General features: G+C 35.0%; 1 protein-coding gene, 1 long non-coding RNA gene and 1 other non-coding gene across 3 annotated transcripts; 1 reads left to right on the top strand and 2 right to left on the bottom strand.

The window, feature by feature from the left end:
• Positions 1-6,712: 6,712 nt before the first annotated feature.
• Positions 6,713-8,189, bottom strand: LOC123661405. The gene is made up of 2 exons (XR_006744338.1): positions 8,123-8,189; positions 6,713-6,883 (listed from the first exon to the last, which is right to left on the bottom strand). It is a non-coding gene; the product is annotated as an uncharacterized LOC123661405 (long non-coding RNA).
• Positions 8,190-35,255: 27,066 nt separating this feature from the next.
• Trnas-gcu lies at positions 35,256-35,337 on the top strand. The gene has a single exon. It is a non-coding gene; the product is annotated as a tRNA-Ser (tRNA).
• Positions 35,338-52,887: 17,550 nt separating this feature from the next.
• LOC123660373 (zinc finger protein ZIC 4) lies at positions 52,888-97,208 on the bottom strand. The gene is made up of 2 exons (XM_045595468.1): positions 96,503-97,208; positions 52,888-53,516 (listed from the first exon to the last, which is right to left on the bottom strand). The coding sequence occupies exons 1-2, from the start codon at positions 97,206-97,208 to the stop codon at positions 52,888-52,890; spliced, it is 1,335 nt and encodes a 444-aa protein (XP_045451424.1).
• Positions 97,209-121,734: the final 24,526 nt, after the last annotated feature.

The following is a 121,734-nucleotide window of genomic DNA, read 5'->3' as shown; positions in this document are numbered from 1 at the left end:
GTATTAGTAGAAAAAAGTGCGGTAAATTAGTTGTCTGACGTGGAAACTTACACAATGTTTCGTACAACCATAGGTACAACATTCAATACAACATACGTATTTTTAAGATTGAGCTAAAATACAGGAAAAACGCCTAACTTTAATAAAGACTAACTAATTAAAATATTGACTTCATTTTTTATGTGTTCTACACTCCAGTGTAACAAACGCCCGGTCCCCCAGATGGTAAGCGGTTACCGGTAGTCTATAGATGCCTACAACACTAGGTGCTTCACATGCGCGTTACCTGCCACTCCTTTCAACATAAAGCATCCCCAAGAGCTCTGGCTACCTTACTCACCACAGGAATAGAACACTAATTAAGAGCAGTGTCATTTAGCTGTGATCTTCTGCGAGATTTAATAATTTCCCTAGTCAGTGTGCTTTAGATTTTGAGTAATATTTTTTTCTGGTATGCCTTGCTTCAAACAAAGTTTTGTTATCATATCGGCATTTTGATACCGTCTAGTGTCTTCATAACGGTCTCAAATATACATTTATTGTTATAGACAGACGGACAGCGGAGTCTTTTCTTATATTAGCAGTTATTACCAGAGCGGTTTTGCATTTCCTAAGATTATCGTATTCCGACGACAAATTACCTCTTGACATTAATCTTAATATCTATATAAAAAATTACGTGTCACGTTGTTTATCTGCGTTGGACTCCCTAAACTACTTAACCAATTTTAATCAAATTTGCACACCGTGTACAGTTTGATCCAACTTGAAAGACAGGCTATATTTTATTTTGATATAAATAATTGTTACATTCACAAAAAAGGCGGTACGAAGTTCGCCAGGCCAGCTAGTTATAATACATACTCGCATTTACCAGCGTCTTTGCACATGTGGAATTTTACTGCGTGACTACTTTGCTATAAATATCAATTATCAGAATTGGAAATAGCTAGTTTAAAAAAAAAAAAAAACTATCTGTAACATACTGATAACAACTGCAAAAGCTGCATTTAATTTCGTGAAGCAGTTTTTCGTAATGCAGGCACATAGATAATAGACGAACCTTACTAATATTATAAATGCGAAAATAATTCTGTCTGTCTGTTTGTGGTGCTTTCACGCTCTAACTACTGAACCGATTCAAATGAAATTTGGTATAAAGATAGTCTATAGCCTCAGAAAGAACATAGGCTAATTTTTAATGCGAAAAAAGGGGTGTAAAAGTTTGAAAGGTGGGGATGAAAAGTTGTATGGAAGTATCGTCATTTTTAGAGCTAGAAGCTTGAAGTTTAAGAGTTAATTTTTAGACTGTTGATTTGATCTAAAAAATATAACTTCAAGGTTTGTAGAAGTTTTACCCTCAAGGGTGTAAAATAACAACAGGGAATATGAAAGTTTGTATGGAAATATGTAAAGGTTTATATGAATGTTTTATAAGTTTGCGACAAGAGACAAAATATTAGAGCTCTTCTGATGTCCAAAGTAAACCAAAAGATATATCCAAAAAGTGCTGTCCTAAGTCACTATTCCACGCGGACGGAGTCGCGGGCACAGCTAGTAGGTAATATTTAAAAAATGTTTGGTTTTTATAATTGTCCAAAAATTCATCTAAGCTATTTCTCCAAACCAATTTCCTTATACAAACATGGTACAATTGTATTACATTTGATTAGTTTTTCATTTAATAAATTCTGTATATTTGTTTTGTTAATTCGTAATTCTGTTTACATTGCTTTCCCACACTTACAAGTGTTTGTGGGAAATCTAATGATGTAAGGGGGGCCAGTAATACAACTAGTAGTTCCCTTAGGATCCTTTTACCCTTTCTGTTAGGGTTCTAATTGTATTTAATATTGTAATGATTTGATGTGCTTTGTTTTGTAAAAAAAAATTTAGTCAAAATTTGGGATAAAATGATGACGAATATTTTAGATAGATATATTATTTCCATAGTTAAATTAAATTATCTTTTTGAAAAAGTAAATAATTCTAATATACTTCAATAGCTGATATAGTATTTTTTTAACATCGAGAATTATAAGTACGTCGTAAAAGTAAAGATAAGGAATAAAGTAAGCTAAATCACTACATAGTATAAAACAAAGTCGCTTTCTCTGTCCCTATATTCCTATGTCCTTATGTATGCTTAAATCTTTAAAACTACGCAACAGATTTTGATGCGATTTTTTTTAATAGATAGAGTGATCGAACAGGAAGGTTTATATGTATAATAACATGCATTAAATAGTGGAGAAATACTGTTATTTTTGAGGTGTGATGTCGTAAATAATTACATTTTTTCTGCTTACATTGCAAACGCAGGCTGAACCCTACCAGATTTATCAAAATAATGTACTAAGTATTATACATATTGAAAAGGTCTACAGAAAACTTCGCTATGGTATATGTCTGTCTCTTATGGATATCCTACAATAACATTTTTTTGTCATTTACTTTTTACGACAAATAATGGCTAATTTTCGAAGCGATTTTAACCAATACAGCATTAATCCTTATCTACTTAAATACCCTTAATATATTGTTGATTGAATATAGATCTATAAGGCCCTTTACAGCATATAATTTAAATGAGTATTTTCGAAGATATTACAGATTTAAAAATTGCGGGACGTAGCGTTTGCGGCGGTTACGGCCGGCCGGAAGCGTGCCTATAAGTATAGTATAAAAAGTAAATAAGTGAAAATGTAGTGTATGAATTTAGATATTCCAAAGATAACAAAAAATTTCATGATTTAGGAAAAGAAGAATTGTTTTACTCTAAAGTTAACGCGTGCGGGCCACGGGCTGTAATGAATAAATCAAAATTACTGGATCGATTTTAATCATTTTTTCAGTGAATGATATATATTTTATATCCATACGAAGCCGGAGCGGGCCGCTAGTAAATAATAATAATAAAGTAAGATACAGGAGGGCGCGTTGGCGCAGCGGTCACAGTACTGACTGTTGCGCTGGCGGTCGCGGGTTCGATCCCCGCTCTCGACAGAATAAGCGCAATAGGTAGAATCCATGGATTCATGGATTCATGGATGGAGGGCTTCTGGGTAATAGGTATAAACTACCTACTTTGAACAAAATTTTTTTTTTGTTATTTATTATATGACGACGCGTCGGCGCAACAGCACTGGTTTGTGGCTGTTGCGCTGGTGGTTGCGTGTTTGATCCCCGCACATGACAAACATTTGTATTGACCATACAAATATTTACCGTCGTCTGGGTGTTTGTGCAGTCCTTGTGGGTATCCCCAACGTGCCGCGGAAAGCACGTTAAGCGTTGGCGTGGTCTGGGTGTTTGTGCAGCCGTCGGTCCCGGTTGTTATCACGTACACTCGATAGCGATCGTTACTCATAGTAGGGAATATATTCACCAACCCGCATTGGAGCAGCCTGGTGGATTAAGCTCTGATAATTTTCCTACATCGGGAAAAAGGCCTATGCCCCGCAGTGGGATATTACAGGCTGACGCGAAATTTTTTTTAATGCTTATTAAATAACGGCGACAAATTATTAAAAACAACAAAAATTAAATAAAAGACATAAATAAATGTAATATAATAAATTGATGGTTTTTCAGGGGTGTATAGTTTTTTCGTCGTTGTTAGTTGTTTCGTATTTATTCAAACAAAATTAATTTAATTTAATATTAGACAACGCGAAAAAACGGTCGCTTTCGGCTATAAATAAATTGTTTGATACAGAAGTGATTCGGCTAAGTGGATAATAGCCGGGTTGCTCATCCAGGGAGGAGCAGCCCCGCCTCCTTTGATTTAAAAATGATCGCTTTAAATATCTGAGTAAACCTTCCAATAAAATAAAAGTTTTATAATATCATTCAGGAAAGAAGTTAAAGTTTTTAAATTGTTAATTGTTTTTATTATTTTTATTGAAGTCTAAATGGAAACCATGTTGATTTAAAATTTTGAGCCTCAATCGCAAATTACAATAGCTCTGTTATTGCCGGTATTGTTCAGGTTTCCTTTAAATGTTTAAAAACTATTCTACTACCTGAAAACCCTTCGAAATATGAAAAATCCGGTATAATAGTAATCTAGGGTCATTAAGTACTATTTTTTATGTCAAAACATTATTTATTTATGTGTATTTTTTTTTAATAAATTTATATTTGTGTTCCTTCCTATTATTAATAAAGTGAACAACTAACAAAATAATCATATAAATTATACCATTTCATGTTGTCTGTATCGCGTCATAATTTTTATTGAGTATGCTAACAGGACATTGAATTTTAAAGGTTAGAGGTTGTGAACTTATCAAAAAAATAACCCAGATAAAATGTCGGTAAAATACATATATACGTTAAAGTAAATGAAACATTTGCTTAATGCTAACTTAAAAGAAAAATAATCGCTAATATGACAGTATAAGAGTCAAAATACGATGGAAAAGTTTTGTATATTGGTTGATTGTACTGTGATACTCGCCGTGTGTTTATAAATGTTATTAGAACTCAATAGTTGACCTATCGGTGAATCGCCGGCGCCGCTGTCTACAATCGTAAAGATCGACACGAACTGCAACAACAACAATTGTATTAACAAAACAACATATTTCTGATGAGAGAGCGTGTCGAAAGCACCAATAGACTAAATTAAAATTACATATTGAGTTAAAAGGCGTGGATAATTAATTATTTTATTCGACATTGTCCCGATAGTAATTTTACGTTGTGAATGGAACTGATGAAATAAATTTTACCGCAAGAGGTTATAGAAACAACTAAATTTTAATGTGTAGTAAATGATTCACTATTTGGCGATTTCAATTTACTTTTATTTTAATTTGTATATTGCTCAGATGAGAATGTTTATGATATTGTGCATATTTACATATATTGTGCAAGGATATAAATACGCACAATATCATAAACACATCAAGTAACTGTGTCCAGTGAGGTATATTTACATTAAAACTTTATTTCAAGGACGATAAAAAATATTAAAATTAGTAAAACATAAAAATTCATAAAATGATCTACAAAAAGATCACATTTAATAGATCCCAACACAAACTATCAATCAGTGAATTAAGAATTAATCGATGTTTCATTTTGTCGAACATTCAAGATATAAAATTTAAAGACTCCAAAATACTTCATTATCCGTGACAATCGACTATCAATCATCCTAAAGCTCGCAAAACAATAATCACATTATCATTCTCCCATATATAACAAATGCATCCTCGAAATGCATAAAGAATCCGCTTTGTAGCCTTTTTTATGAAAATAAAGAAATTTTGAGAAATATCCGTGCAAAGCTGCGTTTCGCTCGAAATCGAACAATGTAAACTTATGACCGTACGTATTATTTATTAAAAGCAAGAAAAAAGTGAATACGAACGGGCTTGACATATTGTTAAAGGTCCTTATAAAATTATTTGCTATCACGCCATCCGAAGCTTGTTACGAAGAAGCAATCTTTGAAACGAAACAAGACTTGCTCGGAGAGTAACGTTTATAAAACGTCATGTCCGAGCAATAAAACAATAAAATGTATATACACGCATGATGTAGGTATCCGAAACAGTTCGCCGGGTTAATTGATGGACTTCGTTCTTAGGGTAGGTAAGTAATTGTTGTCTTCTCATTTTAATAATCACACGAAGCCCATTTCATGAATGCTGTTAGTTGTTAATAATGTTTTGGATAATTTTTTTAAATTCCCAAATGTCATCCAGGTCATTAACAGTCGTCATTTTTTATTTAGTTTTTATTTGTTTTTGAACGGAGCGTTTTGGTTTTGGCGCGGTCTTTTCGACCTTTCGTTTTTTGTCTCGCATCATGCCATCTCCGAAGATGAAATATTGTTTACAGATAATTAGTTAACCTTTTGATAAAGTCTTTTCTATGAAGATTTTTAATTACTTTTGCAGTCTCATTGTATAATTTAAAAAAGACATTTAATAAATACAGTAAACAAGGTATAAAAGAATCTGAAAGCAAATTAACACTTTTGCCTTTATTTTAAAAGTAGGTGGATAGTTTTAATTATTTATAATTAATTACGAATATAGTAAGTAGATGCTTCATGGTTACGGCAGTAAAGAATATCGCCACTCTCTCTCTCTTCCGGTGGGTGTCGTAAAAGGCGACTAATAACAACACAGTTCCACTACCACCTTGAAACTTAAAAAGCCGACAGATGGCGGGATAACCATCCAACTGCTGGCTTTCAAATACATAGGCCGAAGACGGCAGCAGCGTCTTCGGTGCGACAAAACTAGCTCCGCGGTCACTAATCTGTCCGCCCAGGGTGGTGACTGTGAGCAAAACACATGAGTTCGCGCCATTTTTGACGCGAACTTGGGGAGACCTATTTCTAGCAGTGGGCTGTGACAGGCTGAAGTGATGAGTGAAGAACATTTTCATTTTCCAAGAGTAGGAACGTATGAGTACATTTTCAAAAAGTTGTAATTTTTCATAATAATGAATAATAAGAAATATGAAACTTAACAAACAAAGATCCTGTGCAAAAACATGCGACTAAATTAATAAAATTTTAACTTCAAAAACACATGATCGATAGACCCATAGATCCGATCTATAGATCATATCGGCTCGCTAATGGAATGCGTGAGTAAGACAAAAATATAATTAATGATCGACGTTCAAATTCGAATCGGTCTGGCGCAGACAAGTTGGCGTCGTCGCAATAAACAAAAGGCAGAAATGGTTTGTTTCATTTTTGTTATATTTTTTATTTCTGCATGTAAAACGTTTGTAGTTTTGTACAATTAATCATTCGTGGATGTATTGTTGCATCTGTTGAGCCGTCTTATATATCGACCAGGCCATTGTCGGAGATGGACTTTTATACCATTGTTAAACTTGAAAACTTCACCACCTGTTGATGGAAATAACGGTTTAGATTGAATTTCGGACTAACGAAATATATTTAAAAAATATGAGGGATATAACATTAAAAAATACTTTTCAAAATTTTATTGTGTTCGATTATAAGGTTATCCTAATGTTTATGTCACGAACTTTGATATTTATAATGAATAACACTTAAGGTGAAATATCAAGATTAATTTTTATAAAGCGTTTTCATATATAAAAACTAGCTGTTCCACGGGGTTTAGCATGCATTATATTTAAGAAAAAAATGCTTATATCCTTCCTCGTTAAATGGGCTATCCATGACAAACATAATTTTCCAATTCGAACTAGTAGTTCCCGAAATTATCGAGTTTGAACAAACAAACAAACAAATAAAATTTTCAGCTCTACAATGTTAGTAAAGATGTAGCTTTATTTATTTTAAATAGTAAAGGAGCAAGAGTTTATTGCTAATAAGAAGCAGAAAACTAATAGGTTACCTAGCTGTAACTCGCGATTTCACTTGCTTAGTTTCCGATCGAAGAATGTTGAAATAATAATTGTGTCTGCTGGTAAACGAAAAAAAAAAACCGACTTCAGTTACATCGACAAGTAATACAACGTAGGGAGACAAAAAAAATAGTCAAGTAAATACGCATTATCAAAGATTCCTCCAAAAGTTGTAATCAGATCTTGATGAAATTTAAATGTGACCACATGGTAAACATCAGCTTTCGATTAAATTAAAAATCATCAAAATCGGTACACCCAGTGCCATGTGGCTAAAAGCCATGTGGATTGTCGAGGGTTTCCCTCGATTTCTCTGGGATTCCATCATCAGAGCCTGGTTTCCTTATCATGGTACCGTACTTAGGATATCTGTTTTCCAACAAAAAAATAATTATCAAAATCAGTTCATAAACGACGAAGTTGTTTATCCCCGAACATATATAAAAAAATATATATGGTCGAATTGAGTAACCTCCTCCTTTTTTGAAGTCGGTAAAAAAGTAGCCTATACTCGAATCTTATGCTGGATCTCCAGCTGTCTACGTACAAAGTTTCATTACAATCAGTTTAGTAGTGTGTGCATAAAAGAGTAACAATTATTCGCCCTCACACTCAAATTTATACTATAGTATTAGTAGAGCTTACTAGAAATAAATTATTTATTTCTTTTTGCGTTTGAAATAAGAACTAATTTTAATCATAATGAGGAATTTATTTATACGTGGTATGAAAAAAAAAGATCAATTATTACCTTTACGTCATCTATTTCCAGTATTGATCGATTCAGACCGTATCCTGTCATGGTAGTCATCCGTCTGGCCGATGGTAACTTGTTTCTTCGTGGGAAAATAAAGTTCCATGCATAAATTATTTCATACTTATTTATAAATATTATACTTACCTATATATAGGTAATAATTAATAGTTATTGAGTAGGTACTATTTTAAAACCTGCATACAAAAATAACCATTTTTGTCAACATCGTGTGTAATATATTTATTTATAAACTAGCTGCTCGAAAACACTTCGTTCTGTCAATCTATGTAAATAGAATATGTATTTTTTTTTGTATTAAAACCTTCCGTGGGCTTTAAAGAACATACAAAAAATAAATTAGCCGAATTGGTTGAGCCGTTCTCGAGTTATGCACTTATTCATTTTACATCTCTGGTTTTTGTTGTACTGTATTGCTGTATTGTATTTATTATGAATGTTACTGGTAATTAATAAATAATTTAAAAAAAATCTTAAGTTTAAATTCCACTGTTTTTTGTACGCATAAGGATTGACGTTTAGAATAATTTGTAATTATATTTTTGAAATACGTTATTTTTAAAGATCAATGAGAGTATTTTAGTGCAATTTTATATGCTAATACCTACACGCTTTCATATTTTGTTATGTTGTAATACGAAATAATGTTGACATTTAATATATAGAATTTTGGATAAAGTATTTAATTAATTATAGAAAAATGCAGATTTAAAAAGAACATCTGAGGAAACTTTTACCATACTTTTTTTTACATACTATGTGACCCGTTTTTACAATTTATAACCCCCTCTAGTGACCATCCGTAGTATTTGCTAAGCCCCCTACGGTAGGGGGGTCTTAGCAAATAGGTAGGGGCCCGCCCTACCCTTCGAATTCTCACGTAGTAATTCAGAAGTATGGTTTAAATAATTTTTTGCAAACAGAAAGCTAATAAAATATATTTATGAAAAAGCGTGAGATTATTCTAGAGACGTGACGAAAATCTAAGACCAACCCCCGCTCGCCTCTGTGACCAAGCGTGGTATTTTTAAAGACGGGGGTCGGGTACGTTCCCTTATTTTTAAATAAATAGGAATAATAGCCTTTTGAAAATAAATAGCACATCTTTTTTCTCATTATTTGTGTACTAATTATGTTTCGTCATTTATAATCTTGAAACTTAAAATTCTGGGATTTTGTGTGGAGCAACGATAAGCACAAAAGTCCTAAAACGTTTTGTATTTTTCAGGTGATTGAAAAATATTTAATATAAAAATTATAAATAATAATCCGAAACTACGAAAAAAACTTAAATATGTGCTTAAGACCGTACAGCAGAAGTGAAAACTTCATAAGCAATCGCAATCAAGCAATAACGCAATAAGTTCCGAGTTCACCCGATCGAGCTTTTCGCCGTTTAGCAGCGAAGAGATTCTGTCTGTATCATACTCGCTCGGATACACTTGACGGTCCCGAGTTCACCCGATCAAGTCTTTCACCTCAGAGCGTGACGGATCACCCTAACTTGCTACCTAAGAAAAAATGTGTGCACACACATTTTTCCGTAGCGGTGCGCCAAAATAAGATTTCACTTCAAAAAGTAGTGATATGTATTTCAAAACACTATGAATAAATGTGGCAATATATGTGCTATATGCGGTTACGCGGTGTAAGTCGCGCCTGGCTTATATGAGCAGTTATCATGCGATTTTGATTGTACGAAATTTGTTAAAAAAATAAATGTTAATCTAGTTTTGTAACATAATTTTTAAAGTATATAGATTAAAACTTGACACTGGCAACTAATATTTATTGTATTAAAATAAATTACAAGTCAGAATAAAAAGTCGTGGTACCATATATTCCTCATAATGCTTATAGTAATACGATTGATTTATTTATAGTGGCAATATTAAAAGTATACGTTTTCCTAGAACGCAACTCATTTATCTATTCCGAACCACTAAACTGTAACGTGGGTTGACTAATAAAAAAAAAAAAACAAACGAATGTGCGACCGCTTTTTTCACCTGACAACACCAAACCTTTGTTTTTTATGTAACCGTCTTGAAAATTAAATTATAGGTTATAATTTTAATATGATAGGTGTATAATATATTTTATTTTTGAATGTTTGATTCGAGATGTTATCTCAGAAATTTACTTTTTTTACAGAATATTTTATAAACAAGGTGGAATTCGTGAACCAATGCTTATTAAATTATAACAAAGGCTATAAAGTGTTATTGTTTGATAAATTAAATATAGTTGGTAGATAAGAAAGTATTTAATCACTTAAAAATATTAATATCCACTAGTTAAATATATCTATCTAAAGCAAAATAATTTTAAAAGGAATCAATTTTTTTAATCAAGTTTTCACTCTTACACAGAATTTCTCGCGCAAAAAGCTACACATTTTGTAAATTAACCCTGTAACGTAAACGACATCTATTAAATTAAAACTGAGTCAAATTTGCTAAATCAAGAAAAAAAAAATTGATATCTCTGGTATCGATTTATTTTAAAGCTAAAAAGATCTGATCTACAAAGTAATCCGCAGTCAGAGGCGGTTTGCGCAATCATTACTTTTTTAGAAACATTTTTTTACAAACCTGCGGCTGCGACAAAAGATGATGGCCATTCGAGATAAAAGGGTCATAAATAACACTAGGTTTTAGGGTTGTAAAAGACATTAATTTTTTTATTATGTATTAATTTTTTTATAAGTAAAATACTTTACCGGAATAAGAGTTTCGGGATGTGTGTTTCGTAATATTCCAAACTCTTTAATGTTGTAATTAAATAAGTAGCGCTTCCATAAGTTTAAAGTTAGTGATAAAAAGAGGTTTAACATACTTATAAAATTTTTTTGTTATAAAACCGAAGCTGATATATTATCATTTAATATAAATGTTACCTTTATATACGACAAATTATAAACAACAAATAAATAAATATTTATTTTTAATCGTATAATAAAAACTTTGTGGTAATTTTATGTCATTCATTCACAGCTTCGTTTCATTACGTAATAAGTAGTCATAGCGAGAATGATTTGGTGTAGATGACTTAAAATACACGACTGATTAATAAAGCAAGAATAGACAATGTAATCACATCAGCGACATTTTTCACGCAAAATATAATATTACACACATGGGTACATATTATATTACACATAACAATTAATGTCGACACTTCTATTGACAAACTAGATTAACTACGACACTATCACGACACGAGCAACTCAAAACAGTTCCAAGTACTTTATAATAATCTAAACTAAATTTCGCTTCGCCGTTTGGACCGAATTATGTGTAGTAGAATTATTCTAGCTACAATAAGACATTTTCTGCCCTGGGTAAGTCTGTCGCCTGGCAACGCGCGATGGGTGGGCGTGGCAATCGATACGACCCTTGCGTTCACCTTCTAAAGGGCTTTTCCTTTCGCCCAGATTTCACCTGGAACTCAGTCAGATAATAGTGTGTAGTGATACAAGGTCGATTCGAAAAACATGAAACGTTTAACTTTGCGTGTCAACATAGTATTATACTAAACATTATTTGTTAGAAAAGTTCATTAAGTGTAATTAAGTAGTATTTTAGTTAATACCTACTGATTTAATATTTTCTTTTATAAAAATATAACATTTTACAATTAACTTAATTCATGTCAAATAAGGCTAAATTTGTTACAAAAGTTCATTAAGTGTCATTAGATTTTGTAGAAACTGATTTCTTTTTTCTTTATAAAAATGTTACATTTTATAATTAACTTTTTTTCGTGGCTAATTTACCGCCGCGTTGGCGCAACGGTTACAGCCATGGATTGTACCTGTTGCGCTGGCGGTTGCGAGTTCGATCCCCGCACATGACAAACATTTGTATTGGCCATACAGGTGTTTGCCGTGATCTGGATGTTTGTGCAGTCCTTGTGGGTCTCCCCACCGTGCCTCGGAGAGCACGTTAAGCCGTCGGTCCCGGTTGTTATCATGTACACCTGATAGCGATCGTTACTCATAGTAGGGAATATATCCGCCAACCCGTATTGGGACAGCGTGGTGGATTAAGCTCTGATCCTTCTCCTACATGGGGAAAGAGTTAAAATTAAGAGGTTTAAGAAGAAAATTTCGTTTTGAGGTTCTTTAGTGTTAATTAAATAGACGCTTGCTTTTTTGAAAGTTTTATCCAATTACATGGTAGAAGTTCTGTTGACTGTTATTAAAAGTTAAAAGTGTGAAAGGTTGGTATCTTCTCTTTTTGTTTCTTTGATAATTATAGATGAGATCAATGATTTTGACATTATAGTTATTTTGTAAAATACAAATAAGTATTTGACAAATACTTATAATAAAAAATATTACTTGAAAAGAGTAACGATTCCTCATGTGTGTGTACCTTCAAAACGCCAGAGTCCAGACGTAATGTGTGTGTGTTACTACTGTGTATAAATCTGCTGTGGCTCATTCCTACTAAAAGCGATTTCGATCCGATTATTATAATTTCTATTCATCCTTAAACTTAGTTATCAAAAAGAAATTGCGTTTCCTCATTTTTGCGGGGTGTCAACGTCAGTACCGATACAGTAGCTGCGATTAGTGTACAAAGGTCGCTGTCGAATGCAGCAAGGGCGGGGGCGCGATTATAAGCTGTCACTTGCAAGGCCTACCTGCGACTAATTTAGACGTTCCCCTCGCGTCTCTTATGTGGAAGATATGAATTTCATAACCGTTTATACGAACGTTTAAGTCAGAACTAAAATAAGGGCTTCAATTGAGCGGCATTTTAAAATACCAACATTTTTGTTGCTTTTAAAAACTAAAAAAAATGACAAGTATATTAATACTGAACGTTGACATTAAATAAACTGCAAGATACGTGATTTATGAGTTGTAGACAAAAAAAAAAAAAATTTTTTTGTCCATGGTCCGACTGATCTAGAAAAAAATATCCTTCACGGACAAGTATTAATTGTCTCTTGTTTCGGTCCGATCATTATGTAAACAAACACTATCGAGTTTGTTTATTTAGTACGGCCGGGCGTACCGTCTCGTCTCCTAATTAAAACAAATCGCCTTATTCGAGCCCATGATAGTCGTTCCCGATTTTCGACCCCGAGTGACGCTCCATCCATCCCGAAAATATATGGACCATAAAACCGCAATTACGTTTTATAAACACTGCATTTATAACTACTTTATGATTGTATTATTTATTTTATGTAATATATTATGTTGTTGGAGACTGATTTTTTTTTCCTAAAACGTATAATTCTTTCAAATATTTAAAATTTCTGGCGGAGTACACTCCATTAATTTATAGTATTGGGACTGGTCGAGGTAGTGTGGAGAAGGCTTTTGGATTTTATTCGTTAAAATTGTTATATAATTCTTTTTTCCAATTCACCGATTAAAATAAAGTGTGTTATACCTTAAGAACAGACATTATTAAGTTCATTGTTATTGATTTATATTAAAGTTACTAAGGTACTGAACTGCAGATAGAACTTAAGTCTTCTAAAAATGATGGTATGTTAACTTCACAAATACATAAATTCGGTCTTTTTAAAACATATTGTTCGGCATAATACCATATGTCAAGTAGCTTTGTTTAGTGAAAAATTGAAATGCTATTAGTTGCTACACAGTACCCACCTATGAGTTATGTGAATGGTAATACCATTAAGCATTTTTTTTAAATATAGATACATTTTGTACTAGCTGAGGTAATATACATGGGGGGGGGGACTTTAACGGACATGTGGGAAGGATGAATGACGGGTATGAGTAAGTGCATGGGGGGCTGAGGTCACGGAGTCAGGATCCGAGACGGCGAAGGTCTACTGGAAGCAGCCCTGGCCTTTGACTTAGCAATAGCCAACACATTCTATCAAAAACGGGAACAACATCTTATCATATACCGTAACGCTACACTCTCCCCAAATTGACTACATTCTTTTAACAAGAAGAAAGAGGCTAAAATCGGCCAAGAATTGCAAGGTAATACCGAGTGAGAGCCTTATTTCCCAGCATAGGCTACTGCTCCTGGACTTGAAACTCTGAAAGTTCAACGTTTAAATAAGAGCCCGAAGCCCCCAGCTAGAACGAAATGGACTGGATGACAGGGAGATTCTGCAGAATTCAGGGAAAGATTGGTTGGTAAAATGATAGAGATGGGAGATATGAAAGATAAGATGGAGATAAGAAAATAAAAAGATCAGAATATCAAAATAGTAACTACGGAGGAACTACGGACGCCATATTTGCACTGCGCCAACTCTGTAAAAAAATACCGACTCGCACAAAAAGACTTGCATATGGTGTTCATAGATCTGGAAAAGGCATATAGGGTCCCTCGTAAGGTTCTGTGGTGTACTATGAAAGGGAAAGGAGTGCCAGAGAAGTATGTATGACTTGTTCAGGTGATGTATAATAGAGCTAGCACCCATGTCCAGTCCGAAGCCGAAGTAACTGGTAAGTTCAACGTGGCTATAGGTTTGAACCAGGGTTCGGCTTTAACCCCGTATTTGTTCTTCCTAGTTACGGATGTTCTAACATCAGACATACAGGAGGAAGCACCTGGTGTATGCTGTTTGCCGACGACGTTGTTCTTGTCGGAGATAATGCTCTTGAGGTACAGAGCAGACTGGGAAAATGGCAGGAAAGATTGGAGGGCGCAGGATTGAGAATAAGTAGATCTAAAACCGAGCACTTATCCTGCAATTTCAGCGGTTTGTCCGGTTCTTCCCATATTGCCTTGGATGGTGTATCCCTACCAGTTTGCTCCGACTTCCAGTACCTTGGGTCATTAATACAAAATGACAGCAATGTAGATCGTGACGTGAAAAATAGAATAAATGCGGGATGGATGGCAACATGTCTCTGGAACAGCTTGTGATCCACGAATGCCCCTTAAACTTGAGGGGAAAATCTATAAAACGATCATAAGACCTGTCGTAATGTATGGATCAGAATCTTAGGCAACGAAAGTGACGCTGAAAGAAGAATACACGCAGCCGAGATGAGAATGCTAAGATGGATGTGTGGAGTGACGAGGAAAGATCGGATTAGAAATGAGTATATAAGGGGAAGTTTGAAAGTAGCACCCGTGACGGAGAAAATGAGGAACAACAGGTTAGCGTGGTATGGGAATGTAATGAGGAGGGATGAACGCTATTTGGTAAAGGAATGTTAGGGATGAATGTCGAAGTACGAAGAGCGATCGGCAGACCAAAAAAGCGATGGATGGATTGTGTGAGTGAAGATATGAGAAAGAAATGAGTAAGCGCTGAAATGACGAATAATAGAGAGGAATGGAAGAGGAAAACATGTTGTGCCGACCCTACATAAGTGGGATAAGGACAGGAAGATGATGATACATTTTGTACTAGCTGATCTGGCACGCTTCGTACAATCAGATTTAACTTTCGTAAATATATCGATTTTTTTTTATTTTTACAAACAATATCCTGATGATATTGAAGGAACAACAACAACAAAAGAATTATAAAATTTTGAACAGTCATTCAGAATCTCTTATTCTGATATCTTCGTACATCCAATACGTCAAGTCATTTTTTTTATTTAATAATATATGTCCGTTTCCATATTGCACTCGACCGGGGCCCGAAGGGACGCAGGTTCACCCGTCGCCGAGGAGCGCGAGCGGGACTCGTACTAAATTTAAATATTTTAATCCTTAATTTAAATTTTTGACATTTTTATTTTATGTTGGTATTCGTGTTGTTTCATTTTTGATGTTATTTGTCATACTCAAGCGGCGGCGCGACGCGTCACTGGCGCCTCGCTGCATTTGTTTATGCTAAGTGAACTTTCATATATTATATGATTTAAATTATATTAGATTCATTAAAATCTGTATTTTTATGTAGTATAATTACGATTACTTGTAACTCGGCGTAGCACAGATATATAAATATTTGCTTACATTAAAACTACTAACATTTAAAAAATATCATAGTAGGTATTCAAATTATAGTAAGGTCGGAATTATACTCTCTCTCTCTCTCTCTCTCCCTCTCTCTCACACACACACACACACACACATACACACACACATATATATGCTTCAATTAAAATATAAAAACTACAAACATTTATTGATAACAATTAATTGAAAAAATATAAATATTTTTGTTCGTATGTACTCGTACCTATATCATTGCTGTCAACAATCAAAAATCATTAAAAAAGAAGACTTTTTTGTGATGGTAGGATAGATTCTTTAAATTGTAAAAAAAATGTCGCTTATAGATCGACTAAATCAAATTTGATTTCATTTTTATTGGTTTTTAATTGAGAACGATATAATTATGTTCTTTTAATGTACAATTGTATTAGTTAAGCTTACATGTGTAGCCAAGGCTTTATATAGAGACGTAAAAACAAGTTATACAGATTAAACACAAGATAAAATCTATTTCATCAGAATGTTCACGGAGTAATTAAATTTTAGTATCATAAGCTTTTCGATTAGATAAAATTAATAGTTATTAATTGTATTCTTTTCTTATAATATAATTATGTATAGAAATAATTATGGAAATTCAATTAATAAAAAATAACTTTAGATAAACTAAAAACTTACGTAATTGTAATGTTTTTCGTGTGCAATAAAGTACAAAGTAGGTACTTGATGCTCTCGTTACAGCTGTTGTTACTTAGACATAATACATACAACAAGATAATAAAGATTCAGAGACTTACTCAAAATCGTAGTAGTTAGCAAAGTTCTCCATCTAATATTACTTCAACTCATTTTATGAACGGAGCTAGAAAAACATCTCGGTAATTGCTACATGACTAAAACAGTTTTAATAAATCTTACTGGATTTGGTAGCACATAGTACCTATTACGACATTGGAGGTATTTTCTCTTAAAATACAAAATATAATAAATTGAATAGACGTTCAAGACAAAGAAAAAGACGTAGAGAGTTCGTAGTTTGAATTTTTGTATGAACTAGTGGTCGGCCAGCGGTTGAAATTCGACCTTTAATAAAATTTTAAATTACAAGAAAAAAAAATGAAAATAAAGAATCTTTTATTAAATTTTTCAATTTGACTGCAGACTATCATTTTATTTTATTTTATTTTATTTTATTTTTATTTATTTAACAAACAAACAGTATAAACATCACATACAATTAATAGTACCTGGGTGACCGAGCTCAGCTCGGTATTTTTAGTAAATCGTGAAGGATTAGTAGTAGAAAAGAGAGTTAAAATGATTCGCTGCCGGTTTGGATGAAGTCTTTTTTAACCGACTTCAAAAAAGGAGGAGGTTACTCAAATCGGCCGGAGAAAACTCAATATATATATATATATATATATATATATATATAGGGTAATGGCACCAGTGGTCAGCCTCATAACCATTTTTTTGAAGTTTGGAAAGCTGGCATTTTTACAGGATTCGTCGGATAATGAAACGTAGTACATGATTGGATTAATTGTTTATTATAGTTTTTAAACAACATATGTCAAAAACAACCTGTCTCTTTATAAAATATATATATAAATTCAAACAAAATATGGCACTTTTTGCCAGTGGTCAGCCTCTAAAATCCAGTAATCAGCCTTGATGAACCCAGTGTTCAGCCCTTATAACTATGAATAAGCATGAGAACAAAATGAGTATTATTTATATCAAAATCAACAATATTATTTATGTCTCTCTGATTTCTTATAGCTAAATTATCAGAACAAAAAAAAATCTCACCTTACCGAAATATTATTGCAAGTAAACAATCACAGTGCTTATTTGTGTTCTTATTTTCTAGAACTTAATCATTAAAACATCAATATTTATATAAAAGATAATCAACGACATTAGTATCTATGCATACTTATATACTATGTAAATATTTCTTTTAGGTTTAATACGCATAACACGAAAGAGAAAAGAGTCACTAGCAAATCTACTAATAGTACCTAGTAAAATCTATTTACAATCAAATAATCACAGCCATAATCTTCCTATTTTTATATGTCTCAACTCTCTTATATATCAACGAAGATATTTATCTTGTACTCATATCTATCTCATCATCCGAACTGTTACTTGTAATTAAGATATTCATTATTTCCCGGTACCCTATACACTTAGATTTTTTACCACACTTTTTTTTATTTTCTTTGGATAGGGTTTTGTCAGTAGGAACTGAATAGCTATCTGATGAAATGAGGCAAAACAGATGAAAGATCTATTTTCCTTTTCCTTGTTCACTTTTTATTTACTTTACTAGTGCTCACGCTTACTTTTTGACTTCGTTTGGGTGCTATTTTTTCTGCGTGTTCTTCTTTTATCATTTCCCGTTTTAATTTTCTTTCTTAGATAGAGCAATAACTTTTCCAGTTTTGGGACAAATATAAAACTTGTTTCATCACCATTAGATATTCTCATAGGATCATCCAGTATATCCAAAGCATCGTGTTTTTTTAAGAACTCTGTCAAGTCTTGAAACCACTTTCTTATATATTCTTCTGTTATTACTGCTCGTCCCTTAGAAATTTCTTCAGCTGTTCGTATAGATAAGGAAGGGTTTCTTCGAAAAAAGGATTTAAGCCATTTTTTTCCTGGTCTGTCATTTACGAAAGGATTGCGTCTTCCATCGGCCTTTACTATTGCTTCGACCGTATTTAATAAATTTTCAGTCTTTAAAGGAAACCCACATTTTGTTAATTTTGGACACAAATCTACCAGTGCAGCATCTTTTGCTTTATTTAAAATGGAATCTGGACCCATTTTTCTTGGGCCTTCTGGGACACGTAGATGGAGTCGATCTTGTAGTGTGCCTCCAAGAATTCCAAACGTTCTACTAGCCTCTCTTATCGGCATTCCGTTTCGTATGGCTTCGATGGTGGAAGAGAGCTTCTCTGGAGGATAAGTTTGTCTTGGCGGCATTTTGGGCTAAAAATATCTTCTCAATTACTGAAATACAAACTACCTAAATACATTTTATAACTATTTGAGGCAAAACTAAAATATAGTTTATCGGGGCTGAATACTGGATCAGCAACACCTAGTGGCCAGCCGCGTAAAAATAAAATGTTTAATGCGGCTGACCACTGGGTTTTTTGTGGAATATGAAAGAACATGCCTTACTAAATTTGAAAATTTTAATTTAACGGTTCTAATGACGCCTTTTCTCGCAATTTTAAAAATAATTCAAGAACCCAGTGAACAGCCCCGGGGGGCCGACAATTGGATCTTTTATAAAAAAGTAGTACCCAATTGTCAGCCCCTACAATATTTACGTAAATCAGCGATATTTTTATTCAAATTTAATATAATTCAATACATGAAGTAATACATAATGTCAAATTGCATAAAAGACAATCACATTTAATAATAAAACATGTTTTTTCTTACCTTTTAAGAGAACACCACGCGAAGTAAAAAATATGGCGGACATGACACTACTGCTCTTTTTAACCGCCGTCACCTGTAAAAACGAGTTTAATTCTCTCCCCTGATCCCCTAACGCACCTATCGTATGACATATTATTCAATGAGGAATCAAAGTTTCTATTTAGGTACACGTGATTCGTTTATTCTAATTGTAGCAATATTTATGACCAATAAACGACGCAAAAGGCTGACCACTGGTTCCTGGCTGGCCACTGGTGCTGTTACCCTATATATATATATATTTTTAATGTATGTTCGGGGATAACTTCGTCGTTTATGAAAAGATTTTGATAATTCTTTTTTTGTTGGAAAGGAGATATCTCTGGTGTGGTACCATGATAAGGAAACCAGGATCTGGTGATGGGATTTCAGAGAAATCGAGGGAAACTCTCGAAAATCTGCATAGATTTTTACTGGGTGTACCGATTTTGATGATTTTTAACATAATCGAAAGCCGATATTTATCATGTGGTCATAAAACATTTTTTTTTTTTTTTTATTTATAAATTTTGATCCACGGGCTCAAAATGCCCGTGCCTTTGTTTATCATGCATGCATTATAATACTACAGGCGATTTTTCTACTTATTATACTACAGATCGACAGTCCTGTGACTGCCTAGTAAAACTAGGACGTGGTCCGACGCCGACGATTTTTTTTTTTTTTTTTTTTTTTTTTTTCCTTACTAAATACTGTTTATGCAGAAGTATACACATAATTGCTTTCTAATTTCTAACATTATTATTTTTCTTATCTATGTCTATATTTACACTTATTTGCCTAGTTATCATATATGTACACTTATTTCCTAGTTACCATATATGTACACTTATGTTCTACTTACAATGTACACTTAACCTATGTTACTGTTAGTAAGGATTTTTTTTTTTTTTTTTTTTCTTATATATATATATATTATTTTTTTATATAGTTATTATTTGTTTATCTATGTATAAGTTATCTATTTCTGTTATTTACTTAAATTTCACTACATAACTATTTATTTATCTATTTTTTTATTTTATTTTATAGGTACATCCACAGAATAAATATGGAACATTATATATGATTTACTATTACATTATTATCTAATATGTATCCCATTACGGGGTACACAACATTCCACAATATATTAATGCCGTGTAGCAAGTATAATTAAAATTACTTCGCATAAAAAATTAACAGTAAAGATACTACTTGTTAATAATAAAATTCATTTAAAAAAGTCATCAATCAAATTTATATAAAGTGTAAAGTTGAAATAATATTAATAATCAAACTTAGCTTAACTAAAATTTAAATAAATATATCAACATGCAAAATAACTGCTATTTGTAACTATTTGATAAACCAAAAGGATATAAGAATTTATATATTTATATATCTACTTTCTTATTACTATATCATGAGCCACGCCTGATCCCAGCATCTTGAGCAGAGCCCTTGCCAACGACATATCACGCTTGTGGATGGTTCTTTTCAGGTTGTGCTCCAAGATTGTTTTTGTCGAGGCACCCAGCGCTCGGCTAACGAACCTGCCGATTGCGTCATCACCGTCGTCAGTGTAGTAGACACAGGTGTTAGTGTGTCTTGTTAACGCTACTACCGCATGAGGCACACTATCGTGGATTTGTAGCCTCTCGGTCTTTGTCTGGACGATGATGACCTCGCTGTAGGTTTGCCCTTGTGCTTCATGAATGGTCATGACGCGCGATCCCTCTCCAGCACCGTATCCCTGGTCCATCAGGAATTTTTTCTCTTCCTGCGTATAGACCAAGTATAGGGTGGCCTTTTGAAGTTTTGGTATTGGCGCGCCAGTGTATCCATTCATTCTGAGGGAGTGGATGGTGGGATTTGACGAGTACATGTTTATATATACCTCGCAGATGGCATATACAACGTCCATGGGACTCCGGTATGTGCAGGACAACTCACGTGAGATGTTGATTGTCAGGTAAGGTCTACAGTACCTTATTTCGAACAGATTTTCTCTGTCTATATAAGGCAACTGGTTGACATCTCCGATGAGAACAACTTCGCTTGCCCCCGAAAGCCGAGCCGCCATTACTATAGCTCCAAAATGGTTCATAAGGGCTTCGTCCACCGTTAAACGGTTACATTTCGTGCCCTTTTTGAACCCATTTGTTAAAATGGAGGCCATAGTACGTACCCTAGACCTGATTTTGTCGCCAAAGCGGCGGGCTAGTTTCTCTTTAAGATCTTTGGCAGCTTCGACCGTCGTGGTAACTACTATTTCTACATTCTCATCGAAGTTCCTAACTATGTGTGTCGTTTTTCCGCACCCAGGTACCCCGTTTATCCACTCCAGCTTCGGCAATTGCCAGCCCACGAGGCCCGCGTCGACATCAAGATCAACTGAAATGGATTTTGCCATCTCAAGCATCCTGTCATCCAGCATTACTCTCGTGCACTTGGCAACCACCAAAACCGGGTCCCTCGGAGGTGTTAAAAATTTTGGTGACGTGTTTTCCCGCCCCGCAGCCTCGGCCGTGCCCACAAAACCACCCGTGCCGCTATAGGCTGCCATATATTTTCCTGACATGTGTCCTTTGATAACCTGGGACGTGTCGTTATTATATATGGCTGCCTCTGCCTCATCGAGCAGCACCATTAGCAGACCTTCGCTGCCTCGCTGAAGGGCCTCCAAGATCTTTTTGCATGTGGCCAAGTTGACTTCTCGATTGGCTTTTACTATGGCTAGGAATTCAACCATTGCGTTAACAGCATGGTCTAGCGGGTTCGACGCCGGTCTTAGCCTGGGCGGGGTTACTTGTCCCTTATCGGCCCTAGTTCGGTGAGTTTTCGGCTTAACCGGTTTTCCTAGATGGTCAGCCCTCAGAAACTCCCTTAGAGCCATAGCCTGTCGGTCCGTCGATGTTGAAGGTCGAGGCGCGCGGCGAGACGAATTAAACGTCGTCTTTATTGGAGAGACCAATCTATGGATGGAATTCTGCAGTGCCACCAAGCGGGTATCGGAAGTCCGCTCACTGTTATTGGTCATGGAAGTGGTGTGTGATCTCTGTGCTGCTATTTTCAGTTGTAGGCGTTCGGATTCACTCAGTGGTGGCTCACTGAGAACCGGCCCCTCAACTGGGGACGATGGCTTAATTTCTGCTTTCAGGAAATTCAGATCTTCCCCCCTGTCTTCATATACTATGATTTCGTGCCTTTCTGATGCTATTAGGCATCCATAGTAATTTGTTATGTCCCCTTTAAAGAAGCCGGTCCTCATGGCATCCACACTAATTTTTCGCGGGCCATTGTCTTGGCCTTCTCCGCAGAGTTTTGAGAGTATTGTGCATGCCCGCGCGAATGGGGTCTCCTCGCCCCATTCGAACAGTACGATAACCTTTTCTTGCAGCTGTACGCATCGATAGTCCGAGCCACTCACCATCCGCAAGTCCAGAGCATCAATCTTGTCACGCTTAATGCTCGTTTTTGCGGTACTCCCTTTTAAGAGCAGGGCGAGTCCCGGCGACACCGTCACTCGATCCGAACTCTCCGAGCGACAGAAACTGATACCTATTTTTTCTGCGGTGTCACTCATGAAAAGGGCTACACCCCGCGTCCTTATACTTGGGTCGCCACGTTCTCCTCTTTCTCTAATTAGCTCTTCAAACGTGGCGTACAGGGTGGTGTGTTGAGACGTTGTCGGTGTTTTTGCCCTCCCAAGAAGTCTCCGCAGCAGTTTAGGGACAGCTTGCAGTGACCTCGCAATTGGATTTTTGGTCATAAAACATTAAGTAACATTTAAATTTCATCGAGATCTGATTACAACTTTTAGAGTAATCTTTGATAATGCGTATTTCTTAACTATTTGTTCGTCTACTTACGTTGTATTACTTATCGATGAAATTGGAGTTGATTTTTTTCGTTTGCCTGCAAACACAATTATTAATAATGAATTAACGCAAAATAAAAATAAAAATAACGATAAATTAAAAATTGATACAAAATACATAATTACAAGATTGAGAGTCATTGCTTCTCAAAAACTGATAGGCGCTCCAACAAATCGTGTTTTTTTTAAAATCATATTTAAATACTAATTTCATATTTATAAAACATGAATTATATTTTTTTTTTCCCGTACATAATAAAAAATATAAATAAATATAAAAAAATCAAAAATAAAAAATAACAATGATAAAATATGAATGATATTTTTCGATTTTACCGACATAATAATAAAAAATTTAAATAAAATAAAAAATAACGAGTGCAATTAGAAAAAAAAAGAAAAATAATTGATCAGGGACATGGGGATTTGAACCATGATCTTCTCGGTTGATCCCGAGTGGCCGATTTCCCACCGAGCTATTGCAACTAAATTGACAAATGCGAAATTTACTTTCGTATTCTAACGATATTTTTTCACTCCTTAAAAACAGGGATAAAACGACATTTTCTAGAAATGAATCTTAGCTAGATGGATTTATCTCCCCCGAAACCTCCTATATACTAAATTTTATGAAAATCGTTGGAGCCGTTTCCGAGATTCAGATTATATATATATATAAAAAAAAAAGAAGACCTTACCAACGCTGCTGAGTACTATGCTGATATGTACCAAAAACTAAACAAGTCTTATACATCCACGGGCTTATGAACCCATGTCCTTTTTTACTGTAATACATGCAAATTTTTATTTTTATTGTTTTCTCTATTTCAAGGCAGGCGTTAGTCAACAACATCGCTGTTCAAGTCAGACTATGTTTGTTTTTAATGTCTCCAAAAGAGACGTGAGTCCACCGACCGGTTCTTAATCTAATCTATGGTACAACTTTTTTTTTTTTTTTTTTTTTTTTTTTTTTGTATTATTATTATTTCCTTATAATACTATACTTATATCTAGCTAAATCTTACATTATTTACATGCGTAATAATCGTTTTCTTAGAAATATATTTTTTAATATTGTCTATATTACTACCAAACTTACTCCTCCCAAGCAAAGCAACCTATTCGAATTTTATTTTGACATCTCGAGAATACTCTCAACGACGGCGGTGTCTCTATTATGAATCGCCATCTTGAGACTATGCTCGAGGATGTCTTTTTCCGTAGCCTCCGCCGCCCTCCCGACGAAACGACAGATCGCGATACCAAAAACTACTTGATTATAAAGAAGAATCGGAGAAAAAAATAAAGGCGTTAGAAAACAGAAGTGTATATCTAGAAAAGTGTAACAAGGCCTTGGAAGAACGAGTGCAGGACTTAGAAATAAGAAATAAAGAGAAAAATGTTGAAATACATGGACTAGAGAAATGTGAAAATGAAAATACCATACAGGTGGTTCAAGACCTGGCGCGAAAACTGAACCTAGACCCAAATGACATCGAAGATGCACAGAGGGTAGGCCAAGAAAAACCAAATGAATCGAAGCCCAAGGTTGTGCTAGTCACGCTCCGTTCCAAAACCGCTCGCAACAGCTGGATGACGGTGAGGAAAGAAATTAATATAACCAACAATAAAGTCTATGATAATGGCAGTGATAAGCGCATATATATTAACGAAGATTTACCGAGATATAAAAGACAACTTCTTTGGGCCGTAAGAAATAATCTCAAACCGAAGGGTTTCCAGTACATCTGGGTGCAGAATAGTAATATTCTGGTAAAAAAGAATAACGAAGAAAAAAGATATACAATATTCGATGGGAAGAAGATTTGAAAAAGTTCGAATAAACAAGCGTGTGTTAGAAGTGGTGTATAGATATATATAAAAATAATTAAAGCATAATTAATTACAAACAAGATATATTTATTACATTAATCATGTTATTTAAATTTACAATAATTATTATTCATTAACTTATTTCACATATTACGACAAAATAATTTTTATCATTTATATGTTTTAATATTTAATCTTTTATTTATTTTCAATTAAATATAAATTTTTAACATCATAATAACAAAATACTTATCTGAAGTAAAAAGTGGGTACTCAGAGTCAGGTAGAACCGACAGGGGGCAGAGTGACGTCCTCTCTTCAAGTCTCGCAGGTAAGTGTCTCCGCATTGGTATTTTCGTCCTTTAAACTGAATATTAAACAACCCCACTCTGCCCCACCTCTGACTACCGGATGTGACACTTTATATTAACAACACTTTTTTACAAAAAGAACAATCGAAAACTATATAAAAATATTTCTATAATATGTCTTAATATTTATTATAATTATTAATATATATATTTAAATTATTTTACACTTATTCTTCATTTTTAATTAATTAGGTATATTGCATCTCACACGGCCATTCTGAAAATTACTTCGCTCTCGAAGTAATCTATTCGTCGTCTGATGAATCTTCACCTATAGCTGAAAATAAAAGAAAACTCAATTGAGCCTGTCGTGATCAATTCCTCCATGTGCTGGTCTTGGAGTCTAAACTTATCACCAGGTCAATTACTCCAGCAACTTTAACACATTTCAATAAATCTTAGGTTGGACTGTCGTGATCCGTCCCACCACGTGCTGCCTCGTGGTGTCTAGACTTCACACCAGGCCACCTTTGCAGCACCCATCATTACCTCTCAGGTTGGGCTGTCGTGATCCGTCCCACCACGTGCTGCCTCGTGGTGTCTAGACTTCACACCAGGCCACCTTTGCAGCACCCATGATATCGCACAACATCTTACATTATCACCACATCTCACACGGTCATAGTTATAACAATTTCATCATTGCCTAGCTATACATACATTATATGGTTAATATATAATATGGTTAGTATATGGTTAAGTGTATATAAAATAAAATAAACTGGTATATATATATACCTTGTTCCACAATTCGATTCTCATCTGTCCATTCACCATCCCATTTTCGCAATTTTTCCTTAGCAACTGTAATGTTGTGCAATCTTCCCTGTCCACGTAATGTATATCTGTCTTTATCAAGTATTTTTATAATTTCATAGGGCCCTTTAAATTTGGGGCTGAGCTTACTATGGCGGCGATGATCTTGACAAACATAAACAATGTCACCTAATGTATAATTCATGTTATTCCGTCTTGTATTATCGAAACGTAACTTGTATTTGTGTGCTGCAGACTTCATTTTATTATATGCCAAAATTCTATCAGCCCTAATGTCGGCTATCTGCTCCATACTAGAAGTACCCGGTTCTTCTATATCAGTTAGTCGAGCCTGTATGCTGGGGATATTAACATCACGACCTATCAATAGCCTTAAAGGTGAGAAACCTGTAGTCTTTTGTACCGTGCTATTAAGTGTCTGTTGAACCTTATACAAGGAGTTCGGCCATTCTGCCTCAGTGTTACAAATAGTTGTCAACATATTTATAATTGTAGCAATGTACCGCTCGACTTGGCCATTACCACGTGGGGTACCCGTTGATATCATATGGTGGTCTATATTCCATTCGCGAAATAGCTCTGTTAAATTCGTATTCGAGAAATTAGTGGCCCGATCTGTGATAACTTTAGATGGAATCCCAAACATTGTTAAAGCATCGCGTATTACCATAAGTACCTCTTCGCCAGACATTGTTTTAAGAGGTTTAAGGATACAATATTTTGTAAAAGCATCAATTATAACTAAAATGTGCTTATAACCTTCATTGGATTGGGTGAAAGGACCTGTACAGTCTAAATGGATTGTATGAAAAGGAATTGGAACCTTATCTATTGGATGTAAGAGACCTTGATATGGACCACTGTGAAACTTTCCTTTGATGCAGACTAAACAATGCGATATATATTTTTTGATAAATCTGTTAATACCGGGAAACCAAAAAGATTCCCTTACCTTTTGTAACGTTTTTTCTAGCCCAACATGACAATTTTCATCATGGTACAAACGCAGGATACTGAGCCGGCTGCCTTTTGGGACATACGCTTTAAGTTTCTTATCTAAAGGACACTTGTAATATAATAAATTATTTTTAAATACATATTGATCGTTACCAATGTCACCACTCTGTACTCTCTGTATTAATGATAACGTTTCAGAGTCTTTTTGTTGTGCAATTTCTAACCAAGATGACTGGTCAGTTATTATATTTATTATATTATGTGAAGTCCCTAAGTGACTTGGTGTTGAAACATTGAATTCAATTGGATTTCTACTCAAGTAGTCGACATGTCCAACATAAATGCCCTTTTTGTAGATAACCTCAAAATCAAAATCTTGCATAAATGTCCACCACCTTGCGACTCTAGGTGATAAGTCCTTTTTATACATTGTCGATTTAATTGCATTACAATCGGTAATTAATTTAAAGCGTAGACCCAAGAGATAAACACGAAAATTTTTTAATGAGTTATATACCGCGAGTGTCTCTAATTCATAAGATGTATATTTGGACTCCGGCTCAGTAGTACGGCGACTGAAATATGCGACAACCTTATTATTTGTACCATGTTTCTGAATGAGCATTCCACCATAACCAATCGAACTGGCATCGGTGTGCAACTCTGTGGGTAGTAAGGGATCAAAAATGGATAATATGGGTTCTGATATTAACTTGTCTATGATATAGTTACGTGCCGCATTTTGGTCACTCCCCCATTCCCAACTTTGTCCGTTTTTAGTGAGTTTAGTTATACAGGCAGTTTTGGAAGCAAATTCTGGTATAAATTTTCTGAAATAACTAGCAAGACCCATAAATTGTCTGACCTGCTTCACGTTTTTAGGAATAGGAGAATTGATCAAAGCTTTAACTTTTGTTTCACTGGGTCGCACACCGTCAGCCGAAATATTCCAGCCTAAATATTCTATGGATGTTACGAAAAATCGACATTTCTGTAAATTGATAGTGAAACCGGCTTTTACAAGTGCTGCTAAACATAAATCTAGGTATTGAATTCCCTGTTCAATAGTTTCACAGGGTATAAGCAAATCATCAATGTAAACTCTAATGAACTTCAGATCTTTTACTGCTTTTGATATTGCGCGTTGGAATACAGAAGGTCCGTTACATATACCGAAAGGCATTTTAATATATTCATAGTGGCCATCAGGGGTTACAAAAGCTGTATACTTAATGCTATTAGGGGAAACTGGGATCTGATGAAAACCGTTTTTCATATCTATGGATATAAAAAATTTTGCCTTGCCTAGCCGGTCAATCTCATCTTGAATTAAAGGCAACGGGTACCTCTCTTTTTCAGTAATAGAATTTAAAGCTCTGTAATCCACGCACATTCGGTCACCACCGTCACGCTTCTTTACTAATAATACAGGACTAGCGTAGGAAGAATCGCTTTCTCGAATGATGCCGGTTCGCAAAAGGTCATTAACTATATTTTTCACCTTTTCACGTTCTACTACAGCTAAACGATATGGGCGATAATTTATATTTTTATCTGATTTAAGTTTTATTTCTAATTTACCAGTATTGACATTGCCAATAAAGCTTTCAGTAGGTAACACGTTATTGTATCTATCAAAAACATCCATAATTTTTGCTTGTAAGTCATTATCTAAACTTTTAATTTGTTCTAATAATATATCTTTCTGATTTTTGTCTATTTTACATTCAGTGAAGCAATTTAAATTTTTACGTATTAATTTAGTGCCAGATATATCAGTAATAATGGTAATGTCAGCGTATTTGACAACGTCTTGACCTATAATACAATCATAAGCAAATTTATCATCGTCTATTACATGTAAGTCTAATTCAATGCAAACATCATCAAAGCGAACCGGTACCGTAATTTTTCCGAAAGTATTCAAGTGACCTGAACCGATACCATCCAATCTTACAGAGCAAGGTGAAACGTGACAGCCTAACCGAAATGCAATGGATTCCTTAATTATTGAACAGTTAGCACCAGTATCAATCAAAGCATTAACAGGGATATTACTTATCAGAACTTTGGTTAAATGAAGGTTAGATTGAGTCATACAATTAATAGGCTTAGTAATTTGTTTTTCACGATCATTTCTCTGTTTCGACCAACATTTTTCAATGCTGTGACCTTCTTTCTTACAGAATGTACACCTGTTTTTATTATTGACAAGTGAAAGTTCTTTTGGTCTGGGTGTAGCCTCATTACCAGAGGAGTTTCTAGCAGGTGATAGTTTCTTTGGGCATTGAGATTGAATGTGACCCCTTTGTCCACAAAAATAACAATTTTTCTGAGTAAAATAATCTGAAGTGTGGGTAAAACGAGATCTTTTGGCAACACTTGCAGAACGGGAAGAATTTTGATCATCAATAGTTTCATTTTTATCAAAAAAGCGTTTTCGTGGGTTTTTAACATAACTAGAAAAGAGGGTAATTAACTCATTAGTTGAAGACACTGAATTATTAAAAGAGGCCATACGAATATTGACATCGCGAACCCCCCCACACACAAGCTCAATGAGCTGTTCCTCAGTAAAAGGTACTCTAGTTTTCTTGAGAAGCAAAATTTTTTCCCTGGCATATTCGGCGTAAGTTTCTGCAGATTCTGAATTATACATAACGGCTTTTGTTAAATTTTCTGTCAAGTTTTTCTTAATCGGAAATAAATCTATTAAATTTTGTCTAAATGTCTCCCAATCACGAGATTCAGGTTCCCATGTCTCAAACCAAGTAAAAGCAGATCCCCTAAGGGCCTTACCAGCCTTGGCCACCATTTGTAAACTGCTCCAGTTGAATTCTGCACCAAGATCTTCAATGTTCTTACACCAACTCTCAGCTCCATTATGCATCTTTTCAGGATGAAATACAGGCAGCATCACATCATCCTGACGATGATTCGACGCAATTGCCATCTTGATAGTCTCCAATAAATTTTTCATAACCTCCGCGTCCATGGTTCACACTAAAATAAAAAGTGGGTAGGTTAGAAAATTAAGTAAAGCAAGTGGGCGATCCCACTTCTGATGTTAGAAGTGGTGTATAGATATATATAAAAATAATTAAAGCATAATTAATTACAAACAAGATATATTTATTACATTAATCATGTTATTTAAATTTACAATAATTATTATTCATTAACTTATTTCACATATTACGACAAAATAATTTTTATCATTTATATGTTTTAATATTTAATCTTTTATTTATTTTCAATTAAATATAAATTTTTAACATCATAATAACAAAATACTTATCTGAAGTAAAAAGTGGGTACTCAGAGTCAGGTAGAACCGACAGGGGGCAGAGTGACGTCCTCTCTTCAAGTCTCGCAGGTAAGTGTCTCCGCATTGGTATTTTCGTCCTTTAAACTGAATATTAAACAACCCCACTCTGCCCCACCTCTGACTACCGGATGTGACACTTTATATTAACAACACTTTTTTACAAAAAGAACAATCGAAAACTATATAAAAATATTTCTATAATATGTCTTAATATTTATTATAATTATTAATATATATATTTAAATTATTTTACACTTATTCTTCATTTTTAATTAATTAGGTATATTGCATCTCACACGTGCATAACGCGGCGAGTACACACTAGGTGATTTATTTCAGCATTAAAATTCAATCCAATATTTAATATAACCAATGACATCGTTTTTAAAAGATACTATGACATAGCAACACTGAATTATGATGTAGCCCAAAATAAAGAAAAAAAAACCCACACATTACACCTGAATATAAGGTCATTGCGAAAACATTTCAATGAATTATTAGTACTACTCAATGAAAATAAATATAGTATAGATATTCTGATACTAAGCGAAATAAATATCAAAAAGGAAGAATTATCATTTTACCAAATAATTGGATATAACACATACATACACACAAGAGAAATCAGCAGAAGAGGGGGAATATTAATATATGCTAAGAATGGATATATACGCGCCTCACCCCGCCAGTGAATAGTGGCAGTAGTAGTGGTGTGTAGAGGCGCTTTACACGCATGCACGCCTGCTAGACTTCCGGCTGCTGGACGCGCCCGGCGCCGCACCCCACCCCGCCAGTGAGTAGTGGCAGTAGTAGTGGTGTGTAGAGGTGCTCTACACGCGCGCGCGCCTGCTGGACTTCCGGCTGCAGGACGCGCTCGGCGCCGCGCCCCACCCCGCCAGTAGTAGTGACAGTAGTAGTGGTGTGTAGTGGCGCTCTACACGTGCGCGCGCCTGCTGGACTTCCGGCTGCAGGACGGAGTGGTGTGTAGAGTTAATGTGTAGAATCGCCAAATAATGACATATTTTGTGTCTCATTATTAGCATGTCTCCAAAGTTAAGTTTAATATTCTTTATGTTTCATTGTTAATATTTGTGATCGAAATTATTATTTGAAAATTCATTAGTTATTACAGCACAAGATGGAAGTTACATAATTATGTGCTTGCGAATGTGTCAATTATGTCAAATGAAAGAAATATAATTTAAAAATAACTCAAAGATTAAAATTACTGTAATAAATCAAAGAGATACATTATTATTTTTTACTTATTACGTCCCTAACATGCTGCTTAAATGAGGTTAGGGTACAATTAAAAATGTCAATGGAGTTAAATATGTTGTCATAGTTTCTACAGGACCTGAGAACAAAGATGTTTCTAGCATATTTGGTCCTGGATACAGGGACAGAAAATAACCTTCTTGAACGCGAACTCGTCCGAGGGCATCTAAAATTAATATTTTCTAACAAAAACGCCGAATCAATATGAGATTTCAGTATCTTATACAAAAAGACTTGGTCTCTCTCTAAGCGCCGATCAAGCAACGATGGGAACAACGGTGCCTTTACTTCATTGCGACTTAAAGCTTTTAAATTTAAGTGCCTTTCAAATTTTCCTTGAATTTTTTCTATAGCTTCAATAAAAGTTTTGTAAGGAGGGTTCCAGACTGTTGATGCATACTCTAATATGGATCTAACATATGAGTTGTACAATAATAATAAGATCTATACCTAAAATCTCTACCACATTGAAATACAAAGCCAAGCATGCGGTACGCTTTTGTAGTTATATGCTCGATGTGAGAATTAAGGGATAGTTTGCAGTCAAGAAGAACGCCCAAGTCTCTCACTTCAGCTACCCTGTTAAGCGTAACATTGTTTAAAAATAATCATATTTCAAAGACTCAGTCCTTCTAGAAAATGAGATAATGCTACACTTTTTGGGATTCAGAGTCAGGTGATTGTTTTACTATAAATACTCAATTCGTTCAGATCGATTTGTAACAATTGACAATCAAGAGATGTTTTAATTTTCTTATATATTTTCATATCGTCAGCATATATCAGTAAGTCAGAATATTTGAGGATAGAATCTACGTCATTTATAAATAAATTAAAAAGAAAGAAGCGGGCCGAGATGAGAGCCTTGGGGAACACCAGATGTTACTGGCGTAAATGTCGAACGAAAACCCTTCACTAAAACGGCCTGACTCCGCTCCCTCAAATAAAATTCAAACCATCGCAGAAGATCACCATGTATACCAATTTCACGAATCTTTCGAAGAAGTATAGAGTGTGGAATCTTGTCAAATGCCTTAGAGTAATCCGTATACACAGCATCAACCTGATGACACTGATCTAAGATAAACCGATATCTAATGTACAAATTCACAGAGGTTGGTTTCAGTGGATCTTTTGTTTACGAAGCCATGCTGCTGATTAATAATAATAGGCCGTAAGACAGGGAATATAATGTCATAAATTAATTTCTCGAATAGTTTAGGTATAGTACTTATTTTAATAATCGGTCTATAATTTTTTATATTATGTCGGTCACCTGACTTAAAAGACAGGAACAACGTAAAACAGTTTCCATACACCAGGCATAATCCGTCGGTCAAAGACAAATTAAATAAAAATGTCAACGGGAAAGCCAGAGACTTATAACACCTTTTCAAAAATTTCAAAAATAAAGGTGGGATACCATCAGGTCCACAGCCCTTAGAAATATCGAATGATTTCAAATATTTTTCTATTACGTCAATCCTGAAAACTATCTTGCCAATATTATTTGTACCACTTACAGGAGTAATCTGGGATGAAGGACTCTGCCATATTGGGGGCTCAAAAACGGAATGAAAGTAGCTATTAAATAATGCACAAATATTATTACCCTCGCCAGAACTCTTATCGTCAAAAAACATTGTTTCGGGAAGATCGAAGGAATACTTTTTCGATTTAATGAACGTCCAAAAGTATTTGCTATTGATTTTTATCCTTTTTTCAGCATCGATAATAAATTTATCATAACATTCTCGCATAACTCGCTTTTGACAATCACGTATTTACAAAAGAAAAACATGGGTCGCAATAGAGAAAACCGTTAAATTGAGAGTAGCGAGAACACTTGGACAAAGTAGATAATATAAAAAGTCATTTCAATTAAACAATACAAAAGACAACTATACAACTAACCTAACACAACCGGAATCAAAAACAAAACATATAATAACATTATAAAAAGGGCTCTTACTTGATCTTGTTTAAATCAGATACTCTAGATATATGTACAGTGCACAGGTGACGTATCAGAGCGGCGAACATTTATCTATAGTATAATTTTTGACCCATTATATACTTTTTCTTTACAAATAGACTTAGCACGCTGCAAAAGGGCTTTATTAGCGCGAGTTAAGTGATCATTAAAGTGAATAAAAGAGTCACTAGAAATATTTATGTCAGTATATTTAAGACTTAATTTTTTAGTAGACGACAAAAATTCATCCTTCTTCCAGCTTCTTCCTTGAAAAATATTATATGTATGTACGCCTCAGTCTGTAATCTGCCACTGCTGGGTAAAGGCCTCTTCCCGATGTAGGAGAAAGATCAGAACTTAATCCGGCACGCTGCTCCAATGCGGGTTGGCGGATATATTCCGTACTATGAGTAACGATCGCTATGAGGTGTACATGATAACAACTGGGACCGACGACTGCACAAACACCCAGAACACGCCAAACATCTGTATGGCCAATACAAATGTTGGTCATGTGCGGGGATCGAATCTGCAGCGCAACAGCCACAAACCACTGCCGTGTCCGTAGCGCCAACGCGTCGATTATATTTATGTACTACATAATAAAATCGATATATGGTATTTGGCTCAATCACCTTTATAATTCGACAATATGCTAATCATAAGTCACACGTCTTATCGTAACTAATTACGAACACTTCCGGTGATTAGTTTGTCGTATCTTATAATAATGCGTATATCATTAAATTAGGTCTTAGCATTTTTATTACATTAATATATTCAGTTAAAATAACGTTACTATGGGAAACTACTTGTACTCTTATCTATACATTTATAAAGTATTTAAGGTGGCGTTATTTAATTTTCCGACTCTGCAAAAAAACCTGGATAAATCAAAATTAAGAAAGTATTAGATAATTTTTAAATTCTGAATCGATTGTAAACGATGGATACAAGTTTATGTAAATTTTGCTTACAGCCTGTTTATTAAGTAGCCTCTATCTTAAAAGACTTTCCAAAAAAATTTTTACCTAGGAATTATTATTTTTGTTATATTATCTAATTGTGAATATTTATTATTTTATTTTATTCCTATTCACAATATTTACTTTTTAATAAATTTGTTTATTAATTTTTCACCCACTGAAATTAATCAAAAAAATGTTATAAAAAATTGTACTGTTCATTTGATAAAACAATTTGAATAATATTGAAAATAAAGATTATACTCGGAATAATATGCGACAATCGACAATTCTATTAAATATGGGTAAAAGTATTGTTATTTTGTATTTCACACACAAATGTCATGACGAGGTGGCCGAGTGGTTAAGGCGTTGGACTGCTAATCCAATGTGCTCTGCACGCGTGGGTTCGAATCCCATCCTCGTCGGTAACTTTTTGAACACTTACTATATAGTAATTAATTTTTCTTTCAATATTTTATTATAAGTATATTTTGATAAAAGTGATTTTAAATGCTATAGATGATTTTATATGCTTGCTTAAAGCCGATTGTTCGTTTAGGGGTTGCACCCCTTACACTTTATAGGGTTCAAAGGCCTAAACAATATTTACGGATCCATAACTATGGAAAATATTATGTAAATATTATTAATTAAATATAATATAGATTTCAAAGTTGGTTTTACTTTACTTAATAAAACCGATAAAATTGGCAAAAATATCATAATTCATAAAATACACCATTGATGATTATAAGATATAAAAATTCGTGGTAAAAAAATTTATAATTAAGACTTATTTGTGTTTAAAAAGGATATTATTATTGGCATATTTAGTTTTTTATTCTAGGATAGCAGCTGGACAGTCCGGAAGCACAAAAACCTTATTTTAACTGAAAAAATAACCGCTGGAACGGCCAACTTTTGATATGATATTCAAAAATTTTTAGAATTCCTAATGTGTGGGTAACACAAAAATAAAATCGTACGTATTAAAAATAGCATGGTGTCGTCTCCTGTCAAAGATTATCATTGTAATATGAAACTTTGAATAGTTACGGGTTTCTGTAAAGAACTCACTATAGACGGCGCCACGGTTCGCTTAAACCGAAAATAAAATCATCATATCAAAAATTTCGATCTAGCGGGTACATCGTTCCATAGCTTAATTGGCTAGAGCGCCGACACGGTCAGTCGGAGACGCGGGTTCGATCCCCGCTGGAACGGTCAATTTTTAATATGATATTCAAAAATGTTTAGAATTCCTAATGTGTGAAACACAAAAATAAAATCGTACATATGAAAAAAAAAAACTATCGACCTTTAAACAATAGAACATAATTATGCAGGGTGACAGCGGTGAAATTTCAATAAACGCAGTTCACATTAACAACACTTGTTCAAACATAATACAACGTAGGTAGACGAAAATATTATAGTCAAGTAAATTACTAATAGTTGTTATCAGGTCTCGATGAAATTTAAATGTGACCACAAAATAAACATCAGCTTTCGATTAAATTAAAAATTATCAAAATCAGTCCACCCAGTAAAAAGTTATGTGGCATAATACAACGTAGGTCGACGAAAAAATAGTCAAGTAAAAAGGCATTATTAGATATTACTCGAAAAGTTGTTGTTAGATCTCAAATAAATTTAAGTGGGACCAAATGACACACACCACCTTTCGATTAAAAAAAATGTCGAAATCGGTCCATCCAGTCAAAAGTTTTGAAGTAACATATATTAAAAAAAAATACAGTCGAATTGAAAACCTCCTCCTTTTTTGGAAGTCGGTTAAAAAGTAAATAATAATAACGAATATACTTTTTGAGTCTGATTGGTAGTATAAATACGAGAATCGTTAAATTGATTTTCTTTATTATACCGTCATATTTTAATATCAAAATTCAAAAGCCTTAACTTTTCTAGAATAGGCATACCGTATTCTAATGTAAGCAAACTAAGCGCCCTCCCCCAACCCCCAATCTCACATGAGATTTTTCAAAATGTGGGTTTCTTACGTAAATGCGTTGGATTGTTATTGTAAAAAGGAAAAAAATGCTCCCTGCTTTTATTTACGACTAGTTACTAAGACTAGTATCAATAAAAGTAAATATTGCTGAGAGATTAATTATAAGTGTAATAAAAATTTAACAATAGAATACTTAAATCTTAACTACTGTGATTAAAAAAAGAATATATACTGTAATTCAGTTCATGGAGAATCGTGCGCGGTCTCAAGAGAGACTATTGGAACCAACATGTCCATATGATTTTCAGTAAAATCATCTGCTCCTTCAACTTCGTTCTGATCTATTTGGTATAAAACAAATATGGTGGTTTAACAGTCAGTAGATGTATAACGTCGAAGTATGAATGAAATTATTTTCTTTCGAACGAATTAGTAAATGATCTTAATCGTATTACGATTACGCTTAAGATTAAATTTTAAGCATGTACAATCTGGATTAAATGGACCAAAATAGTTTTTTTTTTGTTTCAATCAGAAAAAAAATGCGTGATATTTGCCGAGGCCCCCTCTCTCCAACGTAAGATTAGATGAGATTTGACTCGACCCCCTCCCCCCTTAAACATCTCACGTATTTTATGAACGCCCCCTTATGCGTATAATTGTTTCTTTATTACAAACAGATACAATCAGGGTTGATACAGCGTTTATTTGTGCACATCTTCACAGTTCGTCGACCGTACCTTGGTACCTTCTTAATCTTTTCTTTCGTCTCAGATGTTGGTGCTTTTTATCAGAAATCAGACCAATCTATGATCTACGATGTTTTTATATAAAATTTTTGTTTGTATTCGTGTGTTTGCGATGGATTTCTGTCAGTTTTTTGTTCAAAAGTCATTGAAAAGTTTTATTGTCTGTTTTTTTTTAAATCGAATGGAAAATTCATTAAACTGATAAAAAATTGTTTGATCAATTAAACTGACAAAAGTGGCGAAAATTACTATCTAAGTATGATAGATACTTATATCTAAAAGACTTATCGGGTTCATATTTCTTTAGAAATCGTTTGAATTACCTGAAATAATACTATCTACTACTAACCTATTATTTAATTAATTAAATATTTTAATAAGAACTACTAACCGAATTGTTAGTTTGAAAGTTGCTTAATTATTGTAGAATTAGTTCAATTTTCAATTAAATAAACTCTGATCACAAAAATATTCACTAATTTATGTCATTGTTTAATATGTTTACATTGAAATTTTCTTCAAGACTGACATTGCAAAGTGACTATTCTTACACCTAACCTCTTATTTCAATGTACCCTGTAAACATCATTCATTTTAAACATTGCTACATATAAACAATATATACTAACAATTCGCATCGCATCAGCCTATCGCAGTCCACTACTGGACATAAGCCTCCACAAGTTCGAGCCAAAAATGGCGTGAACTCATGTGTTTTGCCTATAGTCACCACGCTGGGCAGGCGGGTTGGGAGGGCTGGCTTTGTCGCACCGAAGATGCTGCTGCCCGTCTTCGGCCTGTGTATTTCAAACCCAGTAGTTGGGTGGTTATCTCGCCATCGGTCGGTTTTTTAAGGTTAATTCGTGGTAGTGGAACTGTGTTATCCCTTAGTCGCCTCTTACAACACCCACGGGAAGAAGGGGGTGGCTATATTCCTTAATGTCGTAACCACACAGCATATACTAACAATTAATCTAATTTTAAATTATAACTTAATTATAAAAATATTAATACTTGATTCTAATAGTTAATTATACTCGATTCTAACAGTATTAAGTACAGAAATAGTTCCTCTTAAAATCAGTTACAGCATGCGCTTCAAACAAGCTATTCGTCTAAATATTGTAAAAAAAATTAACAAAAGAATGTTTTAAAAAGGTTTAAAAAATACAAATTAATTAACAACTTCTATTACAAATCCATACTAGTACTAGATACTCGAAGCTTTAATTGAAGAATCGAATTGAAGATTTTTTTAATGGTTATATCTACAATGAGGTCTACTTACGCTTTTAGCTATAAATTAGAAAAGTAAGTTGAACTTACTAATACTTAATAACGAAAGTAATAAAATATATTATCTAATTAATTATTTGGTTCTACTTGATTTATGGTCCAACAGTATATATTCAATTATTCATCCAACGTTTTTTAATTTTTAAAGTGAAATAAAAAGTATTTCGGTTGAAATTGAAACCGAATTGTAGAGAGGAACTACGATTGCCAGTTGGAAGTACATCGTTTCCTGACTGGAATGCTTTCTGCAGCGTTGCACCCACTTTTATCAAAAGTGGGTGCAACGCTGCAGAATGTGTTAAAACACATTGTTAGTAGTGAGAATAAAATTAAATCTTTTAAAAATATAAACAAATATTATTTTGTTTTAAATTAGCAAATAGAATTGATACGAATTATGAAAGTGTAGCTCTATATTTTCTAATTAATTTCGAAAATAATAAGGAAGACACGATTCGCAGATAGTAAGTATACATCAAACAAATAGGTAGCGATATCTTACGTAGGTACATAGGTACAACATCTATACATGCACTCATTTGAGTGTAGCAATGAAAATATTTTCTTAATCATCAGATATTTCGGGTTTTTCCGTTTTTCCAATATTTTTTATGCATAATTTACATTTCAATACCCATGTTTCTATTTTGTTTGGCTTATAAAAAGTGAAGCCTTAAAACTCCCCGGTATTAAATCTGAAGAAAAAAACCGGCCAAGTGCGAGTCGGACTAGCGCACCGAAGGTTCCGTACAAACAAAATTATTAAAAATATTTTTATTATTAACTAAAAATTTATGCTTTTCGCAATTTTCCCTTTATCTGTGCTATAAGACGTTGCTTGGTACCAAATTTCAAGACCCTGTAGGTTTTGATTCCCCTGCGAGTGGCGAATATTTGTAACATAAACGGCTATATCTTTTGATTCCTTAGGCTTAGAAGTTTTATTTTTTTCACAGCTTTAAGGGACAGTAGACCTCAGTATTTGTTATGAATTTAAGCTTGATACCTCCACGCGTTGCTGAGAAAAAGGGTCTTGACAGACAGGCAAAAAGTTCTTATTTTGAGAAATGTGTTGAAATATGTTTAAAAGTCATTTAAGGTATAATTGTCAGACTATCATTGCAGGTTGTTGTGAAACAATGTAAAGAGCAGTAACTGAACACATTTAATAAGTGCAAACAATTACGGCGCGGAGGGCGGAGGTCGGCACGCGCCGCGGCGTCGCCACGTGGCTGTCTCGTCCACGCATTGTTATTGAAGTTATTTATGAATATTGTTGCGCCGAATATCGCCGACACGCGCCTTCTTACACGCACTTATGAACTTCGCTAAGCTATGGTTTTAGTATTGTCAATGAAAGAATGATCATAAGATCGTTGAACTAAATTAACTTTTAACTCTTAAAATATGATAATATTTTTGTTGCTATAGGTAGTAAGTAATATATATATATATATATATATATATATATATATATATATATATATATATATATATATATTACTTACTCATTTACTTATTATATATATATTTAATTTTATTAATTGAATATTAATTTTATTTTATTAATGAATGAGTGTGAGTGGTGGTGTTATAGTAATATGTAAAAAAATATATTATTTTATATTAATTTAGGAGTTTATTTTTAAGTGTCTGTAAATTAAATTGTTTTCGACAAAAATTTTCAGATGTTCTTAGTATGTAGTGAGGATTGGAATTAATATAGTAACGATCAATTAAAAAAGAGACATATTACATCAGAATCAATGTGTATCACAAAACCATCAGGCGTATGTGTATGAAACAATTTAGAGCAAAACACAGCTATGTGAAACTCTAAGGTATTGAAATCAATATTACCAATAAATTATGAAATAATATAGCAGTGTTAGCTAAAGCCCGTCGATTGGTATCGGAAGTGGGGCGGGATGGCCAGGCATGGAGAGGCGACTTCCGGGTTCCGGTCTAGGCCTACTGCTCCTCATAACTCATCATCAGCACTCCACGGGAGGCCCCAACCCTCACGAACAAAGAAAAATAAAGATTTGTGTGAATTATATCCCTCTGTGTAAGCAAAGGGGAAACATAAGTTATAAAAAGTACATCCATGACGTCCTATAGATTGCTTTTTTGTTTAGGACCGGGACGAATCCAAAACATTTAATAATCATATCTTAGTTATTTACTACATATGTTGCTCACTCTAATATTTTCATAAAATGTAACTTAACAATAGATAGTCGTATAGATAGTAAGTAGTATGTCTAACAAAAATAGACGAACGAAATATATATATAAACGTATTTAGATGTACATAAGGCTTGAATATTCTAAATTACTTATAATATACTAGCTGGTACCCGCGACTTCATCTGCGCAGGATTAGAAAGTACTTCGAGTAGCTTATTATCATCTCAATATTACCAAAATTCACCAAAATTGGTTCTCTGACATAAAAATCAATTTGTTACCACCAAATGTGCATTAGTAATATATCATAATTTTTTATTGTATTTATGGTTCACTGTTTTTGCGATAATGGCTTACTCATAAAAGATAGATATATGCTTTCGCGCACTTTTTTGTAGGACTAATTAAGATAAACATTTCTCTCGTACGTTATATACGTGTAAACTCTACAGTTTTTGCAGCGTACGCCAGAATAGCTCGCAGATGGCTGATTTTTTTCCGACTTACTTGACAATTATCGCTATATTTTGGACAATTCACACCCTATCTTTAAAAATTATAGCCTATGTGTTATTCAAATGTACAAGCTATATTATTGTAAGCTTTCATTAAAATACATACAGTCGTTTTTGTGTGAAAGAGGAACAAACATCCATGTATCCATATAACCATACAACCATACATATAAACTTTCGCGTTTATAATATAAGTAGGATTACACACAAAATATAACTGACAAATAAAATGAAACATCATCAACACATCTTTGACACAATTTAGGTGACAAAAGAAATACATATAGTTTTTTTTTTTACTAGTAAAGCAATCTTCAAATAATTCGCGATTGTCGCTCGTATTCTAATAATAATGTAAGTTTATTTAGTTGCGACACGGGATCACACGTCTCGGTCGCGATAGGCGGCCGTCAAAACAGTTGTCCTGATAGCGAAACAATGTGCTCCCGCCGTTTCACTGCTATCTGTCTATACCTTTACATCTTTCATTTGCATTCAGGACACGATTGAGATGTTAGTTTTAATTTTATCGTTAAACGACATTTTACGTTAACACACCTGCCGGTTGGTGATAAAGATAAGTTTATTTATGTACCTCTACTTAACATTTACCATTTAAATGTTCACCTACAAATATAACCCCCTACATGTTATCTTCTTCTTTATAAGGCTGTTCTCTAAATAATAGCTTGACATGTTCTAAATAACCCGAGTAGAAATTTTTTCGTCTTCCTTAGACGGACCGGATCAGGCATGCCTGATCAGGAGATAGATAAGGCATGTAACACAGATGATTGGTCTGGACTTGATCAGGATGAGATGAGATTTCCTGATCAGGTCCAGATCAGGAAATCTCATCTCATCCTGATCAGCCAGTTCGGTCCGGTCCTTTTAAAAAACACGAATGTGTATTCTTGATAAAATTGTTTAACAAAAAAAGCGATTTGATATTATAAATATGTTACTTTACATAATTATTATGATATTTATTTTCGTTTATTTTTTCCAATGTATTATTTATTTATGTTTTTACTTTAATTAAATATTAAATATTTTTATTTATTTTTATGTTATTAATTAATTATAATTATTAGTTAAATTTTATTTATTAACTTCTAATAATTAACTACTAATTAACTATTTCCTATTACTTACGACTGCTCCACTGTGTTGAAATGGACTCCGTGCTAGACTGTCCTGATAACTGTATATACCTATACTAAGTGCGCTTAAAAACATTAATAGCGCGATTCAGGCTCAGTTCACGTAATTTCTTTCAGGCTATCCTGATCTGGACCGGACCGGGTCCTTATCTAGTATGCCTTACCATACTTGATTATATTTTACATCAGGCTATCCTGATCTGGATCGGACCGGGTTCTGATCCAGTATGCCTTACCATACTTGATTATATTTTACATCAGGCTATCCTTGTCTGGACCAGACCTGGTCCTGATAGAGATTGCCGGATCTGGCATGCCTCATTCTATCCTGATCCGGTCCAGATACATGATCTGGTTGAGCCTGACCTTTTTTCTAGTCGGTAATAACATGACAGCGAATAGTTTTAAGTAGCTCGTCTTTTAAGAATTAGATAAATAAATTAGTAAGTTCCAGAAATAAACTACTACATCTTGTTTTGTATTACACATATTTAACAAACGTAATTAAATATTCTAATTATATGAAGAACGATAAAAATAAATCAAAATTATAATAAGTATTTTGTTTTTCTGAACGTGCGTTTAAACGTTAGCCAATATATTTGGCTTTGTATGATTAATTTTTTTTTACTGCCAACATATACAGTTAACATAAAACACGCGACTTTTAATAATTTGATGATTCTAATAAATAAAGATTTCAGAGTTTACAGAGAGGGCCGCCCGAAAAACGACCGCCCGGGTTGCATGCATCAGAATTCAAAGTCTATTGTATTTTATGATACATTCTTTTTTGCACCTCGACGGAATATATTTGCAATTTTAGCTGACAGGATTTATCATGAAGTTTTTTGCGTTACGCTGATTGTCTTACAATCGAGAGCATTTCTTTGGCTATCGATCCCTATGATAAACGGCTGATTATCCGATCGGTTCAAACTAGTCCCCAGATAAGGCTCTCGAAACTAAAATAAATTCAATTAATAAAAGTGTCCGATTTACAAGCAAGATTTAAAGAGGTATTTTTAAATTATCAGAAATAAATCTCCGGTTCGGCCCATACTAAGAGTATGTGATCGGAATCAATAAAAGTTCAATAATTTTTTTGACAAATTATATCAAGGTTGGTTATACGATATGCGATTTGTACTTATTTCTTTATTCTGCATGTGATGAATATCTGTTCCAAAAGAAATTGTTTTAATAAGTGTTGAATACGATGACTGGGTACATTAATCAACTGTGATAGTATATTTCATTTTACTATATTTTCATAACTTTCTACTATGTTTTTATGACTCTCCGAACATAGATAGTTGCAAGTAGAATAATTGTTACATTTAATATATCAAGCACCGCCACGCTTTTTACTTTGAATTAAATTGATTCTCTTAATAACTTAAATTTTATTATAATTTTATTTTGAAGTAATTAATTATGATTGATTGTTCGATCTACTACTAACAATACTATAGTAATATAAACTTCTTCTAATTAAAAATTATTTTCTACTTTTTAGTTCCAGTATAGCTAGAATAGCGTGGTTTTTTAATTTTCTTAAACTATAATTTATTTTTATTTTTTAGTTAGATTTTTCAATTAATTATTTGCGGACATCTGATAGTTTTCCGTTATTAATATAAACAATAAAAGAATAACTATTCTATTTTATAATAATTAACTTACGCCACGCGAAGCGGGCGGGAAACAGCTATTAACGAATAAACAAGGTAAGTTTGAAAAAGTATCTGCTTCCGTTGTGCTGTGCCCGAGCGAAAGAGTAATTCCGAAACTGCAGGCATGCGCAGATCGCGCGCTAGCTTTATCTCTCTTACTTCCTTACAGGGCATCCACGAAAGAATTTTATTATTCCTGGCGGTCCTAATAAGGATATTGAGAAACTGTTATTGAATTATTGCATTGTCATCGGTCCTTGATGCGAGTGCAAAGTTTCAAATTAATCAAACTTCTGTAAATTGGTGAAAATTATGCTCAAAGATTCCATTACATACATACATACAATCCAAGCTAATGAAAGCGTGGTCAAAAGCGTTCTCTACCAGCCGAGGTCTTACGACGTACAAGAGCGGCCGTTTGTAGGTGTGCAGAACTTAGTAAAATTCACATTAAGAGAAATAAAACCATCAGGTGGACCGTACGCTTACTTGCCGACCTAGTCATATATACAAAAAATCTTGTGATGCCGTATTCTATACCTATGCACAAATTGATAAAATATAATGTCATGTGGAGAATTTGAAAAACTACATACAACACATAAACAAAACAATTAAATCATTTATCATTTGTTTATTAATACTTTATTACACATTTCAAATTACGTTAAAGAAATTAGCAATACTCTTACTTAACTAGGTGAAAAGGAGATCTTATCAATGATAGAAATAAGAAACAAACACCTGTGTGACCTATATGTACTTAAAACCATTTGTCATAAGTCAAGATCGAACCTACCAGATCCATCACTGCGCCATATCGTATCCGCTGTCGTCGAATTAGTCCTCGTTGTTATTTGTACTTATATAATAAACTTTATTTTTATACTCTAAGTTTCCAACTGCGCTAAGTAAACGTCTCCTTTCTGGGCACAGTATCCGCATTCCGCATATATAACAAAACCCTAGCAACAGATTTGCAATTATCTCAATATAAATTAAACGTGTTAATTAAAAAGACATTAATAGATAAATACATAGTTGGTAATGTGTGGACTTAGTGACGATGTATTTTTCATGCAAGATATTACTAATTTTGGACTAAAACACACTTTGTATATTATTTTCAAAAGTGTAACTGCGGAGTTTTTTGCCGATTCTTCTGTGCAGAATTTACATTCCTAATCGGTGGTAGCTTTACTATTAAAAATAATTATCTAATTATATAAATTATAATAATTTTTGAAATGACGACTCGAAGGTGCTTTTGAAGAATATTTAAATAAAGTTGTTTTTGTTTTTGATCTTATAAAATTGTAATCTGAAATAATATATTGTACTGATTTTTTTCCAAATATATATTAATCTATGTATTTGACAGACCGCTGCTGTTGTTAAATCAGTAATAAAAAATATTCGTTGCACGCCTACATAAAATTATTTGTTTTTCTTTTAATATACCTATGGTATATATTGAATACTATGATAATTAGGATATTTTACTTTTGTTCTCATGTCTAACTACAAGGTATTTTGTTATTAGTAGGAAAAAATATACTTACCAGAAGTAGAGAATTCTTGACCAGTTTTCAAATTTAAGCTGAAGTACCTGTTTTTTTTTTCAACTAACTGACATAAAAATTTAATTTTAATAAATATACAAAATATTTAATAAACAATTAAATATAGTAGAGTAAATTGTAAATGTGTAATTTTCTAACGCAAAGAAGTCCTTGTGTTGATTGAGATTTCATTTCCAAGTATTTTTGAACGCAGCGCGAATATGGACGTCATGAAGGGTATGATTTTTCTATTTACTACACATGGGTGCATAAACAAAAAAGGTAATAGCCGGGGTTGTGAAGGGGCGGAGCCAGGTGTCACACGCAGAGATCTTATCTAGATGGGGACGCGCCGACGGCGGCCGTCGGGCGGCGGCGACTACTCCCGACCCGTGCGTTACTAATTAAATAACTGAACAATAGTTACATCTAGTATAAAAAATTCCATCTTTGATTCCTTCCTATTCCTATATATATTCCTTTGAATTTTTTTAGCAAATCATTATAAAAAACGAGTGTGCTTTAGACCACACGACTAAAGTAAAACTTACGAAACGTAACTCTTTCTCTTTCTATATTCACTAACTTATATCTCTCTCTCAACTTATCACATTTTTGTAACGCTCTCGTCACGCATCCACCAGCTTACTCTCCAAGTCAAGCGTGCGTAATGATTAGTAATGAAGTTTTACTTCAAAAAATGATTTGTTATTTACACGTAACTTAGATGACAAACGTTTAGACATTTTGTTGGGATTTTTAAAAATAATAATATCTGTCGTTGACGATCTGTTTTTGTACCATAATAATTAAAATATAAAACAAATTTGCCATCAAATTATTCTAAGTTTTATAAACTTTAGTATATTTTATAAACTTTTAGGTTTAGTTGTTTCAAGGTCGACAGTGAAATAAGGGTTAAACTATGTAACGATTAATACTAATGTATAATTTGGTTTAAGCTACGCTCTACATTTGAACTGGGTTAAGATGTTAAAGAAACAACAATATTAAGTTTTTCTTTGAAATTACATTTTTACTGGCCACGTCAAGTTATTTTTAGTCGATAAATCAAAAATTAATTTTACCAAGTTTTATAATTTAAAAACCAGTATAAAGTGTATCGTAATCAATTACATATATCGCTTAGCATGCTTCTAAAGTTATTCATAAGTCTACGTGATCAAGCCCATTAACTCCGTGAGCCAATTATCCCTCATGTTCTACGAGTCCGTCCAGATGAGTACGAGCACAATATGTTAACATATTTTTTAATTTCTTCTTCGGGCAGCCGAGGAGGCAATGGCGACTTCATGTGCAGGAGTGAGATTTATAATAAGAAAACGCTCCTACCAAGCATGCACCACAAGGATCTATAAATCTTTTAAGTACTGAATCGGCCAATCCCTGTTGAGAAACGATAAATCATCGGCGCGGACGCTAGTTGACCGAACGTGGACGCCGTCTCTCTCGCACCGCCGGCTTCTCGGGCTCCCCGCATCATTTATCATTTCTTTCTTTCGTTCCTTCTCAATGATAAATTCAATTCTCTTTTCGTATATGATTGTTCCTCGTTTTGTTGTTGTGGTGTTTTATTGTGGTACCGTCACGGAGTAAGTTTTTTAATCGGATTTCGATCGAAATGATCGCGAGAATTGGTTTTCCATTTTAGATTTCGTGCCACGAGTGATCAATCTTTTAAACCATCGCATTGAGGCCTCGAAAATTTATTTAGGATTTTATTTCGGAGCAAAAATTAATGTATTTAGTTATTTTGCATTCTGCAATTTATGACAACTTAAATATTGTATTCGTTTATTTTTAATCGACTTCAAAAAAGAGGTTACTCAATTCGACCGTACTTTTTTGTGTATATTCGGGGATAACTTATATTTTATGAACCGATTTTGATAATTCTTTTTTTGTTGGAAAGGAGATATCCCAAAGGAATCCCAGAGCAATCGAGGGGAACTCTCCAAAATCGTAGTGACACTAGTGCGTTTGTAATTTTTTTTCGTCTACTTACAGTGTATTAGTTTTCGATGTATTTGAAGTCGGTTTTTTTTCGTTTGCTAACGAACATAATTATTAGTAATAGTAAATAATAATAATAAATACTCTTTAGTGTACACCAAAAAAAAGTTACAAAAAAATTATACATTCAAAGAAAGATGTACAAAGGCGGTCTTATCGCTAAAAGCGATTTCTTCCAGACAATCTTAGGGTATAGGACAGGGCGTAGAAAAAGAGAAGCGGTAGATAAGTGTACAAAGAGTCGATAAAGAATTGGCATAGAATTTAAAACTATATGATATAAAAATGAGTAAATATACTACATATATATACAATATTCATACACACCCATATATAATATATATACACACATACATTACGTACGTCTTACTTCATACATATGCGATAATACTACATAAACAAAAACTACATAATATATTGCGGAGATAATATTTAAGAGTTATTTAGTGACAAAAAAATAAATCTTTAGATATTTTTTAAAACAGGATAGAGATTGAGCTTTCCTTATAGAAAGGGGAAAAGTGAGTTCTAAAGTTGTACAGCTTTAACAGAAAATAAGTTTTGAATAAAAGTAATATGGGAAAGAGTTTTAACTTTAATTATTGTTATTAAATGTTCAATTAGGTTGTATAATCTATATAGACGATAAAATAAAAATACACTTTAATTGAAATATGCTTTTATTTATCTCCGCTATGTACATGGCCATAGAAAAGACAATTAACACATCTACCTCAAAATAACATAAAATACTTCCTTTTCTTGGACACAATTAGGATGTATTATAATTATAGTTACATGTTCCATTTGTTTATCTATAGATAAGTAGTTAAAGTGTGTTTGCGTGAAAAAATAGTATTGTAAATTTGAATATATACATTGTGTATATATTTATACATTTCTATAATACACAGTATGATTTAATAGCAACATCACTGATCGTAAATTTACAATAGGTCTATTATCACTTTCAAATCTTAAAATATTTATACATAACCTAAACGCGTACTTTAAAGCTATAAATTTACATCAGTTACATAACTTATTGGGCATCGTAACTTTGGCCATATATATATAATTATTTTGCTGTAGGTAAGATTTTCTGAAATCTTTCTTTCAGCAAGGACCACATTCCTTGTATGAAAAATCCTTCAGTTCTGGTAATTTATTAATTACTTAATTAACATCTCTGTTGACAAGGGTAAGTACTGGAAACTCGTCGGAAGGCTTTTCACTAATGTAAGCTTCGTAAAAATAACAACATTTGATTAGCTTTTTAATTTACAATCGAATATGTTAAACCATAAAGCTTATATAAGAGAAAAGGCTTATTATAAATTACTATCAACAATGCATTTGACAAATATTTTAAATGAGCGATAACGATTTCTAGACATTACAAAGGTCTTACAAACAATGATACACGAATATTTTCAAATAAAATAAGGTTACTAGGATCGTAGCCATCTATACATGCCATGCCATGTTTACAACACTACAATTCTGTTGCTTTACATTTTCAACAAGTTATGTTATGTCATTGTTTGAATAATTGTGATACATCTATAGTGTACTTTACCCTCTGTCTACATCTGCAGTGTACTATACCCTCTCATATGACACTTTGATGATAAACTGTAGGATTCAATTTATATGAAACTAGCGGACCCGGCGAGTGTTGTCCTGCCCGAAAAACAGCAACCAAGTTTGATAGCTTACATACCGATAGCAGCGCCACCTACCAGGTCCAATTGAGACAAAAACTACCCTATGTCCCAACTTGGACCAAATTACACATGCTTAAAAATTTGATAAAAATTGGTTCAGTAGTTTCGAAGTTACATACCGATAGCAGTGCCACCCACCGGGTCCAATTGAGATAAAAACTACCATATTTTCTAAGTTAGACCAAATTACAGATGCTTACAAAACTAGATAAAAATTGGTTCAGTAGTTTCGGAGTTACATACCGATAGCAGCGCCATCTATCGGGTCCAATTGAGATAAAAACTACCCTATGTCCCAAGTTGGCCTAACTTACAGATGCTTACAAAATTTGATAAAAATTGGTTCAGTAGTTTCGGAGTTACATACCGATAGCAGCGCCACCTACCGGGTACAATTGAAATAAAACAACCATACCTTCTAAGTCGACCGAATTATAGATCCTTCTAAAACTTGATGAAAATTTGGTTCAGAAGTTTCAGAGTTACATACCGATAGCAACACCACCTACCGGGTCCAATCGAAATAAAAACTATCCTATTTCCCAAGTTGGTCCAAATTACAGATGCTTAAAAACTTGATAAAAATTGGTTCAGTAGTTTTGAAGTTAGTACCGATAACGGCGCCACCTATGGGGTTTGATTGAAATTAAAATTACCCTATTTCCCAAGCTGAACCAAATTATAGATGCTTGCAAAATTTGATAAAAATTGGTTCAGTAGTTTCGGAGTTACATACCGATAGCAGTGGTAGCTATCGGGTCCAATTGAGATAAAAACTACTCTATGTCCCAAGTTGGGCCAACTTACAAATGCTTACAAAATTTGATAAAAATTGGTTCAGTAGTTTCGGAATAAAATACCGATAGCAGCGCCACCTACCGGGTACAATTGAAATAAAAACTACCATACCTTCCAAAAAATCTTTCTGTAGCTTAAAATTCTCTTTTGTTCATTTCAAATTCAACCTAACTAAATATTTCTATTTTAGGGATGACCCTAAGGGCACTGTGACCCTGGCCCAATAGGGCCGAAAGGATACGATCCCGGAGGCAAAGCCCCAGAGAAGAAAGCCCGGGTAAAGAGGGCAACCTCGAGGCTCGTACCCAGACAGGCCCGGTGGCCAATCGGGATAAAAAACTAACCTAACTCCCAAATTAAACTAAATTACAGATGCTTACAAAATTTGTTAAAAATTGGTTCCGTAGTTTCGGAGTTACATACATTTCATACATTACAGTTACATACATTAAAATTCTCTTTTGTTCATTTCAAATTCAACCTAACTAAATATTTCTATTTTAGGGATGACCCTAAGGGCACTGTGACCCTGGCCCAATAGGGCCGAAAGGATACGATCCCGGAGGCAAAGCCCCAGAGAAGAAAGCCCGGGTAAAGAGGACAACCTCGAGGCCCGTACCCAGACAGACCCTCGGGCCTGTCAGGAAGATCCACACACACCAAGTCGACCGAATTAAAGATCATTCTAAAACTTGATGAAAATTGGTTCAGAAGTTTCGGAGCTACATACCGATAGTAGCGCCACCTACCGGGTCCAATCGGGATAAAAAACTAACCTAACTCCCAAATTAAACTAAATTACAGATGCTTACAAAATTTGTTAAAAATTGGTTCCGTAGTTTCGGAGTTACATACATTTCATACATTACAGTTACATACATTAACTCCTTATTTGGGATGAATTATCATAAATTTCGTTCATCAATCATTTCTACATCACATATAGGACATTCTTACCAAGTTTGGAGTCGATAAAAGATATAGTTTAAAAGCGGGAATTATCCATAGTTAACGCCCCCACAACCCCTTCTTGTGGGCGAAAGGAATATTCCTATCAAATTTCAAGTCTCTAAACCTGATGGTTCCAGAGATCGTGATGAGTCAATATATAGGTGAAATCTCTTATATACAGGATATCCGATAATTAATGGATAACCCCGCAGGTGCTTGTGGAGGGGTACAGGGCCAACCCAGAAAAAAAATAAAAAATTAAACTATCTGCAACGGTCTAGGGTTTATTTAAAAAAAAATTAAGTACGAAATTCGATACCTTTGTTCAAACTTTTGAGTACTATGGCTGCAAATTCAATATTAACGAATTGATTTTCTCTGGAAATAGCCGTGGATAGTCCGCCTTGCTAACGCGCATTACAAAATATTTCTAGCCACAACTTTCTTTTTTTTAAATACTTAAAAATGAAAAATAGTGTATTCGAATTTATTATGATAAAGTTTGAGCACCTGTGGTATAAAAAAACGTAGGGGGACCTAGGTGGCTCATAGTTTAAAAAACATGCCTACTTTGTGACGTCTCTTAAATGTTATTTTACTAATTTTTTTTATTGTCTATTGTATTTTACCAAATTATTTTATTATTTTGTGTTATTGTTGTTTTTTATGTTTTTTAAACTATGGGCCACCTAGGTCCCCCTACATTTTTTTATACCACAAGTGCTCAAACTTTATCATAAAAAATTCGAATACACTATTTTTCTTTTTTAAGTATTTAAAAAAAAAAAAAACAGTTGTGGCTAGAAATATTTTGTAATGCGCGTTAGCAAGGCCGACTATCCACGGCTATTTCCAGAGAAAATCAATTCGTTATTATTGAATTTGCAGCCGTAGTGCTCAAAAGTTTGAACAAAGGTATCGAATTTCGTACTTAATTTTTAAACAAATCCTAGACCGTTGCAGATAGATTAATATTTATTTTTTTCTGGGTTGGCCCTGTGCCCCTCCACAAGCACCTGCAGGGTTATCCATTAATTACCGGACAACCTGTATATATATAAGATGTCGGACGGCTGTCAATCTGCCATTGATTTAATTAGATCAGACTATTTTATTATCATTTATTCGTTAATAAGCGTAATGTATTCTTATTAGTATCAATTTGTAGTTCTGTAGCGCTTTAGTGAACTTTTCATTTCACGTTCGGTATAACGTCAAAGAAGACCATTAAACAAAATTATAAAAGATTTAGACGGATTTTGATTAAAAGAATCATAATGAATTTCAGCTAATTATGTTTCCTGGACGTCAAATGAACAGTCCCCTAAGCGCGATGTGGTGGTCAATAAGCAGCAGCGGCACCAGAATGATGCATCAAATGATGGTGATGATAGGACTCTTGGGTAGGACACCACCAGTCTGACACGGCGTGAGGAACTCCGGGGGTAGGCTGCTGAAACTGACTCCAGTGACCCCCGAAGCCAATTTTATTCTCCATCATACCATTACCACCTATATTTGTGAGGTGTGAAGTTTGGTTGTGATGAGGAGGCGCGGGTAGTCTTTCATAAGATTTTTGGTCATGAGGCGTGATGTACTTGTCATTAAGGCTTTCTAACTTATCTGTTATAGTAGGATGATGTTGCGGGTGGTGAGATGGTGCTAGAGACATTGTGGGTTGTGAAGGTATAGGAACTGGTGGACTGGCAGCTCCAGCAGTTACGCTTACACTACCCGCAGATGAAGAATCGTCTCCGTCACTGTCGTAGCGTTCAGAAGCTTCACCTGCAGCTCCGTGCACTTTCATATGCTTTCGTAGTGATGAAGGATGTGTGTATGACTTGTCACAGCCGTGCACGCGGCAGTTGTAGGGTTTGTCAGACGTGTGCACATGTGAGTGTTTCTTTCTATCTGAAGAATTTGCAAACCGACGATCGCAGCCCGCGTACTCACACTTGAATGGTTTCTCACCTGTAGAAAAACACAATCTATTAGTTGTATTTAGATTTTCTTTTATCTTAATTAAGTTTTGTTTATTGTAAGTCCAATGACTACTTATTATTAAAACGTATCATTTATTAACATAGGAAAAATCAAATATTACTTTATCTAAGAAGGTTTCGGAAGCACTTTTGTATCGTCATTTTACAAATTATAACTGTTTTAGTGTTTGTTGAATTATTTTGGTTACTATATATAATGTTACCACCGATTCTAAATGTAAACTCGGTATAGAAGAATCGGCAAGAAACTCTGCAGTAACTATTTACAAACAACTATCGACCGTCATAAATTTAGTCACACATGTTAGCATTTAAATTTGTAATTCAGACAATTATTAAAATATTGAATTTTGTCTCGATATTACTCTTATTGTTTAATCGCTTAGTACCGGAACAGTACAAAGATGGTGACGTCATCTTCCGAATGGTTAATACCTATTCATTTACGAATAGTCAGTCACTATCTTTATTATCTGTTTTGTAGGATAGTTACCAAATAAATACTTTTACCATCGATATTTATGCTTCTAATCTAATATATAAAATTCTCGTGTCGCGGTGTTTGTAGTTAAACTCCTCCGAAACGGCTTGACCGATTCTCATGAAATTTTGTGTGCATATTAGGTAGGTCTGAGAATCGAACAACATCTATTTTTCATCCCCCTAAAGGTAGTCCGTAATTTTATAAAATTATACGAGTAATGTTTGTAATTTCATTAGATTGTATCGTTCTTATTGTGATTATTATGATTATTATTTGTTGAAATAGAAAAAGAGCATAAAGATGGAGACACCGTCTTCCGAATAGATATTAATAATTTTCTGATTGGCCAGTCGCCATCTTTGCAATCTATTGGCGGGATTATGTCGTATAAATATGATAATTTGTAGGTGAAGAAAGAGTTATTATTTAATTATTGTGCGGTCAACTCGCATTTCAGCAGCGTGAAGGATTTGGGTCTGATCATTTTCCTATGTGGGCAAAGAGGCCTATACCCAGTAATGGGATATTACAGGCTAAAGCTTGCAGCTGGCGTTGCTACTCGATAAGTAGTGTATAAGTGATTAGTCATCATCATCATTATCATCAGTTTAGGCTATTGTAGTCCACTACTGGACATGGGCCTCCCCAAGTTCATGCCAGACATACCGGTTTTCCGCAATCCTCATCCGGCCCATACCGGAAATCTTACGTAGATCGTCAGTCTAACGGGCTGGAGTTTGTCCCACACTGCGTTTGCCAATAGCAGTCTCCGCTCCAGGACCCATCTGCTCCAACAGCCATCGATTCTGCGACACAGATGACCAGCCCGCTGCCATTTCAACTTGCTAATACTGTGGGCTATGTCGGTTACTTTCGTTCTCTCGTGGATGATCTTATTTTTAATCCTATCTTTGAGAGAAACCCTAAGCATAGCCCATTTCATTGCATGTTGAGTAACTTTAAACTTGGGGACCACTCTCTTCGCCAGTGTCCACGTCTCGGCTACGTATGTTAACACAGGCAGGACGTATTACTCGAAGACTTTTGTCTTCAAGCATGCGGAATCTTCGACTTGACGAAGGCTGCCAAAAGCCGCCCAGCCCAACCGAATCGTCCAATCGGCCTCCTCTTCGAAGTTGTTGTGGCCTAGTTGGATGGTATAGCCTAGGGAAATATAATCTTGAACAACTTCGAGAAGGGTACCATCGACCGACGCCGGTCTCGTATGACTTGGTTGTAAAACATAGTTTTCTTTTTGTCCAAGTTTATACCGAGACTGACCCATCGGGTGGACTCGTTTAGGCCGATCAGCATTTGGCCTAGCTCATCCAACGTCTCCGCAAAGATGATGATATCGTCAGCGAAACGAAGGTGAGAAATGACGCCGTTGACGTCAATGCCTCGTTCCCCTCAATCCAAGGTCTTAAAGATATCCTACAGCGCATTGGTTAACAGTTTCGGTGATATTACATCTCTCTGTCTTACCCACGCCAGAGGAAAATAGGTCCTGGATATAAACGGTCATCGTCACCACGTCGTACATACATCTCAGTATCTCGATATATCGCTAGTCGATATGACATATCTGCAGAGTCTAGAACAGCCCAGTAGTGCTATTCTGTAAGAACATTTTCGTGTCTCGACAGCGGAATCCGCGGTGAGATATCAAATTCGTATTCATTAAAACTCGACAGTCCCGTAGCGCCACACATGTGAGTGCGGCGACGAGTCGAACCCTGTTGCGTGAGAACGTTGACATTTAATAGTATGAATTCGGTATTCTGTAAGGGGATTTACCGCTTCACACATCACAATTCGAGACTTGATTCGACACTTGACTTCATGCACATATTCTAAAATAAAGTCATAAGAAAAGAATATCGATAAAATAAACACAGCTCTAAATTGCCGCTCTTCGATTCGACACTCACTTCACATCGCTTGTGCGTACGGAATGTTTACAGAATTCCAAACCAAGGTGAAGTGGGTTCGCTTTCGAAGTGAGCGCTGTCACTCAGGTGAAGCTCGATATCGAAATTATTATTTACAGAATAACCCTGCTGGTCTCGACAGAGTCGAAGCCTTTCTCGTAGACCACAAATGCCATACGCAGCGGCTGGTTATATTCTTCTGTCTTTTGTATAATCTGCCGAACAAAATGGATGTGGTCTACGACGCTGTAGCCATTTCGATACCCAGCGTGCTCTAGTAGTTGGAATTCGTCGAGTCTTCTGGCGAGACGATTCATTACAACCCTCGAAAACAGCTTATAGACCTGGCTCAGAAGTGAGATCGGTCTGTAATTCTTCAACAGAGACTTATCGCCTCTCTTAAACAACAGCACCACCACACTACTGGACCATGCCTTCGGCGTGGTACCTCAGTGCATAACGGCGTTAAAGAGTCTTGCCAAAGCATTTAGAGCAGGTGGCCCTGCGGTTTTAAAGAGCTCAGTCGTAACTCCGTCAATCCCGAGGCCCTTCTGTTTTTAAACTGCCCGAGCGCTGCACTAATCTCATCTTCTTCGAAGTCCGGGATACGTTCCGGTAATCCTATAGACAATCGGACAACAGTTTATGGGGTTTGGGGTGAAGGGGGGAAAGGAGGGTGTTGGGTTACCCTCTGTTACCACTTCTACCGTTTGAAACTCCATGATTATGAAGATATTGTAGTTAAAGTTTTGAGGTTAGAATTGTTTTATTTAGAGCTATCAAAATACCTTACAGCTTCCGTATCTGATTCCACCTTAGCTCCGGCGCTGCGGGAAGTACACTCATCCTCCGTTCTGCAACTTTCACGCGTTATTTTCAAACAGCAGTACGTAAAAATGATCTCTACTTAACCTATATTAATTATTTAATAAATCAAAAGGAAATAAGAAATTAACTATATATCTATCTACCATCTTGGAACTTGAAAAGCCGACCGATGGCGGGATAACCATCCAACTACTGGCTTCTCAAATGCACAGACCGAGGACGGGCAGCAGCGTCTTCGGTGCGACAAAGTCAGCCCTGCGGTCACCAACCCGCCTGCCCAGCGTGGTGACTATGGGCAAAAACCCCCATGAGTTCGAACTTAAAAATAAGGCCCTCAGTTCCCGGCAGCCCCACTATTCCCGGCTACGGCAGCGGCCGTGGTGGGGTAGAGGGTGCCAAGAATCACCGGGGTACGGGAGGCTGCCATAGAAAAATATTCCTGGCTACGTATAATGGACGCACGCTACGGTTGGACCATCACCTCACCGAACTTGAGGTAGAACTTAGTCACATTAAGTGGAGCATACTGGGGTTGTCTGAAGTCCGAAGAGAGGGAGAGGACACGATGATCCTGGACTCCGGGCACTTGTTCTACTTCCGTGAAGGTGATGGGCTTTCCCAAGGTGGCGTCGGTTTTCTGGTCCACAAGACTCTCACTAACAACGTTGTGGAAGTCAGTAGTGTGTCGACCCGGGTAGCGTACCTTGTACTTAAGCTCACCGACAGGTACTCCCTGAAAGTGATACAGGTATATGCGCCGACCTCGGCACACTCTGACGATGAAGTCGAAGCCTTGTATGAAGATATTACAAGGGCCATACATGGCACTACTTCGACCTTCTACAGCGTTGTTATGGGAGACTTCAACGCTAAAGTGGGAGTACAAGATCGCGACGGATCGAGCATCGGACCACACGGATTGGGGCACAGGAATCACAGGGGGCAGACGCTTGTCAACTTCCTCGAATCGGAGGGGCTCTTCTTGATGAACTCATTTTTTGAGAAGAAGCCCCAAAGGAGGTGGACATGGCAAAGCACCGATACTGTGACGAGGGACGAGATAGATTTCATCATAGCGGATAAAAGGCATATATTCAGAGATGTCTCAGTGGTTAACAGGTTTAACACCGGCAGCGACCACCGGCTAGTACGGGGCACTCTGAATATATGTCTCCGAAAGGAGCGGACCCGCTTGATGAAATCTACTCTCCGACCTACGCTGCTCCAAATAATATGTGGCTCCGAGCAGTTTCAATTGGAACTCCAAAACCAATTCGATTCGCTGGAAACTACTAGCGACGTGGACGAGATAACCGACAACGTGGTGAAGACGGTGTGTACACTGGGTCGCAGGCACTTTTCACCAACAAAACCAATGAAGCAGAACAAACTTTCTCCCGAAGCCTTGGATCTGATGCGGCGGAGGCGCGAGTTGCCGGCTGCTTCACCAGAACAGAGGGCTCTTTCCAAAAGGATACGGAAGCTTGTACGCCGAGACCTCCGCTGCTCAAATACGAGAGAGATTGCTATTCTGATTGAGCAGAATAGGAGGTCCAAAGTTTTCCAAAGACCATTGGGGAGAAGCCTTCTTGCGAAGCTAAAAACAGCGGATGGCAGAACCGTCTGCTCTCGCCCTCAGATCCGAGGAGAGGTTGAGAAATTTTATGGACAGCTGTACTCATTGAGCGCACGCAAGCCTGCGACTTGGGACACCGAAGATCCACGGGCACCATTGTTGCGCCATTATTCGGAGTGTATCCCGGTCTTCGAAGAGGATGAAATTGGTGCAGCGCTCGGGCAGCTTAAAAACGGCAGGGCCCCGGGGGATGACGGAGTTACCACTGAACTCCTTAAAGCCGCAGGGCGACCAGTCTTGAAACCCTTGGCAAGACTATTTAACGCCGTCATCCACCGAGGTACCACGCCGGAGGCGTGGTCCAGGAGTGTGGTGGTGCTGTTCTTTAAGAGAGGCGATAAGTCTCTGTTAAAGAATTACAGACCGATCTCACTTCTGAGCCACGTCTATAAGCTGTTTTCGAGGGTTGTTACGAATCGTCTCGCTAGAAGATTCGACGAATTCCAACCACCGGAGCAGGCTGGGTTTCGAAATGGCTACAGCACCGTGGACCACATCCATACTGTTCGGCAGATTATTCAAAAGACGGAAGAATATAATCAACCGCTGTGTATGGCATTTGTGGACTACGAGAAAGCCTTCGACTCTGTCGAGACCTGGGCTGTCCTGGACTCTCTGCAGAGATGTCATATCGACTGGCGATATATCGATGTACTGAAATCTATGTACGACGCGGCGACGATGACCGTTCATGTCAATGACCAAAAAACAAGACCTATTTCCCTCCGGCGCGGGGTAAGACAGGGGGACGTAATATCACCGAAACTGTTTACCACTGCGCTAGAGGATGTTTTTAAGACCTTAAATTGGGGGGAACGAGGCATCAACGTCAACGGTGAATTCATCTCTCACCTTCGTTTCGCCGACGATATTGTCATCTTTGCGGAGACGCTGGATGAGTTAGGCCAAATGCTGGCCGGCCTAAACGAGTCCTCCCGACGTGTCGGTCTCTGTATGAACTTGGATAAGATGAAAGTCATGTTTAACAACCAAGTCATACCGATACCGGTATCGGTCGATGGTACCCTTCTCGAAGTTGTTCAGGATTATATTTACCTAGGCCATACTATCCAACTGGGCCGCAACAACTTCGAGAAGGAGGCCGATAGGAGGATTCGGTTGGGCTGGGCGGCGTTTGGCAGGCTTCGTCGAGTCTTCACTTCGAAGATTCCGCAATGCTTGAAAACAAAAGTCTTCGAACAATGCGTCCTGCCTGTGTTAACATACGCAGCCGAGACGTGGACACTGACAAAGGGACTGGTCCACAAGTTTAGGGTCGCTCAACGTGCAATGGAACGGGCTATGCTTGGGGTTTCTCTTAAAGATAGGATTAGAAATGAGACTATCCGCGAGAGAACGAAAGTAACCGACGTAGCCTACAGAATTAGCAAGTTGACGTGGCAGTGGGCTGGTCATTTGTGTCGCAGGACCGATGGGCGTTGGAGTAGACGGGTCCTAGAGTGGAGACCGCGTCTTGGCAAACGCAGTGTGGGACGTCCTCCGGCCCGTTGGACCGACGATATACGTAAGATTGCCGGTGTCGGCTGGATGAGGATTGCGGAAGACCGGGATGTCTGGCGCGAACTTGGGGAGGCCTATGTCCAGCAGTGGACTGCGTTAGGCTGAAGTGATGAGTATATATCTATATCTACTTACTTATTTGTATATCATATGCCACGCCTGCCCCCGTGCTGTGTGGCTACGGCACTAAAGAATTTAGCCACCCCCTCTCTTCCCGTGGGTGTCGTAAGAGGCAACTAAGGGATAACAAGGTTCCACAAACACCTTGGAACTTAAGAAGCCGACCGATGGCGGGATAACTATCCAACTGCTGGCTTTGAAATACACATGCCGAAGACGGACAGCAGCGTCTTCGGTGCGACAAAGCCAGTACTGCGGTCACCAACCCGCCTGCCCAGCGTGGTGACTATGGGAAAAACACATGAGTTCACGTTATTTTTGTCGTAAACTTGTGGAGGCCTATGTCCAGCAGTGGACTGTTTAGGCTGTAATAATGATGATGATGCCTGCTCCCAGCATTTTGAACAGAGCCCTTGCCAGCAACATATCACGCTTGTAGGTCGTTCTTTTTAGATTGTGCTCCAAGATGGTTTTCGTCGAGGCACCTAGCGCTCAGCTAACGAACCATCGATTGCGTCATCAACGTCGTTAGTGTAGTAGACACAGGTGTTAGTGTGTTTTGTCAACGCTACTACCGCATAAGGCACACTGTCGTAGATTTGTAGCCTCTCGGTCTTTGTCTGGACGATGATCACCTCGCCGTAGGTTTGCCCTTGTGTTTTATGAATGGTCATAACGCGCGATCCCTCTCTAGTACCGTATCCCTGGTCTATTAGGATTTTTTCTCTTCCTGCGTATAGACCAAGTATAGGGTGTCCTTTTAAAGTTTTGGTATTGGCGCGCCAGTGTATCCATTCATTTTGAGGGAGTGGGATGGCCGGATTTGACGAGTACATATTTACGTATACCTCACAGATGGTATATAGAACGTCCATGGGACTCCGGTATGTGCAGGACAACTCACGTGAGATGTTGATTGTCAAATAAGGTCTACAGTCCCTCATTTCGAACAGATTTTCTCTGTTTATATAAGGCAACTGGTTGACGTCTCCGATGAGAACAACTTCGTTTGCAGCCGAAAGCCGTGCCACCATTATTATAGCTCTAAAATGGTTCATAAGAGCTTCGTTCACCGTTAGTCGGTTACATTTCTTGCCCTCTTTGAATCCATTTGTTAAAACGGAGGCCATAGTACGTACCTGACCTGAGACCTGATTTTGTCGCCAAAGCGGCGGGCTAGTTTCTCTTTAAGATCTTTGGCAGCTTCGACCGTCGTGGTAACTACTAGTTCTAGTAGTACATTCTCATTGAAGTTTCCGACTATGTGTGGCGTTTTTCCGCACCTTGGTACCCCATTTATCCACTTGAGCTTCGGCAATTGCCAGCCCACAAGCCCGCGTCAACATCAAAATCCCTTGAAATGGATTTTTCCATCTCAAGCATCCTGTCATCCAGCATTACTCTTGTGAACTTGGCAACCACCAAAACCGGGTCTTCTCGCCCCGCAGCCTCAACCGTGCCCACAAAATCGCCTGTGCCGCTATATGCTGCCACATATTTTCCTGACATGTTTCCTTTGAAAACCTGGGATGTGTCGTTATTATATATGGCTGCCTCTACCTCATCGAGCAGCACCATAAGTAGATTCCCACTTTAGGGTTAAAGTCTCCCATAACGATGTTATAGAAGTTCGAAGTAGTTCCATGCATGGCTCTTGTAATGATTACATAGTATAAAACAAAGTCGCTTCTGCTGTCTGTCTGTCCCTATGTATGCTTAGACCTTTAAAACTACGTAACTGATTTTGATGCGGTTTTTTAAATAGATAGAGTGATTCAAAAGGAAGGTTTATATGTATACATGCATAATATAGTAGAGACCGGGGTAGTAACGGCCGAGGGCCGGTGGCGCGTGCTTAAATAAATAAAAATAATTACGCGTCGAAGGTGGGGCTTCGCCCATCATACCGACTTTGTCCTAAGCCGAGGTGCGACTTTGCTAGGAGGCCCTTAGGACGAACGGACACCCCGAGCCCTCTTAAAGGGCTCCACTTTCTCCTTCACGGTTGGGTCTCAGAACCTGGCCACCCCACCCGGTGACGCTGTCAAGGGCTAGGGCCAACAGTACTAGACACACCGTAAAATAATGCGCTTCACCCTAAAGCACTTTATGATTAGCAGCGATCGCTGGCGCTTATCGCAGCTTTCTAGCGAAGAAAATAACATAAAAACGTGCTTTTCAGCGCGACAACATAATCTGTACTTATAAGTACGTTACGATAATTAAAAAAAAATTGAAATTGTATGATAGTATTTAAATACTAAAATGAATTATTTTTAGGGTTTCGTACCCAAAGGGTAAAAACGGGACCCTATCACTAAGACTTCGCTGTCTGTCCGTCCGTCCGTCCGTCTATCCGTCTGTCTGTCACCAGGTTGTATCTCAAGAACTGCGATAGATAGACAGTTGAAATTTTCATAAATTATGTACTTTGGTTGCCGGTATAATAACAAATGCTAAAAACAAAATAAAATTATAAATTAAGGGGGGTCCCATACAACAAACGCGATTTTTTGCCTAATTTTGCGCGATATCAATAAACGGTAACAAGTAGGCACTTAATAAATAATAGAATTATAATAAACAAAATATTTAGGGGGGGGACGTTTACAACAAAAGTGATTTTTTGCCGCTTTGACGATGTTAAAATCAGCACTAGGTAAACGCTTGAAATATTCACAAAATATTTCGACTGTCCCTGTACAGTATCGAAACTGAAAATTTTCTATTTTTTTATTGCATGAAAAAACTACTTTTTATGTATTTTTTTTAAAGAAAAAAGAGAAAATGCTATAAAATACACATAAAATCATCAATCAATCATTTTTCATGAGTTTATACTCAGTATCGATACTTAACAAATCATTCAGCATAAAAAGTGCCTTTTTTCAATTTCGATATTATACGTAGGGACAGTCGATTTAATTTTATGTAACAATTACGTATTTTACAGAACATTTATTTATATTTAGTTTAGTCAATGGTACGCAACGGAACGTGCGTGAGTCCGACTTGCACTTTTTTTTTTAATTTATTTTATTTCAAAAATAATTACAATGGTTACAGCTTGATAGTCCTCGCCAAACTTTGCTGTTTGATGGCGAGACACGCTCTTATTTAACACATAACGACATTGTAAATAGGCAAAATATGACATTCTCTTAACTTAATCCAACTATAAACTATGCTTAAAACATAAAAAAATGAAAAAAAAAAATAAAAAAAACTTGGCCGATTTTTTTAAAACAAAACGTGCTTTTCAGTGCGACAATTTTTTCGGCATTGTATGTTCGTACGTTTCGTTTAAAAATTAACCTTAATACCGACTAAAGAGTCGGTATTAAAGCTTAAGCCACACTTATAGTAAGTAACATTAGGTTGGATAGGATTAGATTGAAACCATAATTTATCAATTGTATTTCTTCTGTTAAGATCTTGGTTTCAATTAAGAATTTAGGCAATTTAGTATTTTAGCAACTATTTTTAACTATCGAAAATCCTACGACGTAGGTACTACGTTAAGTATTTAAGTTAAAAAAATAACTTAATAGAATAGGTAATCTTTTGTTGTTGATAATTGTTGATTATCTTTTGGTTTTAGTCGAAAGAATAGTAGGTAAAATATTTTTTACTGCAACACAAACTAATTATATGGCAATTTGTTTATAATCATACGTATACTTTTAAGGTGTGAGTTCAAACAAGAACTGAGTAAATTTTATAAGCCGTTAATAATTCGCAGGGTCAAACTTTCAACGTCGCAGGCTTAGACTTGTGCGTTGAGTGTTTTTCACATAGCCAATTTATATGTCGCTCTTTCAAGAATATCCTCTAAAGAAAACATGTTTGTATCGTATAATTTAAAAAAAAAAAGCTGTGGACGTTGTATATAAAGACATTCTGTAGTATATTTAGTATCAGCATTGCCCGTGCGAAACCGTGGCGGGTCGCTAGTATCATCATACAAGGCTTCGACTTCATCGTCAGAGTATGCCGAGGTCGGCGCATATACCTGTATCACTTTCAGGTAGTACCTGTCAGTGAGTAAGTACAAGGTACGCTAACCGGGTCGACACACTGCCTGACTTCCACAAAGTTGTTAGTGAGAGTCTTGTGGGCCAAAAAACCGACGCCACCTTGGGAAAGCCCATCCATCACCTTCATGGAAGTAGAACAAGTGCCCGGAGTCCAGGATCATCGTGTCCTTACCCTCTCTTCGGACTAAATACAACCCCAGTATGCTTCACTTAATGTGACTCAGTTCTACTTCAAGTTCGGTAAGGTGATGGTCCAGCCGTAGCGTGCGTCTATTATACGTAGCCAGGTGTAGTTTTGAGTATCAGCCTCCCATAGCTCGGTGATTCTTAGCACCCCCCGCCCCACCGTTACCGCGGCCGCTGCCGTAGCCAGGAACAGTGGGGCTGCCGGGAACTGAGGGCCAAAACTTCTGCCGCGAACTCAGTGATTAGTGTTGTAACTTATTCGACATAATTAAAAGTGTGTATTGCGATAATTATCTAATATATAAAATTCTCGTGTCACGGTGTTTGTAGTTAAACTCCTCCGAAACGGCTTGACCGATTCTCATGAAATTTTATGTGCATATTGGGTAGATCTGAGAATCGAACAACATCTATTTTTCATCCCCCTAAATGTTAAGGGTAGTCCACCCCAATTTTTTTTTTTTAATTTTTAGATAAATTATTTATTTTTTATTTTATTATGGTTTGGCATTGAAAAATACATATGACCCTAAATTTTTACCCTTCTACCACCAACCGCTATTTTTAAATAGCGTTTAGCGGCAAGACAGCGTTTGCCGAGTCAGCTAGTACCTATATAGATTTATAGTGCGAAATAAATGTAGCATTGAGTGTTTTCAGTCGTGTTCATACGTTATTAAATTTTAAATTATGATTGCTTGTTTCACGATAGCAAACAACATATTTCGTTCTCTTATCGTTTAAAATCTTTGTTTCATGAATTACATTATTTAATACTATTTTAAAACAATTTTTGTATAAAAGTAAGACTTTAAATATCTCTCTGCATGTTTAAATAAAACATCGTTGGAAGCAACTGCAAATATCGTATCACGTCATAAATAACCAGATTTGCTCGTTGTTTATAGTTCACGAGTATAAATAAATATTCGTAACAATTGTTCGGGATACTTAACACGTCTATAAATCATCTTATATAAGAAGACTTTGTCACACAGCTTTAAGAATACTAAACGTAAACCCGATACGGTATATTGAACTTTATCGTCGACACCAAAGCCATATTTACATTTGGCCGTTTAGTAAATTATGACGCGAATCGAGAAAAGAAGCCCCAATAGCCCTGCTTATGACGTGATGATTATGGTGGAGTACTTTAATCTTTAGCAGCGGCATCCGCTTATTTATCAAATGTATGTATGTAGTTTTGTTCTTAAATCCGTATCAGAATATTTTTTTTAATGTTTTAATTTATAATACTGCTGTATTTCATGCAAGATAACTAATTTTGTACTAAAACTCAGTTTATATATTATTTTCAAAAAAGTAGGTGGCTGCGGAGTTACTTATCCACCGAGTTTTCTCTGCAGAATCTGCATTTTGAATCGGTGGTAGCTTGTCTTTTAGAAATAATAAACACTTTAAAATTTTAATTTGTAAAATGACGATTCGAAAGTGTTTTTGGGGCCTGTTTGAATAAAGTTTATTTAATTTTGATTTTGATTTACATAGGTGTAAGAAAAAAAAAATTTCTAAAAAATAATAAAAATATATAAAAAAGAGAGGGGGTGGTTATATTCTTTAAGTATCTTAGGTATATAATATAATTAAATCCAGTACACAACAGTAGCAATAAATACATTTAAAGTACAAATACTATTGATTGATAATGTGAAATAAACGTGACTTTAAAAACTTAACACATTATGAAAGCGTGCAAGATCTTTAATACTTAGTTATACGACAAAACTTCGCATTTATAATGTATACTAAATAGATTGGTTCCCGTCTGTGTTTTTTTTAATTTTCCATCCAATCATCCCATTGAATCCCGAATATAAGTGTAAATTTAAGCGAAATTTTTGAATATACTACAACCAGAATAGAATTAAAACTCGAATAATATTAATGCTGATTCTACAACCACTGTTTTTACAAGACTAAAATAGACCGTGGTACAATTTTTTTTTTTGTAAAAGAAATTTTTATATCCACTGTGATTAGAAACCTACTTATAATAAACCTTTACGAGTTCATCGAATCGTGTGTCATGTGTAGACCATTCAAGAATATTACGAGTAGGCAGAGTCGCTGGAGTGTCCGCAGCGCATACAACCACAACAATACACTTTTCTTTGTCATGTTTACAAATAAACCTCTTCGCTTGTAATCCCGTATTGTGTTTGAAACATGAAGATCGCGTTGAAAAGCTACAGATGCTAATCTCAAGTGTCTGTTAACGTGGCAATAATAGGGCTTTTTACTTTATAGAGTTTCTCTACCGCAATTTTTGTTACTATTTCAACATTCTGAATGAACGCATCACATTCCACGGTTTTGAATGCTGATACTTCCTTTCATTCATTTGATTATAAATAAGTTCATACTATTATTATGCCGTGTCATTCACACATGTACGCTAGTTGAGTAGGTGTATAACTTTAGGATATCGCGTATTTATCTGATCGCAGTTTAAAAATTAAGAGTGTCGTAAAAAGGTGCACCTAAAAAACCGTCTACTGTTTTCGTTTCGGGTCGGACGATAAAAATGTTTGAATCCTGGCCACTAATGAGCCTAATACAAGATAAAAGATCCCAAAACATGTGTCACCCGTCTAATTACTAATCGAGTGTCTCATCTCAGTGGATGCCACAAAAAAGGATCAACGACAAATTCTATTAGCTTGCGATGTGTTATCTCTGCGCACGCGCCGCGGACGCGTCCACTCCACACACGGTAGGTACTATTCTAGACTATCGTACTTTTTACTATTGTTGACTGTTTCTTTGAATTCAATTATATATTCTTAATTTGATATTTTTTTTTTCATAATTAAAAGAAATGATAATATAAGAAACCTTAACGAGAAAGATTCGCTTACACGAGTTTTAAATTCAGTTCTTCGAATTACTATTTAGTGGTATCGAGTACCAAATATAGATTCATATATTTCCAACTAACGCTATGTATATATAGGTACATAAATTTAATAATAAAATAAAAACAGAAAACAACATGAGTTGGGAATGCACGTCGTGAATTCGTTGCATGCCAAGCCGGGACACGGGCTAGGGTCAGATGCTTATCTTAAACGCCTGTATCACCCACCAGAGACACTTTTTTGTAACGTTATTATCAATGTGAAATTTTATCTTCGCTTTAGTTCCATGAGGATGTTAAAACTTATTTAATATTAAATCAGATGAAGACAGATTATTTCGGTAATTATTTTTGGAGTTTACTCTTTAAGAAGCGAAGAGAGGGGGTGGCTATATTCTTTACTGCCGTAGCCACAAAAATTTGGATAATGAAACCGAATAAATGTGACGTCACGTTTTACGTCACTTTTAGCTGCTTGAGTATCGATGCGTACATTTATTGTACCGATACAGAAAGCTTGCGTTTATTTATGTTTTGATTTAGAATTTTATTAATTTAATTAATTATAATTTGATTAATTTAATAGAGTAAATTTCAATTACGCGTCGGAGCTGACACACGTATATCTTTACTATAGAATGGTATAATCATCGTAACTACTGAAATGATAAAAGTAAAACTGTTTCAAATTTTATTCGATAAAAGCAGTGTATGCAGTTGGCACATCGCCTAGACGAAATTGCTGCAGTATTAGATTACTGTTCGCTAGTTAAGTGCGTACTGCTGAGAAAACAAGCTTTTTAGAAATAGCACGGGCGATGTGAAATCCGATGCACTCGGCCTTTACTCCTAGAGTGTTTAAATGACATTAGGTGAGTTTGGAGAAAAAACAATTGCAGGTCAGGGTATATTAAGTTTCCTGAGAAGTCACGGCTATTTATGAAATCCGAAATAGTTCCCGTAAACTAACGCTGGTTCTACCGATGTTGTACTGTTTACTAGAGTATTTTGAAACTAAAAGTTGCATAAGTCAATTTATTTAAAAGGTTAGTTATTCATGAATATTTAAATACATATTTTTTTATACTGTTGACCAAAACGTGTATTATATAAGTACTTAGTATTTATACGATTTGATACTGAACAAAAAAAGAATTTATAATATTTTTTGGCGCAGAACCGAGTCTGGGTATGATCATATACTTATGTATGTGTATCTAATTATTACTATTTTTAATTATTGCAGATAAATATCTAAGTATATCACCGGCTGTTACCTAAAACACCGGAATTAAGTTGCCATACTCCATTGTCTAATCAGTTGTAGTTTGTGTACTAGTTTGTATAAAGTTATTAAAATTTATATGCTAACTAATATTAATTAAAAAATTGTAACACGAAAAAAATTATTTTATCATATCAAATCACATACTAAAATTTAGGCATAATGAGCATTGTTTAATCGTTTAATAGCTATTATAGAACGAAGCATATCCGAGTTAATTCAATCTCCAATAGACAGGCGGCTAATGAGTGTCCGATGACTGGCGGTTTGCTGACACAATCGTCTCTTTTCAACACGAACGCACACCATGTTTTGACTGATCTATAAAACTAATCGCTACATTCACTATTATCTAAATTTATTTTACTTTAATATCGACCTCTAAACAAGTGAACGTTACCTATATTTCAAAGTTCCGCGAACTGTACTCTATATGATTTTATTTAAAATTTACTACAATAAGTCACTTTTCTAAGAAATCACAAATGTAAGTATCACATAATAAATTATTGTCACTTTGAGTAAACACTGCTCGACTATGGGATGATTCTTCGAAAGCTGATTTTCTTTCGCATACTTAAAAAGGAATTTCGTACACTGTATAATGATTTATGACCTACCTTTATCCGAAGCGTATTTCGAATTAGAAAGATATATTAATATCTTCATTTTTTCCACTTCTCAAAGAATACGGCCCTTGTCCCGTGAGCACAAAAAGAATACGCAGGGTCGGCGCATTCGGCGCCCAACGACCGTGTGACAAGGTGCTTTATGCGGACGATTATGAGCAGACCGAATAATGTTCCAATACCCGATAAATATCTGCCAACTCATACAAAAGCATCCCAATAAAAATATAATAGTAAATGTAGCAACAACACGGGCCACAAACTGCACAGTCATATCTCGCTGGTAAATATAAATTAAATGAAAACGCACGAGAGGAAGAAAGACGACTAGTGCTTAACGAAAACAAATTAAAAGTTATCAATGTTCGAACTATAATTTACGACTTCGCTAATATTTTACAGACTCGAAAACTCTATGTAATTTACTATATAACTACAATGTAATTATTTAACTAAGAATTAGAATAATTTGTATGTAATTTGTTATTCAAAATAAAGTAGTACTCAAGATCGATGAGTCTTTATTCGAAATTGTAAATTAAGTTTCAGTCCATTCCTGGTAGAATAAATGATGTAGTATCACATTTGTCCGTCTGGCAATACAGAAGTAAATTAAATTGCAAGGGCCATTGTTCTCGCGGAAACTGTGAAAACACCATGCGTCTTGCTCCGATAACTATCAGTTGAGAATGCGCTTTAGAGATATCAGCAGACCCGCAGATGTAAAGACAAATGGAAAAGCGTTTTCTTTTACTTAAATATTAATTTAATTTTAAACTCAATAAGTTTAATATTTCTAAACATTTTGTATTTTGTACTATGTATACATATAACATACAAAAATATTACGAATAGTTTTAAACAGTTCAATACGTTGTTGGTGTGGCGAATTTCAAGTTAGCGGAACTTATCGGACTCTGTTCCCAGAGCATCATAATGTTGAATAATATGGTGCGATACACCTGCGTGCAACAGAATAAGTACAAAACGACAACCAAGCGGGTTCGCTCGTCAATCCGTCCGTCAGGCGTTTTGACAGCCCTAACCGGCATCATCGCCGGGATCCAAGCAGTAAAAAATAGCCAGAAATACATCATAAACAACATTTTTATTTGAGAATAAAATATTAAGACTGCATAGCGAAAATCTTGTTAATGCTATAAGGATCTTTAATTTAAGGTAAAAATTGTAATAAAAATCATTAGAATTATGTTAAAAATCATATCATCAACATGATTGGTCAGCAATTTATTAATGTGGCTTTCACTCAACTCCGTTATTAATAGCTAAGCTAACAACAACAATTGTATGAATATTGTCACCGAAAAGTTTATTAGCATGCAGCAAGCTTTATATGTAATAAAGCAATAGATTAGGTATCATTAAGAGTATAAATATTATAATTCTGCGGTGTAAAATCGCTTGTCCAATAAATCGGATGAATTATGAATGTGTATCGTTTACGGTCCACTCAACACCCACGCCGCTTCGAATTTCAGCCCCCGGGCCCATTTTTTGGGACAAATGATTATTTCTAACGAATATTAATATTTATTTTTGTTCTTATTCTCGTGTCTGATTTTGTTGTCTTCTTGTGGGACGCACCCACATTCTTAGCATACTCAGGAATTCATTTCATTAACGATACTGTTAGTTAAGCAGAATATTACGTTTAGATTTATTCGTTTAGTAATAAATTTGCTCTATTTTGATGACCTTTTAACTGTTATTATGGGTTTCATTTTTTATATACGAATATATCTACATAATTATGATAGATTGTTTATTATGTAAAGTATAATAATAATGAAAATATTTCAACAATAATATTCAGATATTGTTAAAATAAATAAATAAATAAATATTTACACAATACACACACGGTCGTCTGTTCCTAAAGTAAGCAACTTAATGCTTGTGTTATAGGTTACAGCCAACTGGTATATAGCTACATTTTTTTTTCGATAAACATACTTATAAATAATACATATATAAATGTATAAATAAATATTTATATTACACCCAGACTCGGGGTGGGAATCGAACCCACAACCCTCGGAGCAGGAAAACGCAGAAACAAGGGTCACTACAAACTGCGCCAACGGGCTAGTAGAGTGTTTATTACATGCGATTAGTTTATTGTTTATTTTTTATCTATAAGTGTTTACACAAGATTGTGCAGTTAAACAATGCAGTACCTGTGTATTTTTAGTAAATCGTGTTTTTTGGAAATCATATTTAAATACGAATTACATATTGATAAAATATGAATAATATTTTCCGACTTTATCGATATAATAATAAAAAATATGAACTGGTTATTTAAATAATAAATCATGAGTGCAATTAGAAAAAAAGGGAAAAAATAATCGATCTTGAGACATAGGGATTTGAATCGTGGTTATATCGGTCGATCCCGACCAGCTGATTTCCCACCTGAGCTATTACAACTTTATTAACGATTGCGAAATTTACCTCTGATTCTAACGATATTGTACAAACGACATTTTCTTCAAATAAATCCTGGCCTTATATGGCTATATAATCCTAATTTTCTTCTAAATTCTAATGTTTTCGTTGAAAATTTGTTTGGGTGTTCTTTTAGAGCTAGAAGTGTAAACATTTTTATTAATTATTTTGATTACTCAAGTCAAAGTTAGTTTGTTTAATTGTACAACAGAGCTTTTTTTATATCAAATAATATGTGGTGTCCAATAAAGTTTGAAAAACAACAACGTTTTTATAAATTGTACGTTAAACAGCGCTAAAAACAAGGAACAATTTTATGAGGTTAATTTTTTAAATTTATTAAATTTTAGAAATAAAAAATCTGATTGTTAGTATTTCAACTTTTGTGTTGATTAACAATACGTTCCCATTATATGTATTTTAAGATATTACTTCTAAAGGGTTGGAATGCAATAAATGTTTTTTTATAATTCACTTGAGTCTATTATTTATGATCGACTTGTACAACGTGAACTTCTAGCTATAAATATCCGTAGCTAACCGAGCGTCCAAACAACATATTACTAGTCAGGTATTCCGTAATTATCAATGGTAATAAAAACAAATTCTCGAATAACCAAAACGATAGTTACGTCTATAAAACTGAAAAGATTTTGACGCAAAAAGTATTACTTAAACAGTCCCATTGTCCATTTCTTATTGTCATGTTAACATTTCGATTGTTATCAAATGCTTGTCTCAGAAGCCTCATCGAAACTTTTTGGTGTTGTAAACTGTTGGGAATTTGTCTCAAAAACCTCTCAACACATAACGCGTAAAAGTGACTGTTCTGTAATCTTCTTTTTAGTTAGAAGACAATATTAAGAGAACACCTGTCTTCGTCTCTTGAATACCGCGGGTATAACTGTTTTTTATTTAATTACACGCGAAACAACAAACACAAATGTACAAGATGATGATAAAGTAGAAATATCTAATAGAATTAATTTTATGGTATAGCCTTTTTTAAAATAAAATAGCACTTACTCCATAAAATACAAATTTTGGCTTAATACTTCAAACTTCAAAAGTTTTGTTTTGTCTCAGTTTTCATAAGCTATTTTAAGGCCTTCCAATAAACGTTATCGTGTACACAGTCCGTACTACCTACATACATATTAATAGAGACAAGGTGTCAATGAAAAAACACATGAATAATGCAGTGAGACCCTCCGCCGTCGCCCTACAAGACGAAAGAATTTCGCGCAGTTAGCTACCTCAAAGAGAAAACAGTTTTTCTACGCGCATTGAAAGCATCTGATAGCTCATTTCTTTTAACGAGGATACACAAATACTACTTATTACACTCTAACAACTAATACAGGAAATAAGAATAAACAGGAACTTTGTTTTATATTCATTAGGTGTCTAACCTATGTCAAAATACGTATTATAATTATTTCGTCGTTGCATATATTAGTTAACTTATATGATTTCGGTATTATGCATTTATTTTATTTTACAAAATATTTCTGTCGCTATAAAATATAAGCCAAGGTAGCAAAGTGTCAAAAAGGAAGGATGGTAATAAGATAGAAAGGCAAAAGAGGCGTAGGTAGAGTATCCGCCGGCGTATGTGCGCATCTCAATCTATTGTTAGTAGGTACATACATTGCAATCGCACACAATTTATGTTTTTTTGACACTAGTGCTTTGTACTTGTATCGATAAAATAGAAATAGTTCTAAATAGATCAAATAAACAGCTTCTACGGGATTTAGATTAAAATTTAAAAAAAGGAAAAATTTAACATTGAATTAAAAGATTTTTAAAAATAAATATTGGCGGTATCCTTTATACGTTTATGATTCTAATCGTGGTAATCATAATAACTCCTGAAAATTTATGATGTACATTATAAAGTTAATTACCATTTTAAATCAACTTCAAAGTTGAAAACACAATTTCATTTGCAATACTGTTGGTAAATTAACGAAATCAAATGCTTAGGAATATGAGAATAATAAATAATCACAAGTTTGCTTTAGGTATCTATATTACTGTTTTTGTGAATATCGATTGCAATGTTACCTTTACTGTGTTCATTATTTTTTTCCTTTATAAGTCTATGCTAGAATATAAGGTTTAAACTTGATGTTATACTAAATCACATGCATTGATGGTAAATAAAATATAAAAAGTATGAAGAGAAAATTTATCGATGGAAAAGTGTTCTTATCTGGTTCTATTTTATTCATTATTCATTAGGGAAGATCGATGCGGGTGGTAGATATAAGCACATTACGAATAAGCAAAAAACATACCTATATATATCTCGATTTATCCAGGCATAAATAAATGACAGTATCGAGATGTATTTTTCATGATGGCGATCTTGTGTAGAGCATTAATCAGTTGAAGAAAGAAATGAAATTAATCATAAATGTTGTCACTTGTCTATCGCGAACCATCGATGATTAACCATCGATGGCTGTAATTAACTATCATAGTCGCCTTAACTATGTAGTTATAAGTATGTACTGGCAGTTGAACAGTAATTTTAAAGATGCGATTCAATGCAGTAGACACTGTCCGCTCTCGAAAGGCATTCGTTTCACGGCGACGTGGTTTTTATTCGCGCTCCGAAGCTCTGTTCGCACCGTAGCCGGTGACATTTAGCGAAATTACAATTCATCGGAATGAGCCGAACGTGTTTTTGTTGGTTAAGAGTTTGGATATTTCTTCAATCAGGTGCTAAAATCAGAACGGAGGGCATCCTTCGAATCGTAAAGCTAAATCCAGGCCTTTGTCATTTAAATAACATCGACGAGCATAGAATTTATACTGACAGACGTATGGCCAATGTGCTTTCGATGTCGTCACCTAAACTTGTTGTAAAATATACAAGAGGGGAAATAATATAAAAGAAGATAAAAACGTAAACCGCTTAGCGCTTTTATTTCTATGTAGGCGAGATATCACGGGACGGGCTTGTTTAGGGTAGCGAGTGATTGCTGTGTCAGCGTACATGAACTATGGCGTGCATGTGTACACAAATATTTGTATGTGTGGGTTTTGTAATGTATCTTTCTATGAACTACCACGCCCCTACTATATAACCTTAAATCATTACAAGTGTTAAACGACTCTACTTCCAAACAATATTATTTAATTCTTCTTAATATAAAAGCCAGGTTTTAAATATATCTATTAAAAACAATTACTAAACATGTAAATAACCATGAAGTAGATTTAAAGTTTTTGAAATATTATTAGTTTTGTTTTTCTTTTCTATTCGTATATTAATGATATTCAATTTTATCTTAATGAGCCTTATAAGTATTTTATTATATCTATATTCGGATACAAAAGCTTGATGACAAACGACACGAAGCTTAGGAAATCCAGGACGACCCCTTCGTGTGACGCACACACACATATTTTCATTGTTTGTTATATTTTTTATACAATTTATCAATCCGAGGCAGATGGCCGCCGACTCATATAAACACCTTTTAAAATTCACCCAACTATTATAGGGTTACAATATTATCATATATGATGCGATGATATAATGGCCGAACGTTGAACTGCCAATAAAGATTTTAGCTTGCTATTTATAAATATATATTTTTAATGGTATTAAAAATTTTCTAATTCTTCAAAGTTAATTTTGATTCAAAACTGGAAAAATTTAATTTATTTTTCCTGTATTAATGAATCCACGCGAAACTCTAATACTTATATAGTTTAAATTTTCTAGGAAAACTAATTATCATTACTTTCGTAAACATGAAAATGCTTTAAATTGCTCTTTGCATATTAAATCAACTTGGTTTTACCCACAACTTTACTAATAAATAAAATTAGGTACATAGATATAAGCCAAATATTCATTTTTAATTTAATAAAATATAATTTTATTCGCATTTGCATTATATACACATAAGCAGGTAATTAAAGTTATATCTTAAATTAAATCTTTTGAATATGTAATGAACAATAGATTGACGCTATTTTAGCTATATTCGTAACTATTAAATCATCAAACATACATTGTAATTATTATTGCTCTATTAAGAAGCCGATTGGTTAACGGGCATCACAATTATGTTTATCTGTATATTTATGTATCTGTAACTATGTTTGACTCATAACTTCTACACGTATAAACCAGTTTCGAGTAATTACACATCGTTAAGTTTTTTCGAGATATTAATTGTCACTAAATATACGCTTCAGCCTGTAATATCCCACTACTGGGCATAGGCCTCTTTCTCCATGTAGGAAATACCATGCTGCTCCAATGCGGGTTGGGGGATATATACTATGAGTAACGATCGCTATCAGGTGTACATTATAACAACCGGGACCGACGGCTTAACGTGCTCTCCGAGGCACGGCGGGAAGACCCACAAGGACTGCACAAACACCCAGAACACGGCTAACATCTGTATGGTCAATACAAATGTTTGTCATGTGCGGGGATCGAACCTGCAACAGATCCAATCCATGGCTGTAACCGTTGCGCCAACGCGGCGTCCCTAAATATATTTCCAAAACTATTATGAAAATGGCTGCTTTTATGTAACATATTTTGAAAAAGGTATATATATATTAGTAAGTAGATACACAGAAAAATATCAAGAATAAAAACCTCGAAAAACTATTACCGATTATCTTTCAAGTGTTATGAAAATGGTAGTGTTATCTAGTTGCCATATCCTGTCCAGGTCCTTACATAATATGAAGTTGGCGTTTATATGGTCGAAACATAAAGTCTATTTTTTTATCTATACAAATAAATAAAATCGGAGTGTCTGTTAGTAATATTAAAATAACCGCTTTTTACTAAATGCATATGGATGTATACCGGTACATATACCAGATGACATTTTTAAAAATTTTTGTCTATCCGTTTGTTCCGGCTAAACTCTGAAACGGCTGGACCGATTTTGACGGTACTGACAGATAGCTGATGTAATAGGAGTAACTTAGGCTATTTTATTTTAGAAATTTGTTTTTTTTTATAACTCTGCAAACGAAATAATAACTTTTTTGTTAAATTCCACGCGGACGAAGTCGCAGGCAATGCTAGTATATAATATATTTAATTAATCAAAGTGTGTATCATTGCTATCTATACACTTTTGCCATTTTATAGGTATTTCATTAATACCTTTACTAAAAAAACCATTCGAACGGGAATCAATAAAATGTTTGAAGGTGGTTTGGACTGCATCATCGGAGTTGAATTTTTTCCCTTGCAAGAAGTTATCCAATTTTTGAAAAAATGATAATCTGTTGGAGCAAGGTCCGGGGAGTACGGTGGATGTCCAATTGAAGCTCCTCTAATTTGGTAGCTGTCTGTTGTGTAGCGTTGTCCTGAAACAACAGTGGCCTAGATCGATTGACTAGCCTCGGTTGTTTAGCAGCTAGCTTTTCCATCATGGTTTGCAGTTTCTGACAATAGACATCTTCCGTAATCGTCTGGCCAGATTTAAGAAAGCTGTAGTGAATGACACTGGCATTAGTCCACCAAACGCTTACTACTAACTTTTTTTGAGTCAATTTTCGCTTGAGGTAGGATTTGTCTGGCTCGCCAGGGTTCAGCCATTACGATGAGCACTTCTGATTATCATACTTCATCCACTTGTCATGTAATGATTCGATTTAAAATTCCTTCATTATTGTGTTGTTTGAGTAATGAAACGCAGCAGTCTAAGCGCATTTGTCGGTTTACTTCATTCAATTCATTTCATTGAGCTTCAAGTGGATTAAAACAGTTTTGTCAATGACACCGCAGCCAGCAGCTAAATCGGACGTGGCTTGTGATGGGTTCGCTTACACAATAGCCTTCAATTCTTCATTATCAATTTTGTTCTACGGCCCTCCAAGGGGCTTGTTCTGCATGTTGAAATTTCCAGAACGAAAACGTTCGAATCAAAAACGCACTGTATTTTTTTTGCAACACCGCAACCTCACTGACTTGTATACGGTTAAATTTGTTTGTCAATTTTGTTTATCATCGTCATGTTTTCATCAAAAGAAACGACGTGGCGTTCAAACCAATAGATCAAATAAAAATATAAAAAATATAAATCTTCATAATCTCTTTTGTTACGCTCTTTTCAGAGCGGTCGTGGTCATCACTTCCCAGTCACACGCTGGACGAACCGTCTCCATTCTTCCCTGACAGCTGCTTTTCGGGAACACACATGCAATGGAACATCTACTGCAGCCTTTACTTGGGCCGTCCATTTCATAGGCGATCTGCCGCGAGATCTGGTTCCTTCTACATTGCGTTCGATGGAGATATTGTCACGTCTAATCACGTGACCGAAGAAAGTGAGAATTTTAGCCTGTACGATGGAAGATAGACACATCTCAAGAACGTCTATTTTCTTCTTCTCACTTTCTCGTGGACCCTCCACGTCTCCGAAGCGTAGAGGAATATGGAGAATAGCGCTCTTACTAGCCGAGTCTTAGTGGTCTTGGTGATGTTACGATTCCACCATATTTTTTGCAGCTTATCCATAGCTGATCTGGATATCACTATGCGTCGTTTGATTTCGTCTATACAGTCTTTGTTGTTCGAGATCAACGCTCCTAAATAGACATAAGATTGCACCACCTCACAGTTCGCTATTTGTGTCACTTCTGGCGAGTTGTTGTTAATTCGGTCTACAATCATGACATTAGTCTTGCTGCGGTTGATCTTGAGGCCGAATTCTAGACTTATGGATTCCAACTTCGGAGAAGTTTTTCCATATGGCAGATACTAGTTGATAATAGGGTGGTATCATTCGCATAACGTAAGTTAAAGATTTTCAAGTCTCGGATTGCTGATCCATCCGTCCAGTTGTCAAAACTTCGTCTCATTATCATTTCAGTGTAGATGTTAAAGAGAATCGGGGAAATAATGGACCCTTGCCTAACGGCGGCATTAGGATGAAATTTAGGCAAAAGCTTATCGTCTGTCCTTACAGATGCAGTACCACCCTCGTATAAACGCCGAAGCAAATGAACAAGGTGTTTTGGTGTGGCCATGTCCATATAATGTCCAAATATTATATAGTAATAATAAGTATTTTTTGTTTCAGATACCCAAAATACAAGAAAGTTGGAAAATATTGGCACAATTTAGAAATACATGGAATTTTAATAACTGGATTGGAGCTGTAGATGTAAACCATATCACTTTACACAAACCTAAGCATTCCATTATTATAATTATAAAGGAACAGACAGCCACTGCAGTTGTGTTTTCCATCGTTTCAAGGCGATAACTGAGATCTTATTTGACGAACATTAACACACTTTCAAACAATGTTTGCGAAAAATTACATGCCCTTTTAGTCAAATTAATTATAATTAGACCCAAAATTCCATGCACAATACTATTAATGTTTTATAAATCTTTAGATGAATCTATTATATCTTATGGACTAAGCACCTACGGTCTTACATTTAAATCACATCTCGATAGAACCTATCATCTCCAATTACGAATCTTAAAAACAATTGTACCCATATATATATCAAATAAATACAAAAACAACTCCTTGAAATTGTTTAACTACTGCAAAGTAATGCCAGTACATAACACTACTAAAATAAGATATACATTATTAATAGAACAATATTAAACAAACAATATTAATTCAAACATTCCAATAAAAATGAGTCGCAATAAACTAACAAGAAATATTAAGTATATAAGTAGTATATAGTAAATAATAGAATAGTTATAAAAAAATTGTATCATATGTTAGAATAAGAACCGGCCGGTGGGCTCACGTGAGTGGAGACATTAAGTTAGTCTAACTTAAACAATGATGTTGCTGAGTAACGTCTACCTTGATTTAAAAAAAAATAGCAAGTTTTAGAAATAAAAAAGGACATGGGTTCAAAAGCCCGTGGATGTATACTACTTATATAAAAAAAAGAAATATTACAAATCACACATCAAAAATACCCAGACATAGTAATTTTTATGGAAAACGTACGCTTGAATATATTATTCCTTTCTTAATAAATAATCTGCCATCGGATTTAAAAGAAAAAAATTATAAAAAACAACTATAAAAAAATATTTATAAAAATCTTTTTAGACCAACATATAGAGAGAGAATCAAATGGCCGCATTTATTATTTTTATTGTAATTATTATTATTCTTTAACCACTTGTTGTTAATTCTTTTCTTTCCAATTATATTCACATGTATAATCTATTATTGTATATATCTATTATTTGTATAGCTTTATATCATACGTTTATATTAGTATATGATATCGTGTGTACTTTCGTATTATTACTTTAGAAACACAGTGCACTGTTAAACTGCTAATTGTTTTTGCTGCACGGCTTATCACATTAATTGTATGTATTTTTTCCGTAAATAAATAAATAAACAAACAAATACACCCTCAATCCAAATTTTCATCAAACACATCAAATATTTACATTGTTTGACAAACACGTCAAACAAGCTTGCACACTTTCAAAAATTTGACAAACACGTTTGTCAAATTTTTGAAAAGAGGAAAAACAAATGAATTACGGTTTTCGAAACGCAAATGCATGAGTAAATAGCTGTATAAATTTCAATTTTGAATTCCTAACAAAAGAGGAAATATTTGAGATCAAAGTGGCCGGTATGACAAAACGCCAATTTCTTATGTAAGGACCTAATAGTTGGCGCAAATTCATTTCCTTCAATATCCTAATGAACCATTATTAAGATGAAAAAACTGTACAAAAATACATCTTATACATTTTAAAGTAATTTGAAACGACAAGTAAATCTCTATAAACTAAAATTATTTCATGATTTATTAGACGAAAGGTTTTTGAAGGTTTTAGGAGAAAATACAAGTATATAGCTTTAAACATATATGTATTATATATAAAAATTAAGAAAAACTCGATTGCGAAAGCGATTTTAATATTTTACTTTATTATAATAATTAAAATAGTTAATTGAGCAGATAATTTCAGACCCGTTACAATTTATTTCTGAACGTTTAATATCTTGCGTTCTTTTTATATTGATTTCCTTTGAAAAACATACTTTTTATATCTTTATATAGGTATGAGTTATATCTAAATTATGTTATTTCCGCCTGCATTTGTTTGTTTACCTGTTACGCGTAATTATTTGCTATGATAGCATAATTAGATGAAGAAGGAAACGACGAAGCTCCGAATATAATTGCGCGTTGGTAAAAAAAAATATTTCGTTTCATATTTCAATATCACGTATTTAACATTCATTGCACGCATATGTTTAGTTAGTGGCAATAAAACGGGAAGAGCTGCACTCGACGGGTGCACACAATACCAACCACAGGGGCGGTGCGAGAAGGGTTCCGTATTGTTTGCAAAATATTTTGAAAGCGTCATTTTATACGGCGTATTAGTCCAAAGCTGCGTTTGATCAGGGGTCGTCTTCGAAATCATATCATCATTATGCTATTGTACAGACCCCTACATATCGTCTATCGATGAAAGAATCGTTATAAGTTAGTCATTAAGAAGAAGTACTTACAACCTTATACATACGTTTCTTTTAGGCATTCGGTAATAAAGACTGTATAAACAGCTATATAGGTGTGACTAAAATCACTACATATGAAGATAGACACTAATTAAACGTTGTTGTCTTGAAATTAATATTTAACACTTTCACGCGAACAAGTCAATATTGTAGCTCTATGCGATATTGCACATCATTTTTTCATATAAATTCGAGCGGCGTCTAATGACGTTGTGCAAATAGCTGATAATATTAGTATTTAATGGCGATAAACTTCTTAGGCGAAACGACGTATAGTGACGTTGTGCGCTAAAAAAGTAGGTACTGAGTATCAGGACGGAATGCCATCAAAGAAGGCAAAATTAATCAGTACGGCGTAGCACTACAATTTTTAGAATTTGATATGTTGTGGCACAGCAACCAAACTTTTAAACATTAGTATGGCCAGGCACCGAACCATTACGTTGTGCTCAATAAATCGGGGTTTTGCTGAACGTTATAGTACGTTGTGCCATATCATATCTACCAATATGTGACGTACATATACGTTGTTCGCATGAAAGTGTTAATGACATTACCCACCTCATTATCAAAAAAAAAAAAAAAAAGAATTTCGTTACACTGAAGATACAAAAAATGCGACTTATTAAAACAATGGCTAAATTATAAAGTTTTATCACAACAATGCACAAGTGTAAAAATAGATTCAAACCGAGCTCTATGGAAGCGTTTGAAAGAGTCGTCGCGAGGTGGGCGGAATGCGCCGCCGGCGGCGGTTTGACGCGACCCGGCCGCGGGCTGGCGATTAGTTACACTGGTTTATTTAGTAATTATTAACGTATTAAGTAAGTAAATTTAACTGGTTTATTTAGTAATTATTATTATTATTTAATAATTTAAATGTTTATTTTATTTTTGTAAGCTTTTTGATCACATTTACTGTCAGATTTGTAATAATCTTTCGAGTAATATTTGATATTTTCTTCTCTATAATTCTTAGTAATTTTAGCTATTTTTATGACAGACAATAACATAGAAAAATATCGTCTTTTTATAAAACAAATTGATAAATAATAATTATTATTAGCTACCAAATAATTATATTATATAAACTAAATAGGTAGTGATAAAGCAGATGAATATTGTTGCGTTATAACCACAAAGTGTATCTTAATGTATTCTGTCTTAATTTCATATATGTACAAGTAAAACATATTCACAACAAATTAAATACAAACTCTTACCATAATATAAAATACTAGCTGTGTCCCGCGGTTTCACACACGTTAATTTGAGGGAAAAAACCCTATAGTCTTTCTAGGTAAATGGGCTATCCAAGACTATTAGCACCTATAGATAGTATTAGTATAAATAACTTAATTAGGTCAATGGTTTCAGTTAAAACTTTTAATAACAATTATAAATCCTTTTTTTGGTATTGCAGGGGAACCCATCTAAAGGTGATATTCAGGACGCCCGGGTAGGCAGGCCTAGATCGTATGTCGGCTACAGAACTTGGGGGTGCAATACCGACCAAACCCCTGCGGAAGCCTTCAGCCACTTTAATTTGAGGATCTCAGATCAGGCAACAGGATCCCTCCAGCGACAGGCTGGCCTCGGCGAAAAGACCAGACTTCTCCTCCATGGGAACTGTCCGGCTCACCTCTGAACAATCCCGACGACGCCTTGTCTAGCGGGACCGGATTCCCATCCCAGCCCGACACGGGCACAGGGGCATTATTGACGGCGCATTAGGTAGCGCCTCCTACGCACCCCCGTTCGTCGCCTGCGGGGGGAGGCTTCGTCAGCGGCCTCCTCTCTCATCCGCTCGTCATTCTCCGGCCATTACTGTCTCGCAGAAGGAGACCATCGCCTTCCAGGACTCGTCATCGCTGAGCATCGCAGTGATGACGCTCGGCAGTGACAAGTCCCCTCCGAGGACTGTCGTCAGATCGCGACGCAGCGCCGCCTATCTCGGGCACACCTCGAGGGTGTGCTGGGCAGAGTCCACCACCGCGCCACAATCGTGACATCCAATCGTCGGCTCCCTTTGGGCCGTCTGACGTCAAGTATTCACCAAAGCAGCCGTGCCCGGTGAGAACTTGCATCAAACGGAAGATTTGCGCTTACGACGCATCCACCGCTCAAGGACCGGGCGCAAGGCAGCCGTTACGCGGGTACTATACGGTTGCTCCGCCAGGTCCTCCCTTCACCTCCACATTAGTGCTTCTTGCCCCATCCGGCGCAATCGTAGGATCCCGTCCAACGTTGGGTTCCGAGAGCCCTCCTACCCGAGACGTATGAGTAGGTCTCGGCAAGGGCCTCCGCCACGAGCTCCCACGGGTAGTCGCCGGCTAGAGCAGTAGCTGCAGCCCAAGATACCGTACAGTATCTCCGGATCACCCTCACCGCGATGATTCTCTGCGCAGACCGCAGTGCGGCCTTATTCCTCGCAGTGAGGGCACCGTACGTCGCCATACTCCGACAGACTCCAGAATATAGCTGCCTGCAGGCGGCGATGGGTCCTCCGAGGTTCGGCAGGAGTCTGCCCAGTGCACCCACCACCTTCTCGACCTTCGGTACCACCAAAGCGAAGTATGGGCCGAAGGTCGACCTTCCGTCAAGGATGAGCCCCAGATATTTGATTTGGGGTTCATCCTGACCTTCCCCTCTCCAATCTGCAGGGTAGCCCCCGGTGAGGGTCCCTTGCGTCCGGTTCCGCGAAAGATTAGGGTTTCGGTCTTGTCAATTCTGACTCGAAGCCCCAAAATCTTTATGTGGCTGATCACGAGGTCGAGTCCGACCTCGGCCAGCCACGCCGCCTCCTTGTAGTCTCGTCCCCGGGAGTAGGATCAACCCGGGGAGGAGACGGCCTCGCAGGACCCAGTCGTACCCGATGTCCCACAGGTTCAGGCCCAAAACCGAATCCCTGTAGGACACCGCAGCCGACCTGCCGCCACTCCACGGACCCCGACCGATTTTCGAGGCCTACTTTACGATCGGAGAGGTACGCCTCCAACAGCCTCCCCGGATACGTGGGCACTCCGAAGAATTTCTGTACCTCCCGAATCACTGCATGCGGCAGGCTGTTGAAGACATTCGCGATGTCTAGCGACACCGCGACCACCACCTCCCTCCCGTGTTCTGCTTTACCCGTCACCGGTTTTGAGGCGCAGGCGTTTGAGGGCGTGGGTGGTCGCCAAGTGCGCTCGAAACCTGAATTCGGATTCTGAGAGTCCGGGTCCTGAGCCTTCCTCCAGGTGAAATATAAATCCCTTGAATTAATGTACAACAACTTTGAGAAGAAAGCCGATAGGAGGATTCGGTTGGTCTGGGCGGCGTTTGGCAAGCTTCGTCTAGTCTACTCGTACATTTTAAATATTCCGCAATTCTTGAAGACAAAAGTCTTCGAACAATGCGTCCTGCCTGTGTTAACATACGGAGCCGAGACGTGGACACTGACGAAGGGACTGCTCCGTAAGCTTAAAGTCGCTTAAGTAATATTATAACATCAAACATTCAATACAGATAAATGGTGTCACCTATAGATCTAAATCGCTTAAACAAATTGATACGTTATAAGAAGGCTATGGCAAATAATATCTGCTACTGAGTTCCAAACACGGTGTCGCGTTACCATTGGAACGTGTTTATAAAAATATCAGTTTCACGGAAGATGACCACCGTCGCAACCGAGCCTCGATAGATACTATCGAAAAGGACAATTCATTCTGGAATTAGTTTTATGTGAAATATATATATACTGATTTCAAAAGACAAGTATCTGTAGAGTAGCAAATAATATTTATGTCTTTAAATTGTAAACGTTTTATTTTGATGTCTAGGTGATGTCTCAGAGGGCCACGCATTCATATTTTATGTTTAAAATTCTGTCTATATTTGTGAAGTCAATTATTTTTTAAATTCTTATTTAAATATTTTAAGTGGGAACCCGCACATCAGCTGTTTTAAAAAAGTCTAGTCCAATTTTTCACATTTGAATGTAAACTCACTTGTAATAGCTCTTTTTTAATATGGACAAATTCAAATATTTTTTCGGAATTTACACCATATTAGAGTTGATTTAAAAGTGATTAAATTGGTTTCAACCCTCAGTAGAAGTATTAGTCGCAATGAGGATATTAGAAACGATATGCTGCAAATAATTCAAAATTTTAAAGAACTTGGAGGTTGTAATTCAATTTTGGCGTATCCTCTTTCAGAACCGGCTAAACTATTGTACAAGATTTTACAATCTTGGTATTACAACATTGGTATGCGACGACGACCTCATTAATTTCTTGTATGTAAATGTGTAATGTTTCTATGAAGTGGAAGTAGTCCTTAAGGACTAAAACTCCCTAAATAAAGAAAAAAGTTTGTGGGTGTGCAACCCTTGTCCCACGACCACCATTTTGAAATTTTTTAATCTGCTAATTTAATTATTATCTGCGAAAATATAAGTCTCACAAAAAAATATATATGTAATATTTTTTATTGCAAATACAACTGTCTACAATTTTTTTTTTTAATAATTTTTATGGGTAGAATCATAAATAAAAAAGTTATATGCGGAAATCCATAAAAATGGTGAGGAAAAAAACTATTTCGATAAAACTTTTTTGTAATCATTTTACGAAAAAATAATATCAGATCATTTTTATATACGGTGTTTTAAGGAACAATTTTCGTACTGAACATTTTTAAATTTATTTATTACTAGCTGCCTGGATAGATTTCGTTTGTCAAAAGTTCATAGTAAAAATAAATTTTTAATAATCTTTTTTTTTGTATTAAAACTTTCCGTGAGCCTTAAGGAACATACAAAAAATAAATTAGCCGAATTGGTCGAGCCATTCTCGAGCTACACGTTTAGCAACATTCCTTTTTTTTATATAGATTTAAGGTTTTACAACTCGGCGAAACGAATACTATTTCTTCAGTATTAAAAACTATACGTGAATATAAATATACACATTGATGATTTGTCACAATGTTTAATCATCTTGCTATTTTTTTATGATCATCTTTTTAATTATTGATAGTAACATATTGTTATAAATTATTTATTGATTTGACACTCCACCTACGGGGTGGAGTCTTGAGGCGTGCTTTTTTATACGTGGTGTTACCCGCATTAGGCATAATCTACGGTGATTTTCTAAGTCACAACTACTCTATCGTCGGTCTTTTTGATGGATCAGGCTGCGGCTCAGCAGCTTGTTGGCTTTCTATAATAAATATTTGAGGGAGAACTGTAGAAAGAAGTGGCGTCAATGTCGGAGGTGCATCTTACAAATCATTTTCGTCAATTAATTTCAGGAGGTCCATTGTGTTGGTGTAAATCTCCTCAGAGCAATAGAAGCATACTTCAGATCATTTCAGGCCTGCTTTTCGACATCCACACATCGCTCCACAGTTTTCTTTGCATCTGCAGAAAATTTTAGAAGCTCAGGGGATGCTGGAGGTTTAGAGTCATGCACTGGCATTAATCTTTTTCCATATTTTTTTCAGCTCTAGTTTTCAGGATCTTTATAATTACCAAGCCATGGCTAGACCTGATGGAAGACTTGGAAGCTGTGAAAGCGAGCTGTATCTTGTGTTGGAGGAAGTGAAGACAAATTAAATGTACTCTTTGTCATCGACTTGGCGAATTGTTGATATTTTAGGCTGTCAAGTGAATTATCATCTTTATTACCACCAAGATAAAAAAGCGTTCAATATTGACAGTGAGCAAAGCAGGGTCAACTCTCTTGTAAAGGAACAGCGCCGTTCCGCATGCTAACTCTAGATGTTTCTCCGGGGTTTTCAGAAATTTGAGGTTACCCATATTGTAAGCAGCTGAAGTTGTGTCACATCCTGTAAAAGCATGGAAAAACAGCACGTTATCCGCAATAACGACTCTGTACATAAATTCCTACTGTTGGAGCGCCTATCAGTTTTTAGAAGCAAACTCAATTTTGTAATTTTGTATGCGTTTGACAATTGTTAATTCACCGTCATTTTTTATTTTATATTTTATATTACTTTGTTCGAGACGGTTCGTCATTATTAAAAAAGACTTCATCCATACCGGCAGCAATTATTTTAACTCTCTCTTCTACTAATCCTTCATGTGGTCCTTCGAGCCGGATATTATTTAAAGAAGAATCAGCTATTATATTAGAGGATTTATATTTTAAAAGAAGAAAGATTAATTTGCAATCGTGGAATTTGGATGAAGAGGATTTTCAATGGTGTTAATATTGAACTTTATTTAAATTTACTAGTCATAATATCTTAACCCAACACTCAGGTAATATAATTAGCTTAATTTTATAAGGTGAGTTATTATAATTATTATCTGAGAATATTATAGTGTTAATTGTATTATTTATTGTAAACCTGTAACATTTTAAAAAATTGTTAGCAATAAAGTTAAAACGTACCTATTATTTTTATATATTTATTAGGTACAGTAAGAATTAACACTTACATTATTTTAACTATTATTATATTGTATAACAAGTTATTCTATTCAAGTTAACGTGCCTAGTTTTAAGGTACAGTAAGTTTAGTGCTTATATTATTTTAGGTTAGCTTGATTTATAGAACAATATTTATTACTATTAAACAATTAAATAGTAATGCACAGGTATTTGTAACAATAATATAATAATTATAAACTTTACGTTGGGTACTGCTAGTAAAATTATTTGGTTACCCACATTTATATTTTGCGCTGCGTTAAGTTGTTTAATTGATTGATTGGTACTTTTAAAATTGTATTCCCTTTATAATAAGATACTTGTTTCTTATTGTAACTAAATTCTCAAAATAATTACAAATAAAGCTTGATTATTTTTGTTAGTTTCATATTAAATTGTAGATTAGTGAAAGTGGGTATTTATTAGTTTTTTTTTTTTTTGTTGAATATAAATTTGTTATCAGTTTACTTGCGTTATTTTAATTGTTTTAGCATAGATTTTGTACCGACTTAATAATAATTTATACTAGCCACAGTTACTTCAGATTCTGCAATTTTAAATTTCTATTAGTCATCTTGCATTCGATTTCTGTTAATCATAATTATTGTTTAAAAGTTTGTTTAACCTGATTATTGTACAAATTCCAGGTTGACTGCACTCGACTCCCAGAATGTCAAAGGAACGAGAACTAATAAAAAAGCGAGGGAGCTTTAAAGACCGATTAAATGCTTTCATTAATTATCTCGAAGCTCTCAATATTAAAACATTGAACGAGTTTGATGCAACTGAGATAAAATTACGACTGGGTAAGATTGAATCTTTGTACGAACAATATGATGAGGTACAGACGCGTTTAGAATGCATCGTCGAAGATGCTCGCGCACAGTTCTCTGAGCGATCCGAGTTTGAGTCACAATATTATAAATATTTAGCAATGGCTCAGAATCTGTTAGCTAAGTTTAATAACAACAATAATTCGATTAGTAGTAATAGAAGTACTCGTGCTAGTAATCATAAATTTGTTAAACTACCCACTATACAATTGCCCAAATTTAACGGTTCTTATGAAACTTGGTTGGAGTTTCACGACACCTTCACTAGCCTCATTCATTCTAACGATGAAATAGATGACGTTAATAAATTTCATTATTTACGCGCTTCCCTGGAGGGATCTGCTGCTGTGGTAATTCAATCCATCGAATTCTCAGCGAGTAACTACTCGGTGGCTTGGCAGTTATTGTGCGATAGGTTTGACAATAAACGATTGTTAATTCAAAATCACATCGCCGCTTTGTTTAATGTTGAACCGATTGTAAAGGAATCATCGCTGACTTTGAAACGTCTCATTGATCAATTAAATAAAAACTTGCGAGCGTTAGAGTCGCTTGGTGAACCGGTGAAGCACTGGAACACACTTTTAATTTACATTGTTACACGCAAGTTAGATCAAAAAACATTTCGTGAATGGGAGGAATTTAAGGGACGTAAAGATAAAGACTATTCTATAAAGTTTAAGGATTTCATTAGGTTTATGCGTAACCGCGCTGATTTAATTGAAACAATAGAACTGTCGCGAAACAATGTATCTAATTCATTTGTAAAGGGTCCTAAATTGAAGTCCATGGTGGCTCAAAGTCCAATCAATTCCGGCACAGATTTTGTTATGAGAACTTGCCCTAAATGTAAAGGTGACCATAATCTAAATACTTGCCCACAGTTTCTTTCGTTTAGTAACAATGATCGTTTTAAATTATTGCTAGATTACAAGGTGTGTTATAACTGTTTTCATAAGGGTCATTTTGCTAACCGCTGTAAAAAATCGGGTTGTAAGTTATGTAAACGTAAGCATAATACGCTCATTCATGTTTCGAACTTTAAGAATATGTTGAATAATCACAACGACAATAATTTTAGTAGCGTGACCGATAACCCGTCATCATCACCATCACCATGTACTATGAGCGACACAAATAATGTAGCCTTGTCAGCTCACATCACACCCTGTGGTGATCTTAAACAGCGTGAAGTTCTGTTATCAACCGCTTTAGTAAATCTCTATGATCGTAATAATCGTGTGCATACCGTTCGCGCCGTTCTTGACAGTGGCAGTACCTCGAGTTTTATGACTGATAGGTTGTGTAAAAGATTAAATTTACCAACTAGTCAGATAAATAGGTCAATCTTAGGCATAAATAACGTGAGCTTTCACGTAGGTAAAACATGTCGTGCTACCATGACATCATTAAATACCAGTTTTTCTACTGATATTTGTTGTTTTGTTTTACCATCAATAACTACTCAAGTGCCAAGTTCTCAGTTAAACTTAACTAATTTAAATATTCCCTCTGAGATATGTTTAGCTGACCCTACGTTTTATAAGCCCTCTGATGTAGACATCCTAATAGGCGCTGACCTATTCTGGGACTTATTAGGGTCACATAAAATAAAATTAGGTGATGGAAAACCTTTGCTGTGTGAAACCAAATTAGGTTGGATAGTCTCTGGTACTATAAGTAACAAGCATGTTACATTAGTTTCTACAAATATATGTTGCAATTTTGCCAACATTAGTCCTTCATCTGTAGGTATTATGGACCAAATTAGAGCCGATTCATCACGTTCATTGATGCGGACATCACGGCGTTGCATGAAGTCACCAAAGCATTCTTGTCAGCATGTATGCCATTGAAAAAATGGATGTCAAATGAACCAAGCCTAGTATCAGATTCTGCTGAATCATCATGTAACTTAAATATTGGATCTAATGAGGCCAATAAGTTACTAGGCCTAAGCTGGTATGCCAATTCTGATGAGTTTTCATTTTCTATAGACTCATCGATGGCATCTCATGGTAATACGAAACGTGATTTACTTTCAATCATAGCTCGCATCTTTGATCCTTTAGGGCTGTTGTCCCCATGTGTCATTAGCATGAAAATGCTATTGCAACAAATGTGGTTAGACAAGTTATCATGGGATGACACATTACCGCCTTAAATTAGTATGCATTGGCAAAACAACAACAAAGCATCTTTTAAATAATTTCCACATTCCTCGTATTGTAGTCTGTGATTCATAAAAAGAATTTGAGCTTCATATTTTTACAGATGCATCTGATATGGGGCGTGCGTCTATGTTCACTCCTTTAATGATAGAGACAACTGAATGGTTCGTTTGTTAACAGCTTAAAGTCGAGTAGCACCGATAAAACTTATGACAATACCACGATTGGAATGGTGTGGAGCTTTGGTAGGAGCCCGTTTATATGACAAGGTCGTAGGCTCGCTTCGGGCAAAGATAAGTCGTGTCTATTGCTGGACCGATTCGACCATAGTGCTGGGTTGGTTACAGATGTTGCCTTGTAAGCTTCAGCAATTTGTATGCAACCGCGTTGCTTATAATTTAGAAAAGACAGACACTTGCATATGGAGACACGTTCCATGAGCGTTCAGCATGAACCCAGCTGACTTGACATCTCGTGATGTCGATATTAGTACTTTGCACAAATTTGATTTGTGGTGGTCTGGTCCCGAATTTTTGATGGAGGATTCGTCTCGTTGGCCTTCTCAAATCAAACATTCTGAGCTTCTACCGGAAGCTCGACCTGACGTGTCATTAAGCGCTGTCGTTGACAACAGTACATTACATAATGGATTAATTCAGTTTAATCGTTTTTCTAACTATTTACGTCTTGTTCGTTCCATAGCCTATGTAATGAGGTTTGTTAGGTGTTGCAAAAACAATTACCAGATAATAAGTTTTTATCTGACGATAAATTAAAGGATGCATTAAATTTAATTATTTTGAAATGTCAAAAAGAATCTTTTCCAGAATATAGTTTATTGATTAAAGAACAAAGTTTACCTAAAAGTAGTCCTCTTTTAAAGTTTAATGTTTATTTAGACGAAAATAATTTAATGCGTGTTGGGGGACGTCTTGAGAATTCTAATTTTCTTTATAATAAAAAACACCATTGTTATTACAGTCCACTTATCATTTTACGAAAATATTATTTGATTATGAGAATAAAAGATTGATGCACGCTGGCCCACAGTTATTGTTAGCTTCAATTAGGGAAAACTATTGGCCTATAGGAGGTCGCAATTTAGCGAAGGCTTGTTATCATAAATGTGTGCGCTGTCATCGAATGAAAGGTAGGGTTGTTACTCCCTTAATGGGTAACTTGCCACGGGAGCGCGTCCTTCCAGGTGGTCATCCCTTTGAGACAACCGGCGTAGATTACGCCGGCCCGATGACGTGCGTTAGTCGCCAAGGTCGCGGATGTAGGTTAGTGAAGGTGTATATAGCAATTTTTATTTGCTTCACCACCAAGGCTTTTTACTAGCCTTATATAGATTTATTTCGCGAAGAGGAAAACCGACTGATATTTTTTCTGATAACGGTACCTCATTTGTTGGTGCGTACAATGAGCTTTCGAAATTTTTAAAAACTAATAGCGATTACTTGGGTGAAAGTATGGCCAATGATGGAATTAAGTTCCATTTCATTCCCGCGTATACTCCTTATTTTGGTGGTCTCTGGGAGGCGGGTGTTAAGTCAACAAAGTATCATCTACAGCGAGTGTTGGGAAATTGTAATTTGACGTACGAGCAATTTAACACCATTTTAATTCAAATTGAAGCCATATTAAACTCTCGTCCACTAACACCGCTGTCTTCAGATCCTGCTGACTACATGCCGCTGACTCCAGGCCATTTTCTCATCGGTCGCCCTCTTACTTCCATATCACAGCCAAAATATTAAGATCACTCCATAAATCATTTAACTCGTTTTCAAAGAATCGAGCAACTCCGCCAACATTTCTGGGCGAGATGGAGTAAAGAGTACGTTTCTGAATTACAACAACGCACTAAATGGCATTCACGTAAGGACGATTTACAGCTGAATTCCTTAGTAGTGATAAAGGAAGAAAATCTCCCTCCACTGAAATGGAAATTGGGACGAATTGTTGCCGTCCATCCGGGGACCGATGGAGTCGTTCGTGTTGCTGACATACAAACATCAACGGGAATAGTGAGAAGAGCCTTTAACAGAATCTGCCCGTTACCAGTTATAAGTTCGAGTTGAAAGTTCCTTTCAACGCCCGGGGGCATGTTGGAGCGCCTATCAGTTTTTAGAAGCAAACTCAATTTTGTAATTTTGTATGCGTTTGACAATTGTTAATTCACCGTCATTTTTTATTTTATATTTTATATTACTTTGTTCGAGACGGTTCGTCATTATTAAAAAATACTTCATCCATACCGGCAGCAATTATTTTAACTCTCTCTTCTACTAATCCTTCACCTACATAATATTTTACTATCAATAATTAAAAGATTATCATAAAAAAAACAACAACAAAATGATTAAAAATTATGGCAAATCATTAATATTTAAATTTATATTCACTGAAGAATAGTATTCGTTTTGCAGCGCTGTAAAACCTTAAATAATAGATTAATTAAAACATGTTCAGTACAAAAATTGTTCCTTAGAACACCGTATATAAAAATGGTCTGAAATTATTTTTTCGTAAAATGATTAGAAAAAAGTCTTATCGACAAATAGACTTTTTTCTTTAAAATTTTTATGGATTTTCGCTTATAACTTTTTTAACCGACTTTCATAAAAGGAGGAGGTTCTCAATTCGACTTTTTTTTATGTATGTTACATCAGAACTTTTGACCGGGTAGACCGATTTAGACAATTTTTTTTAATCAAAAGGTGGTGTGTGTCATTTGGTCCCATTTAAATTTATTTGATATCTAACAACTACTTTTCGAGTTATATCTAATAATGCGTTTTTACTTGACGCTTTTTTCGTCGACCTACGTTGTATTATACCGCATAACTTTCATCTGGATATACCGATTTTGATAATTATTTTTTTGTTGGAAAGGAGATATCTCTAGTTTGGTACTATGATAAGGAAACCAGGATCTGATGATGGAATCCCAGAGAAATCGAGGGAAACTCTCGAAAATTCGCAATAACTTTTTACTGGGTGTACTGATTTCAATAATTTTTAATTTAATCAAAAGCTGATGTTTATCATGTGGTCACATTTAAATTTTATCGAGATCTGATAACTATTTTTTGAGTAATCTTTGATAACGCGTAGTTACTTGACTATTTTTTCGTCGATCTATGTTGTATTACTTGTCAATGTAATTGAAGTCGGTTTTTTTCGTTTGTCTGCAAACACAATTATTATTTATAATTCTACTATTAAAAGTTACTGAACAAAAGGTGTTGATAATTTTATTTGCAATAAAAAATATTATATACATATTTTTTGTGAGACTTATAGTTTGACAAACAAACCACAAAAAACATTTAAACCTCTTTTTCCACGATGGCGCCCTTGGGATAAGGCTTACAACCCCACAAACTTGGGTTTCCCTTAACACTAACTCCCTAAAATAAACTTGCGTCCTCAGACAAACCCAACCCCAAATGTAACTTTTCAATGGACTATATTTGTTTTTTTTTTTAAGATTAGGTATACTTAGTGATAATTACTTTTAAAAATAACATCCAGCTCTGGTTTAGTGGTGCGTGTACTCTCCTAAAACACCGACCTCCTACGATCCCGACTCAGGATAGATACTTGTATTTGTACAAATATTTCTTTCCGGTCTTGAAGTCTGTCCTTGTTGGTGCCGTGCCTCAGAGAGCACGTTAAGATAGCGATTGTTAGTCGACTTACGAATATATCCACCAACCCGCAGTGGAGCATTGTGGTGGATTAAGCTCCAACCTTCCTTGTACATGGAGAAAGCCGCTTATGCTCAGCGGTGGGATGTTACAGACTGAATCACGTCACAGTCATTTTTAAAAATGTCCTTGTGGTTTATATTTAGTGTAAATATAAACCACAACAAATAATTCATTAATACATTTAAATTTAAGTTTTTAATTGTGTCAAAAATGTCATACACGATTTTGGCAATGTAACGCACAAAGGAGAAGATACGAATGATATTAATCGGTGCGGTCAAGATTACAATCCTAATATAACTTGGAAACGATATGTATTTTATAATGAACCCGTAAATACATAAAAACACAGAAATTTTTAATTTTTTTTATTATTAATAGAACGATTTTGAATTAAGACTTCGATATAAAACCTACTGTCTTCTGCTATCGTATCGTCAAGACTTTCTTTTGAATATTTCAGTTTATTATTAGAACGATGTCATATATTTATGACATATTTTATGACTACATATTATACATTTGAAAAAACATTCGCACCTTTCAGATATCACATATTATGTACCTAATAATGCACATTACATGTTGTTATTAGAGATATTTCTTCGATTTTTATGAGTTGACACGAAATTAAGACACGAGAGAGTAAATAAAACCATCATTGGAGTATAAATAAGAAAAAAAAAGAGTTTACTAAATCCAATTTAAATTCTAATCTATTTCTTTTTAAGCTTCTTATAAACAAATTTACATTTATTTATTTATTTATTTTTATTTATTACATGAATCATAAGATAGCAATAATCATTTTAAAGGTTAGAATGATCTTTTTAATTTTAACAATGGAAACAAATACGTCGAATATTTATTAATGAGTAAGTGAAAATCTTACGATATATGTATTTTACATAAACAAACTAAAACTAAAATATCAAAGACAATTAATGTAGATAATTAAGTTGAGTGGGTTCTCAAATCATACATAAAAAAGATTTTTTATTGCTAAGCTTTGTAACACTGATATTATTAGGGCTCAACTAATTAATGTTTATTACTGCCACAGACTTCCAGTTCGCTGCTGCTTAGCGGACACTCATTCGTAATTTATAGAAAACCATAAAATAAATCTTTTAACTATGCCACGAAAAAAAAACTTTTCTATTCATGGACCCATATGATAATAGCTGACGGAGGCATTGGACAAAAGTTTGAACGCAACGCGTAACTGTTAAATTAAAAAAAATATAATAGCAGATGTTCTTACATTTTGACAGGCCAAACGAATTCCTGGACCTATACTCACTCGAAAATCGAAACTTAAAGTTTATGAACCAACACATTGCCTACAATCTAGTGTGCGAGAGAGAGGAACTCGAGGAAGCGAGTCGAAGAAACTGGACATTTTAATTTATGGCGTATTTTTTTATTTCACTGTATACAATACCGATGAATCTTTACACTTATAATAAATTGAAAATGGAGCCCTGTCTCGAACGACTTTTGTCGATAGACCATACCGAGAAACGGACTCCACAAGATGACCAATTTTATTAGAAGACGCCCGTTAAACATTTTGTTTGTGCCCCAAATGTGTGACATAGATATTTGGGGCAGATCGTTTGTATTAAAAACTGTTGCCATTGTATTGGTCCAGTTATATATTGTTGTGGTGTATCAAATATATCGCGACAGTGAGCATCTATAAAGCCACAGCTAACAGGCGCAGCCGCGGGGGGCGTTTGATTATGAATTAATGAGAAATGAATGTTTTGCCGGATCTAGTACGCACAATCAAATGGTGTCGACGTCTTACTATACGATGACAGTTATTGGTTGTAAATTTTAGATAAACGAGATTTAGTTAAACTCAACTTTAGATTTATTAAAAGACATGCATTTAAAATTAATGGTGAAAAAAATTACGATCTTTAAAATAATTCTAATTGTAATTAATGAATAAATAAATATATCTTTTTAAAAATACACATACAGTCTATTTCTTACTTAAGCAATTAATGATTGTGTTTTAGTACTGGCTAATATATTTTTTTAGACACGTGCAAGCACTATATACAGTGAATACTGACATACATAATGTATATATACATTACAACTAGACGTGAGGTGGGAATCGAACCCACAAGCAGCATCACAAGACATGCAGCATCATTTTAAACTACGCCAATAGCTAATATGAAATAAACAAATACTTAAAATTTTAGTTATACGTATGACATACCTGTGTGAGTCCTTTTATGTATCTTGAGATTTTCCGATCTAGCGAATACTTTTCCGCAACCTGGAAAGGGACACGGAAAAGGCTTCTCTCCTGTATGAACGCGTATATGATTCACCAGTTTATACTTTGCTTTAAACGGCCTTCCATTTCGCGAGCAGCCTTGCCAAAAACAAGCATGTGTTGTACACTCCGGCCCACCGACGTGCTCCACTGTTAAGTGCGTAACTATTTCGTGCATACTTGAGAACAGTTTATTGCACAGTTTTCGCGGTGGAGGTTGTTCGGGGTCAAGCCATTGGCAACGCATGTCTCGTCGTGGTGGTGCGCGTGCATACCGATAAAATACCCGCGGTGCATTGCCGTGTGTGTGAGGAACGATTGGTGAAACTCCACCCTGATAATGTACATCTCCACGCCAATCCCAGTGCCCCTGTTCTAATTGTTGCTGGGCGAATAGTTCACCACATCCACCATATTCTCGTAAGTATCCCGCCTGGTACGGGTGTAGAGAGTACGGCTGGTAGGGAGGTGGGTGGTGTGGCGGCGGATGCGGCGCAGCCGCACGGTGCTGCGGGCCGACGCCGCATGCCGGCTGCGGCGACATCTTAAGTCCATAGGAGGCGAGATGAGCATGGTTCGTATCGAGGAAATGGTTCATGGCAGGTGAGGCCGGTACCGATGCATAGCCCCATTGGCTCGACACCATCCACACGGCAGGTGCACCCCGCTAGCGACGTGTCTGTCTAATCGATGGTCACAGAGACCGTAAAAGTTTTACTTTTATCGCTCACTCCGTTTCTTTACTTAACTTTTATATTCTTCTACATTTTGACATTGACCTGTTATAAAGAAATAAAATACGATTAGTAAATTAATTATTACACTTTAATAAAATTAGATTCGCTCTAACATTCCCCGTATAAGTAGGGTAAAATATGTATCCAATCTTGAACCAAGGTGATCGTAACCTCTCGGGACAAATTTAAGGCCATTTCTCAAAATAATATTACACATTCGAGCACCCATAACCGGCATCGAACGTTTATTTATAATAAAAAAAAAAGTGAGGCAGGTACTTTTGGACATTAAATTAAACTGTGGGTAAATTTATAGGACATTTTTATACGCCTGAGACAAAAATTCCAATTGTATTCGTGTATATTTAATTTTAGTTTATTTGTTAGACAAGCTCCAATCTCTTTTATTACGGACTTTAGCATTGATGGTTTATTAAAAAAGTTTTATGAATGATAAAACCCGTTTTACGTGGCTAGAAGTGGAGAGACATACATAGGTATCTATTTTAGTTTTTAACTAACTTAAGTTTTAGAAAACTTAAATTCTTTAACAGTAATAGTCAATTAATAGCTGTGAATCTAAATTAATTTCATTTCCATTCATCTAGGTATATAACTGGCAATTAACAAAAAAAAAAAAATAAAAAAAAATCAGTATGAAAGAAAATTACGAATAAGGAAACTCTTCCTACATAGACACGTAGTTCCGTAATGGGTCGATTAAAAAAATGGTACAAAGTAAATTCTTATCAATCAATCAATACTTGTATTGGTTTAAAAATCTCGGAAATACTCGCATTACAGTAAATAACTTTGTTTTTACATTGTTAAGAATAGTCCATCTTTTTGCATTATCCATGTCAAAGTGGGAACCTACCTGAGTCGGTTAAACAATGTCATTTTTTGAGATATTCATCTAATCTTTATTATCTACGGCTTCCCGCTGTGGAACCGCTTCATCACAAAAGAACGGGTTGACAGATCCCCACTCGCAGACGTCGAGAAATAGGATTACTGCAATTTTGACATTTCGTTAAACAAAATAAATCTCGTAAGTCCACCCACCTGAAAATGTTAACGATTATAAGACTGCAAATAGGATTTCGTTTATTTCACAGCTAAAATAGCTGCAGCAGAATATTTGCTATACTTTCATGGATTTAGCTTTTAATCACATTACATGAAAGGATCCATATCTGAGTCAAGCGATGCTATTTAAAAATCTCTTATGTTGGTACGTCTTGCACCCTTGCAAATTTTTTAATTTTTTTATATTTACTGTTCTCAAATTTTGGTATATAATCTAATACTATTAAGCGAACAATTCTTGTATACATATATATATAATCTGAATCTCGGAAACGGCTCCAACGATTTTCATAAAATTTAGTATATAGGAGGTTTCGGGGGAGATAAAGGATTGGCTAGGATTGATTTTTAGAAAATGTCGTTTTATCCCTGTTTTTAGGAAGTGAAAAAATATTATAACTAGTGGCGTTGAACATTATTGTATTATTACTATTGAAAAATGCTAGTTTTTATTAGGGGTTTCTAAGTTGAATAAAATATTAAGGGATAGGCTTTATCGACGAAGTTCATTGACGTTCCATATTTTTGGTACAGCTGAAGGCTAAAACGTTGGAAGATAATATAAAAAAAAAAATAAAAACCTTTATTCGGACATTAGATTTACAATTGTGTATACATTATATAATATATTAAAATTATTTACGCATATGGTGTTTCTTAACTTTTTAAAGTCTTCATGTCATAATTATGAATAAATTAAAATTTTATTCATAATGATGTCGTGAACTTTCATGTACTCTCTTCCATTTATACTACACTACTCCTTTCAGTCTGTGAGAATCATGCATTGGATTGAAGTGCAAGTTTGGAAGCTATGTAATTTAGTGTAGTGTTATGTAGTATAAAACCGTGATGTAGTTTCTTAACTTAGAATTGCTTTAATAGAAACTATTCTAATAGATTCTAATTGGTTCCAGTTGGATAAAATTTTATAATATTAGTAAATTGTAACCAAAATGCTAAGAGGTGATGCGAATACAAAAAGGGTTATTTTCAGAGCTTTTATACTTGGCTATTCTAAATAATATTTAAAATATCTTAATTAATAATAAGAGTCCAGGACTACTATATGCACAAAATGCTAATAGGATGACTGATTTTTACATTTCTGTGATAAAACAAAGACGTCGTGAAAAGTGCGTCATTAAAATAAGTAAACTAAATGATGCGTGGGTGTATGTGTGTGTACGATATTGGTTGTCTAATTAGCAAATCATAAATAGGTCAGAATGCATGCAATCATGTGTACTGACACCAGTCTAAGCTACTTAAAAGAAAATAAAAGCAAGCACGTAAAACACATAAACATACATTCAAATTAAAGTGAAACGATCATTATTGCTTCATTTTGGGTTTCTTTTTTGATTTTTTATCCTTATTTACTTTTTTCTTAGTTACGTAACTATTCCTCTCATTAAATATTTTAAATTACGTTAAAAAAAGGAAGAACTTTTAAGACTGACTAGAATTTGATAAAGCAATAAAGCTGACATACGACGAAGAATCGAATCTTAATCCAACACGCTGATCCACTGCAGGTTGGCGGACATATTTTTTACTATGAATAGTGATCGGTATTAGTTGTGATATCAACCTAGACAGCTTTACGAGTTCTCTGAAGCACTATGAGAAGACTTACTAGGACAGACATCCAGACAGGAAAAAATCTATGTATGCATACAAATGACCATCCCAAGCGGGAATCGAACCCGCAACCTTTGGTGTAATTATACATTTACCCATCTTTTATGTCTGTAATTCTTACATTTTGGACGTGGAAGAATAAGGTTGCTTTTTGACACAATATAGTTTGACATCTGCGTATATATTTATTTGGTACCATTATAATGATAGCGTACCAATCATCAGTATATCGGTATGGTAATATAATACCATATCATACCATGCAATACTATACCTTTTCAGACCATGGCTTACCATATCCATACAATCGCGCTTCGGCCTATAATATCCCACTGCCCTTATTTAGGAGAAGGATCAGAGCTCAATCCACCATGCTGCTCCAATGCAAGTTGGCGGATATATTTCTTACTATGAGTAACGATCGCTATCAGGCGTGCATGATAACAACCGGGACCGACGGCTGCACTAACACCCAGACCATGGCAAACACCTGTATGGCTAATACAAATCTTTCATGACTGGGGATCGAACCCGCAACCGCCAGCGCCCGCCACAAACCAGTGCTGTGACCGTTGCGTCAACGCATCAGTGTTTCATTATCATTTCAATGAGTACATCTTAATCTTAATCTGATCACAATCTTGTAAATTATACGTATATCTATCAATGTAAATATAATGTTATATTATATTCTAGAATCTAGAATCATATACATCATTACTTGACTTACATTTTTTTTAAACAAACTTCTTTTTATAATAATCATTGAAAATATTATTTATTTTTATTTATTAAAACTTTACTGTACACACAAAAAAGAAAATAGATTGGATACAAAATTAAAAAAAAAAAATACCTTTTTTATCTGCAGGTAGGTCTTGTTTGAGTCAAACCACTGCCGCTCCGTGAACTCGTACACAACTTTCTTGATGTCAATATCTGTTGGTATCTTTTTAATAAAATAATCTATACAATTAATACCTTATAATGTTGAATAACTGTTATTTATACATTTTTTTATAATATTGTTCTACATTAAAGATATAGTTTCTGTATCATAAAAAAATATTTCAATAAAGTAAACATAATAACTATGCGGGATAGAAGTAAATATGTGCAAACTACTTGCACATAAATAATGTATGTCTTTACCAATTAACTGTAGTTTTATTATAAAAAGAGCTTGATTATTAGCTAAGTTAGTAATAAGATAGTTCATTTTGAAAACTACAACCAATTATTTTTAAATAGCTAAATTGTAATGACACACAGTAGGGCACAGCAGGAAATTTCCTGCTGAAAATATGAAGCAGTCCGGCTGCGGGGTAGTACCTCGACCTTACAGAAGATCACAGTTAAATAACACTGTTTTCAAGCAGTGTTGTGTTCCTGTTGGTGAGTAAGTTAATCAGAGCTCCTGGGGGGATTGGGGATGGGGTCGGCAATAGTGTCGCAGACGTCCATAAGCTACGGTAATCGCTTACCATCAGGTGGGCCGGCCGTACGCTTGTTTGTCGATCTAATTACATAAAAAAGTCGTACTGGGTACTTGTCACACTGGGTATATGACAAGACTTTTACTATCACAGTGGCTGTGATTTAAAATATACCCGGGACGGGATACTCGTAGTAAAAATACTACGTTCGTTTTATCTTATCATATCATATCTTATCATATCTTATCATATCATATCTTATCATATCTTATCATATCATATCTTATCATATATTATCATGGATAGAATACATTTAAGAAAAATCAAGGTAGACTTATTATTTTTAAATATAATAATAACAGACGACGCCATATATTCAAATAGTAAAAAAGTACCTATAGGAACAGACAATCAAAAATATTTTTCTATACAAGCCAGTGAGTGACTCGATTGGACGTTTAAACACTTGTTAGTTTGGTATTTATACCAGTGGTGTTACGTCTCATGCACTATATGTTTACTATATTTTTACTTTGTTAATCAGAAAAACAGAAACAAGCAAGGTGCAAATCTTTATATCAAGAGGTAATTTTCAAAAGCAGTTTACTTTTCCACAATTCTACCTACGTCATATTTAAACGTTCATCTGTGATGTTATGTAATTTTTAAAATTTAAAATATTCAACAGCTACTGAATTGGACAACCATTTGAAAATTTTTGTTTAAATAGTTTTAATTCAGTAATGACTTATTTTGAAAATTACTCCCTGAATTAACTATTAAAGAGTATTTATAAAAAAAAAAAATAGATTAAGAGAACAGTAAAGAAAAAAGAACTATATCTACTAATATCTACCCATATCTCATCAACACAAATAACAACATAACAATTACAAAATAATTTGAATAAGTGTTTATGTACATGTGTGTAAAATGATTTTTATAAGCTATGCAACATCAAGGTACGACGAAGAGGAGAGGAAAAGTAACCGTAAATTATCGTAAAATTGAATTTTCTAGTTTTATAAAAATATACACAAAACTACATATAATAAAAAAATAGGAAAGCGACTCTTGTTGAAATATCATCGTATTAATTTTTTTTTTCTATATTTTATTATTTGTGGATTAAGCAATCATTATATAACTAATTTAGTCTAATGGGAGCTAATTAAAAACTTGGTCATAACACTTTATGAACCGTAAAAACAAGGACGTGCCCTAAGAAAATAGAACGCTTGGCAATCATACATTGGATTCACGTAATGCCATTATTTTTTTACTGCTTACATTTTTATTAGAACTGGCGACTTTTAAAAGAAATATAAAAACATCTTTAAATGGCTCGTCATCATATATAATATTATCATTATATGACGAATTTCATAATTAAATAATTATCCTAATATTATTATATATAAACTGTGACAATTTCAAGTGCTAACTGTTGGGTTTTAGAAGTAACTCTGTTACAGCTAGACATATATAGAATTTTTATAATATTAGATTCAAGTTAGTAGAGATTTTTATATATCTACTCGTAGCAACTGAAAACCTATTGCAGATAAATAAATGAAGTATGTACAAATTCTAACAATTCTATGTTGTAGTCGTTTAATTGTTGTTAACATACTTATTGTTCATAATTATAACATACATATGTACTAAGTATATTTAATATTGAAAAGGGTTTGTTTGTTTAAGCGGATTAATTTTAGAAACAATATTTTTTATCGTAACTCCCAATAGGGTTAAGATATTAAATACCTTTTAGGTACAAAAACAGAATATGTGTGTAAAGGTAAATCAGGAAACAATTAACTGTAACAAATTATTATTGTTGTCGTTTGATCGCTGTTAACATTTGGTTTATAATTTTTGTTTTATCCATTTTTAAATAGATATTTAAAAGTGTTTGTTTGTTTATCATGTTTATTTCAGTTGTTATCATGTTGTTTTATTATTATCTTTGTTGTTTTTGTAATAATTTCATTGATGTTAACGTGTTGTTTATATTATTATTAGGTTTATATTTTTTGTTTATAAATTTTTTTCTTCGGAATTTCATAACTATTTTATGTTTAAAAAGTCAGTGTTTTAGATAAAGTTATTATTAAGTTATTAGTTATGTATAAAGATACAATACATAGAACTAGAGCATAAAAATAATTATGCATCGAATCACGTGGTCTCTCAAACAAAATTTTTGGAACATTAATTTTAACTTCTTAATAGCTTTGAATAGTAGTCCTGACCTAATAAATCCTGACAATAGCGCACTAAAAGAAACACCAAAAAAAAATTGAATCGACGTTTTACTATTAATCCTTATTTTGAAAAAAAATTTTACACAGTTAAATTGTGTTTTTACTAGGACTGTTTTGGGGTAGTTTGATTTCTTTCATTCTATATGTATTTTAAGGTGCTGAATCTGAAACTGAGGTTTGTCGACAAAATTTGGTGACACAACATTAAAAAAATCGCAAAAAAAATCAGTATCAAAAAAGATAGGACTCTAACAAAATAAAACAAATCAAAATCAAATAGTGACATTTGTAGAGTATTTTAAGTACTTTAATTTTTGTACACAAATCATTTACTGAAATTTAATAATTTTCGAGTTCTAGGCAAAAAAACCGGTAAAAGGCACTTTTTTTTCTTTATTGCGATTTTTTCAAGGTTGCGCCATGAAATTTTGTCCGCAAACCTCAGATTCGGATTTAGCACTCCAAAATACATATAGAATGAAAGAAATCAGAACTACTCCAAAACTTTCCTACTAGCGGCCCTTTAGAGTACAAATTGACTATTGTTTATCTAATAAAAGTGAATAACTTCTTATTTTACAGCTATTTCGAAAATAATTCTTTTTATACTGCCAACGTTTTAGCCTAGTGTATATTTATTAAAATTTAATTCCTAAAAGTAAAAGTGCTTCAGTTTTTATAAATAGAAACTAACGAATTTTGCATATTTTATGTTATAATATATATGCTTTCCAAAGAAAAATTAAAGATTGTAATAAATTTTTGTTAAACTCATACATGATTTTTATATTATATAATATTATTCTAATCTAGTATTTTTAAATGTACACCTACCTGAAGTTATAAAAGAATTTAAAAAATGCTCACCAAATATTTTAATATATTTTAAATTATACAGCTCTTTTATTTTTATTTTATAAAGAAATATTTATATTTAATAATATATTCGGTTACGATTTCATTTTTATTATTGTAAAATTTATTCGAATTTTATTAAATATAAAAAAGACAGTATAAAAAAGCACTATTTGAATTTATTTTGTTGTGTTTTTCGTCTTTGAATTGTAATTTAAAAAATTATACTTAGAAATATTTTCTTATAAATCTTACTCTTAGTATCTAACTGGCACCGATGCCGCCGGCGATAGGTATTATTATTATTTAGTAGAGCTCCACCGTAATTATATAAAATAACGTGAATATTTATCAAATTAATTTTATTGTTTTATGAGCTAAACGTATATTGAAACGAGTTTATAATAACAAGAAAAAATAATTAAATTTTAAGTTTTATTTCATAATTATGTATGTTTGTTTTGTATATGTATAAAATGTGCTCTTGCAAATAAATATCACTTTTAAATAACTTAGTACTTATATATAAATAATTACACATTTTGAAATTGCAATTGCTTTTAAAAATAAATAAAATACTTAACACATTACCTAGGTATAGGAATAGTGTTAATACTATCCTTTAGATATGTTGTCTTTATAAAAAAATTAGGTATTAAAACATTGTAGACGTTAATAATATAATAATTCATTAAAATTTAACTATATGAAATAAATTTTTACTTAATAATTATATATGATATAAGTGTATAACTAACCAAAGGCGGCGTAAAGCGCGGGTTGTGGGGGCCACCGCTCACAGAATCAACGTACAAAAGGCCTCGCGCCTCAAAGCTGAAATAAAATTAAGAAAAACTAGGGAAAATCCAAAAGTGCACGCAATTTTTTTTTATAATAAATAATTAGATAAAATATCGAAAAATTGATATATCTACATTTTTTTTAAGTTATACCTCAAAGCTTATACCTCATAGCTTTTTACTGGTTGTACCGATTTCGATGATTCTTTTTGTAATTAAAAGCTAATGCTTGTCATGTGGTTGCATTTTTTCGTTCACGTACCAAATGAGTATTTTTCATTTACCTACTTTGTATTACCTAATTGTCGATGTAATTGACGTCGGTTTTTTACGTTTCCGAGCAAACACTAACAATTATATAAACCCCTGTGCTGTTGCGCTGTCAGAGGGCCTAACAAAATGTACTTGACCTACAATAAGTTTAGGTCTTGCGCCGCCCTCCATTGTAACTAACTATACCTACTGTGAAAAATAGAGTAACTTAAGGTTGTTCCAGTTTCTTGTAAATTATAGAAGAAATAGCTAACTAGCCATAATGCCTTGTGTACCTACTTCACTATTTGTAATGGTTACAAATCGCAATCATGTCACAATAAAATGTAAATAAAAAAATAATATGTATATAAACATTATATGAATTACCTTGTTTGTATTTATAAAATAATTTAAAAAAAATCTCACACTGTAAACACTGGGTACACTTAGTTTAGCTCTTTAACTGAGATTGTTTTTAAAATAATGAACTTGTGAAACACCTAAAAAAACCAAAACACGTTTATTTTGGGTACGTCTTCCGGCACAGTTTAGGTCACTTCACTGAACGTCCTACGAAATATAAAACTAAATTTCAGTATTCTCATGAAACTAGATTTACAATTCGTTATCACTAATGGCGTGTCGTTATAAATGCAAAGATGTAGTAAATATTCCAAAGGTGGCTTCAGTACGGGACCAAGTCTTCAACGACATCGGTTTTTCGATCGAATCGTCACACGGCAATTTTTTCTCGTAACGTTGATAAGCGCGACACGTGTCCTCCGTCTCCGCTGAGGTTCTCAGCATGACTGCGGGCTCCCGCGACGACGCCCCTTGCCACAGCCGACATCATCCTTCTTAGAAAATATTTTGTAAATGCTATGGGACTAAAGGAGCGAACGTAGCCCTACGCATCGAGAAAAGGCGGGACGAAGTAAGCTTTTTCGCCCAATGATGCCGGCCCCGAGGCGAAACGAAGAAACCATTGCTATCTCTGTCTCGCTTATACCTTCTACTAGTTAGAATTGAAAGAGCGCTGCGATTTTCAATAGTAGCGTAGCGTAGAATATTTCTCCGTGTTGGATTTACGTTGAAAGCATCGCTCTATCTACGAGGGCGCTCCATTTGGTTATACTTTTTCGCAATCCGGCCATCGTGCTTATAAGACAAGGATAGCTGTGAGCGGAAAATGTTTCAACTAATGTACTTTCCTGTGGGAAGAAAAACACATGTTGTCACTTTTCGCTTAATACATATCACGCTGCGTTTTGTTGTAAAGCTTTTGCCCAATATCCATTGCTTGTTATTTTTAGAAGTTTGGGAATTAAAAATATATACATGAGTTCATCTTATGTATAAAATTCTCGTGTCACAATGTTAGTTACCGTACTTCTTCGAAACGGCTAGACCAATTTTTGTGAAATTTTGTGTGCACATTGGGTAGGTTTGAGGATCGGCCCACGTCTTTTTTCATACCCTTAAGTTATAAGAAGGGGGGGGGATCAAGACGTTAATGACATATATGGAAAAACAACGTTTGCGGGGTCAGCTATCACTCACTCATCACTTAAGCCTATCGCAGTCTCCTGCTGGACATACAGGCCTCCCCAAGTTCCAGCTAAAAATGACATGAACTCATGTATGTTGCCCATAGTCACCACGCTGGGTAGGCGGGTTGGTGACCGCGGTCTTCGGTCTGTGTATTTCAACAGCTATCTAAGTCAGCTAGTATATATGTAAATGTTGGTAATTTTTTGATTTCATTGTACATTTAAAAATACCTATGATGTTTTCTAGATACATTAGGTATCTAGAAAACATCATTTTTAGAAGAAAAGAAAAACATTGTTCTTTTATGGTAAAAGAGTAAACTTCTTGTTGTAGGTTTTAGCCAACCTTGTTTCCTTTAATTAATTCCTGTAGGAATTTCTGTAGAAATAAACATAAAATAATTTGGACAGTATGTCAAAAAAGACAGATTGTAAATAATTGTCGTAATTAATTTAATATTCCAGTTTCGAGTCAGGACTAATTATTTTGTAAAAAAAGTTGCATTCCACGTGCGACGCGGCACGCCTTCCGGCCAGCGCAGCTGGATTGGTTACTGCAACGCATGCAACTGTGCGGGCGGACACGCAATTAATTCTCAAACTTTTATTATGATACACAAAATCACAAAGTTGCATATATAATATAAAACAGCAGTGGATTTTTCTGTGCCTACGGATCGTACAACATTGAAATAAAAACACCTTCTTTCTGTAAAACGCTGCGAGAGTTCACTGTTTCAGTTATTGAGCAGTTTTAGTGCACTTATGCCCTTATGCTTTAACGAAGGACGTTGATCAGACCGCACGAGTCGGATTCGTGATTAATTTAATATATTTTAAGTACTTCCCTCACGCGATACCCTTTTTGCTTACCTCGATTTAACGTGATCGGTTTACAGTAATAGCTTTTTATTCATACGATTGGTTTTATGGACTGTTTTGAGCGAACTGGTTCCGATCTCGACTGTAATGGCCACCTCATTGTTAAAACTTTGAAACATTTAAATTTCAGTGAAAAAAATTCTTCTCAATGGCATAACAAGCTCTCCCCCCTAAGGTTTAAACGCTTGAAGCTAATTAATTTCGTATGTGGTCTCCACAAAGGCACGTGCGAACAAAAAATTCTCGATAAATAAACGGTAAAAGAATGTTTCTGGACTTGAATGAGAAATTTTATACGTTACTGTTACAAAAATTCTGAAGTGAACGTAAAATTTTTAACATCAAGTTTAATTTAATTAACAAATAGTGAACAATAATTGAAAAATATTTTAATGATTACTTTAATAAGCTGTAGTAGTCGCTGCTTCTCTTGTCGAGTTTTGAGCTCTAAGCTTGTAGGGGTATTTAGAATGTTATATAGGTTACACGTATACATTACCTATTTATATTGACAGAAAATATAATATCAAACACCTTATTGATTTTTTATACTTTTATTAGGTAGATACTAAAAATTGTGCGAGGTAGAAGCTTAAAATATACCTACACAAATATATTTAAAGTAGGTAGTAATATAATAAATTTAATATCGATTAATTTGTTTAATGGTTTTTACTTATTATATATGCTCTAATTTTGTTTAAGTATGTACCAAATTTATTATCCGCCAACCCGCAGTGGAGCAGCTTGGTGGATTAAGCTTCAATCTTTCTCCTATATGGGGAAAGAGGCTTATGCTCAGCAGTGGGATATAACAGGCCGAATACAGCTATATATATAGCGTATAGCTAAAATAAAAGGTATTTATTCTTTTACGTTTCATCATTACAGCCTATACAGCCCACTGCTGGACATAGGCCTCCACAAGTTCACGCCAAAAATAACGTGAACTCATGCGTTTTGCCCATAGTCACCACGCTGGGCAGGCGGGTTGGTGACCGCAGGGCTGGCTTTGTCGCACTGAAGACGCTGCTGCCCGTCTTCGGCCTGTGTATTTCAAAGCCAGCAGTTGGATGGTTATCCCGCCACCAGTCGGCTTTTTAAGTACCAAGGTGGTAGCGGAACTGTGTTATCCCTTAGTCGCCTCTTACAACACCCACGGGAAGAGAGGGGGTGGCTATATTCTTTAGTACCGTAGCCACACAGTACCTTTTACGTTTAACGTGTAATTATTTACGTTTGAACACTGTTTTTACGTATAAGGATAAGGGGCCCTTTATTCTTTATTAAAAAAAACCAGTCTTACTAGTTACTGCTACTTCGATATTTGGGGTTTATTTAATTTACGTTTTAGCTAAATATTTTATGAAAGTCGAAAACAAAAGAGATTTATTTCATCCATGATTTGCTATCGATAAAAAAATATAGTAAAACCCGTACAATAGTCACAGGTAGGTTTTAAGTAATAACAACGTTTGAATATCCATATAATCGTAATATACTAAATTTTTTGTGTCGTAATTTGTTATTATTGTAAGAACTTTTTTCAGGAATTTATTTCTTTTTTCAGAATTTCAATTTTTATCTGTTTTTATCTGGGTTATCTAGATTCCAGATAGATCTATCCATATATTTTGTATGAAAATTTTGAAATCCCTGTTTTAAAAACACAATAGTTTACAATAACTTGCCATACAAATCGCCGTTTTTTATTAGTTTTCAGCAGGGTTACGATCTAACGACAATCTACTTCATGAAATTCCTTCTCATTCCTCTACTTTCTATACCAAATCCTTCACCGTACAAGCTGCTTGACATGGAATTCCTGGCCATTGTGGATTAGATGTTCTCAATCTCTTTCTATTTTTAAGAAATCCGTTAAACAACACTTTCCTAAGATTAATGGAATCCTTAGCTATAGGTTTCCAGTCTTATGATTATCTCCTTTTGTCGCTATTAATCTTGTTTAAAAACATCCTATTTATTTATTATTTGTTAATACTTTATTGCACAATACTTTAAAGAATTGTACAAAAGGCGGGCTTAATGCTAAAAGAATTCTCTACCAGCCAACCTCAGGACGTACAAGAGCAGACATTTGTAGGTGTGCAAAATCGAGTATTAGTAAAATTCAGATAAAGAATTATGTAGTATTATGTATTATGTAGTAATATTTATGTAGTATGTATTTATATATATTCTAGACGGTCGTGTGTGTATGTTATATGATATTTATTATTATTATAGTAACGAATATTTGTACCGCTTAGTCGTTTCAGCCTTAACCGCAATGGATTTCACTCTCAAGACTGTTTCTTTGACATGAGATGGAGCAATGTATTAGCGCAGTTTGCGTCCCACAAAAGCACCCACCTCCTTTTCCAGGGAACTGACGTCATACCATCACGTCTCTTAGCATCATCGCGACGAGTTCCAGGAGCTTGATAAGAATACGAACGTCGATGGTGACTTAAAGTAACCTTTTCATGCAATACTTAACTAACCTATGTAATCATTGTAATTTATAATTTTGATAGTTTTAATTTAATATACCTAAGGCATGTAAGAATATTTAATGTATTTATTAAATTATTTCGTTTTTTTTTTTTTTAATATAATGCATGCGTTTTTACCTACGCATTTAGTGGTTAATATTATATAAGAAAATGTGTGTGTGTGCATTATGTAATATTCCTGGTAAATTTGAACTAATAAATAATGCTGATTTAATGCAATAAGCCTTTGTTTAATATTCCTAAGATTATTTAAATAAAACTGAGTTCTGGATGAAAACTTGATTCAAAAGAGTAGTCACATAAGTCCGTTGGCATATAGATTTATACGCGGCACTCACTTTATCAAAGGCGAATATATAAAAGTACGGTACAGCTATAATAAGTAAAACAGCATGCATTAGCGGGGTTGTTCCACCCCATACAATATTTCATTAAAATAAATAACGATATTATTTATCTCGGTGTTTTTCGAGTGATGCTAGCTACAAATTACTATGGACAAAGACACCGCGGGACATCGCTCTTATTACGTAAAGCCACCAGATGGCCCTGCATCGAATTCAAACAAAAATGATTGTAATTCGCCTAAATTACAAGGGTTTATACAGCTACATATAGAACTCATTATTTTATTGCAGGTAACGCTTCAGCCAGTAATATCCCACTACTGGGCATAGGCCTCTTTCCCCATTCAAATCAAATTTTAAAATCTGGATCTATTAAAGAAAACCCGTTTATATATTTATAAAAAGATTTAATGCATTTTAGTGGCGTGATGGTCTTTTTAATTGAAATAAATCGTTAATTACAAGTTTTATATATATTAACATACATACTAGCTAACCCGACAAACGTTGTTTTGCCATATATGTTATTAACCCCTATAATTTAGGGGAATGAAAAATAGATGTTGGCCGATTCTCAGATCTACCTCATATGCACACAAAATTTCATAATAATCGGTCCAACAGATTCGGAGGAGTATTGTAACTAATATTGTGACACGAGAATTTTAAGATTAATAAATTAAGACTCAATAGTCGGCGACGCTATAGATCTTCTGAAAAATACCTGCAATAAATTCTCTAAAGTTTTAATAGCAAGAATTTTAAATTTACATTCGTTGAAGTAAAAAGCTTTTCGTGGTTAGATTCTTTTTTGTGTAATAATTTTTAACGTAAATATAGTAATTTTTAATTTTAAGTGATAGGTAACCAGCTGTAAGAATCTAAAAACACTACATTTACAAACAGTTGTTAAGGAGTTCTATCGCTTAACCCAAGATTACCAAACGTTAGGTTAGGTTAGTTTACTCCCAGGCCTTCCAGCCTAGGCCTCAGACTGAGGTCTGGGACCTAGGCTCCAAGGGGACGAGTTGCTGGACTTCTACTGGGCGCGTGCCCCGGGTGACGGATAGGGGAACGTCATCTGCGGTTTAACGACTGCGGGTGTTAGGGGTCTTCGGACCCCCGCGGACCAAAACCAGACGATGCGCTCCGGGTACCGCTCTGGTCATCGGAGTGAACCTGTGAGCGCAGGTGTGTTGGCGCGGAGGCACGGCGGTGTGTGTGGCGCTGAGACGGCGCGTTGGCGTGGGGGTCGGTTTTGCCTTCCCCCACGCGGAGGACGGGGTGGGCGGGCTCGCTCGCTAGCCCTAAGGCGTGCGAAAGCGCGCTCTCACACCAAGGCCGCGGCCAGCCCGTGTGTAGGGGCTGTGGCCACCCTGAGCTTTGTCGGCTCCGGGCGGCACTGTCCGCCCCGGGCTAGGCCTGGTTCGCCCGGGTTAGTCCTGGGGCGCCGGGGCGGCGCGGGAAGGTGGCGTCCACGGGGCGCGGTGCCGTAGGGCACGGTGGGTGGGTTTTCTCCCCGCCCGCGGGGGGGCCACGCGAGCGATGGGTCGGGGGATTCGTCGTCCGCATTGCACGGTCCCCCAATCGGGGAGTGCGCGCTTTGTGTTCGAGCGCGCCCTCCGAGGTGCTTTGCACCGCGGTGGGCCCGCAAGGGCAAGCGCTGGTGGGGTTGTGGAAGCTGCTATAGCACCCCCGCGACCCCACCACATAGGCGCCTAGGTGGACATACGTGGCGGTTTTTATTCAGTAAGAGTCTGAATCCGGAGCCCCCGCGACGAAGGGTGTCCATGAGGATTTTCCCCACGCTAAAAAAAAGGTTAGTTTACAATTTAATGCCAATTTCTTGCCCCCATAATGAAGATACACAAGACCTCGTGAGAAACGATGACAAGCTTAAAGTTTAGTTGGCGCATTTGTTGATAATGAGTGGACTTGGGAAGTTGAGAAGTTTTATCTTGAACGACGCAGGCGGGACTGTGGACGAATGCGAAAGCGTACCCATAATCCCGCTACATAATACTGCAACGGTTCACCGTGGGGTTTTAGTCAGTAAAAGTCTGACACAACTCTCCCTCTACCCTAGGCGGAGAGTATCCATGAGGATTTCCCCAAGAAAAACAAAGGTTTGTTTACAATTTAAAGTATAAAATAAAAAGTGTGTACATACACGAACATAAAACAAACATATTTTTGACGGAAGTGATTTAACAGCGATAGTCGTGATTCCATTGACCGTAACATTTTTAAATTATTTGATTTCCAATTTCAGTTTTGTGTTTTACAATCGAATGCTCGCGTGCAACACCGATTATAAAAAGTCATTCGAATAAAAAATAATCACTAAAAATAGATCTAATAGTGTAGTTAGTCTAAGAGAAGAGATTTGATAGAAATAGCAAACGTAAATAGAATAAGAAATCATATTAACTAAAGGTATTTATAACATTAAAATCTTTAATATTTTAATATGTTAAATAATAAGACACAGCTATAAATAATTATATTATGACTACTTTTTAACCGATTTCCAAAAAAGGAGGAGGTTCTCAATTCGACTGTATTTTTTTTTTATTAAACACGTTATTGAATATTGTAAAAGTAGATTGTTGAAAAAAAAAATACAATAAATATTGAAATTCTACTAAGTTTATGGGCAGTCTTATCACTTATGTACAGTGATTTTTTTACAGATAAGTCCACAGGATAAGTCCAATCTATTACAATGACACAAATATATGCACTAAATATATTTAGTATTGAAAGAAGCCTAAAAAATATATTAAAATATCGACAATTTTTTTTAACTAAATAATAAGTTCTATCATTTCCTTAGATTTCTCATAATCAACTATACTTTACGTAAGAGTATTTTTCATTTCGATTTTACCGTCACGTGCCTCGAACTATTTTCATTATTGAGTTTTACTTTTCTTACAAAAAATTTGTTTCAATCATAAAAATGTTAAAAAGAAAACCATATTTTTATTTCAAATAGTATCAACATCTTAGAAATACGTTTAAAACTCGTTTTAATGTATTTCGTTTCATTTTTAGAATAGATTATCGGTGTTTTATAGCATTCCTTATACATGGAGGTGTTCGTTGAAGTCTATTAAAGGACAAAACTTTGTACAAATATAAACAAATGTTTTAATTGAATCCATCATGACTGTAATGAGATTTGTTTAAAGTGGTGTTAATTCTAAACAATGGCTTAGTACAATTTCTGTTTGTGCTGTGTAATGCAAAATTTTTGTGAGCCGTTTATACGTAGGTAGATAAATTAGCTCTGTGTAAGTATAATAATTGTGCTGTGTGGTTACGGCATTAAAGAATATAGTCACCCCCTCTCTTCCCATGGGTGTCGTTAGAGGCGACTCAGGAATAACACAGTTCCATTACCACCTTGGAACTTAAAAAGTCGACCGATGGTGGGATACCCTCCAACTACTGGCTTTGAAATATATAGGCCAAAGACGGACAGCAGCGTCTTCGGTGAGACAAAGCTAACCCTGCGGTCACTAACCCGCCAGCCCAGCGTGGTGACTATGGGCCAAACACATGAGTTTACGCTGTTTTTGGCTCGAATTTGTGGAGGCCTATGTCCAGTAGTGGACTGCGATAGGCTGATGTGATGATGATGTGACGTAAATGGTAAAGGTGAAGACCTATATGAAGATGTATAGTTTATTAAAGAACAAAACTTTGTACTAACATATAAACAAATCTCTTAATCAGTTGAAACTATTCTGATATTCTCTCTGACGGTCTCAATATGAAGTTCGTAAATAATTTAAATTTATTATCGGACCTCCTAAAACAATCTTAATAATCTTAACTTCTACTTATTCTTAACAAACGAAATCATACGTAATCGTAAAACAAACCTCAATAAAACAAGTAGGTACCTACCTACATATAAATATTTACTTAGACATAACATTTTACTTATTACATTTCATTTTAGTTGCATAATATGCAAATAAGCAACAAAATGAGTCCCCTCATACGTCTTCACCACTTGCCCTTTGTAACTGTAATTTGTGTAATTAATTCGAAGGCGAGCTGGCCACGGACCCATGACTCGTGGAATTGTTGCCCCCTATGAGCTCGCCGACAGTATCCCATCTGATCGGACTTTTTGCGGCAACCTTTCAACTGAAATTAGATTCCGATTCTTAATTTTGTCATTTCATTTCTGTCTCTTTGCAGTTATTGAAACAATCGTTTTAGATAATTCTTATTAGACTTTTTTGTGTGATGAAAAAGTTGTGACAGTTTTTATAGTACTAATAGTATCTAGGTAAAGAACAGGAAATTATTAAAAATTAGGAGAAAAGTTATTTTAAATAGGAATTAAGAACATTTTAATATTTTATACAAAATAAATTCATTTAGATTAAAAAATTGCTTTCAATAGCGCTAAAACAGCATGTATGGCACGTCAATGCCATTAAAACCCGAAAAGTCGTGAATTTGATAGAAATTAAATTGGCACGGCATCGAAATGACACCTATATACAGCAATCATTTAAAAAAATTAAGTAAGAAATATATCATTTTAAAAACATAAAGAAGTAATAGAATCAAATAAACGAATATGCCGGTTGAAGCATATTAATTGCTTAGACATATGTGGTAAACCATGCTAACCCCTGCGGAGATCGCAGGAAAGCGTACTCAAGAAGCCTGATACAAGCGTACATGATAAGCGATAATAATTTAATATGCCATTTGCTCAGAACCAAATTGAGCAATTTATACGCGTCTTTCGGCGCCCGCGCATCATCCGCCGGTGCGTGTGCGATTTAATGAAATCTTGTTATTCAGTTACCGAGTTCAGCACGAGTAATTAATATCATTCAATTTAGTTCCATTACTACCTTAGGGTTTTATTTTTATTTCGTACGTACATCAAAATATAGATTATTATACGTTTATTTGTATTTGTTGTAACAACATTGCTACTAATTGTAAAAAAAAATACTTCCCTTATGATATTCTCTAGAACTTGGAACTGTAATGATGAGTATAAGTAGGTGTAGCCAATGTGTATGTATCTTTTTAATATTGAAATTTCTTTAAGATTTAAATATAAATTGGCGTATTTGTTAATAAACTACTCTTCAATAGAGTATTTATAGAGGAATTTTCCAGTTTTGCGATGATATTAATGTATGGAAATAATTAATGTTTTCTATATCTATCCATCCCAGTATATATTCCGCCCTGTGAGTACATGCGTACTTTACAAGACTCTACGATTAATTGATGCCGACACTGTAGCACTCATCTCGAGTTTTTTAATAAGAAGTGTAAGTCATTATGCCAGTCTATTATTAGGATATTTTAATCAACGCGATCGATAGAAGTGTGTAGCCATAAAAGAAGGTAATTAATAATAAGAGATTGACAGAGTAGGCCGGTGTTGCCACATGCCGCAGCAAAAACGAAATGAAAATGGAGCGATTCGAAACGGACTCTGGTATAACCGTATAAAACGATGACGATTGCACCGTCTCAGCCCTTTTTGCTTCAAAATTCAACTCGAATATTCGATGATTTGAAGATAAAGTATACAATGAGATACAACAAATCAACCCTTTGATCAGTGTGATGTAAACTAGATAATATTTCTTTCTATGATTGATACGGTACCTAATAAAGCAGTGCTGCTAATTTTCTTTTTTTTTTTGAAAAATATAAAATTACATTTAATAAAAATTTTGAAGTGACACTATATATAAGCATATGCTAACCTATCTTGAGCTTTGTTTATAATTACTATTTTATCCATTTTTTTCTTATTTACGTACGTTTTTTAGTTATGTGATATCACGTAGAAGTCAATAGTATGAATGATAATAAACTGATTTCTGTATATCTTCGTGTAAATATACTGTGTTAATATAACTGATATGATTTTAAAATAGGTGCAGTACGAAGGGTGGTGTAGGTACATCAAACCTTGAATACGAAGTACAAATTACTTATAATTCAACTAACGGCTTACGCGGCCAATCGCGCCGCTTCGCCGCGGCCGCCCACAAAAACACATCAAAGTGCCCGCACCGTCGCGGTAACAACGCGACGAATTGCTTCTATTTGAGAAATCTTACAATCGATTAAAAAACGAACCACAAGTCGAGCCTCACGAGAAAGCAGAGCACAACCAATCGACGTTTAGGTAAGTAATGTAATTGCGCCTCGTAAGGACCGGGTTTTGGGAAATCTTTATATTTAAATCAATTTCGGAAAGTGTATTTATTTATAAGACATTGATTATTATAATCAAACAAACTATTTTTATTAAAAAGAGTAATATTATACAAAAACCAGAAACCTATCACCAGTTACTGCAAAAAAAGTTTGTTGAAAGTTTGTCTATGGTTCTTATTGGGCACTCATCGTCACATCACTTCAGCCTATCGCAGTCCACTGCTGGACGCCTCTGAGGAGGGAAGTGGTAAGGATTGGGGGAGATTAAGGGTTAAAAACAGTTTATCTCGATTTCCGGCTAAACTACGAGTCCTATGGAAAAAAGTTCAATGGCAAAGTTGTAGGTAGTAAAAAGATGTACAACTTTTATATTTTGCATTTTCTGAAAACATTTACCATAGTAACCTTTATTTTTTTTAAGACCACCAAAAAGTGAAGATTTGAACGAACTAAAAGCCCACCGATATTTTTAAAAAAGCTGAAATTTTGTGACGTGAGAATTTTCGATTGAAAATTTTAGTGCTTTTTCGATATTAAGGTCAAAAGAAGGTGAAAAAATAAATATTTTAAATCAAAAAAATTACAGTGTGTTCGGAACATAAAAAGTAATATAGTATATAAGTTTTCACCAAATTTAGTAAAAAATAATTCTTGTAAAAGATAAAAATAAAAACCAAAAACTTAGTTTTTGTTTTATTTTTCACATGAATTTTGAGGTTATGTGAAAACAGTGTAAATAAAAAAGTCGGCTAAGATCTAGATTAGGTAAAACCGAATTTCGGGACCGTGGGGGGATGGGGGGGGAGAGGGTGGGAAACGCTACCCCTGGTACCACTGTCACACCTCGGAACCCCATGGTTATGGAGATATCGATGGTTAAAGTTTTGAGGTTAGAAGAAGAATTTCGAAAGTTAGAGGAACGCTTGGCTCCGGCGCTACGGGAAGTGCAGCCCTTGCGTGCGAAAGCACGCTCACTCATGCTCCGTACAAAAAAAACCGAATTATGGGGTTTTTAGGTGTGGAGGGTGGAGGGTGTAGGGGAATCTATACAAGGTAACACTGTAATACCTCAAAACCCCATGGTTATGGAGATATCCATGGTTAAAGTTTTGAGGTTAGAAGAAGAATTTAAAGCTATTATAATACCTTTGAGCTCGTAGTGTTTGCATTGTGTGACAAATCGACACTTTTAAACAAAATAACGCGTCAGACATAATATTCTAATAAAATTAGTAACATTGCGTGCTAGAATATAGGTTTAGAAATTCGAAAAATACCCAAAACCGAATCGGAGCACCCCACTGTCCACGTGGTCTTGGTCTGTCCTACCCCTAGAGTGTTTTTTTTGTGCCGCGGAGGCGCGGAGGGAGGGCAGCCCTCGCCCGCCGTGCGAAAACGCGCGAACGAATGCGTAGAGGAGCGGCTGAGGCTGGTCGCCGAAGGCGACCAGCCTCCGCTGCGGAACGGAGCATGAGTGAGCGTGCTTTCGCACGCAAGGGCGGAAGGGCTGCACTTCCCGCAGCGCCGGAGCCAAGCGTTCCCTCTAACTTTCGAAATTCTTCTTCTAATCTCAAAACTTTAACCATGGATATCTCCATAACCATGGGGTTCCGAGGTGTGACAGTCGTACCAGGGGTAGCGTTCCCCACCCTCTCCCCCCCCATCCCCCCACGGTCCCGAAATTCGGTTTTACCTAATCTAAAGCTTTACCAAAAAGTCTTCCCGACCTCAGATCACCCGTAATTTATTTTTCCTTTCATTTTCGTTGTATTCTCTTTTTTTAACCGACTTCCAAAAAAGGAGGAGGTTCTCAATTCGACTGTATTTTTTTTACAATGTGTTTCATCCTAAGCTAAAAGCATTACATGCATATCTTTCGTGCATTGTATTGTTGCTTAGAGAGCGCAATGTAGTGACATAAAATGTAATTCGATTCATAGAGTAATAAAAATAATTGTTATAATAAAAGTGCTTAACACAATTAACGTTAATAAGACTATAATTGGTTAAACTAAACATGAAAACAATAGGTACAATACAATACAATACAATACAAATACTCTTTATTGTACACTATCAGAGAAAAATTTTACACCGTAAAAGAAAATATAGACATGTACAAAAGGCGGTCTTATCGCTAAAAGAGCGATCTCTTCCAGACAACCTCTAGCATGAAAAGGACATGACTAAAGAATTAGACGGCATGGAGGTGTACATACATAATATATACATATAATACGTGAATATACATACATATACATACATACATACATATATATACATATACACATATACTCATACATACACATATAGGTAATTGACTCTTTATAGGCGACGACGCGTTGGCGCAGTGGTCATAGCACTGGCTGTTGCGCTGGCGGTCGCGGTTTCGAGTCCCGTTCACGACAGACATTTGTATCGGCCATATAGATGTATGTCGTGGTTTGGGCGTTGTGCTTGTGTATTGTGTGTGTTTTCGGACCCCCAACACAGGAGAAAATCCTACGGGGGGGCGTTGAGTGTGAAGCGTTAATTATTATTATATAAACGACGAAACTCGATTCGTCTTCTAATGTCTATTTACAATTGAAATGTAATAAGAAGTACATTATTTTTGGTTTAAAATAATATATTAGTATATCAGATGTTTATACAATTCATATATAACAATATTTTCAATAGATTCCGAGGTAATATATTATTCAAGTTTATTAAATAGTGTTTTATAAGACTAACGATGGGTTCCTGCCTTCTATATACGATTTTTAAATTAGACTGCCCACTGTTATATAAATATTCAAACGATGAGATGTCTCAGGCTGGCAATTTATAAAATTAAAGTTATAAAACAAATTCAAATTATTTAAGTTGTTTTAGTTTGCTAATATTGTGCATCCTGACTTCTTTCACACATTTTAAAATTTTTATTTTAGAATTTTTAAGTTGATCGAAGTACTTTTAATTTGTATTCAGTTTAATAAACATATCCAGGCTTTTAAATATGAAGTTTATGAACATTATTCAAGAATTAATTTTATTATGTGACACATACCTATGTGTATTATGTAAGAATGTACTACACTAAACACAAAACGTCAAAACTATATAGTTACATTTATAACACCTTACACACAAAATACATTTATCTAATCAATATTTATAATTAAGACATTAAAAAGTAATAAAAAGTATTTCAATAAATTTCTATTATTAAGTGAATTCAATTTCTAATAAGAATGTTAATTCTGCGCTTGTAAATTTAAAAAATATTTTATCAACAAATTTATAAATTATTATGAGGAATTAAATTACCGTCCATCTACATTTCTATCTGTATAAATCCGTCAGTGTCAAAAACTAAACGATATAAAAGATTCTGTGGAATTTTGACCGTTGAGTACGATCGAATCCAGACACACCTTAAGGAGTCTGAAGAAAAAATAAATAATCTTACCCAGGAGAACATGAACCTAAACAATAACCTTGAATCCTTATCTGCAAGATTAATTCTCCTCGAACAGCATTCTCGCGAAAATAACCTGGAGATTAATGGCATCCCTGAAAACAAATCGGAGAGCCTATACTCTGTTATGAGCCAACTTGGCGCTACTATCTCCTTACCTATCCAGGAATCTGATATAATGGCGTGCACAAGAATCCGCAAATTGGACGACTCGAGCAAAAGACTACGTACCGTTGTAGTAAGGCTCCGCAACACTAGAATTCGAGACTCCATCATCACCACGGTATCAAAAACTATATATATTTGCATGTATTGATGTATATGATTTTTATTCTCGCTCCGGACGGATCGCGCAACAGAGCTGAATGTTTATCTGATCTGGATGAAATTCCTGATTTTACACCTACAGCACTGGCCAGGTCATCACCTCAAACCATCGCTACTACATCAAAAACCACGGAATGCAGAGGAGTTGCGTCTCGTTCGAAGAGGCCAGTTAGAAATAAATAAGTTACCTGTGAATGTTGTCAGCTTGTTTGCGGCTATTTTGTCTCGGGACCCAGGGTCCCCGCTGGTGTGCACTATTTATTTAACAAATTTCTTTTTTCACTTGACATGTTATTTACTTTTTTTTTATAACATACTTTTTCATATTTATATAACTTGTGACAATTTGGTGGGTATATATTTATAAAGTTTTTGTGTATCTACCCACGTGTAAGTTAGTTGTTACAATTTGTTGTAAGGTAGGATAATGATTAAAGTTGCTCACCGATAGTGTCATCTTTTTTTTTGTTATTATATTTTTTGTAGCACAGGACTGTTTTTTTTTAGATTAAGTAACTAAACAATTTTTTTTTCTTTACTACAAATATTTTTTAGTAATTCATTTTGTGATTTCGATTTGTTGTTTTTTTTTATCACTTTCATCGTTAGTGTCTTTTTTGTTATTATAAGATCTGTAGCATAGTACTGTGTATTTTATTTAGATTAAACAAACAATTTTTTTTACTGTAAATATTTTTTTGTTTCTTTTAGTGATTTGGATTTGTTGTTTTTTATTACTAGTCTATTATAATGGTTATTGTATCTTTTTTATGAAAGTACTA

Source organism: Melitaea cinxia, chromosome 2 (assembly GCF_905220565.1).
Source record: "Melitaea cinxia chromosome 2, ilMelCinx1.1, whole genome shotgun sequence".
Classification (NCBI taxonomy): Eukaryota; Metazoa; Arthropoda; class Insecta; order Lepidoptera; family Nymphalidae; genus Melitaea; species Melitaea cinxia.
Note: the sequence above shows the minus strand (reverse complement) of the source record. Positions and strands in the feature narration are given on the sequence as shown.

Coding starts and splice junctions, on each gene's coding strand:
- LOC123660373 (XM_045595468.1), bottom strand. CDS start 97,208: ATGGTGTCGAGCCAATGGGGCTATGCATCGGTACCGGCCTCACCTGCC. Junction 53,517..96,502: donor ACATAAAAGGACTCACACAG/GTATGTCATACG, acceptor GTTTTTCTACAG/GTGAGAAACCATTCAAGTGT.